This window comes from Setaria viridis, chromosome 4 (assembly GCF_005286985.2).
Source record: "Setaria viridis chromosome 4, Setaria_viridis_v4.0, whole genome shotgun sequence".
In the NCBI taxonomy this organism is placed as follows: domain Eukaryota; kingdom Viridiplantae; phylum Streptophyta; class Magnoliopsida; order Poales; family Poaceae; genus Setaria; species Setaria viridis.
The window spans coordinates 37,044,254-37,182,391 of NC_048266.2; the positions used below are offsets into that span (position 1 = coordinate 37,044,254).

At 46.0% G+C, this 138,138-nt stretch overlaps 14 protein-coding genes, 1 long non-coding RNA gene and 2 pseudogenes across 24 annotated transcripts; 7 read left to right on the forward strand and 10 right to left on the reverse strand.

Annotated features, from left to right (window-relative positions):
• Positions 1–10,186: 10,186 nt before the first annotated feature.
• Positions 10,187–12,518, reverse strand: LOC117854139 (uncharacterized). The gene has a single exon (XM_072293310.1). The coding sequence runs from the start codon at positions 11,843–11,845 to the stop codon at positions 11,276–11,278; it is 570 nt and encodes a 189-aa protein (XP_072149411.1). The 5' UTR covers positions 11,846–12,518; the 3' UTR covers positions 10,187–11,275.
• Positions 12,519–13,439: 921 nt separating this feature from the next.
• Positions 13,440–22,796, forward strand: LOC117852164 (DNA repair protein REV1). The gene is made up of 21 exons (XM_034734139.2): positions 13,440–13,875; positions 14,010–14,125; positions 14,222–14,298; positions 14,754–15,277; positions 15,472–15,606; positions 16,241–16,373; positions 16,468–16,556; positions 16,650–16,700; positions 16,817–17,020; positions 17,242–17,361; positions 17,914–18,006; positions 18,685–18,744; positions 18,827–18,913; positions 18,999–19,082; positions 19,408–19,480; positions 19,615–19,683; positions 20,722–20,817; positions 20,911–21,281; positions 21,426–22,063; positions 22,189–22,249; positions 22,535–22,796. The coding sequence occupies exons 1-21, from the start codon at positions 13,579–13,581 to the stop codon at positions 22,574–22,576; spliced, it is 3,420 nt and encodes a 1,139-aa protein (XP_034590030.1). The 5' UTR covers positions 13,440–13,578; the 3' UTR covers positions 22,577–22,796.
• A 359-nt stretch (positions 22,797–23,155) lies between these two features.
• LOC117852165 (uncharacterized) lies at positions 23,156–27,601 on the reverse strand. 6 transcript variants are annotated; one of them, XM_072293313.1, is made up of 4 exons: positions 24,361–27,595; positions 23,868–24,139; positions 23,659–23,736; positions 23,156–23,462 (listed from the first exon to the last, which is right to left on the reverse strand). In XM_072293313.1, the coding sequence occupies exon 1, from the start codon at positions 27,472–27,474 to the stop codon at positions 24,508–24,510; it is 2,967 nt and encodes a 988-aa protein (XP_072149414.1). In that variant the 5' UTR covers positions 27,475–27,595; the 3' UTR covers positions 23,156–23,462; positions 23,659–23,736; positions 23,868–24,139; positions 24,361–24,507. The 6 variants fall into 6 exon arrangements, with proteins under 6 accessions (XP_072149414.1, XP_072149416.1, XP_072149415.1 ...); XM_072293315.1 differs by lacking the exon at positions 23,868–24,139 and having other exon boundaries at positions 23,659–23,806; positions 24,479–27,595; XM_072293314.1 differs by having other exon boundaries at positions 23,659–24,139; positions 24,479–27,595.
• A 994-nt stretch (positions 27,602–28,595) lies between these two features.
• LOC117852964 (probable cadmium/zinc-transporting ATPase HMA1, chloroplastic) lies at positions 28,596–37,651 on the forward strand. 2 transcript variants are annotated; one of them, XM_034735287.2, is made up of 14 exons: positions 30,528–31,134; positions 31,734–31,884; positions 31,973–32,157; positions 32,362–32,508; positions 32,745–32,940; positions 33,126–33,238; positions 33,557–33,798; positions 34,402–34,507; positions 34,811–34,975; positions 35,613–35,829; positions 35,987–36,174; positions 36,256–36,342; positions 36,649–36,835; positions 37,016–37,651. In XM_034735287.2, exons 1-13 carry the CDS (start codon positions 30,652–30,654, stop codon positions 36,826–36,828), a joined length of 2,460 nt encoding a protein of 819 aa, XP_034591178.1. In that variant the 5' UTR covers positions 30,528–30,651; the 3' UTR covers positions 36,829–36,835; positions 37,016–37,651. The 2 variants fall into 2 exon arrangements, with proteins under 2 accessions (XP_034591179.1, XP_034591178.1); XM_034735288.2 differs by lacking the exons at positions 30,528–31,134; positions 37,016–37,651 and adding an exon at positions 28,596–29,101 and having other exon boundaries at positions 36,649–37,002.
• A 10,926-nt stretch (positions 37,652–48,577) lies between these two features.
• LOC117851828 (uncharacterized) lies at positions 48,578–50,638 on the forward strand. Its single transcript, XR_004639654.2, has 3 exons — positions 48,578–48,751; positions 48,838–48,987; positions 50,407–50,638. It is a non-coding gene; the product is annotated as an uncharacterized lncRNA (long non-coding RNA).
• Positions 50,639–57,916: 7,278 nt separating this feature from the next.
• LOC117852107 (homoarginine-6-hydroxylase 2-ODD-233) lies at positions 57,917–61,188 on the reverse strand. Of its 3 annotated transcripts, none has more exons than XR_004639747.2 (12): positions 60,961–61,188; positions 60,498–60,613; positions 59,966–60,084; positions 59,822–59,885; positions 59,675–59,742; positions 59,295–59,353; positions 59,066–59,219; positions 58,939–58,958; positions 58,667–58,713; positions 58,441–58,456; positions 58,215–58,304; positions 57,917–58,137 (listed from the first exon to the last, which is right to left on the reverse strand). XR_004639747.2 is itself a non-coding variant. In XM_034734050.1 (12 exons), exons 1-12 carry the CDS (start codon positions 60,992–60,994, stop codon positions 58,009–58,011), a joined length of 981 nt encoding a protein of 326 aa, XP_034589941.1. In that variant the 5' UTR covers positions 60,995–61,185; the 3' UTR covers positions 57,917–58,008. The 3 variants fall into 3 exon arrangements, 2 of the variants coding, with proteins under 2 accessions (XP_034589941.1, XP_072149417.1); XM_034734050.1 differs by having other exon boundaries at positions 58,376–58,456; positions 60,961–61,185; XM_072293316.1 differs by lacking the exon at positions 60,961–61,188 and having other exon boundaries at positions 58,376–58,456; positions 59,966–60,094; positions 60,498–60,595.
• A 383-nt stretch (positions 61,189–61,571) lies between these two features.
• On the reverse strand, positions 61,572–69,365 carry LOC117852106 (uncharacterized). 2 transcript variants are annotated; one of them, XM_034734048.2, is made up of 16 exons: positions 69,218–69,365; positions 68,984–69,131; positions 67,597–67,701; positions 67,444–67,515; positions 67,295–67,366; positions 66,986–67,222; positions 66,099–66,209; positions 65,901–66,014; positions 65,699–65,797; positions 64,356–64,424; positions 64,170–64,276; positions 63,684–63,767; positions 63,500–63,605; positions 63,232–63,351; positions 62,933–63,117; positions 61,572–62,174 (listed from the first exon to the last, which is right to left on the reverse strand). In XM_034734048.2, the coding sequence occupies exons 2-16, from the start codon at positions 69,077–69,079 to the stop codon at positions 61,895–61,897; spliced, it is 1,857 nt and encodes a 618-aa protein (XP_034589939.1). In that variant the 5' UTR covers positions 69,080–69,131; positions 69,218–69,365; the 3' UTR covers positions 61,572–61,894. The 2 variants fall into 2 exon arrangements, with proteins under 2 accessions (XP_034589939.1, XP_034589940.1); XM_034734049.2 differs by lacking the exons at positions 68,984–69,131; positions 69,218–69,365 and adding an exon at positions 68,153–68,284.
• Positions 69,366–71,079: 1,714 nt separating this feature from the next.
• Positions 71,080–72,876, reverse strand: LOC117853138 (probable cysteine protease RD21B). The gene is made up of 3 exons (XM_034735511.2): positions 71,984–72,876; positions 71,740–71,880; positions 71,080–71,616 (listed from the first exon to the last, which is right to left on the reverse strand). The coding sequence occupies exons 1-3, from the start codon at positions 72,701–72,703 to the stop codon at positions 71,353–71,355; spliced, it is 1,125 nt and encodes a 374-aa protein (XP_034591402.1). The 5' UTR covers positions 72,704–72,876; the 3' UTR covers positions 71,080–71,352.
• Positions 72,877–73,369: 493 nt separating this feature from the next.
• On the forward strand, positions 73,370–76,312 carry LOC140222668 (protein FAR1-RELATED SEQUENCE 5-like; annotated as a pseudogene).
• A 2,653-nt stretch (positions 76,313–78,965) lies between these two features.
• LOC117853308 (polyubiquitin-like) lies at positions 78,966–80,257 on the forward strand (annotated as a pseudogene).
• Positions 80,258–81,456: 1,199 nt separating this feature from the next.
• On the reverse strand, positions 81,457–83,273 carry LOC117853306 (oryzain alpha chain). Its single transcript, XM_034735701.2, has 4 exons — positions 82,700–83,273; positions 82,348–82,580; positions 82,100–82,240; positions 81,457–81,985 (listed from the first exon to the last, which is right to left on the reverse strand). Exons 1-4 carry the CDS (start codon positions 83,202–83,204, stop codon positions 81,713–81,715), a joined length of 1,152 nt encoding a protein of 383 aa, XP_034591592.1. The 5' UTR covers positions 83,205–83,273; the 3' UTR covers positions 81,457–81,712.
• Positions 83,274–89,294: 6,021 nt separating this feature from the next.
• Positions 89,295–90,355, forward strand: LOC140222427 (RING-H2 finger protein ATL66-like). The gene has a single exon (XM_072292959.1). The coding sequence runs from the start codon at positions 89,473–89,475 to the stop codon at positions 89,980–89,982; it is 510 nt and encodes a 169-aa protein (XP_072149060.1). The 5' UTR covers positions 89,295–89,472; the 3' UTR covers positions 89,983–90,355.
• A 174-nt stretch (positions 90,356–90,529) lies between these two features.
• LOC117853307 (oryzain alpha chain) lies at positions 90,530–93,604 on the reverse strand. Its single transcript, XM_034735702.2, has 4 exons — positions 91,713–93,604; positions 91,354–91,586; positions 91,077–91,217; positions 90,530–90,977 (listed from the first exon to the last, which is right to left on the reverse strand). The coding sequence occupies exons 1-4, from the start codon at positions 92,182–92,184 to the stop codon at positions 90,717–90,719; spliced, it is 1,107 nt and encodes a 368-aa protein (XP_034591593.1). The 5' UTR covers positions 92,185–93,604; the 3' UTR covers positions 90,530–90,716.
• A 149-nt stretch (positions 93,605–93,753) lies between these two features.
• On the reverse strand, positions 93,754–97,316 carry LOC117853305 (probable beta-1,4-xylosyltransferase IRX14). Its single transcript, XM_034735700.2, has 3 exons — positions 96,188–97,316; positions 95,523–96,071; positions 93,754–94,201 (listed from the first exon to the last, which is right to left on the reverse strand). The coding sequence occupies exons 1-3, from the start codon at positions 97,030–97,032 to the stop codon at positions 94,003–94,005; spliced, it is 1,593 nt and encodes a 530-aa protein (XP_034591591.1). The 5' UTR covers positions 97,033–97,316; the 3' UTR covers positions 93,754–94,002.
• Positions 97,317–98,191: 875 nt separating this feature from the next.
• Positions 98,192–103,702, reverse strand: LOC117853304 (EH domain-containing protein 1). The gene is made up of 16 exons (XM_034735699.2): positions 103,437–103,702; positions 103,257–103,336; positions 103,071–103,139; positions 102,915–102,972; positions 102,773–102,825; positions 102,640–102,682; positions 102,502–102,563; positions 101,865–101,978; positions 101,625–101,727; positions 101,486–101,535; positions 100,166–100,294; positions 99,836–100,087; positions 99,662–99,741; positions 99,316–99,442; positions 99,100–99,243; positions 98,192–98,711 (listed from the first exon to the last, which is right to left on the reverse strand). The coding sequence occupies exons 1-16, from the start codon at positions 103,519–103,521 to the stop codon at positions 98,526–98,528; spliced, it is 1,635 nt and encodes a 544-aa protein (XP_034591590.1). The 5' UTR covers positions 103,522–103,702; the 3' UTR covers positions 98,192–98,525.
• A 5,077-nt stretch (positions 103,703–108,779) lies between these two features.
• On the reverse strand, positions 108,780–110,578 carry LOC117853695 (uncharacterized). The gene is made up of 2 exons (XM_072293491.1): positions 110,132–110,578; positions 108,780–109,371 (listed from the first exon to the last, which is right to left on the reverse strand). Exons 1-2 carry the CDS (start codon positions 110,504–110,506, stop codon positions 109,195–109,197), a joined length of 552 nt encoding a protein of 183 aa, XP_072149592.1. The 5' UTR covers positions 110,507–110,578; the 3' UTR covers positions 108,780–109,194.
• A 17,756-nt stretch (positions 110,579–128,334) lies between these two features.
• On the forward strand, positions 128,335–133,149 carry LOC117853829 (T-complex protein 1 subunit eta). The gene is made up of 14 exons (XM_034736116.2): positions 128,335–128,496; positions 128,585–128,845; positions 129,417–129,542; positions 129,644–129,847; positions 130,008–130,177; positions 130,288–130,423; positions 130,520–130,636; positions 130,771–130,890; positions 130,977–131,075; positions 131,154–131,243; positions 131,557–131,638; positions 131,750–131,838; positions 131,919–131,993; positions 132,737–133,149. The coding sequence occupies exons 1-14, from the start codon at positions 128,482–128,484 to the stop codon at positions 132,833–132,835; spliced, it is 1,683 nt and encodes a 560-aa protein (XP_034592007.1). The 5' UTR covers positions 128,335–128,481; the 3' UTR covers positions 132,836–133,149.
• The last annotated feature ends 4,989 nt before the right edge of the window (positions 133,150–138,138 follow it).

The following is a 138,138-nucleotide window of genomic DNA, read 5'->3' on the forward strand; positions in this document are numbered from 1 at the left end:
GAAGATTGGTTTTTTTGCTTACCCTTCGTCCGTCCCCTCCTGCGCCACAAACGACGTCACGCGCGGGCCGAGAATCTGACTATCTGATTTGAGACGCTGCTGACTCCTCGTCTGGTCTACTCCCTCCGTCCTCGCTTTTGATTTCTGTACCGCAAGTTTAACTGGATTTGTAAAAAATACATGCACCATTTTTATCTTCAAATAAATTTATTAAAAAATTAGATTCAAATATCTATCTAATGATATTAATTTTGTATCAGAAATATTAATATTTTATATGTATATTTAGTCAAAGGCGTTTCTCGGGAAGCGAAAACGATAGTTATTTAGGGACGGAGGGAGTACACGGTGAGGTGTGATTTAAACAATGGCCGACGGCGGCAACTTCGCTTTCCGAGTCACCTATTTGCCGCGGTTCCAGAATATCCACCCCGCTCCGGCGCCCCCACCCTCGTCGCTAGTGACCACTCCGGTCCCAACGTCCACAACCTCCCGACGGTGGCCGTCACGGTGCCGCCGGCCACCAACACCCAGCCCTCTTTCCTCGGCTAAACCCCCTCCCCCACCATGGTGGATCTAGATCCGGATCCACCGGAGTCGCCCACTGCCCCACCACCTCCCGTCACGACCCCCTCGGTCGGCGCCCGGCGGGGGCTGGAGCTCGGCTCCTCCGAGGCGGGGCCCTTCATCCCGTCGGCGGGGGAGCTCGGGTCTTCGCCGTTTTGGGCTCTACATTGTCCACCTCGTCCTCTTCGTCGGCGGGGAGATACCCCTCACCCTCCTTCAGTGACGTCCTTCGCAGGTCCGAGGTGCCGATCCCGGAGCAGACGCCATCCCCCTCGTCGACGCTTCTCCGGCGGCCGGCCGTCGTAGATCCCTCGGCGACTGCGTCCCAGGCCTCCTGCCTGGGTCCTCTAACTCGGGTCGGGCGCGTGGCTCCCTCTCCCCGGTGACCCCTCCCCTCAGCCTCGCTCCTCTGTGGGCAGGCCCACCTGCTGGAGACAGGGCAGGCTAGCGGCAAGCTCCCTGATTTTTAGCTGCCGCGTTAGCCTCCCCCTCGATTGGTCGCTCATCCACCATCACCACTGCCCTGACATGCGGCATCTATGCCGCCGCCACGCCAGGTCACTGATCCTCCCTTGCCGCTGCCTCCTTTGCGCCGGGTCGGGCATTCGCCTCCCTCACCGCAAGCCCACGGAGGTTAGGTCGATGCTCCTCCGCCGTCGTCGCCGCCGCTCCTCGGGGGCTTCATGGGGACGCCAGGCACAGCGGCACGGTGACGACCACCAAGTTCATGAAGGATGGTTGGAAAGTGGCGGGGCTTTGCAAGCATCAACAGTCCAACTCCTCCCTCCTCCCCCCTCACTCCCCCCACCCACCACCCCCTACACACGGCCGCGCCGCCAGGTCCCTGCAGATTGTGGGCTCTGCTACAATTGCTTCGAGGACGACCACATTGCCGCTCGGTGTCCAACCGCGGCCAGGTGCTTCAGGTGCCATGTCATTGGTCACCGAGTGGAGGATTATCGTCGCCCAAGAGTTTGCGGGGCGGTGCAAGGTGGTCACTTCGTCACTGCGCGTGGCCATGAGGTGCCACAGGCTACCGACTGCGGGCAAGCGGGAGCGGGGCCACGGTAGCATCCCCCACCTACTGCTACCTCGCCGCCTATGGCACAACGTGGGTACCAGCAGGGTCGTAAGGAGCCACACGCCGCCTGTCCTACCTCGGGCTCTATGGCAACAGGCTCGGCGGCGGACTGCTCCACGCTCTCGGAGGTCTCTCCTGCGTGGATGGACACCCCGGTGGCACCGGAACCGGCCGCGGCCACCTCCCCCCTCCACTTGGTGCGCTGTGCCGACACCCTCGGGTAGAGCTTTGCGTCATCCCACGCACGGTAGAGGTAGCCACCAATGAGGTCGTGTTGGAATGCGCTCTCATCGCTGTGGTCAAAGGGACACGGCTGGACCTAACGCCGTCCGATGTCCAGGCTTACATCATGGGGCACTTCAGAGTCGAACTTGGCACTTTCATGGTGCATCCTCACTATCCGGAGGAATTCTTGGTGCTATTCAGGGATGCCAACGTGATGCTGCAGGTGCTCAATGCTCAGGTCCCTTTAGGAGCAGTCCGGATCGTCTTTAGGCGTTGGCACCGTGAGAACTGGACAAGTGCGACCATGATGGATTTTTTCCTCAAGGTCGGATTGGTGGGGGTGCCCGCTCACTTGTGGCTCATGAGCACCGCATAGGAGATTCTCAGATCTTCCTATAGCGTGATTGCAATGGCACCGGAGACGGAGTCCAAGGCCAACCTGAAGCAATTCTTTGTCACGGTCGGATGTATCCACCCGGACTGGCAGCTGACCGGTGGGACCCAATTGACTGCTGACCAGTCAACGTTGACCAAGTTAACGTTGTCCGTTGACTGGTCAACGCTGACGTCCTGATGACATCTGCAGACACGTGGCGTGCACTAGTGCTACCACGTGGCACATCCAGGGGTTGACACGTGTCACCCCCTTAATTAAAGAATTTCAAAAATTAATTAAATAATCAAATAAATCCTTTAAATCTTAAATAATTCATAACTAATTCATTAAAGCACATACCAGACCTAAAAATGGTCTTTAGTCCCGGGTGAATGACCCGGGACTAGGGGGCGGGAGGCTTTAGTCTCGAAAATATAGTCCCGGTTGGATTTTTGAGAGATATGACCCTCTTCAACCAAGACTAAAGGCGGGTTTTCCACCAATGGTTGTTGTACCGAGAGTAGCCTAGCTAGCTCAGGGCGCAACATAACGACTGCCACTACCAGTGCTGGAATGACATGGAACTCAACTCTGATGTAACATTTTTCACATCCATAGGTAGTGTCCCACCCACCGCCCCCACGCCTCCCAGTTTCTCGGGAGCATGTGTTGTAAGGCCAATCTTAATGGGGAGTTTCATGAGAGTTGTATGGCATTAAATTCAATACCACATCAGCAAAATTGCTGACTTGGTAAGGTAATTAATAGAGGGAGTTTCATTAGATGAGACAGAAGTTTCATCCCCATGACACTCATCTGGCACCGGGAACAACGGGTCACCGGGAGGAATGTCCCTGGACAGGGAGTGCAACGTGTGGATAGAATTCAAAATTATCAAAGGATTAAGAGCACCCGCAATGGTTATAGAGAGCACCTCTCTATTATGGAAAAAAATTCCATGCGGCGGTGCCGCACCGTGCGCCTGGTGTGACACCGCCCACGATCCTGACACGTGTGCTGCTGCCCTGATCCGGAAGTAGGCGTGCCTGCTCGAGCCATCTGTACTTCCCTGTCAAGCCATTTCTATGTTGCGCGATGAGGCTTAAGCCGGAGTCTGTCGCGAGCCATTATATAGTATTTTGCAACCGCACCCTTTCATCAGAAACGGATTGAGCCACCAAACTTCTCGTCGGTGCCCTAGGTTTCAGTTGTGTCCACAGTCGAGTGCATGTTCTGAGAACATGGTCCAGAAACTTCTGCAATCATTGCCCATGGGTGAGACGAACACCACTGCCATGATTTCTTTGACCCACACTGTCAAGGCACCTGCTGATATTGCAGTTCGTTGTTCTTCACCATCGAGATCATCATCGAGTCCCACCATTGAGTCTGTCACTAGTGCTTTCGCAGTCCCTATGGTGACGGTGATGCCACAATATTCAACCATATATGCTTCAGCGATGCCAAAAGCCATGGCCCCTCATGATCAGGTAGTTCAAAATTAACAAAATGGAGCCTTGACATATCTTTCAATAATATTGCAGTTTGATATTTTAATTAGTATCTCATTGTACTATAGGTGGGTAGTAATCATGATCAATCTGCAATTGTGCCCCACATTGAAATGTCTTTCGAATCAGAGGATGATGCATATGAGATGTACAATGCATATGCCAGGACTATTGGTTTTAGTATAAGAAAGAGCTCTACAAGGCTAAGACCAGATGGAAGTATATACCAGAAGCACATAGTTTGCAGCACAAACATATTTTCTTAACAATTTTTCCCCCACACAGGGTTCTTATAATGCAAGCGTTGGCGTTGATATTGCATACCAGATTTCTCAACAAGCACGTATGGTGAATTTTCGACCATGGTTAATCCTCCAGCCCAAGGTGGATATATGGTTGCTCCTCCCGTCCAAGCAGGATATATGGTTGCTCCTGTAGCTCAAGCAGGATATACTGTTGCTCCTTCATTCCAACAACGATATATGGTTCCTTCTTAAGTCCAAGGAGGATATATGGTTGCTCCTGCAGTCCAACCAGGATATATGATTCCTTCTTCAGTCCAAGGAGGATATACAAGTCTTTTAGCTAGCCTTCATCAAGATGCATTGGCTGCTCGAAAATTACATTTCGATGATGTATCAAATCCTGCAAGATTTGAGAAGTAGTCATGCTTTGATAATTTTAAAGTGAACCACAGTACTGTAATGTTCCTTTCGACTATTTCAGTGACTCTGCGCAGCTACTGCTCTTTCTATCTTTCATTTGTGATCCATGCTTTTCAATGATATCAGGACATCTATTTGGTATAGCAAATATGTTTCATTTACAATGCTGGATTGCACTTCCAACGAGCGTTATACCGTACTCCCTCCGGTTCTACAAAGCATGTCATTTTGGACATGATTTCACATACCAAGGAGTTATTAATTAGGGGTCTAATTTCCCATCGTGCCCTTATTAAATACGGTGGGATGGCAACCAAAGTCAGTACTCTCTCTTGGTCCGCGTGGTTGAAGCCACTTTCCTGGGGACACGTGGTTGCGGGTTCGACTCTTGCTTGCCCAGGGCGCTATTCACGTTCGCGCGCTGAAGCATTTGGCACCTGATTTTTAGATCATCTTTTTTGCATCGCTGATGAGCGCATGTTGTGGCCTTTTTTTATTTGCTTTTGCATGCCAAGCTTGCGCGCGCTATTTTGCCGCGCTTGTTTCATGATTCTTTGCTCCGTCTCGTGCTAGCCGGCGACAGTTTGCTTCTTTGTGTTGCTCTATTTAAACACCAGTACGTGAAGTGCCAGCAACCATTCATAGAAATACTCCAAGCAAAAAAGATGGACTTGAACATTGAGCTGGAGGAAAGTTTCTTTGTTGGGTTCAATCTAACCTGGAAGCTACATTGGAAGATGCTATGGGTAAAGCTTTTCGTTCCTTTATTTTTCATTTCTTGCACAATCATTGTTTGAAATTTACATGTACACAAGTTCTGGATTGTAATACATACTCTACTGTCAATGCTTTTCTAGGTGGATTTGATTTGAACTTAGAACCTCAAGATGATGGTATTGAAGATGTGATGACTTGACCTTGGAACCTCAAGACAACAATGTCAACGGTGGGATTGACTTGAACCTTATTGACATTTTTGTAGGCAGGAAAGATCTTCCTGATGAAGATAGAAAAAGGGTCTACCAAACTTTGTTGGCAAGAAGCATGGATGGCAAGTTCAAGGGACATGTAATCGGGGAAGTTGCCAAGCAATTTGGAATTCATATATGCATGGTTCAGCATATATGGGATCAAGGTAAACCATCACTTGATCAAGGCATTCCAGTTGATGTTTCTAGTAGAAAGCGTGGCAGAGTAGGCCGAAAGCCTATTCCATTGGATTTAGAAGTGTTACGAAATGCTGATCTTAAGGATAGAATGACGTTAGAACAAGTTTGTGCCATGTTGCATTGTAGTAAAAAGAAGCTGCTGCAATACATGCATAAAGGTCTCATTAAGCGACATTCAAGTAATATAAAGTCACACCTAACAGATGCAAATAAGAAAGCAAGGCTACAATGGTGTTTGGATATGCTTGATCAAGATAGCTCCCCAAATGATCCAAAGTTTAAGGAATTGTTTTATGTTGTTTTCATTGATGAAAAATGGTTCCACCTTACTAAGAAATCTGAGAATTATTATTTGCTTCCAGAGGAGGATGATCCCTTAAGAACATATAGAAGCAAGAACAACATCCCTAAATTAATGTTCTTATGTGTGATTGCTCGACCAAGGTTTGATGGGAATGGGGTATGCATTTTTTATGGAAAGATTTGATGCTTTCCTCTAGTTACTTTTGAGGCTGCTAAGAGTAGTGTTAACCGGCCAGCTGGGACAATGGAAGTGAAGCCGATAGCATGAACTAAAAGAGACGTCATTATAGAGTTCATGATAGAAAAGGTTCTTCCTGCTATTCGAGCTAAGTGGCCACGTGAAGATGTGAATAGGCCTATCTACATACAGCAAGATAATGCAACTTCTCATATAGCACTTGATGATCCAGCATTCTTGGAAGCTGCTAAGCAAGGTGGTTTTGATATTAGAATCATTTGCCAATCATCAAACTTACCAAATTTTAATATCTTAGACCTTGAATTTTTTTTCGTGCAATCCAATTCAATACAAGAAAGTTGCCAAAACAGTTGCAGACCTTGTTCCAATCGTTCAGCAGGTACAATGTTTTTCATATTTTTACTTCAAGCTGTACTCAATTCATTATTACTACAACTACAATTGTTTCCATGAAATCAGCCTTTCAAGAATACTCTCCACGCAAGGCTAATCAAATTTATCTCACACTACAGCTAGTGTGGAAAGAAGCAATGAAAGTGCAAGGCTCAAAAAAGTTCCAAATCCCTCACATGAAGAAAGGAAGCCTCGAAAGACAAGGTCGCCTTCCCGTTTAGATCGCTTGTGAGCCTGAATTAGTTGCCGAAGCCACTGCCAACCTTGCTGCATGGAACATTTAGAAATATTTAGAACAATGTTAGTATGTTACCTTGATGGTAGTACTATGTAATCCAATAGGCATTAGCATTAGAATAGTATGATTATTTACCTTCTGTGTGTTTTGTTCATTTTCCTCTTGCGAGTCCGGCACCTCCATGTCTCCAGCCATGGAGTCCGCCACAAAAAGAACTTCATCGGAGCCGTCAACAGAGTCATTGTTGATCTCGACAACTTTGCACTTACTCTCAGCCTAGTCATCAAGAAATTTGATGACACGCTCAGATAGGAAGATCGTGTCACCATCCATCTTGTCTTCATTGAGGTTGGGGATGAATACGTTGTAGTCGAAGTAGTCGAGACCGTACATCCAAGACGAGATCGTGTATTCGCAGTGAATGAGACCACAACGATGGCATGGCCTCTTGCATGAGCATGGGACCTTGACATCGTGGAGTCTCCAGCAACGATAGCACTTCTTTGTTACCTTTTCCTATGACGAGTCAACATCATCCACCTGGGCAAACTGGATGTCGAGCTCGCCCATGGCCTCAGAATCGTCGATGTTATTTGCCAGTTCGCCCATGGTGTCGACATCGTCAGCGTCCTTCACGAGCTCTCCCATGGCGTCGGCATCATTCAGCGCATTGACATCGACCACCTGGGCAAACTGGAAGTCGAGCTCGTCCATGGCTGCGTGGACGCGAACAGCAAGCACTGACGCCGGGCGTGAGCAACTCACGCGAACGCGAGAATAGAGAGGAGCGGCCGCATGGGAGAAGAACGTTGCCTCGGGAAGACGAGAGTCAGCAAAGCGACGCATGCGCGAGTTAAATGACGCGGGAGTAAGCTCAAAAGTGAGAAACGACTAGTATTTCCCTACTTCCGCAACCACCTCCCAGCGACATGCTTTGTAGAACCAGAGGGAGTATCCATTTTTGGCTCTCCATTTGACTCTCTCTATTCAAGTTGACAAAAAGATTAATCTTCATATTGAGTTTCTCATTCCAATAGACAATCCATCTTCCACTCTCCAAATCCCAACAGCTAGGTTCCTCTCTAAAAATATACACTCACCATCCACTCCAACATCCTCTTCATTTCGCACTACAAAAGCATCTTCATTTTGCACTCTCCATTCTGTCAATTAATGCCCGTGGGACCCATACTTTGGTAAGGCAAATTGACTTGCCAAAGCTTGCCAAGTTTGATAAGTGTGAGGGAAATTTTGGCAAGTTGGATGAGATGGAGAGCCAGATAGCAACTTTATTGGATCACGATTTTCTTCATGACTTACCAAATTTTAGATTTTAGGTTAGCAAGTGGGATAGCAAATCTTTTATAATTTCTCTAATGCATTGCAGCGCAGCCGAGTTGATTTTAGCCGGAGCGCATGCTCGCCGCGAGCCAGGCTCCGCGGAAACGCGGAAAATTCCCGTACCTGGCTTGGGGGAGCGATTTGCATGACCGATGACGGGAGCCAGGCCCAGTAGCCGCATCCAATCACCTTCAACTTGCATCTCACGAGCCTGGTCTGCCTGGACGCAGGCATCCAATCAGACCCTTGAGTTTGATCCAACAGCAAAAGGGCAGCCGCGGTGAGAAAAAGAAAAGGGTGGGCCGCCGCGCCGGGCTGCGCAGCAGCAGAGATTCCCTCGGGCGTGGCTGTCGTATGCATGTCTCGCCTCGGCCCGCGCGCGGGTGTCAGAAGTCAGAAGATAATTTTGGGAGGCCGGGCCGGACGGGGAGGAGTGAATGGAACTATTATGTGTGGAGGAGTGAGCGAGCGGCATGTGGCGGTGCGCGGCGCGCGTCCAGACCCGGCGGCCGGCGCGTCGCTGCCCCAGGTGCAGGAAACGCACGGGCACCGTGGCACGGCTTGGCTTTGGCTGCCGCGCCTCGCTCGCCACCGCGTCCCGCTCTCCGGCTCTCCGCGGAGGCGATGAGGCGAACGAGCCGCCCGGCGCGCCACCGCCGCGGGCCCACGGTGTCCACTGCACCACGCCACGCCACGCCGTCGAGCGTGCCATGAGTGCCAGTGCACAACCGGGTGCCGAAAACCAAGTAACCAACCTGCAGCTGCCAATGGCTGTGAACTGCAGGGTTTGATGCTCCGACGTGGCTGGCACGGGGGCTCGAAATGGCAGCCGCGCCCAAAACTGCACAGCCTGCAGCATTACTGGAGCATTGTATCACCCATTATTGATGCAGTGATACACGGAACAGAGTCAGACGGACGGCACGACACGGCAAGGGACCCCCCAACCCCAAACATGTGAAACGTGGCGTTATCCACCAAGGGGAGAGCAGCGAGCTAGCCGTGTGCTGGCGCGAGCCCCGTACGATAACCAAGAACGGAAACTAGCATCCCGTTCCCGTCCATGGTGAAGGTTCAAGCTGCAGCGCATGTGCGGCGCACGTTGCACGGTTTCAGTAGCAGTGGGGGCACCTCATCTGTGACGCGCTGCGCGATTCCACCCACAATAGGAACGGAGCGGAGCAGACGCGATGGCGGCGTGGCTGAAGCGGCGACGGAAGAAGAGATCAAACCGCGTGTACAGATACATGCACGCCGATGACCCAGTTGATCGGTGCTCTCTGATGACCGGGGAGGACGAAGCAGATCAAAGCAGAACGACCCATTTTTCGTAGTCAAAACTGTCGAAGAACTCTTTCAATTTTAGACCTGCCTAGTCAAAGAATTCTGGTCAAGGGACAACGACACCGGAGGTATTTAAAGAAGACGACGACCTGAATTTGAACCTTTCCTGAAGCCCAGCCCAGGACAAGGCCCACCAATGCAAGCTTCTTCTCCTGGGCTGCCATCAGAACAGGCCTAGAGCAGTCGCAAATTTTTTTCCTTCAGTTCAGTACCAACAATTTCCTATTACTACTAGTATGTGAGACAGTGAGAACATCCTGCTCCTACAGGAAAAACCGAGTCACCAAAAGCTCTCCTGCATTCTGCCCAAAGTGAGAAAAGGCTGCTCCAGTTCTTTCGCATGTCAGATACGAATATTCAGAAATGGCAGGGGCAAAAGGGATCCAGAAACAGATCGAGGACGGATCCTGTGAAAAGAGTCTCAGTCAAAAGCTCAAGTGCTTGCCGTACGTCGCGTAGAGGAGAGGATTCTTCTCCTCTGCCAAATGGCAGTAACGACCCAAAGATGAAAGGAAAATCTTAAGACCTTCAGAATCTTCACCGTAGCACGGCACCCTGTCATGGCAAAATACATTTCCACAGCTAAAAAGTCGCCAGCAGCACTTTCGGCATCGCCCATTCCAGGCCCAGCTGACCTGACCAGTATTGTGCACACAGCAAGAATTTTTCTCCGGTTGGCTTGATCCAACGCTTCCTTTCAATCAAAAACACTGAAGATGCGCCTAAGCCCTAAGGGTATCAGAATTAGGCAACCAGAAAACAACACAAGCAACCTTATCCATCAAACTTAGATAGCATCATGAAATCAAATGTTGGCGATGAGCATTGCACAGTTCAATTCGACATCTTGTTTCAAGAACATGAGTAAATCAAACAAACAGATGAGCTATGCATTTTTACACACTGAAGGAGGTGCTAATCATGTATGAGGGACTAATCATGTATAAAGAGGGGCTAATCATGTATGAGGAGGAGCTAGCTACACATCACCTTACTCATCCGAATGAGATGTCCTGAAAAATATAACCACTGTGATGAGCAAGCAAACACCTCTAGTCATCTAAATCGTTAATTGTCCCACAAGTAGTCTTCAAATTTGCTTCAGGGTCACAACAGAGTCTTCAGGAATTTGCTTCAAGGTCACAGGATAAGATCAACGGGACCAGTTACTGTCAAGCCAATGCTTACAAGAAATAGCAAAGAATAGAATCAGCCTGCTTGAGAGAAGAACCACTGCAAAATATAATCAAAGTATTGGCTTAGAACATTCACATAACTTTATCTAATCCAAGTATTTGCTTAGAACTTTCAGATAACATTACCCATTGTATTAGCAACCTTGTAGCTTGCAAGGCATGCATCGATATGGTGTTTTGCACATCCATATCCATAGATGACTGAGTTGTTAGTAAAATATGCTAGGAATGTGCTCAGTTCAGTCAGTTGAACCCTCTAAGCTGAGATGCTAAAGCAGCAGCAAATGATCTGTATAAATATTTTTTTCTTGATTTCTTCCATTATCTTCCCAACTAATGAAACAACATAAGCAGAAATTTCACTCAAAATACCAGAGAGAAAGATAAGGAAAAGCTCAGATTTCCTTCCTCGCAGCTTACATGGACATGACAGAATTATTCACATATCGAATCATCACCATCTTCATCATCATCATCATCATCATCGTGGTAAGAAAGAAAAAAGAAGAGAAAAAGAAGGGGAAAAAAGAAGAAGAATTATCCATCTAGCGAGAGAAAACCACCGGATCAGCAGGAGGAGGAGGACATGGGCGGAGCAGAGAGCAGCGCTGGTCTCGATCCTTCCTCTGATTCCTGGCTCGGACGGAATCCCCGTAGTTCTCGTGAGCTAGAGGCGGAGCAGCGTGTCGTAGCGGGCACCCATCTGATCGGCCTCGGCGGCCGCGTCGAGGGGCGGCGGCAGGTTCAGATCGAACGGCAGGGGCGCGCGGGAGGCGGCCGCGTCGTCGTCGCCTCCGTCGTCTTCGCAGAGGACGGACGACGAGGATCCGCAGTAGCTGCGGCAGTCCTCCTCGTCCTCCTCCTCCTCCATCGGGGCGGCGGCGCTGCGCGCCAGGGCGGCCGTGGCGACGCGGGTGGCGCCGCCGCTCCACGACTCTACGGTGCTGCTATGGCTGGACGTGGCCGCCGCCGCCGCCGCGGAGGCGGGGGGCCTGCTGTGCCGCGGCGGCGCGGAGGCCGGAAAGTTGGTGCGGGCGGTGGGCCCGCGGAGGGATCGGGCGGCGGCGTCGTAGGCGCGCGCGGCGGCCTCGGCGGAGTCGAAGGTGCCGAGCCAGATCGGGGTCTTCTTGGCGGGGTCCCGGATCTCGGCGGCGTAGCGCCCCGACGGCCGCCTCCGCACGCCGCGGTACCGGATCTCCGGCGACGGCGACGGCTGCGGCGGCTTCGCCCGGCGCATCGCGGGACCGCGGCGGGGGACGGGGCGGGGCTGGGAGGTGGTGGGTGGGGAAGGCGGTGAGCGGACCCGGGGCTAGGGTTTGGCCAGTAGTTTATTTTCCTTTCCTCCCCCTGCTCTGGGCTCCCCCTGTTTTTTTTGGTGTTTTTTGTTCTCGCTCGCTTCGGTTTCTCCTCCCCTCCCTCTCGCGCTCGCGTTCGCGTCCACCTCTCCCCCTCCTTCCCTCCACCACCACCACCCTCCGCGTCGCGCTCCCGCCCGCGCCCCGTGCCCCGCTTGGTGGTGGTCGTCGTCTCTGCTCTGCTGTGGCTGGAGACGCTGCCCCACCGCGCGCCCCCGCTACAATTTGGTTGGCTGGCTCGCTATCATTTCCCGGCGCGCCCGTGGGGGCTTTGCCCCCCGGTCGGCGTCGGCGTCGGCCTACCCGTGTTTTTTTCTGCTTGGGGGCATGTCGACGGCAGCTGGAGCCGGCCCGGCATATTCGGGTGCGCTTAAAAGTTGCTTGCGAGGCGATTAGACGGGGGAGATACGACCTGCCTGCCTCTGGGCTGTGGCTGACGGAGAGACGTGTAGCCGCTCCTTCTTGAATGATACACCCGCTAAAAAAACTACCTGGCGTGTATGATTCTTGGCAGCCGATCAAAACGGCAAGAATTGCCGGACGAACCTTAGACCTATCCGGCGTGCAGGTCGTGGAACTGAAAGCAGTGATCGGGAACAAAAGGGAAGAAGAGAAACGCGGGCGGTACTCGTTGGATTAGTCAACTGGTTGCTACGTACACGTTGCGCACGTGCTTTTTTTTTTGGAGACGTGTGTGTTGGCGACTTGGTGTACATTTATCGTACGGTGTGTGATGGGTACAGGACTTGACTTGTCGTTTTTTCTTGCCTTAGCATTTTCTACGAGTAGTCATCTTCTACAGTGAAATACGATTGTTAAATAGCTGCAACAATTATTGATGCGACCAATGTGCAGTCATTATGAATTACTCGTAGCAAACATTAATACTGTAACTATGATAGTATATTGGACATGTAAGTGTCCAGCTCTCTTCACAAAAAAAAAGCTAAGTGTACAACTATAAGTGAGTTCAAGCTAGAAGATGCCCCCCACCCCCTGTCCCTGTGCTTTTAGGTGCTTAGATCGCCTAATCGCAGTTAGAATTCGCGGTCAGGCTGATGGCCTGATGGGAGTTGGATCGAATTGATCCATGCAGCAAGCAACCTGACACGTATATAGCACTAACTAACACGGACAATTCTATATTTCTATTTTTTTTTCTACCGTACACCCTGTATCGTCGTAGGTAGAAGAACTAACTTAATACTCCTACAAGCCAACTTCTTAAAATGATGCGACAATACTCCTGTCTTTAGTTTTAAAAAATGGAATGGTAGAAGAACTAATTTCGCAACTTTGTTCAAACTTTTTCCAGTGCTAAGAGAACTTTCGTGGTTTGGCAATATTTCCAGCAAAAAGCCTATCCGCGGAAAAGCCTTGGCCGTCGATTTCCGATGGAACGGGGCGCGCGCACCCGGTCGCTTGAGCACGAGCACGACCCGAACCCATCCGGCGACCGTTTCCATTTCCGGCGCTCCGCGTTCGCCCGCACCGCGCGCCTCGCTCGCCCACTTGACCCTTCGACTCGCGCGCTCCCAAATTTCCCCGCCCGCCGCGCCGCCCCGATCGACCGCTTCGCCTCCGCCGCCACTCCCCTCCGGCGGTCCCCGCCGGCATGAACTCCACCTCATCCGGCCGCCGCGCCCCGTCGACGGCGGCGGCCGCCTCGTCGCCGGGCCAGAAGCGGGCGCGGGACGAGGCCAGCGGCGGGTCCCCTTCCGACCCCGCCAAAAACCCTCGCCGCGCCTTCGCCTCCTCCCCGTTCGCCGACTTCGGCAGCTACATGGCCGCGAAGAACAGCAAGCTCGCCGCGCAGTTCGACGCCGACGCCTCCACCTCCGGCGCGGCCACAGGCGGGCTGTTCGCGGGCGTCTCCATCTTCGTCGACGGCTTCACCATCCCTTCTAGCCAGGTGCCTGCAGCCTACCGCCATCTCATCCTAAGCATTTCTCGCACCTAATTATCTGATCGCAACTGAATGTTGTAGCTAATAAACCAGTGGGGGTCGTGTCGGTCTAATTTTATTTTGTTTGGGGGGATTTTTAGGAACTGAAGGAGATTATGCTGAACAATGGCGGCCGGTTTGTTAATTACTTCTCTAGGCACACGGTGACACACATTGTTTGCAGCAACCTGCCTGATAGCAAAATGAAGAATTTGAGGTATACAAGTGTAGGGCAAGGGAGCCTTAGAGCTTCTGTTAGTATGCCTCTGCCTTGATTATGATGAATTGATGATCGTGTTGCTGTTTGATCTAGAGCATTCAGCAAGGGACTTCCAGTTGTGAAGCCGGCATGGGTGGTGGATTCTCTTGCAGAGAACCGGATCCTCAACTGTATTTTCTCTTGTCCTTGCTCACTTTTTTGTTGTCAGTCTAGTGCTGAATGATCTGCTTCCTTATTGCAACTTTAGCTTAATTAGTGTCTCTATCTTTATTAAACATGTTGCTGGTAATGTGCTCGTTGGTGACAAGGTTGAGTGGGCTTACATCGTTTGGTTACACACTGACCGTAAACTTCTCCTGGGACTAAGATAGATGTTTTATTTTAATGACCAGCAGAGCATTCTCAATAATTTGTTCCTTGAGTTAAGAACTTAAGATAGATATCCCTGTAATTAGAACTATAAAGTTATATGTGAAATCATGATCCAACACTATTTTGCTTAGTTCTGTAGACATATGCCCTCATTTGTTACAAGAATAGCAAGATTAGTTTCTTAAAATATAGACTTATGTACTTGAATCAATATATTCTTACGCATTATCTTTTCTTGCTATTTTGAACTCAGGTGCTCCATATCAAATAAGTCAGAATAGTTCTTCAAGCCGAAAGCAAATGAAGCTTTCTGCTTTCTTTTCCGAGAAACAAAATGAAATGCGTCACCTGGGGGAGCAAAACAATCAAAATAAGGACATTGAGTTCCAATCTTCATCTGCTCAGGAGGGATCACAGTATCAAAGTGGGAGTTGTGAAAGTGAAGTTTCATTGGATAATGTGGAGTTATCAAATGATTCGTTATCCTCAGATGAACTGAAGGCATCAACCTTTGAAGAAAGAGAGAGTGGAGATTTTGCCGTTGATGAGGGTGAGTATGATTGTGAAAGTGCATGTTCAGAGAGGAGGGTTAATGACATGGATGGTAAATGTGGTGTGGCTCAGTCCCCTGATGCTAAGTCAAGGTGTTCAAACTTATGCAGTACAAGCTCTACAGGCAGCCATTTGTCCTCGCCATTGGAGAAAAGTGCAGCTAAACCTTCTAGTCGGCCACATTCAACCCTTACAGACCCAAATTTTGTTGAGAATTATTTTAAGGTATGTCGCTGTGGAACAAATAACAATATTTGATTTGTCATTTTTCGCATTTGGTGCTCTAGTATTGATAAATTTGTTATTTTATCTTTTTTAAGCTTCTGTTACTAGCTTTGCTGCTCAGATATCTACCCGTACACTGTTCGTGCAGTTTTTGGTCATACTGATTAGTTTTATGATTTTATTTGGTGTTCTAGTACTCTCGACTGCACTTCATTGGGACATGGAGGAATCGGTATAGAAAGCGCTTCTCAAATTTACTAGAAGCTAAAAGCATCAAGTCGAATGCTGATCATTCAGGGAATAAGAAAACAATCATTCATATTGATATGGTAATCTTGTAGTCCTATGGTGAGCTACAAAAATAGAATTGCATCTTGAGTGTTGAATTCTTTATCAGAGAAAAAAGATTATTTGTTTCTGCTATGCTCTTGGGCGTATTACTTTCACCGTCACACCCTGTTTGGTTGCAAAAATCTAAGCAACCCTCTAAATATACGAAGTCAGATCAGTTTGCAGTATGGATTTCAAATATAGTTCTGAATCCAGTAAGCATGATAAATTAGTAATGTACTTTTAAAGAACAAAAGATCTTATTAGGAATATGATTGTGTACAAAGTGCTAACCATATGCTGAATTGTGAATGCAACTACCTACTGACTACTATTCCATCCTAGTAAACAAAGATTCCTGCTGTTGGATTCTATGTGAAAAGAGAGTCAACTTCCACCCCTAGAGACAAACAGATTTACATATAAATAAGTTTATGTGTGAAAGGTTCAGCCCTAGCTATAGCTTCAAATACTAGTTGAATTCATCACTAATTGAAAGCCATTTTTTATTTTCCCTTGTGTCATACCCTGCAATTCCAAGATGTAGTTTGGTAACAGTTTTCATCAGGAATATGCTTGAGTTGCTTGTGTTAAACTTAATTATCTTGATCGTTGACATAATATTTCCTCCAGGATTGCTTTTTCGTGTCTGTCGTCATCAGAAATGTGCCAGATCTGCATGATAAACCGGTAGCAGTTTGCCATTCGGACAATCCTAAAGGAACAGCAGAAATATCATCTGCAAATTATCCGGCACGAAATTATGGTGCTCCTATTTTATTTTATTTCATTTTACAATGGGAAATTGTAATTTTAGTTATGTGAACATATTTGAAGATAGGTTGCATGGTGAATTCCAGGGATAAAGGCTGGCATGTTTGTTAGAGATGCTAAAGCTCGGTGTCCTCACCTAAAGATTGTTCCATATAAATTTGATGCATATGAGGAGGTATATCTTTAAGGATTTAAGTTACTTCATTTTATGGCTATGTCTTCTTCTTGTTGTTGAATTTGGTAATTTGAGATACTGGAATTCTTGTAGGTTGCTGATCAGTTCTATGGAATTTTGCACAAACATTGCAGCAAGGTCCAGGTACGTTTCAGGATTGTCCATGCTAGACACAGCACATGTTCGTTGGTGATACACCCACAAAGTTAGATTCTGAGAGATTTCCATCTACAACTCTGATAATATTATCTACAATTCAGGCTTTGAGCTGTGATGAAGCCTTTTTGGATATGACTGATTGCTTGCATGATGATCCTGAGGAAGTAACACGGAGAATCAGAAGTGAGATATTTGATGCAACAAAGTGTACTGCTAGTGCAGGTATTGCTGAAAACATGCTCCTAGCTCGGTTAGCTACCAGATCAGCAAAACCGAATGGACAATGCTTTATTCCCTCTGAGAAGGTATGTGCACGTTGCTAACTGCGTGTCTGTGCCCACTGTTATCTCTATATGATAACTCCATTTTCTAGGTGATTTTGAACGAGGGCCTTTTGGAACAATAATTTTTATGTAGGATTTTCATAAGATTTTTCCATTCCTTGCCATAGCTTGTCTTAATCAGTTAATAGCATGATGTTCAAAGGGATATGCAATTTACTTACTGCGACATATATTTGTTACAGGCTGATGATTATTTAAGCAGTCTCTGTATCAAAGCACTTCCTGGCGTTGGTCATACAGTTTCAGCTAAACTGAAAAGCAAAGAAATTGAATATTGTGGTCAACTTCGCAACATTTCAAAGGTTTGTTGGCACTATTTGTGTAGTGTAACCTAAACCAGTCCCCTTCCTCATGCAAGCTAAAAATGATTTTTCCAGTCCTCTATTTTTCAAGTATAATATTGTGTTCCAGTTTTGACTTTAAATGCCAATTACTACATAATAAAATGATTGTGCTCTTTACAAGTCATAAGAAAATTATCTGGGTCATCTACTATGTGATGGTCACATAATGCAGTTCTTTAGTTTTATAGATGTGGTCTCTGTTAGACCGGCGGGTTAGCTACCCTTTGGTTAGGCCTAGAGGCTAGAGCCCACACGTGATGTGCTACCGCCAGCCCAGAGCCCGTGAGTGCACCAGTAGTCTTGATCGCTGATTAGTGATAGACTGATCGGCAAGGACATTCAACGGTGATTATGTATCTGTAAGCTACATGCCTAGAACTTGTTACCTATATATGTACATGTACATCACGTTGTGATCAGTCAATCTACAATTCTGTGTGCCAATCTTGCTTACACTCTCAACTGAATACCTCCAAATATGGTTACTATGTGCCGGTGCTTCTTTTGTAGGGTGCCCTCCACAAGGACTTCGGAAAAAAAATTGGTGATCTTTTATGGAACTGTTGCAGAGGAATTGATCATTCAGTTGTTGGTTCTGTTCAGGTAAAAAGAAAAAGAGCATCTCATTCAATACTTCAGTTGTGAACACCTGCACCTATTTTGCTTTACTGAAAACTGGACTTGACTGGCGCCGGGGATGGAAATACCTGGAACAGGCAGCTCTGCTGGTCTGGTCAGGCTCCCAAGAGGCTAAGAATGCCTAAGAAATTGATCCAGAAATAACAATTTGAACTGTCCATTTTTAATTAAAGCAATTGAGCTGCCTGATTGACGGATACACATACAAAGTGTTGCCCAGTGCGAGTCTGTTCGGGTTGCCTAATTAAAGTAATCGGGCTGCCTGGTTGGGCTAGTGAGTCTGTTTGCTTTACTTGTTCAATTGTTGATATAGTTTCAACGACTATGCTTTTTTTTTAAGGTATAGTAACTTGGGAGCTTGTAGTTCCATGATAATCACATTGCAAAATTATGCATCTCATCTTCTGCGCATAGTTCTCTTAGATTGGTATTAAATAAATTTTAAATTTACGGAGAGTATGCTTATTATACGTGGGGTACCAGCATCAAAGCATGAAGGATAGTTGTTTAGAGTTCCTTTATTTGTTTTCTAACATCTTGCCCAACCCTTTGTAAGGAAAAAAAATGTGATAATAAGTTTAGTGATATTAAATAGTTACTCCAGAGTGGCCTACTAAGTATTGTCCTTTGCACAAAATGCAGGAAACAAAATCTGTGGGTGCTGAAATCAACTGGGGAGTCAGATTTAACGACAACAAAGATGTGGGTTTCTTTCTGTTTCTCTGTTCTGTATAATTATAGCACTATGCCCTTCCACGTTTGATTACTTCAATGTTGGTTGCAGGCTGAGCATTTTCTTACCAACCTCTGCAAGGAGGTTTCTCTACGCTTACAGGGCTGTGGAGTTCAGGGACGTACTATTACCCTTAAGGTTGTTTCTACTGACTATACACACTTTTCTTTTATTCATTTGTGCAATGAGTGGTTAAGGTATCAACTGAATGTTTGCATTGAAGGTGAAAACAAGAAGGGAAGGTGCTGGAGAGCCAATAAAGTATATGGGATGTGGTGACTGTGAAACCACGAGTCGCTCCATGACGGTACGGGGTTCACGGGTGCATGTTAATACATATTCTTAATTTTTTTTAAGGGGAAAACAGCAGTAATAGTACATAACCTTAGCTTTTTAGTAGTTTGTTTTCTGTGTCAAGTTATTATAGTATGTAATTTTGATGATACATGGAGCTAAGTATTTATCCTGTACTGTGAGTTATGAAGTGCACATCATTATATATGTTTTTTTTGGACGTAATATTATATATGTTATTTGCTTCTAAACTCTTGTGATGCTGAAATGTTATACGTTACCAGGTGCATTTTGCATTCTTTTAATTTCTGATCTTACCCCCCTGTACTGTTTCAAAGATTGCAGGTGCAACCGACAGTTTTGTCACTCTCCAGAGAATTGCAAAACAATTGTTTTCAGCTCTTCACCTTGGTAAATTCAATACATTCTTTTCTATGTATACACACTTAAGTGCTGTAGAGCTTTAATGAAATACCCATCTCTTTGGACTCCCTTCTGTTGTCATTACTGTGTTAATGACTAAGTTGTGCAATCTCATATTCCAGACGTGAAGGAAGTTCGTGGAGTTGGATTGGCAATGTCAAAGCTTGAGCATGCAGATTTAGCTCGGGGAGGTATCTTTAGTCATTTGGCTCCTTTCTATTTCCTTATAAATTTCTATCTCCCTTTGGTTTGGTGTAAATATACTTTTCAGATTTCAGTAGTGGTAGACAAACAGCAATTTCTTGATAAAATAAAAAAGGTGTGATCTTTGTGCATTTTCTTCTGATTATAAGCATCTGAGAGCAAAATATGTCTTAACAGCGCCCGGACTTCCCATCAGATGCTCCGTTGCAACATCAAACCAAAATATCTGCAACATTGAAAATCTATAGTTGCAACATTGAAAAATATGCAAAAAAAAAATGACTGTCGTTTGACTCTGGGATAGAAATTCTTGCTGCAACATGAACACTATGTTTCATACAACATTCACTGTGAAACATGCGGAAACAATAGTTGCAACATCGATGCTTAACTATTGGAACATACGTCGAGCCGTCCGATTTTTTTAAGATTCGGACGTCTGTTCTCGGTAATGCTACATAACTGACAGTAACAACTACACCTGAAACTTAAGTCTAGGGTGCACTGTTTGTCTATCTATTAATTCTAGATTCTTTTCAGTAGATACTGTTAAGATCAGTGCTAGCTGACATCACTGCTACTGTTTAGATAAAGAGCAGTGACTTCAATGGTTACCAGCAACTTAGCATTTGATTCCTGAGCGTTTGACAAAATTGAGATATGTGCATGCTGGAACCACTGCAATATTCCCATCACATGTTGCTTTAGTCCTCTGTAACATTTTCAATTTTTTTAAACGCTTTGCAATGTTTTTCTTATAAAGGAAACACTGTTGTTGATATGCCTGAAATAATAATATAACAAGATGCTTATACTGTAAATTGATGCAACAATTCAACAGTTCTTACAATTTATACATTACCCCTTTAATTCTCAAAAATTCGCACGCTAAGCTAAATTTAGTAAAAAAAGTAGCTCTATAACCAGCAAACACTACCCTCATTTTCCTAAATAAGCGTCTGGGACTTGCTTATTTTGTAGACACTTAGCTCCTTAATCCTAATGGTTCTTATTCTTCAATGAAGCACCACAAGGGAATATGCTTGAATCATGGCTTGCTTCACCAGCTGCAAAACTCAAGAAACGCCGCGATGAGATGCCAGGGAATGTTGATGTTGCAGGTATTGGGCAACTGCTGCAGTCATGTGAAGCTATTGACCGTGTTCTGCTCATTGGGGGAAAATATAAATATTGACTGTTTGGAGCTTCTGTAGGGACAAGCGTACAGCAGGATTTGAGAAGATCTGGACCATTATCTATTGGTGCGACATCTCAGTCATCAGAAAGGAACCTTAGAAGTGATAGGTCTACCGGAGTTCATAATGTCGAGCTACCACCATTATCCCAACTTGATCTGGAGGTCCTGAAGAACCTTCCTCCAGAAATAATGTCTGAAATGAATGACATGTACAAGGGCGAATTGCAAGGTCTACTGGACACCCTCAATAGTGATAAGGGCAAGGAAAGTAGTTCAAAGTCTCTTTCTTTGCCAGCAGTTACTCAGAACTCTGTACCTGCTGGTGATGCAAAGCTTCAAGGATACAGAGATCACAAAGACTCCATGCATTTAGAGGAAGATACTAAGGTGAGCTTTGTTGAAAGTTGAAACATAGTGGTGCAAGAAGGTTCAAAATAAAGTGCAGGCACACAATTCAGTTATGTTAGGCTGTTAGCGCTTTATCTTAATACTTCAATCCCTTCCTGACACAAACTTTCACTGTTGCCCCAGGTAAAATCTGACAAACAGCTATCAGAAGTTAAAGCAGCCAATGATGCTTCATGCTCAAGAGCTTGTGAATTAGTTGAGAAAACAAAATGTGTTACACAGCTTGATTTGATGCCTGATTCTCTAAGCCAGGCAGATTTCGCAGTTCTGCAGGAATTACCTGAGGATGTGAAGGCTGATTTGTTTAGCGCGCTTCCATTACATAGACCAGGAGATCCTACATGCAGCACTTCCAATGTTTCTGAAAGTAAACCTCCTAATGTCGGTGGAGCTGAAAATAGATCTCTCAATGATGGTGGAGCTGAAAATAGATCTCTCAATGATGGTGGAGCTGATGATCCAAGAGACCGAAGTATTTTTGTCCCACCAGGAAGCTTTCAAAAATGGATTGAACAGTTTAGAGTTAGCAGTTGCTTGATTCTGAATGTAATTGCAGAGCAACACACAGATTCGATCTGTAGCCGACCATTATCGGCTGTTTTGGAGCCTTTAGCTTCGTTCCTATCTTTGTGTCCAGACTCAGGTAGTGAAGAATGGAATGAAACACTTTCCTGTCTATCCGAGCTTCTTAGACAGTATATACAACTGAAGGTTGAAACTGACATTGAAGAGCTCTACAAATGTTTTTGCCTTATGAAAAGGTAAGTACAAAAGTATTCAAGCTTCATTGGATACATCTATTTCTTGAGACCATCAAATCGGCATAAATGTTCTCTTGTCATGAAACAATATTGGTGTATCATTTACAAAATTTATCTCATTGCAGGTTCGCGTCAGCATCGGAGTTCTTTCTAGAACTACATGATAGTATTCTTCCTTTTCTACAGGTGAATTCCTTGTGTCTTATTTGTTTTTCTTCCTAATTGTAAGTTTATTGCACTGCTTGTATGTTTGAAAGTTGGTTTCATGTTATTTTAAAAAATCCAGTTCTTCCATGCATTCCAGACATCTAAGCAATCAAGAGCCAGTGCTTTGCCATCAGTTGATCACTTAGAAAGGCTATGGGCCTCACCTTATTCAGTTATTTGATTAGCAAATAGCTTCTCTAATAGACTCATGCTGTGCTCTACATACACAAGACTATTGGCATCTAACCGTATGACATATTGTAGGATTCCGTCAGCCAGCATTATGGCGGGACACTGCATTTCTAGGTCGGTGCTCAAGTTCAAGCCATTTTGCTGTATGAAGATGCAATGCCGTAGAATTAGTATGCCGTCGTGACCCTTTTGGCCTGTCAGTTATCGTTCCATTGCAAAGACAAACTACAGTGCTGGCAGATTCCTTTTGGACGGACATGTAATTATTTCTCGTAAAAGGACAACTGACATGCTGAGATTTGATGATATAACCACAACATTTTAAAAGTCCTCATGCCGCTCGCTCTTCGTTGCATCAGTCAGAATTTCAGATGAATCAATGGTCTGCACGGGCCTTTTGCTGTGAGTCTATGACGTTCCAAATGGGCTACCTACTCATCACCAATATAGAACTCAAAAAGGTTACTGATGCGAACACCAAATTACCATGACTATGATGTTTCTCAAAGCCTAAGATTCGTGACATCACTGCAAAGAAATTTGATTTAACAGTAATTATAAACTCGAAGACGGGTTAAAGAGTTGATATTTGCATTATCTGATATAAAAGTGTTCGATAGCCACAGTAAAAGTTCGTGCACCATCGTCGGTAACCTGAAGTAAATGAGTAAGGACGAACAAAGCATACATTCGTAGATGCAACGAAATATTTTCCCTTGTGCTTGTATTCATATATAAAATATACGAACTAATACCTAGTATTTCCCATTTTTTTAAAATGAGGGTACAGTTGCTCCAGTGTGGCTCGTCCAACCAACATTAGTATAGTATACGGCTGTAAAAACCGCAATAAGGGGCTACCAAATACCAACAGAAGGGCATACTACTGAAAAAATGTTTATACATTGAATCGAGGCACACCAATGAAACCCGAGTCTTGTTCTCCCGACTCTGGAGTTGATTGGTTTTCGAACAGTTTCTCAATGCTTTCATGAGGAACCTACAGACAACAAAAAAAAGCTCTGATGTAAAAGAAATATGGCAGTTAAATGTGGCAATCAAAGGGATGCAAGGGGAAAGGCACTTGAATTTAACAGCTGTTCTAAGTTTCATGCTTCCATGAACCTGAACTACAGTTAGGAAGCATTATACACCAAATGAGTTGTCCGATAGAAGGCAGCAAACAAGAGACTCACCCTAACTCGTCTGCGGTCTGCTGTACAATGCTTCTGAAAATTGACAACACAAAGTCATCCTAGTTGACCGAGAATACACTGTTCAATGTAGAAACAAAACTGTCACTGGTTTTCTTTACACTTCCTCAGTACATAGTTGAAGCATCAGCTGAAAAATGATGGAACATAAGATTATTATGAGAAAACAGGGAAGCAATATACAAACCCACCTTGCAAACTTCTAACGCGTTCTAGATAACCAAATGCATAGCAAAGCATTTTAGGAATTCATGAGTACAAACGGAAACAATGAGGTGCCTTTCATTTGTTCGTATTTGACAGAATACCCTGACAAGCATGTGTTGGGTCGGGATTATGCTGATCAAAGACCATCCTAATTCCTAACTGGATGCTGCTTGTCTCAAGTCAATGCTGTACAATGTTATGCTGTAAGCAGCTTTGCATATGCCGCTCACAGATATCAAAACTGCAAAGATTCCTCCTGGTTACAAGAAAAGAAAACTGTTTACCTTTGGGAAAACTCCAAAATATGCAGGCAAGTGGTTTCTTTAAAGAAGGAAAAAAAACGTAAAAAGTCAGATGCACCCATGACCCAAAATGAAAATGGAAATATGCATTTTCAGCTTTCAGGTAATAAGCGTTCTGAAAAGAGGTGGTGCAAACAACATTCTCTATGAGATCTGTGCCTCTGGGAACACTTACCATTAAACCTGGTGTCCGAGATGGAATAGCTACTTTCAAAATGTTGAGCTTGGGTTCATAGAAAGCATGCAATTTATGCAATTGCCCACCGAGGGAACGAATAGTAAATGAAATTTACCATCTTTTTGCAAGAATGGAAGTGGTCAGTCAGGCAGCTTCTCCTCTGAGTTCATTAACCACACTGCCAGAAGCCTCATGCAGGCTATTAGTCACCATAGCATATGTCTGAGAGTTAATATGACAGTGTCTATTCTCCATAGCAGACAGCAACTGTGAACAAACATCGACATGGCCAGCTTTGAGCAAACCATCATTTAGAATTTTCCATACAACCTCATTATGATTATAGTCCATTCCTAGTAAGTCACAGAATAGTGATTTAGCCTTGTCATAGTCCCCTTCATCACAGATGCCTGTAATAAGATACTGGTAGGACTCAAGATGAGGCTGAAACCCGCAATCTATCATGCTGCTCACAAATGACGAGGCCTTGTGAAAAAGCTTGGTATCACAACAGCACTTGATAAGCATTGTGTATATCTCTTCATTGGGAGATATACCTTTTTCACACATATGATCAAGAAGTGCACATGCTTCTCCAAGACGTGTTGCTTTGCAAAATCCTGCAATGATAGAACTGTATGTTACTACTGTGGGATTTACACCATACTTCACCATCCTTTCAATAAGCTGCCAAACTGTGTCCAACTCTACCCAGTTCCACAAGCCGGAAGTGTCTACATAATGAGAATTACCCAAACGTATTTTTAGAAAATGCTTGAGCAGAAGACAATAGGTCCAGTAATTTGGTTCACATGATGCATCAATCATGCGCTTTAGAGTATAAAATGCACGATCCATATATCCCATATGCCCACAACCATCAATGAATACATTATAGGTAACCACGTCAGGTGAAACACCGCCTCTTTCCATTTCCCCAATTAGATGCTCAGCCTCCTCTATTTGACCTATTTTGCAGTATGAGTTAATGAATACGGTATATGTGGTTGCACTAGGCTTATGTCCTGATGAAGTCATTTCACTGAACAGCCTCTTCGCATGGTCATGCTTCCCTTCTCTGATCATTTCATCGATAAGTATTGTATAGGAAACAATGTTACACTTAATTCCCCTTAGAGTCATCTGATCCAGTATAGGCAAAGCCTCATGCAGCTTTTTTTGTTTACATAAAGCATGTAATAGTACACTATATGTGTACGAATCTGGTTTACAACCCTCATTGACCATCTTCTCTATAAGGGTGGCAGCAAAGTCAGTGTTGCCTGCCTTACTAAAACCATCAATCAAAGATGTATATGTTACCTTTGTTAGGACTACTCCTTTTCTCTCGAGAAAAGAATAAGCTTCTTCTGCTCTTCTAGACTTGCATAGTGCATCAGTGAGGACATTGTATGCTTGCTCATCAGGTGTCAAGCCATTCTGCTCCATCATTTCAAATAACCTGAAAGCATTATCAAAATCATGTCTGTTGCACTGGCCTTGTATCAGAGTAGTATATGTGATAACACTAGGAGTTATTCCATCCTCTTGCATTTTAGTTATTAAAGCCATTGCCTTGTGAAGCTTTTGATCCTGAATTAGACCATAAATCAATGAACTGTAAGTCCAGACATTTGGCCGGCAACCTTCATGTTCCATCAATTTGAAGACCTCTAGTGCAGCACCAACCTTCCCAATCTTGCAATAGCCATCAATTATAGAGGTGTAGATGACAACATTAGGAGCTAAACCATAAGACAAAATCTCATTTAATGTCTCTTTAGCCTCTTTTACCCTATCCTTCTTGATGAGGACATTGATCAACACTCCATATGCCTGCAAATCAAGTTTGCACTTGCTTGACATCATGATATTCTTTACCCTGAGTGCATCATCAATCCTTTCAGCCTTGCAATACCCATTAATCATGTTAGTGAATGTAACAACTGTTGGTTTGAAACCTCTCGCAATAGCACTGTCCAGCAATTCTTCAGCTTCATTTGTCTTCCCATCACATAGGCCATGAATCAAACTGTTGTATGTCCAATCATCTGGATCACAGCCATTACCTTCCATCAGCGACTTAATCCCCAAGGCGTCCTTTGTTCTTCCCAACTTACAGTACCCATCAATCATTGTGTTATATGTCCAAACACTTGGAACCACCCCTCTCTGAGGCATTTCATCAAGTAACGCCCTAGCGTCAACAATCCTACTCTCCTTACAAAGACCTTTCATCAAAAGTGTATATGTGTGCAGATTCGGGGAGCACCCATCCTGTTGCATCATGAACAGAAGCACAAGTGCTTCCCATACACGTCGTGCTTCACAGAGTCCTTGAATTACAATGGTGTAGGAGTACTCATTTCTCTTGCAACCCAGCAGCGGCATCATCAGGAGTAGCCAGCAAGCCTTCCTCAAGTCACCCGTTCGGCAGTACCCCAGAACCAATGCATTACATGTGAATGTATCCAGCTCCATCCCAGACTCCCTCAACAACTGGAAGTACCGGTGTGCTATGGCGAGACTACCCTCCTTGCAGTACGCCATGATCATGGTGTTGTAAGTCACCGTGTCTGGCAGCAACCCATCCTGCACGAGCTGAGAGTACACCTTCCCCATACACTCCGTCATGTCAAACCGCGACAGTGACCTGAGCGCGAAGTTGTAGCACTTCGGGGACAGCGCAAGCCGCGCGCCACCCGTTCGACGGATCGCCTGAATGGCGTCGACGGCCTCGCGCATGTCCTCCGCGGTGTCGGAGCACTTGATCATGGAGACGACGAGCTTATCGTAGTTGGCGGGCGCGCGGCGGCGGGCGAGGAGCCGGAGAAGCGCGGCGTGGGAGGCGGTGGTGTGGTGGAACCCGGGGCGGCGCCCGACCCACTCGAAGTAGGCGAGCGCGGTGGCGGGGTGGAGAGGTTCCGGCGGGGCGCGGAGGAGGTCGGCCACGTGCGCGGCGGTGACGGAGGGGGACAGGCGCTTGTAGGCGGCGCCCTTGTTCCAGCGGCGCGTGGAGATGATGTGGCCGAGCTCCGCGACGATACTCGGGGTGGATGTGGAGGCGGCGGCGGCGGCGGAGGGGCGGGGGACGGGCGGAATGCGGGGCATGGTGGCAGCGGGGTTTAGGGTTTTGCGGCTGCGGCGGCGGAGCGGTGGGGGTTACGGGGGGTTTAGCCGCGCGCCGGCACGGAGGCGGCGGCGGTGGCCGAGTAATTTGGGATGCCCCGTTGCTTGCGCTTGCGGCACCGAAGGGTGAAGGCGTTTTGCCACAAGCCGCTTGCTGCGGGATAACTAGTGAGCGCGCAGTCCGTCTTTATCGCAGGAAAGCGTATTTCGCAAGAAGAACCAGCACCCATTTCAGATTTTTTTTCCTTTTCTTTTGAGCTTGTTTCTCAAGAAACAGAGCAGTGCGGCTGAGTCCAATTAACTCCGATCTACGCCAGCCGAGCATGTTCATGTTTTGAATTCAAAGTACTCCGTTACAAAAGTTAAACCTACGATGCATATTGATGCGAATAAGTACGCTCAAGACTATGTTAACATACATTAACCAAACACTAGTGCAAACTTAAGTATCTTATCCACCTTTTAATTAAGCACTGGAAGTGGTGATAAACACTTCTCTAAACACATACAATCAATTTATGTGGAGTAAGATAAGCGGAGTAGGATGAACTAAAAAACTAAAACGATTTAGAACGGATGGATGGAGTAAGTAAAATATTTCAGTCTCAATCGTGTGGATTATTGCAGCAGGAAGCAAACTAATTTCAGTCTCAATCCATCCCGTACTTTATGAATTAAGGCTTCGTTATCGTTTGGTTACTTGGAAGGAATCATGAAGTGCCCAAACAAAGTGTGGAGGAGATTACTGTGTTTTCAAACGAGACCTCAAAATCAAACGCTGATAGCATGATTGGCAGCCAGGAAGCCATGTGCCCACATCACGTTTATATTATGCGACATGATGGCCCAGATGGTGCGACGCGGTGACGACACCAACGGCACCCGGACGAAACAAGCAGCAAGGCCATACGCGACACGATGGGGCAACTGTGTGACACGGTGACGACACCTCGTCACCATCGTCGCCACTGGCCATGGCCTTGCTCACAGCCTCCCGTCCTTTCCCTCCTCTAAGCTGCTCAGTGCTCACCTCCAACACCATCACCACCAGTCCACCAGCGCGCCCGCCCCCCTCGCCGACGCGATCTCGCTCCGTTGACCGCTCTCCGCCTTCCTTCTCTGCTACCAACCGCAATCCGCCGCCGCAATGCAGTTCATTACCGCACCCGCGCCATTCTCCTCAGTCGCCGGAACGCCGGTGCCGCCGTCCGCGCGCCTCCTCCGCCTCCCACTCCCACCCTTCCCGCACCTCCGCCACCGCCGCCACTCCCCGCCCAAGCTCCTCGCCCTGACCCCGCGACCGTTGCTCCTCCACGCGCGCCGATCCGTGCTCTTCACCCCCAGCGCGCACGGGTGCCGGGGCCACCACCACCGCCATGGTCACCACGGAGCGGACGTGCACGGGGCGGGCGGGGGCGCGGCAGTGATGCGGGCGGCAAGGGCGATCGGGCTGGCCGGCGTGGCCGAAGCGCTGCGGGAGCGCATCCAGGTCTGCTGCACCTCGCTCGGGCTCCTCCTGGTGGCCGCCGCCTGCCCGCACGTCGCAGTGCTCAACTCCGTCGGGCGCCTGCAGGCCGCGCTCATCGCCGTCGCCTACCCTCTCGTCGGGGTAATGCTGACCCAACTCCTGCTCATTTTGTTAGATTTGGCAATTACTGGAAGCCTAAAAGCAAGAAGTAATAGAGTTGAAATCAAAGTAAATGCTACGAAGGCAAAATGGAAGATGTAGTGTTGCCGTGTTGGGCCTACAAGGCTGGGACTTCTTCGTCCAGAAATTCTGCCCCTAACTTGGGCTGGGCCTCATCAAAATTTGCTTGAAAAATTCATGCTACTGTAGATCGGCGGAGCTTAGATTTCTCGTTGATCCTATATGGGCATATGGCTTCCGATAGCTGCCCGTGTTTGATTCGTGTAAACAATAATATCCGTCGGATGTATCTTCACTACTTAACCCTAACTGCCTCCAACCACCTCCCCTACCCTGTCGGATGTATCTTCACTCCTCAACCCTAACTGCCTCCAACCACATTCCATGCCCTACCACCGCTGCCACTTGCCCCGCGCCGCCACCTCGAAGCTCACCGGCGGCTCGACGACCGTGGTGCCCCGGCTCCCCGCCGGCCCCGCATGCCGTCGCCAGCCCTCGCGGGATCGACCGTGCGCAGCCGCAAGCACGGCCTCCCCTCTCCCCCGACCGCCAGTCGCACGTGCCGTGCCCTGTCGCCACCCTCAGGCCCCGCCACCGCTCCTCAGGTGTGTTGAGGAAGAAGTTGCCTCAAGGTTGAAGAAGATAAAAAATTTTGGAATGTTGAATCTTATTTGAAAAAATGTTGATTCGGGTTTTCCAAATGTTGAAGTAGGAGGTGAAGATGTTGAAAGTAGTTTTTTTCCAAAAATGCTGAATGTAGTATATTTCTAAAGTTGATCCATATTCTCATAAAAATGTTGAATGTAATCTTTCGAAATGTTGAATTTATTTATCTATATAAGTTAGGCTATTAATTGGACACAATATACTTTAAAATCATGTTGCTTATCCAGCACACGGAAGCTACATAGGACCCCCTATATTTCTTCCTTGCCATTATAATTATCTAATTTTTCATTTCCAATATTTTAGAGTTCCATTTATTTCCAATATCATTGACGTAAGTGGGGTAGTGGACCCATGTATCACTAAAATATTGTTTCTTCCAAAGATATCACTGAAATATTCATGACAGAAGTACAGCAAAATAGAGCCCCTTTTTCCCCCGAAAAAGACATAAATGCGTCGTGTGCATTGTACAGTAGATTAACAAGTTACAAATCGCAAAATCAAAGCTGAGACATGTAGCAAAACCATGCGCGGCACGATGATGCGAAGGCGACTCGTTGACACGGTGACGACACGACACGAGCCAAACCCCGGCCGGGCCCCCGCGCGCCCGCGCCCACGCCCGTCATCGCCATCGCCTGGCTCGCAGCCACCCGTCCACCACACGCCCGCCAGAAAAGTAAGCCCTGGTGGACCAGTCCTCTCCCCCTCCTCCTCCTCTCCTCCCCCTCTCTGAGCTGCTCACCAGTAGCACCATCAGCAGCGTCAACCGCCTCGCCGAAGCGATCGATCTCCATCCCCATCTCCGCCTTCCCTCCCTCCCCGACCCGCCGCCCGCCGCGATGCAATTCCTCACCGCCTCCGCCTCGGTCTCCTCGCCGGCCCCGCCGTCCGCGCACCTGCTCCGCCTCTCGCGGCCCCCGCCCTTCCCGCACCTCCGCCGCCGCTGCTCCCCGCCCAAGCCCCTCGCCCTCACCCGCCGCCCGCCGCTCCTCCTCGCCTCGCGCCAGTCCCCGCTCTTCGCCCCCCGCGCGCACGGCGGCCACGGCCACAGCCACCATCACCACGGCCACGACCACCACCACCACGGCCACGGTCACCACGGGGTGGACGCGCACGGGGGAGGCGGTGGCGCGGCGGTCATGCGGGTGGCGCGGGCGATCGGGTGGGCCGACGTCGCCAGCGCGCTGCGGGAGAACCTCCAGCTCTGCTGCATCTCCCTCGGCCTCCTCCTCATCGCCGCCGTCTGCCCGCACGTCGCGCTGCTCAGCTCCGTCGGGCGCCTGCAGGCCACGCTCATCGCCGTCGCCTTCCCTCTCGTCGGGGTAATGCATATCCACTCTGCTCCTTTGCTAGTTTCGACGTTCCTGCCCAGTATCAGAGGATCACCGCTGGCACTAACTAAGTTCAATTGAAGTTGCGCTGTCAATCTATGGTCAGTTGGTCACAGTTGCTTCACATAGCATTTGCACTTTCAGAGGAACTAGTTAGCGTTTGGTTCATGTCAGTTCTACGTTGCAGTAATTTCAATGAGAATTTGTTGCTAAGGAAATTAAAGCATGAGATTGGGGTTTCAGTTATAAATGAGCACATCCCAAGGACTTCATCCTTTGGAAAAACTTTTGGCATAAACTTTTGTGGGGTCAAGTGTCATTGGTGAGTTTACGTACAAGCTTACAGAGGGAAGCTGCTATTTGGATGATACCATAGAACTTTAATATTCTTTGTTCAAGCTTAAAATTAGCCATTCTGTTGTTGAGGCTTCAGCTACAGCTTATCAGCAGCTGATATGACAGTCATGCCAATATAAAATGAAATTAATTGAACATGAAACTGTTCTTTGCTTTGGTTTCCTCCCTAACAAGGAAGATCAGAATAATTTGTTGTTGTGAGGCTTGCTTAACGTTTCTTGCTTATTGTTTAGGTGTCTGCAGCGCTTGATGCTCTTGTAAATATTGCTGATGGGAGAATAAATATCCATGTTCTTATGGCTCTTGCTGCGTTTGCTTCTATATTTATGGGAAATGCATTGGAGGGTGGCCTGCTTCTTGCAATGTTTAACTTGGCTCATATCGGTACATTTCTTCTGACAACAATTTGAAGTCCCATGTGTTAGCTCCGGTCGTGTGTGTATTAAAAGTTTCCTGTTCTTATTTCTTACAGCTGAAGAGTATTTTACAAGTAAGTCAATGTTTGATGTGAGGGAACTGAAGGAAAATCACCCTGAATTTGCCCTGTTGTTAGAAACAAGTGGTGAAGAATCTGTACAGTTTTCAAATTTAAGTTATACCAGAGTTCCTGTGCATGATCTTGAAGTGGGTTCTCATATCTTGGTCAGAGCTGGTGAGGTGTGTTATATCTTGTATAGAATTGCAGTCCTTGCATTTCCTATTTTTGTTTTCAATTCATAGCTTCTTCGTGGATTTTTTACTTTGTTTCTAACTGAGCACAATGGTTTGACTTATCCTTTTTTTTGCCCTTCATGCTGTTGGTGTTCTTATTCTATATAGTAGAAATTTATCTCATTTTGGTGCAGCTCTTGTATTCTTTAGGCTGTGCCTGTTGATGGAGAAGTCTACCAAGGTTCATCAACTGTCACAATTGAACACCTAACTGGTGAAACAAAACCTCTTGAAAGGACAGTGGGAGATGCCATACCAGGTGGTGCCAGGAACTTGGAAGGAATGATGATTGTAAAGGTTTGCCCTTTTTCCCCTTAAATGAAGAGGCTGGTTGCCCAGTTCCAACTTTCTTTGATGAAGAGAAGGGAACCTAGTTAACCTTTTGAGATCTAACAAAGGTTTAGTTTTAATAGTCAGTAGTTGCTAGTAACAATACTTCTTTGCTAGTATATTATGTTTCCTTCTCTTCTAGATTGTTCCTTGCCACCTTGCAAGAGAATCATTGGTTGTCTGTTTACTACCCTTTGTTCTAGGTGACCAAATCATGGGAGGATTCAACACTCAACAGAATTGTCCAATTGACTGAAGAGGGCCAGCTAAACAAGCCAAAGTTGCAAAGATGGCTTGATGAGTTTGGAGAGTACTATAGCAGAGTTGTGGTGGCCCTTTCTTTGGCTGTTGCACTGTTGGGTCCGTTACTCTTTAAGTGGCCCTTTTTTGGTAACTCAGGTAACCCTCTAATGTTACACTGCTGTATTGGTCCTGTTATCTACTTATATTATGTACTTCTTGATAGTTCTTAATGCAATACGCTTTGGATAACTTTCCTGCTGTCGATTTTGATTGATCAATTTAATTGATTTGATACACTTAGCTCCAGGCTAGAACTTTCTGTGCTCTGACATTTTCTTTAGTTTGTAGGGGTTCAATTTACCGTGGATTAGGACTTATGGTGGCTGCATCTCCCTGTGCATTGGCTGTAGCTCCATTGGCATATGCAACTGCAATCAGCTCTCTTGCTAGTAAGGTACTGTTTGAAAGTTTCAGCTGTTCGATCTCTTCATTTGATGTGTTACAAACTTTCTTGGCTTATGAATTTCATGAAAGCATCAAGAATTTAATTCATATTGTACACAAGTGTGACTGTGTGAGTACAGCTCACAGTATCCTAATAAAAATCTTAGTTGAAATGGTACGATTACTGCATCTACGGAGTTCCACCTGGATTTAATGGGAGATAGCACCATAACAGCTGTTTCTCTTTCTGAACACACCCTTTTCTATGAGCTTCTCTGTTTCCACCTGGTATAGTGGATTGATGAACCTTTCTTTTGTTCCCCTGTAGGGAATTTTGTTGAAAGGTGGTCATGTCTTAGATGCTCTTTCAGCTTGTCAGTCTATTGCTTTTGACAAGACAGGCACGTTAACAACGGGGAAGCTTACATGCAAAGCAATCGAGCCTATCCATGGACATTTGGGTGTGACAAATGGTCATAGCGATCCTTCCTGCTGCACTCCAAACTGTGAAAGTGAAGCTCTAGCTGTTGCTGCAGCCATGGAGAAAGGAACGACCCATCCTATTGGAAGGTAGAGATAATGGATAACTTTCCAAAAGTTTGTTTAATTGTTTTGTTCTGATTTGCATGCATTCTCATAACTAGAACTCTCCACTACTTGGGCTTGCTAGGCGTGGCTAGAATCTATTCCCTGCACATAAATACTGTACCAGTGTTGTGGTTAAACTCAGGCACATATCTGTGTTGCTTATTTGGACGTTGCATTTGTTGGCGCATTCTGTGCATGTGATTGCTCTAATTTCTATTTCACACAAGGCGTTAGTTGTGGTCTTGCACTAGACCAGCATGGGTCCTAGTTAGCATGAATGCCACAATGAGCTTATCTATGCCGATTCAGCAAAATACAGATTCTACTGTTCTTTTTTGTATAATGGGCTGGGGCTCCGATTCGCGCTTAAGCGCACCTAGGTGTACATTTAATAGCTTGTTTTCGAACACTGCACTCAACCTTGGTGTAGATTTTCATGTCTTTTTTGCACTAGTTGAAGCATGGCATTGAGACTTGCAGCGCATATAATATAGGTTCTGCTGTTCTTTTTTTTTTCCTTTTGTGCACAGACATTTGTAGACTAGTCCTTACCAAACAATTGACATAGAGTTTGCATGATCACAGGGCTGTTTTAGATCACTCTGTTGGAAAGGAGCTTCCAGCTGTTGCTGTAGAAAGTTTTGAATGCTTACCTGGTAGGGGAGTTGCTGCTACTTTGAGTGGTGTAAAGGTATGTGTAAATTCCATAATACGTTTCAATCTGCAAAGTCATCTGGAAATATTCAATATGTCAAAGAACTTACCTGCTGTTAGATACAACTTAGGTGTGTTACTACTATTGGCCATTAATGTATGCTGTAAGTCGCATGTGTTTCATCCAATGGAATTGTGTTGTTCAGTGGTTATCAGATTCTCCCTACCTACTCACAAGTCAACAATTTAGCATGGTATTTTGTTGTTTGGTCAGTATGGAGTAATTGGAAGAGCCAGCCTTTGACATGCTAGCCTAACACCTCATACATTTGCATTACAGGCAAGAAACAGCGAAAATGAGCTGTCCGAGGCATCTATTGGTTCTGTGGACTATATTTCTTCACTATACAGATCTAATGGTGAATCGGAGCAGATAAAACAAGCAGTAAAAGGTTCTGCATACGGGCCTGAATTTGTCCAAGCTGCTCTATCTGTTGATAAAAAGGTAAGTTAAGTTTCATGTATCTGGCCATGTACTTTGTTCTACTCCACCTAAGTGATGAACCACTATGGTCCCATCCCATTGCAGAGTCAGAACCACCAAAACACATCCCAGGTGGTATCAACGCTAGTGTTTGGTCCATCTGATATGGGAGTATGGGCATATAGCCTGTTGGCCTCTCTATTTTGAAACTGGATCAGCAGGTGCCCTGATAATTTGAATCTGATGCATGATTTGGCTGGTTTGGACATTATAGCCTTCTTTGAGTCCTACTTAGAACCTCTGAACTTGCTCTTCTTCAAGTGAAGCTGACCTTAGATTGCTTTTTCATCGGAAGAAAACATAACCTCACCTTGTTTGGCCAAAGGCTCAGTCACCACTGACCCCAGTAAGAAGGTTGTACCAGTGACTGTATTATGTTGTACTCATGGTTCTGCCAGGGTGCTAATTTCTTCTGCTTGCAAAAAAGTACACAGATTTGAATGTGTTATCACCTTATGAGCCTTAGCCCTTAGGTTTCGTAGTAACTCCATCTGAGCAACAAGCTTTTGGACTTTGAGAATGTACAAAGTACCCTCAATGAAGAGTAAACTGATGTCAAGAGCATGATATTCATATCAGCTCATTTTATTTTTTTCAGGTAACCCTTTTCCACTTTGAGGATGAACCCCGTTCTGGTGTTTGTGAAGTTATACATACCTTAAGAGAAAAGGCTAAACTTCGCATCATGATGCTCACTGGAGACCATGAATCAAGTGCCCAGAGGGTTGCTAAAGCTGTTTGTATTGACGAAGTCCATTTCTCTTTAAAGCCAGAGGACAAATTGAATAAAGTAAAAGCAGTTTCAAGGGAGCGAGGTACATTTCTTTTAGCATTAAATTGTAAGATTGGAAACCTATGCTATTTATGAGCTCAACCCTGTATCATAGAAACTTGTACTTGAAGTTATATAACTTTTGTTTACGCACATTTTCCCTGTGTTTATTCATCATTTACCTTTGTAATGGTTTCTAGGTGGAGGTTTAATAATGGTCGGTGATGGTATAAATGATGCACCAGCTCTTGCAGCTGCAACAGTCGGAATGGTTCTAGCCCAACGTGCCAGTGCAACAGCAGTGGCTGTGGCAGATGTTCTGTTGTTGCAGGATAATATTTGTGGGGTGCCTTTCTGCATTGCTAAGGCCCGCCAAACAACTTCACTGGTATAGATTGTTTGCATGTGTGACACTTCAGCTTCACATGCAATATTACTGTTTCTTACACTTTGAGGTTTATCCTTACAGGTCAAACAAAGTGTGGCCCTGGCCTTAACTTGTATTGTTTTTGCTGCGCTTCCTTCTGTCTTGGGATTTCTTCCTCTTTGGTTGACGGTAAGTTTCTTGTCATGGCTAGGTGCATCTGTGTTTACATTGCTAGGAAATTTGGCAATTGTTCAAGTGACCTGGGCCCTAATTAAATTGTATGTTTAATAAATGCAATGTTATAGATACCCATCGGTAGTACAGTGGAGTGGCACCTTAATCTTCTACACGAATAGTGGATTTCAGTTCCCATCTATTGGATGGGTTCTTCATACATATTTCCATTATGCATTCCCAGCAAAGTGTCATGGTATTTGCAAGTGTAGTCCTTTTTCTCCCCTGTGCTCATATTTCTATCTTCATTACAATTTTCAGGTACTTCTTCATGAAGGAGGAACCCTTCTAGTGTGCCTCAACTCAATACGAGCCCTGAACACTCCGACATGGTCCTTGGTAGACGACATCCGGCAGCTCTTTGATGGACTAAGGAATTATTTCTCATCCAAGTTCAACAACTCTTCATCAAACTATGTCGCGAACACTGTTCCCTTGTAGATACCATGTACAGCAACGGTTCTTTTCTTACCTTCTGTGTGGTACTGTTTGAATTTAGATGAGGGGTTCTAACCTAATTTTTGTAGGCTGTACTCTTATCACCACCATGTAAAGAAAGAAAATTTGGCTTAATGTTGAGGTAAAAAGTCAAAAATAGTGCTGAACATTCTGTTACGATGTGCTGCAGAAGCCAGGCTTGTTTGGCCCGTTCGTTTATGGGAATCCAAAGCAAGCATACCATTTGACTGGCGGGCCAAAGCAAAACGTCGTCTCATGAGACATGAATGAAGCGCCCCACAGACGAAGAGAAAATGCGTCATGCCAATCTAGGAAGATTCTGCACTGAAAGACTGAAACTGGACTTCAGATAAAGCACAAGCAGTTGCCTTAATACTTGGGAATTATTCAATTTACATATAGATATAGAGTTGCTATAATAAGAAACTGTGGTGAAGTATAGAAGGAGAGATGAATAGGGTTTTGTCGATGCCATGATATGTGGCCCCTTTGGCACAGCCTATATTTTGTCCAGAATCAGCCTTTTGGCCTTTCAAAAGAAGAAGAATGAATCAGCTTATTAGAGAGATGACGATGAAAAGCATATTATTCGTTTACGGCCGCAGAACCCCGGCGTTTGGCGCAACGCCTTTTACACATGGTATATCCATGCCACCATGTGTAACGGGGAATATTTGGTAAAGAAAGACCTGACGACTTCGTCATGTACATTTCCTGGGTGCAGATGTGCAAGAAAAAAAATGTACTGAAGTATTGGATTTGCGAAATTTCATCATCAATGAAACATGCCTGTCCATTCATGTCATTGCAGTGAATTTATTCATGCCTTATCCAGCCCTATTAATTTGTTGTGTACAACTGCCTGATGGTACCAACAAGTTACAGCATGTCAGGGAGCATCCATGGTGCAAAATTAACATGGGCTGAGCTGCAATGCTGATGATTCAGAAGGAATTGGGAAAGATCTCTCTTGCTCTGTCTCTGAAATCTGAATTTTTGCGGTCAGGCTCTAAACAGGCTTGAAATTTGTAAAGGAATTCCTCCATTTTCTTCATTAAATCGTCGGATGTTGGAATCTCATCGATTCACTCGGTCTGATCATAGCAGAAGACTGATCAATTTGAACTCCCACGGAACCAAATCGACGGCGACAATGGGAAGGGCGAGCTGGAGACGGAGGGTGGGCTGTGGCTGGACAGGTTGGCTGATGCCGCCGACGCGAGGCAGCGCGGTGAAGGGAAGCCGGCGCGGAGAGGGTGGCGATGCGCTGGAGAGGCGGCACACGTGCTCTGCTCCGGCGCCGGGCTGCGGCGGCGGTGCTGGCGTCCTCCGCCGGAACTGGAGAAGACGCTGGAGCGCGCCTTGTCACTGAATAAACTGGAGCGTGCTGTCGACGTCAGGCGGCGGCCGCCGGTGAGCGGTGACCGGCGGCGGAGGGGGAGCCGAACCGCGGTCAATAATGTTTGCAAACCAGTCCCTCGTTTGCATCGCGATTATTCTCCGCGATCCAAATGTCTTCATTTACCCCTATTTGGATCGCGATTATTCTCCGCGATCCAAATATTTCCATAAACCCCCTCAATTTGGATCGCGACTATTCTCCGCGATCCAAATATTTACACATAACCCCCTATCGCGGATCCAGCTGTTCGCACATTGGTCCCTCGCTGTCGCTGGCTGCTATGGTCCTCGCTCTCCCACGGCCATGGCCATGGCCGCCCTTCCCGTCCGCCGTAGGCTGTAAGGAGTTGCCGGAGAGCCGCGGCCGTTGGTGCAAGTGGGTGTCCACACTGTCCAGGACTCCAGGTCTCACCTTCCCACGTAGAACGGTGGGTTCAGTAGCCAGGTGGCCGGGCTCCGGAACGCCGCGCTGCTCAACGCACCCACGTCGTGCTTCCCCTGCTCGCTCACCTCGCCGCCAGCGGGGCTAGCCGGGGCCGTCGACAGAACAAGAACCAGGAGCACGACGCGCCCGCGCTGCATATCGCCATGGTCGGTGGTGACGAGAGGTGTCCGAGGTCCGAGGAGCGTCGATTGCTTCCGGCGTCCACGGCGAGGGGCCCAGCCGATCCGGCGTCGTCGTCGGGAAGCAAGCCGACGAGCGAGCGCTAGCGCGTACGCTCGACGATGGCTTGGGGGAGCTCGAGGAGTAGGGCGGGAGGGCGCGGTGGCGAGCGGCAGGCGGCGGCCCCGACCCCAGGGGGTGGACGGTAAATGAAATACCGTCCACCCTCTGCTCTCCCACAGCCATCGGATCGGACACCTGAGGCCAAGATCGCCGCGCGTAACGACACGAGGGGGCCCTTCTCTTCTTCCTCGCGCGCTCGCGTCGCGCCCCGACCAGTCGCTGTCCCCCACGACGATTCCGGTGGCTCCGGCGCGGCAGCCCGGGAAAACGCCGGCAGAGCTGAGGCCGCGGCCCCGGATGTCGAGCTCAGCCGCTCCCGGTTTTGTCCTGGCAGGTGAATGGAGGATCGAGCACCTTCGGGTTCCCCTTCCCCAGACCGGCGGCGTGGGATCGGCGAGGTCAAGTCTCTCTACTTGGTTCATGTCGCCAATGGCGGGTGGTGCACTGGTGTCCATCGTGCAGGATTCGTCGGTCAGATGGTGCTGGTGCAGAGAGTTCAAAGGGCTGGCCCCCAGTTCCTCTGCAATCTGTAACTCTGATCCCATCTTGTGCAGGTCAAGGCAAAGGAGAACGGTGCGAGATTGGCTCCGGTTCCATGATGACGATCTGATGTTGGAGACAGAAGAACTGGATGCTCCACAGTACTTCAGAGTTCAGAGTGCTCTATGCGGCTTAGGTTTATGTGGTGCAAGTAGAGTGATCGTCTCCGCGTATCAGAGCTTGCATTGGCATCTTCGTTACTCTTATTGTTTTCCTTAGGTTCCAAACTTGTAGGAAAGTTGGAATTGATCGTCGCTTACCGTGACTTGGTTTAAGGGACTGAGTCCTGACGGGCTAACAGCCACCCCATGTAACAGACAGTCTGACCCTGACTGTCCCTAAGGACGGCGTGTGCTATAAGAAGAGACCTAGGAGATCAAAAGGGATTAGGCCAACAATCTCCTAAGCAAACCCTCTCGGCACAGGCACAGCCTTGAAGGCCTCCGCCGGCCACCGTCCGCCTGTGACGGTGTTCTTCGCCAGTCTTCCTCTATGCCATGTCTACCTCCTCAAGGCTACCGTCCGCCTGTGACGGTGTTCTTCGCCAGTCTTCCTCCATGCCATGTCTACCTCCTCAAGCAGGTACGGGGGCATCAACGGCCTAAGGGCATCTACTAATGCACATGTAAGTGAGATTAAGTATTAATTAATTACATTCTTAGGTGTTCAGGTCATTAGGCTATCAGATCCATGATTCAGTGATGTGTTTTGTCTAACACAAGTTGCATCTGAACTCTGAAGAGCTGAAGGCTTTATTTACCATATGCTGCTGTGGTTACTGAACCGGAACTGAAAAATCAAAGACATGAATTAAGGGGGTGTTTGGATACGAGGTGCTAAACTTTAGCAGGATCATATCGGATGTTCAGATGCTAATTAGAAGAACTAAACATGAGCTAATTACAAAACTAATTGCACAGATGGAGTCTAATTCGCGAGACGAATCTATTAAGGCTAATTAATCCATCATTAGCAAATGGTTACTGTAGCACCACATTGTCAAATCCTAGACTAATTAGGTTTAATAGATTCGTCTCGCGAATTAGACTCCGTCTGTGCAATTATTTTTGTAATTAGACTATATTTAATACTACTAATTAGTATCAAACATCCGATGTGACATTTGCTAAAATTTAGCACCTAAATTCAGAAGTCATTGGTTGTCCTTTTTGTGCCAGTCAACTTTTGATACAGAGTTTCATGGAGCAAACGATGCACTTGAGAATTGTGACAAGCAGAAATCCGACGTTTGAGCTTCAGACCTATCCAAGCAAAACCACAATTCTTGTTAAAGTAGTACTCTCGGTGCAGTACGTTTACGGCTACAATGGGTAACACTAGTAGAACTTCACTGCAGACCGCTTATTCACTCTGGAAGTGATTTCCGAAAGGTTTTTGGTGGTGAAGTAAACCAGTTGACAAAATCCTCCAAGTATGAACTGAGCCGTTAGTGTAAGCTTGGGTCAAACTAAACTCACATGAAAAAAAGGGCAGAATAATTTCATAGACTAAGAAATGATGCGGCCAGGGCTGATGGAGCCACAAGAATCAGACCAGCAATCTGAGCCTCAGCCTCATGTTGAGCTAAAAGTCAAGAACAGTGTGTTAGAAATAGCAGGTATTCATGTACATCTTGCCTGCGAGCAAGATCTTGTTGTACTCGGTTAGGATAGCAATAGCTAGAGATAAGTTTGTTTGAACCGAGTACCTTGGAGATCAAGTTGTAAAACAATATCTGTAATTCTGTTGGCCATTGGCCTATATAACATGGAGCCACGTCGTGCCAAGATAGTTAGCCATGATTAACCTACTCTTTTATGGTACTCAGAGCAATCTTCTTCCATCGCATCTACTGCCATTTCTTCTTCTTCCTTTAGGCCCACAGTTAGGTCCTAATTTAGGTCGTCTAGTTCGCGTAAGCACAACAATCATGTAAGCCGTGCCGAGAAAACAAAACAGCTCCTCCGATGAGTGTCGTTGTAAACTATGTTTCTACCGTAATACAATGATGCGTAGCTCTCCTGTATATTCGAGAAAAAATGATTTCTTCCTCCTCTGCTGTCGCACCAGCATCCCTTGGCCCTCCGGTATCAGAAAAGCTTACCGGCACCAACTACCTTCTATGGAAGGTGTAGGTCCTACCTCTCATTAGAGGAGCCTAGCTGGTAGGGCTCCTGGATGGCTCCAGCACTTAGGGCTAGTTTGGCAGCCCAGTGGTTCCGGCCTTTTCCCTGCAGAGGAAGGCCGCGCCGATTGTTTCTGCGGGGCTCCCAACTGACAACTTTGGCAGCCCACTAGGACGGGGACTTCAGCCCAAGCGAGCCCACTTTCTCCGAGGCAATGCACCGGACCTACGGAGATCAGGAAGTTCTCCCCGTCCGCATCTCCCCGTGCTCTCATCTCGCGCACTCTTGCGGAAAGCTGCCGTTGCTGCCTCCGCCTCCGCCGCCAGCCACCTCGCGACTTCCTCCAAGAATCCCAGTCTAAGTGCACCTCCTCCAACCCTTCTCCGATCCCCATCTCCTCTGAATCATCCCCTTCTCATCCCCTTTCCTTTCTTCACTAGGGTTCTGCTCCGTCGCTGGGGAGATGGAGCAGGGGTAGGTGGTGCCAGACGACTTGTGTGGTGGCTTCTTCATCGGCCGTGTGATTCGCACCGGCGAGGCTTCCTGTGACATCTCAAGTAGTTAAGAGCCAAATCAAGAGAAATTAAGAAATAAATAAAAAAAATCAAAATGGTTAAGTGTTAAACACCCTTGTAATGATGCTCACTTGGGAAGCAAATAAAAAAGCAAATTTTATATAAGAACTCAACTTTTGACCAATATAAAAGTGTATATCTCTTCAAATGGAGCAATTTCATAATTGGCACTTTTCTTGATTTTGAGTGGAAAGTGTTCAAAAATTGAGTAGAAGTTCGGCCGAAAATCAAATCATTTTCAAACCCAGTTTTGGCCGGCGTTCCATCAAACTTATTCCAAGTTTATCTTCAAATCCATCGAGTTTTTCATGTCGGCTTTGACAAAAGTTATAACCTATACTTTGAACTCCAACTTTAATATTTGGAGATTCAACCCCATAGTTCAAAATTTGTGAGAAAATTTGCGTTGAAGACGCACCTTCGCACATCACGCGCGCGCGACACGCCTTGGGCGCGGTCACCGTGCTCACCGTCGCCACGCAGCACGCGATGCCTGCCGGCACCACACCAAGCCAATGGCCGGCGGCGAGGCAACAACGCAAGCGCGCGCAGCAGCTCGCCCAACCCCGCCGCGCACGATCTCCCTCCCCGCACGGCAAATCCGCGCCGGCCAACCGTTGCCCGCCACATGCCGCAGAGTGTCGACACGCGCCACAGCACGCCAGGCCACTCCCCGCACGCCCAGCCACCGTCCCGCCGTGCCAAAGAGCTGCAAAGCTTCGCCTCAACGCCTCGCCCCTCCCCTTCCCTTTGCCGCCTATAAAAGGGCCCCATGCCCATGCCTCGCCGGCTGCAGTCACCACCGCCGCTCCGCCATTGCCGCCTCACGACGAGCACCCCCTCCCAACCATCCCCATCGCTACCCAAGCGCACGAGCGCCTTCCCCTACCACCACTCCACCTTCCCAGCCTCACACACCTCCACCACCTCCGCCACCATCGCCGGAGCCGAAGCCGAAGCCGAAGCGGCCGCGCCACCACTGCTCCGCCGTGAGGCATCACCGGCCCTCCTACAACCCCAGGTCCTGCACCAAACTGGTAGTTGGTGAGTCCCTTGTCGCCCTCATGACCCTAGCCCACGACCTCGCGGCCCCACATCACCGGAATCAAGCTCCCCGAGCCGCCGGCCGGCCCAGGACCCCATTGTAATCTAGGGTTTAGTTTAAGGGTCCTTAGTGCAAAAACACAGGGGCATAGTTCTAAACATTGAAAAGTTCTAGGGTCATTCTATAAAAGAGAAACTTCAAGTTTGAATGAAAAAAATAGTGAAATTTTAATCTTTGCTAAACAGCACAACCTGTTGTCTTTTGAATAATAATTTTCTAAAAATTTTATATGTGTATACCATCACCATCAAAATAAAATCTATGTTTTCTTTCCAACCAAGCGTGTTTTGTGAAGAAAAAAATATTTATAAACTTGTCTAGGTGAATGTGGCTAATATAAATACACCCCATGTTTTTGTAATGGTTAATGAAATAAAACCTACATCATGAAAGTTAATAAAAGAAATCTTATGCATATGCATCTCGTGTAGAAGCTAACATCGCTGACGGAACGTACGAGCTCATCCTGAAACACGAAGAAGGATAGCAGGAGGGTGAGCTGAACGTGATCGAGGCAAACCAAGACATGAACCAAAGTTTAAAAGAGCCCAAGACTGATTTAGGGCAGGAAGGCAAGCCCCGGAGCACAACCCTGATTTCCAAATTCATACAATATTCTTGTTACTTATGTGTGTGCATTAAGTCCTTAGGAGTTGTATTGAAACCATAGTTGCATGCTCCTAGTACCCATATTTTGAATACTATCATGTTAAGTCGCTTAGTTGCTATAATAAATAAGGACACGGTAAAAGTTGAGTGATTTCCTGTTACTCGCGAGATATAGGAGTTGTCTGTTTACTTCTATTGGAACGATAAGGTCGACGGGTGGCGCTTTGTGCAATGTTCCTGAATTGGTTCCCCGTCTGTGTAGAGAAAATTGCTAAGGTCGAAACATGTCGGTGTTCATGGTCAAATTTTTGAACGTACTAAATACATGCTGAGAATATGGTAATCGGTAAACCTAGTACCTGATTGAACCGGGGCGTGGACTTTTTCCTCGCTCTCTCTGGAAACGGTTTCCTTGGTACATCATGTGGGTACAAGTACGGCCATGGCACAACGTCGTTTCGGGGACCGATGAGGCCTTGTATCCAAGGGAAGTGGGTCCTGGACACGCATCGGGGATCGATGGGAACCGTTGATAATGTGTGGACCCGTCGCGGTACGCGCATGTCATGTGTTTAGGTCTACCTTGCAAGGTTAAGAAATTCGATTCGAATCGTCTATTTCTCGCAGTTATTGATACTGCTTGAGCACTATGCTTCATTGAGTAAGAAGATGAACAATGATGATGCTTAATATTGAGGCTTGATTAAATTGCTTGTTCTACCATACTTGCTTAGAATAGATGCTTATCTAGAATGGTTAATCAACTAGAATTTGATGCTAAAACTTGAAAGCAAGGACCCACTTTAGAAGCTTTTGGCAAAAATAACCCCTCAGCCAAAAAGCCTTGCATGTCTAAGAGTCGGTGGATTAAATACCACCTGTCGGGTAAGCCTTGCGGAGTATTAGTATACTCAGCCTTGCTTGTGGCTTTGTTTTTAGGTAATGAAATTGATGAAATGGTTGCTAGTTTGACTTGGTCGTGCCAGCTCCCTCCGGGATGGACGGTTGAGTGGGACATGTCCTCGGCGGGCGAGGATCATGGTGAGTGATGTCATGGACGGCTTCACCATGATGTCATGTATCATCGTTAGATTATTGTTTTTGTACTTGAACTCTGAACCATTTTATGAATTTGAACTCGGTTTGTAATAAATAAATATGGACCTCCATGATGTTTTCATCTGGATTGTTGTAATCTCTGGGCCCGTCTTCATACGAGTATTTGTATGCTTGTTTTGATCTTAAATACGTCGTTGTATCGGGTGAAACCCGACAAGCTGCCATCTTGATCCGATCAAAGTGTCTGATCGTATTTAAGGCGATGTTTAGCACACTTAAACCGGGTTAATTTGGGTAAATCTGCCACACTTTCGCTGCCCGATGCGTCCGCGGTGGCGCCGGCCCAGCCGCTGCTGATGGTCGGAACCCTCTGGGCGAGGTCCATGGCCAACTTCACCCGCATGTGAGTACTCCTCAGCCCAGATCCGTTCGTGCTGGCTAGTTTCTCGGTTCAGATTCATGTGATTTGCGATTCCTTTTCCACGATTCGTAGCATTGGCTACCGTTCAATATATCAACTTTGGAGTCAAGGTAAATACGGAGTACCAGTTATGTTTTATCTCTCAAATGGGATAGTTTGTGATCCTGTGAATGAAAGTTGTTTGCACGTTATATTGAGAATATCCTAACAAATCAAGCATCTGGAGCTCTTTACTATTTAGTAATTGTGCAACATTCATTGTCTTTTGTTTATGATCCAAAGTAATTTTATGTGAAAATGCCAGAATATGATCACTGGAGCTGCTCAAATGGATGGTGGTATTCTTGTCGTGTCAGCACCTGATGGCCCGATGCCACAAACAAAGGAGCATATTCTTCTTGATTAGTTAGTCACTAATAAAGATTTTGATTGCCATAAACAAAGATTTTAGATTTTGACTCTTTCATTGTATGCACATATCTGACAGTTCACTAAACCTGATTTTGGTACAACTAACAGAGGAGAAAATGCGACATACTAGTATACTACTCAATGTGACATTGTGATCCATTTGGATGTTGAAGTTAGTTAGTCCTTAGCTTAAGTATGCAGTCACTAAGAACTTGCTATTTTCGGACAAAATTTGGAACATTTTTAGCTTCAGAATTCGGAAGCAATCAAATTTGTTAGGTTGCTTATCTTGCTGTGTTCTGCAGTGCTGTGGTCAGGAGACTCTAAAAGAGGTACCATTTATTCTTTTAGTGCAAATGATGCTAGCTTGAGATGGCGATTATAAGAAATTACTTGACTTCTACTAATGTCCTTATGCTTGCAACAACCAGGTGCTCATTTTTCCTAACCATTTTGCTACTTTTGCTAGCAACATTATGATTCACGTATGTCCTGTTTAAAGGACCTTCCTGTTTGCAATAGTAATGAACGTGTATCTTAAATTGAGCCACCAGTGGTAAGGTGTTTCTCTGGACCAGAGTTTAAAGGCTCCGGTGGTAAGGTGTTTCTCTGGACCAGAGCATGAAGCAACAAGATCTTCACCGACTCACCTGTGAAATCCTGCTATGCCCAAGTTCCTAACCGGGTAGATCCTCATCTCGTGGTTGAGTACAACACCTGGTGCTTGCTTAGCATCATACTGCTATCAAAATGTATAATAGTTAGCACCGGAGAACCATTTGGTATTGTAATATATGCGATGGAACTGATGCCTTATCTAATTATTACACCCACCTATTTATCACCATATGTGTTGTTTGAATGTGTTTGAACAAGGATGCGTTTATTTGAACAAGGATGTTAATTTTTTCTGAATTTTTTGAAGTATTTTTTTCTTCAAAGGGGAATTTAGCCTCTTGGTTCCCAAACCCAAGTGGGGAGATCCTCCCGGCCTATTAATTTGCCACTAGAAAATTGATTTGCCACTAAAATTCCCCTGGTGGTTTTTCTCCCTGGGGTTTGATTCCCCTCGCTGCCAAATCAAGCCTTACTGTCCAGCAAGCCGCCGGCACAAGAGCTAGTTACTGAATAACAAAATCTCAAGTGATTGATGCGACAAAACAAATCTCTTAACTATAGACGCGTCTGTCTAGAGAAATACGACTGTGATTTTATTTCTCATACGCGGTTTGTACAGACGTCTGCGATTTGTGTGTCTTTTTTCCGAACTGTGTTTTTGTGGTAGTCCGACACGCGTCGTCGCTGCATATATTAAGGCGGGGGCGGCTCTGATGATTCCAGCGACGGCCACCACCCCAGGTTCTTCATGCATGTCACGGCAGCAGCAGCTGTGCTTCGGCGCCGGGAGGCTGCTCCGGGGCTCCCGCGCGCTCTCGCCCACTAATAAGCAGCAGGAGGAGTCAAACACCAAGGGCGACGTGGTGGGGAGGTGCCTGCGGAAGATTATTTCGAGGCGGCTGAGGAAGGCCGTTACCCCTCCGTCACCCAGGCGCGCCGCTGATGACACGACGACGGCCCGTGAAAGGGCCGAGTCCGTGGCGCGCGCCATCTCCTACTGCAAGGACACGCTCCAGCGCGGCACGGCTTCGCTGCCCCGGCCTAGCCTTGACGACTGGCTCCACGACAACGACAGGAAGGAGGAAACCATCGCAAGCGCCGCCGCGTACTGCAATGGGATGCAGCATCGAGTGGCTGGCTCGCTCACCATCGTCGAGTGCAGGGTCTTGCAGCCGCTACCGCACCGGGCGATGATGCAGCACGCGACGGGAAAGCATGGAAAGGAGGCGACGCGCCCGGCCTGCTCGCCAAGCCGGGACAACAGTTGGATCACCGCGAGCGACATCGTGCACGGCAAGGAGTTGCCGCATCACGGCCACCACGCCATTGACAACAGTAGGTTTCTCAAGCCACGCGCGCACCCGGCAGCCGGCACTATCTGCTGTCTGGGCTATCATGCAATCCTGATGCACGCCAATGTCTAATCCATTCGCTCTCTCTGTGCATGCATGCATGCATGCATGCGTGCAGAGTGCCGCCGCGAGCCGACGACGATGCCAGAAACTGCAATGTCGTCGTCACCAAGTGATTCGAGCGACGGCCACCCCAGGTTCTTCACGTCCCGGCACCGGCAGCAGCAGAGTCCTCTGTGCTTCGGCGCGGGCGGCGGCGCCGGGAGGCTGCCATCCGAGGGCGACGTTGTGGCAAGCAGGCACCTCAGGAAGATTTCGACCAGGACACCTGATAAGGGGTCCTGCAATGGGAGCACGGACTCGCAGACCCCGCCGCCGCGCCCGCGCCTGCGCCTGGACGGCTCGCTCACCGCGCGACACGGGATCGAGCGCAGGGTCTCGCAGCACCTACCGCAGCGGCCGCACCGGGTCGGCGGGCTCGCCGAGATGCAGCAGGCGACGGGAAAGAAGTTGACGCATCACGGCCACGACGCCATTGGCAGTAGGTTTATCTGGGTTATGTTCTAGGCTGTCATGGAATCCTGATGCATGCATTCCAATGCATGTCTAATGCATTCGTTCTCTATGCATGCATGCACGCGTGCAGAGTGCCGCTGCGAGTCGTTGACGGCGACAGAAACTGCAGTGTCGTCGTCACCGAGAGATCCGGCAGCCGATGAGCTGGGAATGCCCAGCAACTTCACGTCGTCACACAGGGGAGCAGCACACCCGCGCCAGGAAAAGAACCACGTCGTGCGCCAAAATTGCATTTGCGAGCACGGGGTTCCAAACCCTGAAAAACCGCGTGGGTCACCTCACCCCGGGAACTTGGCCCGCGTCTCACTCTCCCTTCCGTCGCTCCGCTCCCGAACAAGACGCCGCCTCTCCCTCGCGGTGCTGCGGCGAGTGCGACGAGATCCAGGTTGTGCCTCGCCACCTCCTCCAGCTCCCCTTCCCTATCTCCTCCTCCACCTCATCCCCTTCCCCTACTCATCCTCGTTTTTCCAGCCTTGAGTCAGTCCAGGTCCCCCGCCTCCTTCTACTCTCTCCGGCCAAGAGAAGGCGCGACGAGAACGAGGACGAGGACACAGGGGACAACCACATCCTGGAGCCAGCCAACATAAGCTTCACTCGTGCCTTCTGCTCGAACTATTCCCGGTGAGTAACCCCCTCTCTATTTCTCTAACAATCTCGAATCTGGTGTGATTTCTTCTTGGATCTGTGTTACTCGTCTATTACCTGAACATTTGTGCATGCTTGTTTAGGCTTAGTTCTCAGGCATATGGCTGCTACTGCTATTATATCCATTACTTAGCTCTCAGGTTCTGCTATCTGAAATGTAAAGTTGAAAACATACCTCGTTACAGGACGTCAAGGCAAGTTTGTCAGTTATTTTATAAAACTTGAACAATTCTAGGATAGTTCTTGCTTCTATCCAGTGAACTTGGAAACATATACAGTGTCAGCGTTCATGAATTCAGTGTGCAGTTGTCCTCAGTGCTCCAAGATAATGTGAGATTCTTGCATCTTCAAGGGCATTTATTAATCAAGGTTATAGATTGTGCATACTCCAGCTCTACAGTTGTTTTCGTTAACTGCTCTCCTGAAATGAACTTTATGTGTAACTACTCAATTTGCTAGTCACATACCACTGAAAGTCTCCACAATATGAAACTTGTTATCCGGGAGACAACTATAAAAAACTTATGCCGACAGAAATGGTACATGCTGGTATATTTGGAATTGCTGAAATCCCTCAGACAACTACTGATGCCCACCAAAAGATAACTATCTTAGCTTGTGTCAGTCGAACGTCTGGCTAGCTCGATCAACATGAGTTCATTCTCACAGTTTTCTTAAGGTCTTAGACGCTGTCATGCGAAAAACAGAGCTCTGAGCAACAAGATGACTTGATGTCAATAAAAGCCTAAGAGCTATTATGATAACATGTCCATCTAAAATTTCCACCAGCTGCATCTTTCAAAATACGAGGCTTTTTAGGAATTGAGCTCTTCATCTCGAATTTGATAACATATCACATCCATGCAACTGCGATATGTCCCTAAATACTATCATCATCTGTTTAATATGGCTGAGGAAAAAAGTGGTGTACCAATTGCTCTTTACTTTCTGTCCAAGGTTGCTTTGATTCTTTTGTTGGATAGTTTCTTGTTCAGTCAGGGTTTCAGCTCTTGCACTAAGACTGCTGTCATTGACTAGAGATGTTTCACAGTATTTGTTTCCATAGCCATTTTGATCACATATAAAGGCAGCAAGAAGGAATTGTCTTCCCCACTCGCCTATGCTTTCTTTCATATATCTGTAAAATTTAATTCTGATTTCATGCTGTCATATATCACTTATTGTGTTGCAAACCCGATAGCCATCTTTCCATTCTTTTCTCCTGCTTCATACTATTGAACAAAACTTTCTCCACTGATGCTTTGCTTTTGTTTGTGTTCGTAATTACTTTCACCATCTGGCTGTTTTGCTTGCATTTGTAGGTAGTCTAGTTTTCATTTCATTAAAGCTTGTTTGCAGCTTCTTTTCATAACACACAATTTGTTCATTTGTTAGATGGCTGCAGGCATCTAGGATTTGAGGGTTGAAGATGGCAAATGACTACTCCAGGAGGAAGTTCTTTTTTTTTAATATATGGACCTGTCTGCACAATAGCATGTAGTATTGTTGATTTCAAGATCCAAGACGATGATTTTTGTATTTGTAATGAGCAAATTAAACTATTTTGCAACTGTATGCATTATGTGCATAAATAGTCTTGGGAAATTCTGCTATCAGGTTTAGATCATGCACAGCTCTCTCCTCTCTTCTTAGCCATTCACATTAGGATTACATATGGACATGCACGTGTTAGTTTTCTTGAGCATTTGCACTCAATCTCCAGGGCTTATAGTTTAGAGCAGCAGACCATATAGTTCTTCGTAGTTCATACTATACTACTAAACCTGGCCAACATCAATTTCAGCTGACTGGCTTGAGTTGTGTTATGTTGCCTACTTCACTTGTATGCAAGTGACTCGCTTCAGGCACAACAAAAAGAGGAGAGGTCGAATTTAGCTCTAATGAGGTATTCATAATTCGGCACAAATTCTTGTCACCCTACTACAAGATACACTTCGTTCAGTCATTTAAACCTATAAGTCTAAGTTTATTGTGAATCCTCATTGAAATCCGGCACGATAAACACATTGGCCAACTAAACATGTGAGCCTCATGTTCATTGATTCCTCATAGAAATCTGTTGTAAATTATAATGGTGATTTTAGACGAGTACTATAGACAACAATAAAAAACATGTTTCTGCAACAAAACCAAGCTCCTTGCAACAAACATGTACTTTCAATGTACTCATAATGATGTTTGAGTCATTACTGCTCATAAAAGACAATGTCGTTTCATTGAGAAAGGTACCGAGGAACCATTAAAAACGAAGCAGGAGTACTCTTTCAGTGCATTTCACTATGGATCTGAATTTGTTTTACAAAAGAAACGTCTATATCCTTAGACCATAAAAAATCTTGAAATTAATACCATCTTCCATGACAAGTTACCATGGCATCAAGCGTTAGTGTTTGGCTGTTTGCGCATCATCACTTGCCTCCTCCGTGGGATAACATGGACAACTTTTTTTCTAAGAGGTTCAATAAATCTAATATGAAACTCTTCAACTATAAGGACACCCACAACAAAGTACAGACCAACTGCAACGGTTCCCTAAAAATTTAGTTCATCTGCGAAAGTAAAGCAAACCAAACAATTGATGGCATCAAGCACTAGCAATATAGGTGTCCTTTAAAAAATATAGCCATGATGTTTCTCTTAATGGAGCTCACCCATGCAATCCCATCAGCACCAAATATCACATTCAAATCCTTTTGTGTGTGCCTGCAACACCATGTCCAGATTGTAAAGATGTTTTAAGTGGATTGCACCTTGCGTACTACCCACTCAGGCTATAGGAAAGGCTACCTTAGCTTCCAGATTGAACACATGATAAGTTGTTAACGATAAGCTCAACACAGGGCTACAAGATTTCTAAATACTATGCAATAGCTTGATGTGGAAATATAGTTTGTGAAAAATACTACTATAAATTGGAAAAATTAAAGCAGTAATATTCAAAATTTAGAGCAGTATTTTTTTATGTTGACTTGAGAGTATCCTGATCATTTAATTTCTGTTTGTCTTCAAATCTGGCATTCATATGTCCCTGCTGTTAGAAACAAGAATCACTCTTCGTATTAGAGTGCGCAACGGAATCCGACCCGGCCCGCTATACCCATGAGCTTAACTCAACTCAAAAGACTAGCCTGATGGGTGAGGGCTGCCCCTACCTATATGTTGTGCTCCCCCCATCAATTTCTGATGTGGGACTAAACGTAACAATTCGACCGCTACCAAGAATTACTCTTGTTCCTGTACTTGGAATTGAATCACTCAATTCACTCCTAACTCCTCCCTAGAACGCACAAGTATATGAGAGATAACAAAGTAGCTAGTAACTCAAAACTTATAGATTCACACTACAAGCTTAAACAACACACTAGGTCCTCACAACCTAGAACAACTTGCTTGACATTCACAACTAAGCACTAACCCTATCTCACATCTCATTTAATTTACTTTGGTGGTAAGCTTCAAGGCAAACTTATTGATCATCTCCGAAGCACCCATGTACATACCCTCAATCTCCCTCTTTAGAGTTCGTGCCATTATAACACAATCTTCACCAATATGCATCTCCTTGAGAGCATTACAAGGCTCTCTTGCAGACTCCTTCTCAAAGATAGCCATCACATCTGCCTCCAGAACAGCTATGGCAGCGACAGCCATCTAGTCTTTCATTGCACCGACCTCTTCTTTGCCCTCTATTGCATTGCAGCCCATATTGTAGGGAAACAGGTAGGCTACTCTAGCATTACATCTACCACATCACCCAGGAAACTTGCAAGTAAAGAGGTCATGGATCGTTACCACTAGACGTGCAGAGCAGCGGAAGAAGAGTTGGAGCAGAGCCGGTTCAACATAGTCACGCGTCAGAGTAGAGGAAGTAGTCGATGTCGTCCCACGAACCGATCTCCACGTCCTTGTCCTAGCAGCAGCCTCGTGCCATCGTAGCCGATCAGCATAGCAGTTGTAGGACTCTACATTACTTAATCTTAACTAAAATAGGATCTTTGCACATCTAGAACATGAACACAACTCAATGAAGATGTTAGAGTACAACCAGCTGCCATGGCTTGTGACGATCTGACCATTAGGGCCGTGGACAAGACCGGGATGACGGATGCCCTAGGTGTACTAGCTCGGAGTAGATCATGTCTCCCTTCAAGTCTCCACCTCGTCTGTCCACAGACGACGACGGTGGTGCGGCGACGGCCTTCGGGCAACTCCAGCGCCGCTGTGATCGGGAGGTGTGTAGGGGGTGTGCGTAGGGTTTGGTGCGTTGGTGTGTTCCAAACCCGCCAGCCCCTCCTTCTCTTATAGCACTGGATCACTCGGGGCCGCAACCAATTGGTCGGTTGCGCCTCCGATCGAGGTGCGGGGTGCACGCGCGCGAGGGAGTTCGAGTCAGGCATCAATCTTATCCTTCCCGTTTTCCTCTCGGCCTTTTAACCACCATGTTATTTTTCTAACATTCTCCCATCTAAAGGCCTATAACTTATGACATTCTTAAAGCAGAATTATGCAGGGAGACAATGTGTGACAATGATGATTAAAATCCTACTGTGACACAGTTGTCCATAATGTATAAAACTACCTATCATGATGGGAGGCGGTTGTCTTATGACCCTCCAAGATCACAGGCTATCTGATAATCCCATGCCGGCAGCATGTTCACTGAATATAATGGGAGGTAAGGCTTTCGTTAATGGATACGCAAGCATCTTCTTAGTACTTATATGCTCTAACTCAATGGTGTGATCTTGGATTCTATCTTTCACAACAAGATACTTAATCTCAGTGTGCTTTGCAGCATCACTTGACTTGTTGTTATTAATAGAAAACTACTGACTTATTATCACTGTATAATTTTAGTGGCCTACTTATGCTGTCTACCACTCTTAATCCTGGGATGAAACTCTTAAGCCATAAAGCTTGTCCCACAGCTTCATAACATGCCACAAACTCAGCTTGCATCATCGATGCAGTTGTTAGTGTTTGTTTGGAGCTTTTCCACGATATAGCCCCATTTGCAAGTGTGAAGACATAACCTGATGTGGATCTCTTTGTGTCAATTCAACCCGCAAAATCAGCATCTGAATAGCCTATTATCTCTAATTTCTCAGTGCTCTTATATGTTAGCATGTAATTCTTAGTGCCTTGCATGTAACGCAAAGCTTTCTTAACTCCTTTCCAATGGCCTATTCCTGGATTAGACTAATACCTTCCAAGCATCCCACTTATAAAGGCCAAGTCAGGACGTGTACACACTTATGCATACATTATGCTTCCGACAGCTGAAGCATAAGGAATCGTTCTCACTTGATCAATTTCTAATTGATTCCTGGGACTTTGGAATGACCCAAACCTATCACCCTTGACAACTGGAGCAGCTGTGCCTGAATATTGGTGTATATTATATCTTTCAAGGACCTTCTCTATGTAAGCTCTTTGAGAGAGTCCTAATACACCTTTGGACCTATGTCGGTGAATCTCAATGCCTAAGACATAAGCGGCATCGCCGAGGTCCTTCATGTCAAAGTTCGATGAGAGAAAGCCCTTTATATCATGCAGCAAGTTCTTATCGCTGCATGCTAATAGGATGTCATCCACATAACATGAGCTTGACCTTGATATTTCTTCTTATAGTCTTTGCTCTTCTCCTTGTATCTTTTCTCCTCCATGTTCTTGTTTTCCTTGTGAGGACAATCGGCAATGAAATGACCAACTTCCTTGTACTCATAGCATCTTCTTTGTGATATCTTCTTTCTATCATCACCACTCTTCTTGAAAACCTTTTTCTTCAAAAACTTCTTGTAGTTTCTTATTGCAAATGCGGTTTCTTCATCGGTGCTTCCTTCATCACTTGAGTCTTCCTTCTTTAACTTGAGAGTTTTGGGACTTGACTCAACCATGACACTTGAGCTAGCATTGAGAGCCACACTTTTGTTCATCCTCAAACTAAGAGATTTGGCCACATCTCTCTCAACCAACTCTTGATGTTATATTTCACCAAGAAGTTGATTGGGTGTCTTTGTCTTGAAGCTTTGATCTCTTCTAATCATGGTGGCAAGAGTGGGGTTTCTTGGAGTGAAAGCTCTAAGCATCTTCTTGGTGACTTTGTGATCATTCCAATCCGTGCTTCCAAGAGATCTAATGTCGGATACAAGGAGCATTAGTCTATCAAACATTTGCCTCACGGTTTGATCCTCGAGCAAGATGAAGTGCTCTAGCTCTCCATGAATCAAATCCATCTTGCCTTCTCTAACTTGATTGGTCCCCTCATGTGCCTCCTTGAGTGTATCCCAAATCACCTTGGCAACCTCAATGGAGCGGATCTTGTTGAACTATTGGGCACATAGAGAGCCGGTGATGACCCTTACGGCTTGTGCATTGCAGAAATAATCTTGAGCTTACTCGGCCGTTGGTATACCATTCTTGGGTGGAGTCACACCTACAACCACAACTTCCCAAATAGAAGGGTAAAGCCCGTAGAGATGCATTTTCATGTCGTATGACCACTTGGGATAATCTGTCCCATCAAAGTAAGGAGGTTTTCCCAAGTGGACAGATTGAAATTGTGAAGAAGGATATTGAGATGATGCATTTGAGTAGTTAGGAGGACCTTGATGAAACCCGAAGAACGGATGCTTGTATCTTTCTTCCTTTATCTTCTTCTTCTTCATCAACTTGTTCGTCTTCTTCTCAATCTTAGCTTTCATCTTCTCTTTTCTTCTTTTCTTGGCCTCAACGTCACTTGAGCTCGAATCATCACTTGAGCTCGCCACATGTACGAAGGGTGGTCAACTCCTTGGACGCTGACCAAAGGGGTCCAAGGGACTTCCTCGAAAGCTTGGAGTAGCACGTGAAACTCGGGGCAAATACGTGCCTAGCTAGAATAAACCATGGTGTACTACCTTCAGTAATTTCAAGTGGATGCAGCTTAATTTACTGGTGCTTTTTATATGCTCAAAAAGAAAAGAAAAATAATCCATTGCAATATTATGTAAACCATAGTGAAAATACTTATTAAATGAATAATTGGGTATATGCAGTCTTGTTCAGATATTGGTCGTGCTCGTTCCACAGTGATATCATGCAAAACATGCATGGTATTTTATTAATTAAGTAATAAATTTAAAATCAACGAGGAATAGTAGATATTCATACTTGATGTATTTCGATTTTCAGGGCCATTGAGTTGCAAAGAGTCACATGCTGCTTGCAGGTTATTTTGCATTTTCCATGGCCATGATAAAGTTACCAATAATCCCATGTTGTTTTGTCCTAAAGCCCACCTTAGCTGTGCGTGCAGTTGATGAACTTGGTAAGCGTCAATGTGCGTTAATTAACATGCATCCATGGCGCCGGATATCGCAGATATCCACGGCAACGGCATATTTCTGTTAGGCCGCCGCGGCCCGCGGGCGAGACACTGTTTCTACCGCTTCTCCAGGCGGCGCACCACGATTTGCATGCTAATCCTAGCGCGGATCGTCCTCTCCACCGCTCGTGTGATCTTGTATCGCTGCCTATTTGTAGGCTCATCCGATCCGCCATGCCTCGCCACCATGAGCTCCAAGCTCCGTGAGATCTTCCGCGACAGCAAGTCTAGTTGCAGACACCGTGCGCACCTTCAGGCTAAGTCCCACAGACCCCAATAATCTCTTTACGCTTCTGCTTACTGCCATGAGCTCAAGACACTCGCAGATGCGTCGGTGACCACGACCAGCCTGCTGTTTCCAAGAGAGCCCTTCCTCCACTGTAGCTGATGATCCCCCACAGAACCCCTGCTGGCTGGTCATTGGTCAGCCTCTTGCGAGTGCCTTCAGCTTGTGGCAGTAGGCAGAAGCGGAGAGAGAGATCACCCGGCCTGCTTGTCAGAGTCGTCGAGATGGAATCCGGCCTCGAGGTGTGTACCGTGTCAGCAGCTGCGGGTAATAAGTTTACACGATCATATGATAGATCACATGATGCACCCCCATGACATCCAGGCGACCAGGCCGGGCACGCGCACACGTACCTGGCAAAAATAATTTTGTACCGGTTTTCATTTGTCCAAATGTTACGGCCACGCATGATCCACTTTGCAGGTGAGTTCAATTTTTGCCGGATTAGGTTGGCCATTGCGTAGAACATTGTAAGTCCAGTCCAGCAACACAGACGCCGCTCCCAGCGTCGGCGTGGTACCGGGGTTGCAGGGACGGACGACAGGCAACGAGGTACTGGTTTGCAAGCATTATCGACCGCGGCTCGGCTCCCCCGCCGCCGCCGCCCGCCGGTCACCGGCGGTTGCCGCCTGACGTCAACAGCACGCCCCGGAGGCCCCGGCCGCCAATGGTCTCCAATCTATTCAGTGACAAGGCGCACTCCAGGGTATCCTCCAGTTCCGGCGGAGGACGGCAGTACCGCCGCCGCAGCCGGGCGCCGGAGTAGAGCACGTGTGCCGCCTCTCCAGCACATCGCCACCCTCTCCGCGCCGGCTTCCCTTCACGGCGCTGCCTCGCGTTGGCGGCATCAGACGGCCTTGCCAGCCACAGCCCTCCTCCAGCTTGCCCTTCCCATGGACGCCGTTGATTTCGTTCCATGGGAGTTCAAATGGATCTGTCTTCTGATTTGATCTGACTGAGTGAATCGATGAGCTTCCAACAGCAGATGATGTAGTGAAGAAACGGAGGAGTTCCTTTACAAATTTCAAGCCTGTTTATGAGCTTTGACTGCTAAATTCAGATTTCAGAGATGGAGCTAGACAGATCTTTCCTAATTCCTTCTGAATGATCAGCATTGCAGCTCAGCTCATGTTAATTTTGCACCATCGATGCTCCCTGACCTGCTGTAACTTGTCGTTATCATTAGACAGGAGAAGTACACGACAAATAAGGCATTTGTAAAATCACTGCAATGACACAAATGGACAGACATGTTTTATTGATGAAATATCGCAAAACCAATATTTCAGTAACATGTTTTCCACCACATCTGCACCCAGGAAATTTACATGACGAAGTTCGTCAGGACTTTCTTTACCAAATGCTCCCCGTACACGACCTTTTCATACTTCGCAGCACCGCCAGTTTTCTCCCGGCAGAACTGAACAGGCTCTATGGCAGCATCAAAGTTGGACTGCGCCATTGGTTTCAGAGAAATGAGTAAGAGAAACAATTTGACATGAGGGAGCAAGCGAGAGAGATTTCTAATACCTCGTAGAAGAATGCGACGGATATGCGGTAACGAGGCGAGTTGTTGACAACTCTATGAAGCGTGGATTCATAAATTCCATTCGACCAAACCTGGACAGAGAACAATAACCTATAAGCCCCTGATTGTTAAATGAACTTGCAAAGAAGAAAAGAAGGAAAACCTTCAGCATGTCTCCAATGTTACAAACAAAGGTTCCTGGAATCGGTGTTGCATATATCCACTCACCAGAGCGGTTTTGCACCTGAAATCACATCATGAAAGGATTTTTAGAGATTATGAAGATGGAGTGAACTATTAAATGTAAGCATGTTAAGATTGATCATGATTATCAAATGAAGTTCTCATCTTGGATACTACTCTTAATAGCAGAACAGAAGAAACTGGACAGACAATTTAAGAACTCCTAAATAAATACGAGATATATATGAGACTGAAAAAAATAAGGAAATACCTCAAGGGCACATATGTCATCATCCTGGTTAACCAGTGTTAGTAGTCCTGCATTGTTGACCAAATGATCAAAATGATCTCAAGATTTTGGTAAGAGACTCAACCAATCTTCAGAAACGGCAACAAATATTGAAAAAACATGTGGTTTCTTTAAATGCAACATGACCACTGTAATGTGTGTTATCTATACCAATCAGAAGTAATCATCATCCCCAATTCCACATACGAAAATCTACTCGACTTCCAATAAAAAAATTAGAGAGATGTACTTACCATAATCTGTATGGGCTCCACTGGATTCATAGTAGAACACATCGAATACAAAAGAAAAGCAGTGAGAGAGGCATCCATATTCAGTAAGCATAATGCAAAATAGCAATGGCCGACATGTATTTATTACCATCCAGTATCAGTGCGCTGCTCTTCTGGAATTTCTACTGGATAACCAATCAACCTTAAAACCCAGAAAGGATCTCCAGCTGTTTCCCCTTCAAATGCATCAATTGCCCCTCCCAATGCCAAAGCTATACCACGCATGATCTTTCTTGAAAGATCTGCAACGAAAATGGCATCATGAACACTGCTAGCGATGAGTGGAAAAGATTGTTAGAGTAGGTCGAGTTGTGGACCTCTGCATAGGTTGATATAGTTCTCCAGCAGTGCTTCAAAATTTGATGGGTTTTCTGGCCTGTATGAAGGCAAACCATTAGTTCCCTTGGTAGAAACAACATTTTTATATAGTATAGAAGCAACGCCAATTGTGGACACTTTAGGACAAGAAAAATCATATTTAAATGCAGATATTGTTTCAGTACTACTCTATCTGATTCTGATGGATGATGAAGAAAATCTGCAGCCAAATGGAAGGTAGGCATATGTTTACACCTATTTCATATCAAATCTGTTCAAGATTTAATCCAGAAAATCAAACTTGACTTGACAATGCTTTTGTGCTGCTCTAAGATGTGCCTGGAGAACAGAGATGGAAAGTTTGAGTTTGGAAACATACCATAAGTTAGATCCCTCCATTGGTTTAGCAAGATCTCCATATTTGCCAGGTTTAATAGGAGTGTAGCACTGCCATATTTGTTCTTAGGGTTTAGCTCTGAACAGTTCGAAGCATGACAAGAAAATACAGAGAAAAAAGTTGGCTTACATCAATTGCTTCGTGCATATCAGGTTTACCCTTGGTAATATTCTCCCCTATCCTTTGATACCCTCTGAAAATTAACAGTCAGCAGTTTCCCAAAGAAGCAAACAGAACTACATGGAAAAGTTGGACATGTTTAAGTAACAACACCTATATCCACTCTGAGGTGACATCTTAATCTTTAATTTCTCCTCACAAGGAAGCTGAAAGAATTTGCGTGTCACGTCCCGGACTTCCTTCAATAGCGACTCAGTAATACCATGGCCTTTCTGTTAACAACTTGCAGACATTATTTTCCTTTGTTAGCTTTTACAATAACATATTTATTCTTTAAATATTCATATTTTCCATTTGACAAAAAATAAAAAAAAGGAAAAGCCAACTGTACATATGCACCTATGGCAAGATCGAACATGATATGAGCATCAGTACCTGGCAGGATATTACCAACGTAACTTCAGCTCATGCCTCATTCATTGCTAATCCTTAAATATTCACATATTTATTGCAAACATCATAACAAATAAAGTACACATAAACACGTTTTACTGGCATGATTTTGCTAAAGAATTCAAAATGGGTTGTTTGCTATCAGAGTGCCAACGAGTAGCTGTTTCCAAGTTCTTTTGCAAAGTTCCTACACCTCAGGTGGTCTGCTACCAGAGAGTTAATAAGTGATTACCACATAGAAGAACCCGGCCTCCTTGCAAGCGTCGTCCAGCATCCGCACAACCTCCAGCAAATCCGCGTCGTTGGCCATCCTCGGATCATCAATCTTTTCGACGAGCGGGCCAATATCTGGCAATTGTAGGAACAAACAAACTCCTTATAACTCAAATATTGGCAAAGCACAAAGAGAGGGCAAAAGGCTCGAACTGCTTCTACTCAGAATTGAGAGCATGGTTATCAATTGAATTCCCGTTTTCAGAAGCTATCACAGCACTGCCGATTGGGCATCTCGATTCTTGAGGAATTGGAAGTGATGGTGGAGCACGTGCGTGGAGTAGAATAAAATTTGCGCATTTCCACGTAGCACAATCTGATCCGGATACCCCGAATCTGAATCTTTGGAGGCGGAATCGTATCTACAATCTAGAGAACATATGGAATCGCAGTTAAAGAATTGATTGGTAAATAACGCGTACCGATCAGGGGGATCGCCTTGAAGTCGGAACCCATGGTGAACGTAGAGAGAGGGAGGGAGCTCGAGGTTTGGGGATAAGATCGTTGGAGCTTGCGGCGATGGCTTGGCACTCTCGGCCAGTGGGTTAGTTGAATGATAGAAGCCGATGGGCGAGGACAAACAGCGTGACGGCAGATTCACGAGCCCCTGTGTCCTCTCTCTCAATCATGCGATGTGACGCAAAACCAGCAGGTAATGGAATTGGCGTCATGCACGGCACAGCATAATAAAACGTGGCTGCTAAAGTGTGATTTGCAGGCCACGGCAAAGGTTCAGCATCCGAGTAGATTCCCACTGAAATCAAACAGAGAGGATACCACCAATGTACCCCCCGAGGATACTGGCAAACAACTGCACACGGTGTCTAAGCATGTCTCTAACCAAACCAGAGGTAGGATCAACCCATGCATCCCACTTGATCCCCAAACCAAATGCATGCTAAATGGGACGTCCCAGCAAATCCACACTTTTGTATTGGATCCAAATGGCAACCGCATGGATCTCCTGCATGAAATATGAAACGACAACGTGCCCAATCCAGTATCCAGCATCATCAAAAGGCAACCGTCAGTATAAAGTTCCATCTAGTCTAGTTAAATGAAGATAATACTTTCAGCAACTGTTCTACACCGAAACAGGTTGTCTTTACCATACACCCCCCGAGGGCTGCCTACAAGTATACACTCGCAAAACCATCTTTCACTCGGTTCCCTGGTACACATATACTTTACATTTCACCCCAAATGGTAACCTACATACTGCAAAAGAATGGGTTTTTAACCCTACAACCAACTATGAGAGAGCTCCGGTATCTGCTTGCCCCTCGGCACATGCGACTTCGTAGCATTGTTTTCAGTCAAGAGCCAGTAACAATGAAACGATCTTGTGATGGCCAGCTATGATGGAGGGCTCACTGAAGGCCTGATCCTCGCAGGCATGCTAAGCCCAGAATCACTGCTCATAGCCATTGGGTGGTAGAAAGAGCGGTGTGGCGTTATGGACATCTTATTCATCGAATACTCAATGCCTTCATCATCGTTCAAATCTATCTCAACATGGTCATCCAAGCTGTCCACATTCATTCCAGGTGCGTCAAGGTCGCCAAGCTCATCGTCGTCACCGTCACTGTATGTTGTCTTGACCAAGGACCAGAACTCAAAATTTGGACGGATATACCTGCAGGGGACAAAAGGGTCATCAAGCAGAAGAAACATTATCAAACACTAATTACAAGGACAAATAGCAGCTGGGTTAAAACAAAGTGTTCTGCCCAATGCAGATTGAGAACATAAAGAGAAAAAAGAGGACTAAACAATAGGAATTAAAATCTCTTAACATTTTCTAGCATAGGATGTGTCTTGGGGTTTGGGGGGGCTTTATCCTCAATAACTTAACACGTAGCAATGTTTCAAAAAATCATCACACAAAGTTCAAATAAAACTACAACAATTCAATTCCAAATTCATCTTCGATGTTGAGATTCAAAAAATTACATGTACCGTCAGAACACGATGTGTACCTACCGGAGCAGTATCTAACCAAAAAAAGAGGTGATGTTTGTTTCAGATAAGCAGATGGAGCATGGCTTCCTTTCTTGACATCTAGGACAAATTTGAAACTGATTTGTTGCAGCTCTATTTATTTATATGTATGTACACATTTTTCGACGAACTTTTGAAACAATGAAACATGATAAAGTCACTATTTCTGGTATAAGTGCTATAGCCTCCGACGAACTTTTGAAACAATGCAACATGATAAAGTCACTATTTCTCGTATAAGTGTTATAGCCTCGGTGTAACAGCAGTTTAAGAAGCTCAGAATTGTTATAACAGGTCAGTAATTATCCTCCAAAGAACACAGACAAGCAGCACTCATATTGCCACTAAACCTGGCCAAGAAAGCACTCTTATATTGGCATTAGTAATACAAACCTGTCAGATTCTCTTAGCAGATATGGATCAAATGGGAAGAACATGTCAAGCCTATTTGGTCCTCCAAAAGCCTTCGATAAATCAGATTCAACTATATCTTCAAGTGGCAAATCCACAGATGCATTGAACAACCTGGCAGCCCTAGACTGTCTCAGGAACTCATTTACTATTGAGGGCAAGCACACCTACAACACCAAAAGCATGTCAGATACCATTATAAATTTATGTAAAGGCAAAAACGAGTGTTGTAGCTGCAAAACGAGATAACAAAGGTGGTAGGGAATGTCAAAAAAAAAAACCTTTAGAGGCTCCAGTGTGTCCATCAAAATAGACTCGATTGGCATTTGAAAAAGCTGTGATTTAAGATTTGGGTAGTCCATAATAGATCTCAACCGAAAGCAAAGGACATACATCACAGCCTGCAACGCAAGAAGTACATCAGATAAATGTTCAGTGCTGCATATGATGACAGAACAGGCAAAGGGGCACTTTAGAATGCACATGTATCTAACCAACTGTTGTTCTCTTGCTTAGCCAAATATACATACAGAAATTAGCACAACAAACCTGGCAGCTAGCGTAAAATATTTGATGATCTTTAGGCTTGGTTGCCTTTGCCTGGTTCACAGGGTCCCTGTCACGTTTAATATAATCTATGCACCATTCCACTAACCTGTGCAATAAATAGAACATAAATCTCAGATGGATAAATGCATAAAACATACACAGTCTGTGTTCAGAGTGTAGCCACCTTTTGAGTACAGCAACAACTGTATCTGCAGAAATGAACCTTGCCCGGGACAGATAGCTTCCAACATATGAAACTGCAGACATTCTGCACTTAAAATATAACTGTTGTCATTGGAGTTCCTTTTAACTCTCGATTCATACAGGTTATATATCAAAACAGCATCAAATTGATCTCAGAACAAAAGGTGCTCGTTATTTCACTCTCTGAATCTCCTACAACGATAATGTTTGTCCTTGCCCAGACCTTTTTGCCACAAATGTAGTAAACTTTTGTAAAGATAAGATAATGTTTAAATAATAGATAGATGATTCACATAGCAACGGTGCCAAAATCTCCTAACATGAGTAAGGCAAAGTCAAAACAGATCAAATAGCCAAGGCATGATTGTGGCATGCAACGGTAGTTGTGAAGGTAATGCTTGCTTCCAATCACCAACAGAAAGGTTCCCTATTGGATGTACTCCTGGTATAGCAAAGAAGGGCTTACCTAGCTATTGGATCATCTTCCTTCTTAGTAAAAATATCGGTAAGAAAAAGAGCAAAATCAACACCGCAGATTTCAGGATCCAGGGAACAGGCATAAAACATGATAAACTGCAAGGTTAAAATGGAAGGGTCAATACAAGATGGCAAGGCATCGTGAATCTAGTTTGGAGGAGAAATGTGACTCTACCTGGGCAAATTTGGATTTGTGCACCTTCAGCACAGATTTTCGAAATATAGTCTTCAAAATGCCAAATTCCTGTCCAGTTCAAAACAGAAAATGAGCAATAGCAAAATGAAAGTGCTTATATGCATTTACTTCATGTTCAGAGTCATGAACTGCAAATAGAACAAATCTCAGAAAGCATTCGATGAGTTGCGGTTGACAATTATAGAAAAAAAGCAATCATAGAAAGATAAACAATCTCAAAGAAAAAAAATTCCTAAGGAAATGCATAGCACAAAGTAAAACGGGGTAATGATAGACATTATTGATGCACACAGCCCGGTTCTACAGGGTTTTTTTTTTGAAACCCAATGGCTGATACGCTAACATATACCTAGTGCTGGGTCGATTCCTAAGACAGAACTGTGATCTCTTAAATAATATGGAGGGGTTGGGTTGGCCTGGTGGTCCTGAAATTTTCTATGGGCCAAGTTAAGTTGAATACAGGACGAAATCAAAGATAAGAACTCCTTAGTACACAAGCTTGAGAGTAAATTTACCAGATCACACCATAATTAAGACTAATAATAATCCTTTGATGAAGGGGCTCTTACTTCAATAAACAGAGGCACAAATTCATTACAGTAGATAAGCTAGAAGGGTACGCAAAGCTAAATAAGACTTTGAACTAATAGGAAATACATCTCATCAATAAGATGATGGTTGTTTCCTGTTACATGAAAGCCACTTCAGGCCTGTGAGAGAAGCAGAGTCAGTCTGCTGTCAGACAAGGACATGTTTAGATGTCAAGAAGCTACCAGCCATTGTCGAATCCTGGGACACTGGGAAGCCAACACCTATACCCCAGAAGGAGCTGTCGCCAATGCCACAATGCAGCTGATGCCCCATTTATATCTCCTCCAATGCTCCATATGGTATCAGAGGGTTTCTTAAGTTCCACCTGACTCCTCAGATGATGGGTATGTCAGTTCATACCCAAATACAAATCCCAGCCTCTCTTCCTTCGATAAGATGAGCTTCATGTTCTAACTATATAGGCCGTTCGTTCGGTTTTGGTTTGATGAGGTTAGCCAGGTTAACCTAACCCATGAACAGCTGTATAAGACATTTTGTTGGTGGCAATTAGAAGAAAAATAAGGAAAGCATACCCATTTCGGCATATGCACACTTATTTAACTAAAATTGCCATTGATAAATAATTGTAGCCCATATTTTAAACTTTATGTGGCAATGCATGTCTAGATAAGTAGTATAATTATGTTGCCATATTCCCAAAGCTGAATAAGTTATACAAAGAAGATAACAAGTGAAGATTTTGTTTAGAAGTTGGTTCAGCCATTGCCCACCTTAAATAGACGATCACGATCGCACGACTTGAGGTGCTCGCACACAACCACCATTAAGCCATCAAGTTTCTCAGCACATACATTTCCTCCAAAAAGGGCCTAACCAATAAAAGTAAGACTTAAATTATTCGCAGTTAAGTATGTAACAAAAGTGGAGCACATTTTGCTATCAACGTGCAAGAACATTCCAAATATGACAAACCTTTGTTCCTTCTTGTCCAAAGTTATCATCATCATCATCCAAATCCTCAAGCTCCATGTCAAATATACCTTTGTTGTGTTCCTCTTGAAGAATATCTTCCCATGTTATATTAACCTGCAAAGTTCACCAAAAGTCAATAAGATAAAAAACTGGTTCCAAGATAATCACCTAGTCATACAAAAAAAGAAAGGAGCCTACATCCAATTCCGTAAGTAGATCCACAATTTTCTCGAACAATGTGGTTCCAATTAGGTCGCCCAATCTGTCAGTATCAAGACCCAACATGCACTCCACAAATGATAGCATTTTCTACAAAAGAAAATCCCAGAAAGTAAGATCAATTGCCCGTAAGCAGTTTGAACGGCATATGTGTAAATACCCAAATTAGTAGCCATAAACTATCAACATGGAACTTTTAAACAAACACACCCTCAGCAAGAAAAAATAATAATGTACAGAAGAAAACATGGTGAGTACTAAGAGCCTGTCTGGTAGAGCTCCTCTTGCTTCTGATTCACTATGAGAAGTGATTCTCTATGATTCTCATGGTTAAATTTTGAGGAAGTTGTTCTATGTGGGAAGTGAATCGGGAGAAACCAGTTTTTTAAGCTCCCAGCAGCTTAGTTCATTTCATATAATCACTACATGGAATCAGCCTAGAATCACTTCTCTGTACAATATTGCTTGGAAGAGACCCTCCTGGAATGCTTTTGGAGCTCTGCCAACAGGCCCTAAGTGCATGCACAAAGGCATCAAGCAAATACCCCCCCCCCCCCACACACACACACACCCCAAAAAAAAACACCAAGAAATCAGGAGAGAAGAAAGGACAAAAGCAGAAAGAGGCATGCAGGAAAAGCTTAAAGTTATTATATACCAAACATATTTGCTTGTCTACCAAACAGGGGCGATGTTACTAATGCACTTCATTTTTTCCGTATATTGCTACAAAATTATATACACTCCTTGATACATTGGGGTTAGCTTAGCCCCTACTAGCAAGAATTCAAGTAAATTGGATACTATGTGCGAACGGAGCACAACTGCTGCGAAAAATTAAAACATTTCCCAAAACTAACACTTACAGCTTTGTTGTCAAATAACTTTGGCATACTCCTGTTTAATACATCCTTTAACATCCTTGATGCTAAGGGCACAGTGTCAGAAATCATTTTCAAAGTCTCATGCAACTGAGAGTAGATTTCTTTCTTCTTTGCAAGCATTCTTGGCTGCTCCATGAGTGGAACATATGGTCCAGGTGGAGTGAAGTTATTCACAAGCATCTGCAAACATTCTCTGAGGTACTGGTCTGCCACAGCAGCCTACATAAACACAAATTGGTCACAAACACAAAAAAAAAATCATGTGCAAAACTCAAAATTGAAGAAGTATACCAATCTGGTTATTAAATGCAAAAGCGCATCCCTTGTGTCAAGGTCCAAGTACCAGATGCACGTGGTAAATATCTGAAAAAAAAATAAATAAGATTCAATTCGTTTAACAAAAAATAAAGCGTGAGAGCAAGCACTTAGGATTACATTACATTGTGCAGAAGTGCATGATGATACATGACGTCTATCTTTGATACTGCTTCTGACAGTGCCTTTAAAATCGTCTGAAGAAAGCAGGGAACATACGGATTAAACAGAAGAGGTAATAACTCAAGTGTCAAGTCGAGCTAGGGTCAAGAACTTACAACAAGCACAGCCATCTCATCTTTACTCCTCTTTTTGGTAGGGTCTACAGCGAGTAGCAGAAAATCATAGTGGTCTTTGTCCCTTAGATCAATTAAAAATGGATCCTAAATGACAGGAAGACATGTTAATAGTTTTGCATAGTATAATACTTCAAGTAACTCAGCAAGTCATAGAAATAAACAGAACATTTTTGCTCCAAAGTCCTAATAAATCCATGTTTGGATGACACCAGTATAAAAAACGACAGACTATGAATTTCTTGAACTAATGCACTGAGTTGAAGGCAGTATACTCAAATCATTAGACTGACCTCAGACAAGAAAGGCAATTTTTTCCACGACATACATTGTCAATAAATAATGGATGGATGTATTTTGGGTTCTATCTGGCTAGTACTTAAAATGACAAAGTATTACTCCAATCTTGGTGAGATAAATAGCTACAAGAAGCAAAAAAGAACATTGAGTACTAACTAGGCATGCATTGTGTACTAGCTTCCTTAGTGTAGCGGTTCTGAGGTTGCTAACTAAACACCCACAATTTGAAAATGATCACCTTTGAATTTCCCTAACTCCAAATCTCACATGCACCTGGCGCATTTTGGCATGTCTTCACCAGCAAGCTTTGGTTTCAAACTTGAATGCAGGACTATAAAGTTCACTGCAACTCTCGATTTTTTTTCTGAAGAATATATTTTTCAAAACACAACAAGTGAATGCGCTATAGTTTTGTTATTCAGATCGCAAAACTTTAATGCGAATCTCTCAACAGAAAATTGATGAAATATGTATGTCATTTAATTCATCATTGATTTCTAGCAGTTAGGATAAATTAGAGAGATCTACAGAACTAACACGAAACAAAAAAAAATCGAAGTGCAACAATTGGTGATTTACAGAACTCCATAATAATCATTTGGCAGATCCTCATTTGGTTCTACTTTAAACTAGTGAAGGAGCCACCTCCTCAAATTCAGAAGATCATGTCCTCCTTTCAAACATGCAGGAGGATATTTATGAGTCAGGAACTGCATTAGTTGTCTCTGGGGTGCTTTCTCAATACAAAGGTTGGGACACGGTAAACTTCTTCTCTATAACACATTCTAGCGTACCAAGTCCTAAGATAATTTAGTTAAGATTACAAACCGATCTAGTGTATTGCATCTGAATTTATAGTTTATGGCTCGCAAGGCTGCAATAATTGACCTCCGCAAGCATCGCTACCACTACTGACCACTACTCGAGAATTGAAGCAATAAATAAAATACAATATAAATAGGCTGAAGCTTTAGAATCTTATGTACTTCTAATCCTAACGAGAGTACTAATAACCCAAATCAAATGAGCCACCAAAATCACTGCCGTGTCAAAGGTGGAAGGTCCGTACCATCCGCACGGACTGCAGAACGTGCTGGACCTGCCGGAACATATGGGAGTCGCTGAAGTTCAGCTCCATGTCATCGCACCACTGGTCCGCCCCCATCGCCAGCTACCCGCAACACCTCCTCCCGCGGAAGAATCTCGCGCGCTGGAACCTACAGGAACCACCGACCGAATCAGGAAGAATCCGATGATGGAGGAGGGGAAGGAATTCGGGAGGAGTCGAGCGGGGGACACCCACCGGCTGGACGGGAGGAGGAAGGCGGCGGCGAGGAGGCGGTTGGCGGCGGCGAGGAGGCGAGGCCTAGGGTTTTTGTCGGAGCGAGAGAGGGAGCGCGTGTGAAAGGGAAATGCAAGTTTTATTCGTGGCCGGTGAAACGCGGGCGGCGTCGGCTGACGGGTGCGGTTCCACCTCTCGGATCCGGGCCGGGTCGCAGAGAATGCCCGTGATCCAATTTGTTTATGGGCCGGACGATTGGGAATGATAAGGCCGAATGAAAGCCCAGCCCGAACAATACACGCTGTACACCGTCAAGCTCAAACAACTTTTCAAGTACTGAAGTAGTTCAAAACTATTTACTATATTGTATTATTACTCCTGGCAAGCCAATATAGTTACACAAGCTTATTTCTTTCTAAGCGTATAGTACATAAGTTCATCTCATAATAAATTATTTGTAAGTCTATACCTTGATATTAAAGTGCGGGTGTTTCTTCTAACCATCGTGATTATTTTGCAAAAAAATCTCTCAACTTTTTTGTAATCAACCCGCGATCATGGGAGTTAAATTGCCGTAGTTCATTTTTTCTCTCCTGTCATCTTCTTTCTTTCTCCGTCCCGCACTCCCTTCGTGAGCCCAAGCCAAGGAAAACCGGCAAGCGGCGAGCCTACCCCTCCTCTTTCTAGCAGCCCCTTTGCTTCCGGTGCGAATCGCTGTAGGTGACGGCGGTTGAAGGCACTGGCGACAATTCGTGCTCCCTCAACTCTCTCAGTGACGCGGGATACAAGAAATCTACACCGCAAGGCCATGGTCGCGGTGGCTGCAGAGTGCAAGCATCGAGGGAGGTTGCCCCTTCCTCTTCCTGCACCGACGCCGCGGGCGGCTGCAGCCGCGCCATTCTGGTCCATCCACGCAAGCAGCGGAGAGCTCAAGCTTGGCATCCGGAAGATCGATTTGGGAAGCGAGGAGCTCGAGCTTTGTGTTTGAAGCTCGGTTTGGGTTGCAGGGAGCTCACGCTCAGCATTAGGAAGCTCGATTTGTGCTGTTCTTCACCATCAACCTGGTCATGTTCGCATGGCCAACACCAACGGTGATGACTGCGAGCCGCGACGCCACGAACGTGCGGGCTGCGACAGGAAGCACGTGCGGACAGTAGCACTACAGACGTAGGAGCCGCAATGGGAGCTTGAAGAGCGGTAGAGGTCGGGGGCAAGGTTCAGGCGGGCGGCGACATGACAACGGTGAGCTCGAAGAGCGGTGTTGGGATGTTGGGCGAAGTCGTGTGGCCACGGCAAGCTCGAGGGGCGGGGACCCCTCCTCTTTGCGTCCCGTCCTACGGCGGCCATGCGAGGCTAGGGGTGTGGGGTGTGGTGGCAGGAAGGTGCTGGCCGGCGGCCGCCATGGATTGCCGCCCTGATGTGGGTCCTGCAAAAAAGTCTGGGAAGAAACGTCGAATCCTCCGACACAGATTTGGCCGAGTTTTTAATTCGTAGGTAGAACATTTGGTCATCATTGACCATATTATGATGACCATATTATGAGGAGCAAAATGCAGAAGGATACTTGCATTGGTTGATTGCTCATGTTTCTTAGAGCAACTAGGCCATGATGTTAGGTTGTCAGGCCCAGACATGAATTGTTGAGCATATTATAATCAAGGACTGAATATTTATTTTAGCCTTGCAGTTTATTTCTTTTTATAGGTTGAAAGTTTCATGGACAATCTCTTATGTTCATAATAACTTGCATATTTATAAAAGTTAAGACAAGAATTTTATTAGTACTGAATCTTACCAGAAGTTTTAATGCATGTTTGAATCAGAGGTAGGACACAATATATATGTATAAAAATTCAGATTCCACCATTCAAATAGGTCACGTAGAATTCAAAGGAGCTGTCCGTTTATTATTATCAGAAAGATTCTAAACCAGATTAGAAAGTGAAGCAAAGCGAATTAGGAGCTATCGGATGACAACTTGGGAGCAGGTAAGAAACTGTAGCAACGCACGAGCATTTATGCTAGAATTACACGAATCCTTATTCGTAACATGTTTACGGTTGGACACAACATAGCACACGTAGAGCAAGTACTGTAGACGAGTGGCTCCTGTCCACTGTCCTGAGTCCATAACAGGTGGCGGGCAATCGGATGGCTTAGGCAAGAACCATCTCCAGGACAGGCAGAGTCATGTCTGCGGCCTTGTGGTTCTTCACCGGGTAATACGCGTCCATGGCGATGCCGCACTTGCCCGTGGGCGCGGCGACGTTGCGCCTCATGCGGATGTAGCCGGCCTCGCCCCACTTGGGGCCCCACGAGTTCTTCACGATCCAGAAGTCCTTGCCGGCGTCGGTGCTGCCGTAGCCCACCGCCGTCACGCCGTGGTCCAGCTTCGTCCCGCAAGCGCCGTCGAAGACTCCCTGCGTGATGATGGTAGAAACGAGTAATGATCTTGAGTTTAACAAAGCTTTCTTTATCGAAAAAATGGAATATTTGTGAGGAAATATTATGTACTTGAAGGGACTAAACGATCGACACGTTACCGAAGTGTAGAGCTGGAAGGCACGGCCGGCTGCCTCGATGGCGACACTGACAGGCTGCTTCGCCACCGCCATCTGCAATGCCTTCTCGTTGTTGGCCGGGACATGGCTATACGAACTTATCGACACGACCTTCTTCTTTTTCTGCATTATTCAACCAAAACGCAAATCTCCATCACTCGTCGACGCAGCAGAGACGCACAGATCGATGTGCATACACTATACAAACTGTGAAGCGAAGAAGAACCTTGGCCTCGTTACAAGTCCCGTCACGTCCGGTGTAAGGGTAGTCGGCCTCGGTGTCGATCCCGCCATTGCTGATCACGAACTGGAAGGCGTAATCCATGCGCCCGCCCTTGCATCCATGGCTCTTGCGGTCGCAGTCAATCAGCTCCTGCTCCGACAACGATACCAGCTTACCCGTCGCGATCTTGTTGATCCCCTCCATTGCCGCCACCGCCGAGAACGCCCAGCACCCACCGCACGCGCCTTGGTTCTTGACCGGGGTGACGGCGCCGCTCTTGCGCCAGTCGACGGCGGAAGGCACCTGCAGCTCGCGGAGCTGGTAGCCGGTGCTGTCGTCGTCGACCTCGGCGTCCGCCGTGTCGTTGCGGCGGCGGCTCTGCTGGAAGCCGAGGACGCGGCCGCGGAACTCCTCCAGGGTGAGGTCGGCGAAGGGGGTGAGGCCGAGGCGGAAGCCGTGGAGCCCCACGTCGGCCTCCGCGTTGTGCGCGTCGATGTAGCGGAGGTTGTCGCGGAACACCTCCAGCCGCAGGAGGTCGTCGTCGCCGTCGCCGTCGTTGCCGCGAGCTGGCCTCCCGTGCTCCAACTTCCATGCCTCGTAGAGGTGCCGCACCTCCTCGTCCGCCCGCTCCCACGGCGCCGCCGCCGCGGCGGAGGCGGTCAGTGCCACGGCCAATGCCACCGCGAGCATCGCGGCGGCCACAGGGGAGCGTGGTCGATGCATGGTTTGGTGTGGAGCGGGCGATCGTTTGACCTTGAGCGGCCGGCGAACCGCTGCACTGGTTGGTCTGGAAGTGAGCTGTTGTACTGTACTACCTCGCGCCTCGGTGCCTGTGCCTCAGCCTGTGAAACGGGAAAAAAATTAGGTGCGGACGGTCCCCAAAGCACTCCCGTGCGGCCCCCCTCCTGATTTCTGCCGCGTGGGTGTCTAGCGCACGAACGGAAGCGCGCGCGCTCGGCTCTGTCACGTGGGAACGCCTGGCCGCTGGCTCGCTCGGCTCGCTCGATCGATCCATCGCTAGCTCGCTCGCTCGGCTCATCGTCAAAACAGAAACCAGGGCATCTAGCAGAAACCGTCGTCCGCTCGCGTTAAAACCTCCGCTAGATGAGAACCGCGCCGCCTCTTGTCAAAACCTCCGCGTGAGAATCCGTTCGTTTTCTGCCACCGCACCCCTTGTGTGCCGCCGACGCTGCCACCATTTTCCAACGCCGTAGCCTCGATCAGGAGAAGACGTCCTTGTGCGATCCTAATCGTGGCACACGAGGACAGCCGCCATAAAAATCTTCGACGAGCATCCCAGCCGTAGCAGTCGTTATGGGAGAAGGAGGCCAAGAGGATAGCAGTCTGCATTCCACGACCGGAGAAGCCTCCTCACATATCGCAACTGCAATGGCGGTAGGAAGCCAGGAGAAGGACAACGTTCTCGACTCGTCGCTTATGGTGTCGTCTGTGCCTGCCCTAGCACACAACGGAATGCAGCCAACGTACATATTTTTTTCACATTCTTTGGTCATCATGAGTTTTCACGTGTGTGTTTGACCGTGTTACATGACCTCTAGCTCCACTGATTTGTGACCATATATATGCTAGATTGCACAGAATTACTCCGACAATAACATCAGAGTTTGTTGCATGATACCTGAAGAAATAGCAGATGAAGCACAAGATAAAGTAACTAAATTACAAATAATAACAGAGAGCGTAATTTATTTCGTATCGTAAAGGTAAGTCACATTAATTCTGACTTAATGTACAACAGATGGCTGATGAAGTTGTGCAACCTATGATCGTTTCTAAAGTTGGAATGGCTTTCGAATCAGAGGATAAAGCTTATGAGATGTACAACACCTATGCTGGTAAGATTGGGTTTAGTATTAGAAAGAGCCATACAAAGCGACGAGGTGATGGGACTCTACGTCAAAAGTATTTGGTTTGCAGTAACGAAGGTCATCGAGAAACTGAGTCATCAAGGCACACTACAAGGACGGATTGCGATGCTCGTGTTCAGTTTAGTGTCAGTAAAGAGGGGATTTGGACGGTGCAAAAGGTTATACTTGATCACAACCATTACCTTGCTAGTCCAAATAAAAGTGACAAGCTGAGGTCCCAACGAAGTGTTCAAGAAGCGGACAGGAAGCTAATTGGGCAGATGAGGCAATCCGGGATGAAGCCAGCCCAGGTTTTTGAGTTTATGGAGGAGCCGACAAAGTGCCATTCTCACGGATGGATTGCAACAATGAGATTGGCCGTGAGCGCAAGAAGTACTTAGAATCCAATGACGTAGAAACACTACTGGAATACTTGAAGCGTAAGCAGATAGAGGATCCAACTTTTTTTTTATGCCATGCAAATAGACAAGAAAGATGGTCGGATAGCTATTTCTTTTGGGCAGATGGCCAATCTATCATGGATTACGTATGCTTTGGTGATGCTGTGTCATTTGACACAATGTTTCAGACCAATAAGTTTGAAATGCCTTTTGCTCCATTCCTTGGAACCAACCATCACAAGCAGACTATCATTTTTGGGGCTGCATTGTTGTTTGATGAGACTATACCATCATTTGTTTGGCTATTTGAAACCTTTCTAACAGCAATGTCAGGCAAACATCCTAGCACAATCTGCACTGATCAAGACGCGGCCATGGCAGAAGCAATTGCTTATGTATTTCCAAACACAAGTCATCGCCTTTGTTTGTGGCATATTTACCTTAATGCTGCTAAACATCTCGGCCATGTAATTCAAAAGCATCCTGACAAGTTTCTACCTGATTTTAAGAGATGTGTCTATGAAGACAGATCGGAGTTTTACTTCAAAAAGAAGTGGGATGAATTGTTGCGTGACTATAACCTTGAGGAAAACAAATGGATGGCAAACCTATATGATTTGAGGGTAAAATGGGCTGCTGTGTATCGTGACTCATTTACAGCTGATATGAACTCGACCCAAAGGAGCGAAGGTATGAATAATGTATTTAAGAAAATATTTCGTAGAAAACTGGATCTTTCGGAACTTCTTGAAGAATGTGAGAAGGTTTCCAGTAGTCTTCGTAATAATGAGTTGGATGAAGATTTTAATTCACGTCGAAAGAGCCCAGTTACTCATATTCCTCTGTTGAAGACCGCAGCTGAGTCATATACAAGGAGGATGTATAAAGAGTTTGAGGAAGAATTTAACAAACAATTTTCATTCTCTTGTAAGTTGTTGCAAGCCGAAGGGTCAATTCTGACATATACGGTTACACATATGTATTCTGATTATGGAGCAACTGTCATATTCAACAAAGTAGACAGTACCATTACATGTGCTTGCAGGAAGTACGAATCCATAGGTACATATATATATATATATATATATATATATATATATATTCAAATTTGAAATTGCAATAATACAGCATCTAATACAAATTGATGAAACATGGCATTCATATCTGATAGGTATATTGTGCAAGCATGCCTTCAAAGTCTTCAATGTCAACGATGTTTTCATTTTGCCTTCGCAATATATCCAGCACAGATGGACAAAATATGCAAAGAGAGGATTTTATATTCAGAAACAAGGATCTGAGAAGGAAAGTTTAAAAACCCATACCGCACGTATCTCACGGAAGGCAACATCTATTGCATTGAAGTGTTCAAAGTCAAAAGAACTTCTTGATCTTTTGGAGGAAGCTATGGATAAGTTGGATTTGGATGCAGATAATTATCTAAGCAAGATGGAAGAACAATCGAAGGAGGCTCCTCTTGTTTCAGCTAACTTCGCAACAGATACATTTAAAGGTACAATATCGTTTAGAGTTTCTGAGGTGGTAAAAGGTGCAAAGAGTAAACGAGGGACCATCTCCCTTGAAAAGAATACAGGCAAGAAGAAGAAAACTGCTAAAAATAAAGGTATTGATTGTACCAATTCTAGCATTATTGTTTTATTCTATACTTGTATTATTAACTATATGTGTTTGACTGTAGGAGAAGAGTCAAATAATGTAGCGGAAAATAGTTATGAAGGTGCTGGCCCAGATAAATTTATTGTAAGACTTTTGGCTTCGACTGCATTTATTTTTCATATTTATTTGCTTACATACTATTTTTATGAATATGAGATTTTTATGAACATTTTCATATTCTATGACAGGATCTAAATGATGGTAGCGTTGATGCTAACAGTACAATACCACACTTCAATATGCACGGGAATTCTTCTGTCATGAGCGTTCCATATATTAGAGGAGGATACACAAGTCTCTTACTTTGGGTTGATCATGCTGCCACAATGCAGCTGCCTGCTAGAAAATTGGATTTTGATGGACCGACAAATAAAGAAAATATGTAACCTTGTTGTGTTACAGCATAAATTTATTTTTACTGATGCTTATTGTTCATCTAAGCTGTTTTAGAAGAACCAGCCATTTATGAGATCACATAATTTGTTTCTTTTTTTACCATATTACACTCTGTTCTGTTGTCATTTTTCTTCTTTTTTTATACCATCACATTCCAGAAATTTGAACATCCATATATAATTTCATATCAAAAGAAAAAATGATACATTGATCATGTCAAGAAAAGATGATACATTGATCATCTCTGTACATATGTGATTACTACAAAGTATAAACTACAACATCAAACATTCACACTCCGGACTGCTCCAAGAACTTGACTTCCAACTAGGTGGTGAGCTCGATCTCATCGAGGACAATATCACTGCAGACTTAGTCCAGGAGCTCTCGATCAGAGCATCAGTTTGTTCAGAGCCGTGCTGACATCAGGTTCTATGTGTGCATTTTGGCAGATCTCTTCTAATTCTGTCCTCCTTTTCTTGACAACTTCAGCTTCCATCTGCATGAGAAAATTAAAACCTGAATGATTACAGTAGGCTGTGAACAACGTTTAAAGATCAGAATAGTGAACACCAACAAAGAAGTTAAACCTTCTCAATTTTTTCCTAGGAGAGAAGGCCAGGTGATGTGATTCCCTCCTCTGATAATACGAGACTGCTCATTACATGTCACGCAATGAAACAAATACCAATTGCATATCAGCTTCGCAGTTGCAGTGACATAATATGGTGATAATATTATCACAACTGTGCTTCTCTTTTTAGTGTCAGGAAGTGAATTTAGCTATGCAATTACAAGGGCCAATCAGAAATCACATTCACACAAATGTAGCATGATATAGTGCAGTAAAAGATACTTTTAGACCAGTATTGGTGGATGATGATTTATGTGAAAGTAGAAAATCCAAACCAGACAATTGCACGTATCAAAATCACTTAGCTAACTGAAAAAGAAGAACCCAAAGCAGACAGTTGCACACTTATGCAGTTATGCTGTTACAGCACCCTAAAACTACTAATAGCATTAGTGTGCTCTATTCAGTAGCAAAATAGACAATGAGATAATTGAACAACGTATGGAGTACAACCCAAAGGAATTTACCCCCTGCATTCAGAAATCACAATTAGCCCCATATAGCATCAAAAGCTTGGAGGAAGTTAACATGCACATTCAGAAATCACAAAAACAGATAATAGCATCATAACCCTGCGGGAACCAGTACTGCTCGAACCGGCATCTGGAAGATATGATTTCTGTCAAAATAGAGGACACAAATAAGCCAGTTAATCTCACAGTATCTTGCCAATGTGGGTGCTAGTTTCCATCAACCTGTGCGCATCAGCTGCTTCAGATGAAGGGAACGTCTTGTAAATCATAGGCTTTACCTTGCCAGTGGGAGCGACGACCGCAGGCCACACATTCTTTTCCACCTCGGTGGAGAGAGTTGGACGACGGAGGGAGGCGGGGGCGGCCGCCGAGCTCCAGGGTAGTGGGGGCGACCAGCGGCGAACGACGGAGGACGGCGGCAGGGGCGGCCAGCGGCAGACGACGGAAGACGACAGCGGTGGAGGAGGGAGACGGAGGCAGCGGCGATTTTTTTTTCCGAGGATGGTTTCCGGCGGCGGACGAATGGATAAGGCGTGGCGGAGCGAGCCGAGCAAGATCCGAGCTTCCATCTGCGGAGCGAGCCGCTTGCGGAACGAGCGAGCGTGCAGCTGGCAGCCGAGCTGAGAGTCGAGGCGGAGCCAGGCCGTTCCCACGCGCGCTTCCGTTCCAGGATCGCTGGACAGCACACGCGGCGCAAATCGAGACGGGTCCAGGATCGCTGGACAGCACACGCGGCGTAAATCGAGACGGGGCCGCACAGCGATGGTTATGGGGGCCGTTCCCATGCAATTTTTTTCCGTGAAACGAACCAATCAATTTATAGCCACGCGACTACGCGAGGGACACGCCAACTGGATCACCCGGGCCCGCCACTAACACCACTCAACAACCCATGACGCGCACATCGAAGATGCTTTGCCTTGATCTGACACGATAGTTACTTGTTGTATATCTTACGAACGCGGAGCATGCTCAATATGTTTATTTTCTTGAGTAGCTTCTTCTAGGATCAGGATTAATTTGACTTCATATAAAATCTGACACGTTGTTTTGTAGCTTCTGCTAGTTGATTGAGGTGTTGTCACTGTCCTAGTAGTCGCCTAGCTGGCTAGTTGTATGAAGCCACACTACATTATGAGGAGTTCGGAGTTGACTTATGCGTAAACAAGTTGGTTTGTGGCCAAAAGGAGCATATAGTACTGAATTTACTGGGTCTATGCTTTGAGAATTCAAACATGTTCGATTGGATGGCACTGCATTGCAAGATATTTAACCGGATAGATGATAATCATATTGAGTTATGTATTATGCATTTGCTTATGAGAAATGATTAAGGTGTGATCAACCAGCCTGTCGCATTGTTCAAACATGCAGTAAGGTTCTAAGATGTGCGCGGTCAAAATCTCAAACTAATTTATCCATCAGCATCTTTGATCCTTCGACGTACAAGCAATCCAAAGTCCAAACCATGCGTCGCACGCCGTTTCGTGTGTTGTGATGGTATGAATTATGAATATAAAGGACACATACCATCTCCATGTCATAAGGTTGGACAGATTGGTTCGTTTGCCAGCATTAAGATTGGGTTGATGTCGGCATGCGCATGATTCCGCAGCCGGACTTGCGTTTAATTGTTGGATCACGTTACTCTTATGCGATCTGGTTTAAATTGTTGGTTTGTTTCATCTAGGTAGTGCAGTTCTGATGGATACAGTTAGTTTTTCATAGGTTTATCTAGATTGGTGACTGTTGACCATCTGGCCAATGTTAATCACCGATTGGTGTGGAATTAATTAGTTCCCTGTTAATCTATGTGGATACCATTGCTACAATCAGTTAGCTCATGTAGATGGGATTGCACAATACCTTTCCCTCAACACTCATGTTAGATTTGGTTTTGTACTTCTGTCCACTTTCTACAGCAATGCTGTTTTGATGTTGTGTTCTGCTGCTATTGTTAGTGTGGTTTACACATAGTATGCCGAGCCCTTCATATCAGTTTTTCATTAATTCTTCCATGTTCAGAATCGATCAGTTTCCATATAGAGATTTATGTGTCACTTGCAGTACTCTATATGGTGGCTTACTCTGCTTCTGCTGATGTTTGCAGATGCAGATATTCGTTAAGACCCTCACTGGCAAGACCATCACCTTGGAGGTCGAGTCCTCGGACACCATCGACAATTTGAACGCTAAGATCCAGGACAAGGAGGGCATCCCCCGGACCAGCAGCGTCTAATCTTCGCTGGCAAGCAGCTTGAGGATGGCCGTACCCTTGCCGACTGCAACATCCAGAAGGAGTCCACCCTTCACCTGGTGCTCCGCCTGCGTGGTGGTATGCAGATCTTCGTCAAGACCCTCACTGGCAAGACCATCACCCTGGAGGTGGAGTCCTCTGACACCATTGACAACGTGAAGGCGAAGATCCAGGACAAGGAGGGCATCCCCCCAGACCAGCAGCGTCTGATCTTTGCCGGCAAGCAGCTGGAGGATGGCCGCACCCTGGCAGACTACAACATCCAGAAGGAGTCCACCCTTCACCTGGTGCTCCGCCTCCGTGGTGGGCAGTAAGTCCTGGTCCTGGGCCATGGATCTGTGTGTTGTTCCTGGGTTCACAAGTACCGTGCAGGTGCCTCCTATGTCTCTGGAGATTGTCTGCGTGTTCATGTTCTGGTCGAGTCGTAGTCTTTTGCCTGTCCTATGCGAGTCCTATGTCTTCTGGTTCTGTTTGCGAACATTTGCTGCTGTGCAGCAGCTTGAACTATGTGATGAATAAGTGAACCCTGAACTTCGTGTGCCAATCTGATTATTCATGGTTTCTGGATTTATCTTTGTTATGCAGTATGCCCATGTTTGTGAAGTGGAAGCAATAGTATGTGTGTTGCTTAGCAATTCTGATGATGCTCGATATAAATCTGATGATACTGCTACTTCCTCAAATGCAGTTAAATTTTGGGTCATTTTTCACTTTGTCATGTTGGGTGTTTTGGGTTATACTTCAGATGATACTGCATACTCCCGGTAACTCGACTAGGTGTTTACAGGAATTATCATTTAAGTTAGCTTTCCCATTTTGCTGACAATTTGGTCGCCTATCGAGTGATCGTCACTACGACTTGTGATGCTAAACACGCTAAGATCGCCTATACAGTATGGACCGACCTGGTTGTATTCAGATTTGAGACAAAATTCAGAAATCTGTACTTTAAACATGACTATACGTGCAGTGGTACCTTAATCTGTGCATTTCTGAGGTTATAACTTTTTCTCTTTTTAAACATTAGCATCTCAGACTACTGGAAGAAGAATTCTTGCTACTTTGGACAAGTAATAGGTTGCAGATATATGGACCCATTGCTAGGTTCTGGATCAGTGATATACTGACACTAGACATGCTGCCCAAAGTGCTATACGTGCTCCAATTTCTGGAGCCAATTTGCAGTTTGTAGAAACAAGATTGTTTGTAATACGCAGGGCTGCATCAGAATCAAGCAGGCGTGGTGCCTATGATGCTTCCACATCGATAGAAACGGAACCAATGCTGCATTTACTTAGAGGGATTGATCAGGAAGCATCCTCAACCATGAAGATGGGGTGAAAGACGTTGACAGCAAGTCTGAAAGGTAGCATGCATGCAGCCAAAGCGAAACAGGATGACAGAATGCAAGCCCTTAAATCTCTCTCAGAATTGCAGACCGAACAGGCCATAAAACCCCCTTAATAAACCCTATGATCTGATCATCCGCGACAGCGGCCGCCGCTGACTGTGCCGTTGAGCTCCACGGCCCGTTTGCAGGTATAAGATAGCGTGAGATGTGCATTATGGCTAGTTAGTTTGTGACATCAGGATTCAGGTATCTTGCCCTTGACGATCGTTCCCCGACGTTTCGCAGTATATCCTCGGTCCTCCTCCTCCTGTTCTTGTTTCACATCCACCAGCTCTCTGATGGAAGCTCTGTTGTGGTTTTTCAGAGAGTAAGATGATGCTATTGAGACTCCATCAGAAACAAAAAAATGAACAGTCATATAATAAGCACAAAACAACTTTATTTGGAACTTTATTACATTATTACCTCTCGAAAGGATTACAGTACTTATTACGTGGCTCATTAACTTATTACAGCATAACTTTAGTAGTAACTTATTTCCGGTACAACATGCATATACTAAGTTCAACAAGATAATCGTGCATCACAACTCAGACCAACACACTGGTATAAACGAGCAACTCAAGTCCACACACATTCAGCAAGGGGCAAGCTACGTCGCCTGATCTCTGCCGCTTAGGCAACGACCATCTCCAGCACAGTCATCGCCGCCCTAGCCGTCGGGTTATTGTCGGAGCTATACTTCACCGGGTACGACGCGTCCATGGCGATGCCGCACTTGCCCCTGGGCGAGGGCACGTTGCGCGCCATGCGGATGTAGCCGCCCTCACCCCAGTCGGCGCTCCACGAGTTCTTCACGATCCAGAAGTCCTTGCCGTCCTCGCTGCCGTAGCCCACCGCCGTGACGCCGTGGTCCAGCTTCGTCCCGCAGATCCCGTTGAAGATGCCCTGTGCACACGATCAGGAAGAAGAACAGAGTTCAGAACAAAGAACAGCTAGCTCCCCGTAACCAGTGCTTGCTTTTGTGTTACGTTGTTCCTCACTGAATATTTGTCACTTTACCGATTGATAGTGCTGGAACACGCGACCGCCGGCATCAATGGCGACACTGACGGGCTGGCTCGCCACAGCCTCCTGCAACGCCGTCTCGTTGTTGGTCGCCACATTCACGAAGTCATCTATGGTCACAACCTTTTCGTTTAGCTGCATTAAACAAGACCCAAATCCCCACCATCATCAGTGTTGATTAAACTGCAATCTAGTTCAGCAGCTTAATTATGAAGTTATGAGTCATGACAGTATGTACCGACCTTGTTGGCATCGCAAGTCCCATCAGTTCCGGTGTAGGGGTAGTCGGCCTCGGTGTCGATCCCGCCGTTGTTGATGACGAACTCGAAAGCGTTCTGCATGTACCCGCCGTTGCAGCCGTTGTCCTGGCTGTCGCAGTCGATCAGCTCCTGCTCCGACAGCGAGACGAGGTTGCCCGTCACGATCTCGTTGATCCCCTCCATGGCTGCCACCGCCGAGAACGCCCAGCACCCACCTGCGTGCATCTCCCACGGCCCAGGGACCATCAGATCGATCACTCACCGGAGAACGTTCTAGCAGCTACGTACATCGGCGAAGCAGTTAGCGAGCAGCATCATTGAACCGAGTACTGACCGCATTGCTCTTGGTTCTTGACGTCGGTGACGGCACCGAGCTGGCGCCAGTCGACGGCGTCGGGGAGCTGGTCGCCGTGGCGGCGGAGGTAGCGGGTGCTCCCGGCCCGGCGGGCCGCGCCGCTGAACCCGAGGACACGGCCGCGGAACTCCTCCAGGGTGAGGTCGGCGAAGGGGGTGAGGCCGAGGCGGAAGCTGTGGAGCCCCGCGTCCGCCTCCGCGTTGTGCGCGTCGATGAAGCGGAGGTTGTCACGGAACACCTCCAGGCGCAGCCGGCGTTCCTCGTCGCCGGCCATGTCGCAGTTGCCGGCGCGCGGGCGGCGGCCGTGCTCCGACTTCCACGCCGCGTACATGCGCCGCACCTCGTCGTCGGCCCGCTCCGCCTGCGCCGGGACGGTGGAGTAGGAGTGGTGGCGGGCCGCGGCGGCGGCGGAGGCGAATGCTAACGCCACCGTGAGCGCGAGCAGCGCCGCGGCGGGCACAACAGGGGAGCGTGGTGCGCTCATGGTGATCGTTTGAGTCGACGTCGAGCTCGGCGAGAGATGGGAGAAGAAGAGAGTTTGTGAACTGTTGCGTGTCTCAGTGCAGTGTGGCCTAGCCTGTGAACGAGCCCAGCATTTTATAGCCGCGCGAAGCAACGAACTGGGCCACCACCAACACCACTATGCACAAGCCTCGTCGCTTGACGCCTGTCTCAAACAGAGGGCAGCCGCCACGCATGCCAAGATGCATGGTAGTTTTTTCTAACACGGCTAGGTGCGTGTAGCCGTGATAAAAGTGAATTGTGGGTGCATGGCTTGAGATTTTTTTTTAAAAAAACTCGATTGAATGACACTATCTAGATTGCAGTTTTTTTTCTTCAATGGGATTTTATCATGCGAATAGATGCGCCTATGAAAAACGAGGACATAAATCCATGTCTATTATAGCAGAATGAGTAACTCAAGCCATTAGTACTCTCTCTTAAAATGTTTTAGATAAAGGATAAAATCCGACCTACTATATATCCACATCGTAAATATATATACAGCCAAATGTTACGAGAGTTCTTAAACTCTAAACTAAAAAATGAGGGATCAAGAAAGAAAGCTCTAAAACAAAGAAAGAAAACTAGAAGACTAAGCTTTAATCATCTTCTTCATCCATACGTCAACCTTGCATTATCTTTATGCAGCACTAATTCATCCGATCCCTTATCTGCTTAGAAACTTCTTGTTGGAATCGTCCAGCCAAAAATTTATCTTATGTTGCTCGCCAAACCTAGGTAGGTAACGAATGTTGGTCTAGAATAGTTAAGTTTCACGACCCTCTCTTAGGTTTCAAGACTTTATGCACAGTCAGTCAAAATCTCATACTATTTTATTCACACAAAAAAAGAACTCTACTACTTTGCCCACCAGCTAGCATCCTCTTCAATATAATTCGCAACAGAAACCCTCGCACCAGAAGCTAGCAGTTCATTCTTCAGACAAACACAGGTGGTTTATAGAGCTTAAAAATCAAATTATCCACACGGTCGCCCCGTTTGCTTGAACCAAACACTCTGTTTAATTAGACTGCAATCAGCAGTGGCAATACAAAAGTAGTATACATACAATCTCCATCAACGTGCTTATTATTATCCGTAACCAAATCGGCGTGGTGGACAGGGCGGCTTTGGGGCCTCCAACGATGGGTGATAAGTCACTCGGGTTTGGACGAGCCCATCGGGCAAAGCCGTGAAAAGCAACCGATAATACCACCACGGGGGCCGACGATTCCCGTGGAAACCGGAGCCTCCCTCGCGCCACGGCACAGACGTACGTCAAGAGCTGTGTGCCGGCCAGATAAGAGGGGTGCAACCGCGCAGCTCGGCTCGCTATCGCCTCGAGCACGCGTTGCACGTTCTTGCATTGCATTTTTTTTTTAAAAAAAAAACAAGGAGAGGCCTCGTACGTGGTCTCGCAGAATTGCAGAAAGGCGTTGGCCAATGCAAAGCGACACTGGAAAGGTAGCTAGCTCCCCCCAGTTCTTCACCGTCGGAGCCGCCGCCGCCGGCGGCGTGACTGCACGTACGCTCACGGTCCCGGCGCCGGCGCACACGGTTCGGGACAAAAGCGGTTGCACGCTTGGGAGCATTCGAGTAGAGCGGGTGAACGGCTCCAACCAGGATCTCGTTGCGTCTAGTAGTGGTGCCGACTTTAGAGGGAAAAAGCATGCCCAACTCGGGGGTGAATGGGGTGCCACTCGGATTCGGACAACTCCGTCATCGTATTCGCCAAACGACTGGCTGCATGGGGCTCCTGTATAGCTTCCGTTAGCCAGATAAGCAACTTGGTTTTAAAGCTGTTTAGGCCCAAATTAGAAATCTAAATTTCATATTTCAGAAAATAGGTCCAACATTTTCTGGGAAAAAAGATCAACATTTACAAATCGTACACTGTATTTAGCTTTCCCTATTTTTTAATCAGGATTTCAACTTGCCGCTCGCCTGTATCTTGGTTTTTCCCCATATGTGGACCTCTTGCTTTAATGCTCGACACATTTCCAATATAAGCCATGTACATTGGATTCGGGCTAAAGGTAATGTATTTGGAAATAAAGTCTACCACAACTTGATCTTTAGAGGTTATTGCTTTGCAACGTGTTATGATTTTACTGTTTAATTCAGAAATATTAGATGGAAAATAAATTGAAGGGAAGAAGCTCTTATTTTGGAAGCCTTGCTAAGTCTGGAAAGGTAATAGTTCACTATTCTCTGCATGGGAAAATATTTGACAATTGCAAGTAAGACAATGCAATTGTTCCAAGAGGTAGGATTAGTTTTGATATTCAGGGTTTTACCCAAGAAGTTTTTGTTTCGATAAAAAAGAAGCCAGCACCGCATTAATTTAAATCATGACCTTAAACCAGAGAACTTATATAGATGCAAACAAGGAGAGTTTCCCACTGAAAGCAATTGATTTTGGGCTGTCCGTGTTTTTCAGGCATGTATGTTTTGCTGACAAGTGACAACTGATGAGCAATCACTTATGTTTTTAACATATGGCATTTGTTTAGCCTACATAAAATAAAAAAGAGAAGTCTCTAAATGTAATTTCCCATTGAAATGTGCTTCATTCCTCAGCAATATAAAGCAAACTTTGATGATGCAGTATATTGAAAATATGCATATCTTTACAGAGAAGCTGAATCTGCTTATGACTTCTGTTTGCTGCTGTATGCGGTTGATTAATTTACAGAAATTGTAAGAAGTACATACTACAGGACCCCAGATGCTGAACCAAATGCAAACTGTAACGGGGTGTATCATTGTCATAGAGACTGCATGTAGAGTTTGGTTTGTTACAGTTGACTTGAAAATTTATTTTGATTGTACACTGCCATTTAATGTGCAGGATATTGCATGTGATTTATTCGGAGTTTTATCTAGCAATTTGTGTTGAACTTCTGTCAAGTGTTGGCATTACAAGTTCACCGAATATATTTGAATGGTTTCAGTTTAGTCATCATTGTTGTTCCCTGCTGCTACCTTGGCCTTCTGTGGTTTGAGCCCCTTTCCACATTTATTCCAGGGTCAATTGATGAGGATGCGATGTATATTTGGTCCTAATTGGATGCTTGGCTGGTTCATAACATGGACATTGTCAGAAAAATTCATTGTGAGCTCTCCAAACTTATGGAAGTCATATTGCTCTGATTCAGGGGATTCTCGGGGATTTCGAGACTGATACCATGGGATCTTGGTGATAATGAAGGACTACGGCCTGCGAGTATGAGACCAAAGTAAGGTCCACTTTTTAAAATTCATTCTGTTTAGTTTTGACCATTCATGATCCTTATAAAGCACTATAAATCACAGTTCAAGGTGAAATTAGTGCATCATGGTGGGAATGTAGGGTTAGTTAGAGAAAGGCAAAGGCTGCTGCAGGCTGCAGCCAGCACAGCTGGCCGCTCATATTCTTCACATGATAGGATTCCTCCGACCAGGGAGAACAAGTAAGCATGTGTACTTATTCCACATTCATCAGCAACATTCTTTATTTTTTTTAAAACACTCTTTGAGTTCATGCCATTAAGTAAAATTCATATTTGCATGGTAGGCAAACTGAGCGTGGTGTGGTGGTCGTTGGTTGTGCCCGCCGGTCAGGGTTCGAACCCTGGTATTTGCACCCAAAAAAGACCCCTCACTGTGCTCGCTGGCTTGGGCTGCTGGTGCATCGCCGGCTCAGGTTACAGTGCGCTGCGCCAGCCTGTGTAACGGTGGTGATCACCGGCCTACACGGTGGTGGTCACCGGCCCAAGTTCAGTTTAGCCCTAAATGGGCATGAGCTAGGGTTTGGGGGGTTTTCTCGATCGGGGTCATACGGTCCCTTCTTAATGCAATGCTGTGGGGGCGGTTCTTCCCCCACCGATCGAGTTTTTTTTTATTTGCATGGTAGATAACTGTTCCATCCTGTCTCCTATCCCAAAACTAAAAGTTTCGATATACTATTGATCATTATACTCTTTTGTGAATTGTATATCACCGGCATCTATGGACGCCTGTAATAAAGTTCGGCATGGAGTGAAGATATTTATTAGGGATGCAAAAGGAAACAGAGCCTACTAATCATGACTCATGAGAAGGAAGTAGTGCTCGGGCCAAGGGCCAGCTAAAGATTAGAGACGGGTTCATCCTTGCAATGGTGCACCCAAGATCAATGTCGATGGTGCTTTCAACTAGGGTCCGCTGCTTTAGGCCTTATTATTCGGGATCATACAGGCCATATCCTTTGTTAACTGCTTGGCGAATTTTGTTCTGAAGCTGCAGCTTGCCTATAGAAGTTACCAATTTAGCAGCACAGTGGCCTGATACTCCAGTGATACTGGAGGCTGACTGTTATTCGGTTGTGATTAAGCTCAAGAACACAGGAAGCCGGACAGATCGCTGGTGTGGCCGTCCATTTCAGGACAGCCAGCAGCTGCATTTTCAGTTAGCAGCAGTCTTTTTTGCTTGTTTTCCTGAGTACCGTTTGATACTTAATAAAGCAGGCAATTTTGTAATTATGTGTCAGACTAGTGTAGGCAATTTTGCACCACATGTGTCAGGAGCTGAAGTTGTAATTATTAATGCAAATACGATTTGCTATCTTATTCAATTGCTTCCTTATGAACAATACTATTGTATAGTAAGTTGTTTGCCGAATGCTGGGTTAAGATCACATATAGAAATGTTTGCAGATAGTAGATAAAATATAAAAATCGATCATATGACAAATAGGGAGTCTACTAAAAATATGCAATCTGTACTTGAAATGGAACATGAACAAGTGCATACTAAAAAGACTTAACTACCTTTATAAAAAAAAAAGACGAACTATGAACTACACCAGGCCGAAAAAAACGTTAGTGGCCCATTTCGCAAGCCAGAGCCCGAGACCAATGCGCGTTCTCGAGGACCCATGGGTCATCTTCGTCCTTAGTCTTTTGTTGTGTAACTTAAGGCGTTGACGCCCGTTTGTCCAGCACATTATCTAGGGACCCTGGTTCCCTTGATGCTGACACATATAAATCTTAATACCTTTAAATATGCTTCTAGAGAAAAGATATTTACATACTTATAGAAAAAAGATATTTACCTAGAATATAGATGGGTACTGTTATATATACTAGAGCATAATTATTTCAATATAAGTCACAAATCTATGATGTTGGTAGAATACATGTTTCATATTTAAAGCAGGATGGACTCTTTGTTTCTTTCATGGTAAATCATTTTCATGTTAGCCTTCCTTTCTCCATAAAGAAAATAATTAAAAAGGAATGTTCCGATTAGTTAGCAGTAGTTGTGTCTAGTCAGGAGTGTAGTCTTTTTTGCTTGTTTTCCTGAGTACCCGAGTACCGTTTGATACTTAATAAACCAGGCAATTTTGTAATTATGTGTCGGACTAGTGTAGGCAATTTTGCACCACATGTGTCAGGAGCTGAAGTTGTAATTATTAATGTAAATACAATTTGCTATCTTATTCAATTGCTTCCTTATGAACAATACTTCCGTATGGTAAGTTGTTTTCCGAGTTTAGATCCCATATAGAAATGTTTATAGATAGTAGATAAAATACAAAAATCGATCATATGGCAAATAGGAAGTCTACTAAAAGATACAATCTGTATTTGAAATGGAACATAAGTGCATACTAAAAAGACATAACTACCTTTATAAAAAAAAGACGACCTACGAATTACACCGGGCCGAAAAAAAACGTTAGTGGCCCATTTCGCAAGCCAGAGCCTAAGACCAATGGGCTGAATCAGTTTGTTACAGCGCCAACGTAGAGTAAGTGTATAAGTGTCTAGCAAAATCATGATGTCTTAGAGCACCAATGGGCATTGCTGCCGGGTGGTCCGGATCTGGCTGGTGTCGTCTCTTTTCAAGTTGCTGCATGGATGATGGGCCCTTCGTGTTACCTTTTCAACTCGCTGCATAGATGGGCGGGCCTTTTGTGTTAAGGAAAAAAAGTAACCCTATCAAATTAGGCCATTCTGACGAAAAGTCTGTTGTTGCGGGCTTGCGGCCCAACTATTGTGCAGCATTGGCTGCTCTCACGGAGAACACCATTCGATCCACTCAATGATCGGAATCGGATCGATCGTCTCCGATTCGATCCCTCCATCCTACGCGCTACGCCTCTGCAGCCTTCAGATCGGAATCGGATCGAATCCCCCACAAAAGTAAACCAAATCGACACATGGATCGATCTCGGTTCCATTCCCTTTCCCTTCCTAATTCCTATCGAGCTTGAGCAGACGGCCATGTCTTCCGCCGGCGCCGTGACGACGATAATGACTTCCGCTGGTTCCGTGCCAGTGATGTTCGTGCCGTTCGTGCTTGGCCCTCCCTTCGACAGCTTGTTTGACTCGGATTTTCTCGACAACCTGTCGACGCCAGCCGCCGATCGCGACAGGAAGCGCGCTCGCGGCGCTGATACTAGTGACGACGACGACCTGGCGCTGCAGCTGCAGGAGGTGGCGGCGGTGGAACGCTCTGATGCGTCGGGGGAGGAGGAGTGCGTCATTTGCCTGTGCGGCTTCCGCGTGGAGGAGACGCTTAGGGCGATGCCTGCTTGCGCCCACGCCTTCCACCACCACTGCATCTCCGAGTGGCTCCGCCGCAACCCTGTCTGCCCTCTCTGTCGCCGCCGGCTGCCCGCCACTAATCCCACACTCGAGGACGAGGAGGAGGACTGGGCGGACACCGGTGACTGGGAGGTGGAGGGCGTCGACGAAAGGAGGATTTTGAGGAGAAGGATCAGATTCATCTAAACGCCTGGTGGTCGATCATGACGCGAGCATGCCTGCCTACGAGAGGATTTCTACCCAGCCACAAGAGGACAGAGGAGAGGAAAGGAGCATCTTGCTTGTAATCCTGTCAAGCTAGGACAACTGGAAATCAATGGCTGTATGTTGCGAGATATTTTTTTTAGGGTGGGTGATGAAACAGATCAATGATAGTATTTATTATTAATCAGGATGATTTATCACGGCATTATCTCTCCTTCAAGCTCCAAAAATTCAGCAACATATGCATGTGCATCTGATGATACGATCAAGCGCAATTCGCTTAGAATGTATTGCACTGTGCATGGAGTATCAACCAAACCAATAAAGGTGACATCAGGATCACCTGAGGACATCGATGATCGGCAATGAGTTCTAACGGTCAGCAGCGAGGTTGCCCATGTTGCATCAAAGAAAGAAAATTTGAAAAGCACACATATAATAGATGAAAAAAAATACATTTGCGTTCGACGTTCGTACCCTTACCACTTTACCAGAGAGGTAACGAATGTAACATATGATAGATGAAAAAAATACAGATGCATATGTAGACTCATCACAGTTTTCCATCAAAATGAATTTATTTATTACATAACTTTACTAATAGTTTATTTTCGGTGTTGCATAGGAGTAAAAGTTAATGAGATCCATCATGCATCGCAACTCACAATAACAAACTTGTAAACGAGCAACTTTAAAGTGCTAGGTCAGCAGCCTGCCTAGGCAAGAGCCATCTTAACAATCCCAGCCTTGGCCGTCGGGTTGGGGCCATTCTTCACCGGGTACGACGCGTCCATGGCGATGCCGCACTTGCCCATGGGCAAGAACACGTTGCGCGCCATGCGGATGTAGCCGGCCTCACCCCACCCGGGGCCCCACGAGTTCTTCACGATCCAGAAGTCCTCGCCGTCCTCGCTGCCGTAGCCCACCGCCGTCACGCCGTGGTCCAGCTTCAGCCCACATATCCCGTTGAAGATGCCCTGTATGAACACGATGATGATCGGAAAGAACAGTTCATCAGAACAAAGAACTGCAGCTTTAATTTGTGCTCGATCCTTCTCCTTCGTCCAAATGCTTACCGAGATATAGTGCTGGAATGCAGGGCTGGCTGCGTTAATGGCGACACTGACGGGCTGGTTCGCCACCGCCTTCTGCAACGCCTTCTCATTGTTGGGTGGCACCATCTCGTATGAATCTATGGACACGACCTTTTTGTTTTCCTGCATTTTTGAGCCGAATGCAAATCTCCATCACCAATTCACCGTCGAAACACAAATACGTGCTGCATTTATCTTTGCATATACAATTAAACTGCAATCTTGTGCACGAATTTGTGAGAGTAACCGAGTTACCGACCCTGATGGCATCACAAGTCGCGTCAGTTCCGATGAAGGGGTAGTCGGCCTCGGTGTCGATCCCACCATTGTTGATCACGAACTGGAAAGCGTTGCCCATGTCTCCGCCATTGCAGCCGCTGTCCTGGCTGTCGCAGTCAATCAACTCCTGCTCCGAGAGCGACACGAGGTTGCCAGTCACGATCTTGTTGATCCCCTCCATGGCTGCCACCGCCGAGAACGCCCAGCACCCACCTGCGTGCATCTCTCACATAGCTCAGAGATCACCACTGCAAATTCCTACCGAAGAACTAACTAGCTCGCCGAGAAGTAATTAACGAGAACATGCAGCATATATATGGAGTTTGTGTGTGTACTGACCGCATTGCTGTTGGTTCTTGACCTCGGTGACGGCGCCCTGCAGGCGCCAGTCGACGGCGTCGGGGAGGTCGTCGCCGGCGCGGGGCAGGTAGCGGGTGCTCGGGGCCCGGGGTGCCGCCGTGGCGTTGCGGAAGCCGAGGGCGCGGCGGATGAACTCCTCCAGGGTGAGGTCGGCGAAGGGGGTGAGGCCGAGGCGGAAGGTGTGGAGCCCCGCGTCCGCCTCCGCGTTGTGCGCGTCGATGTAGCGGAGGTTGGCGCGGAACACCTCCAGCCGCAGCCGGTCCTCCTCGCCGGCCCGGTCGCAGTTGCAGCGCGGCCGGCCGTGCTCCGACCTCCACGCCTCGTAGAGCCGCCGCACCTCCTCGTCCGCCCGCTCCAGCGGCGCCGCGACGGTGATGGCGACGGACGCGGACAGTGCCACCGTGAGCGCGAGCAGCGCCGCGGCCGGCGCAGCGGAGCGTGGTGAACGCATGGCGATCCCTGGACTACTGGTTTGGATTGACCTCAAGCTCGCTGGATCGGCGAGAGTTGACAGGCGAGCGGGAAGAGAAAAGTATCTCTGAATTGATGCGTCTCTCAGTGCAGCGATGGCTTAGCCTGTGAAACGAGCTGATCAATTTTATAGAGACCGGAGGCAACGAAACTGGGCCGCCAGGCCCACTACCAACTTTATTCTGCAAACTCCGTCCATTGATGCCTGTCTCAAACAGAGGGCTGCCGCGATGGCAAGGTGTTAATTTTTGGTTCAGCTGTGTCAAGGTGTTAACATGATTATCCATCGACCAAACACTTTATTTACATTAAAATCAGCGACGGGCCAGCGGCAGTAAAAAAATTAGAGTCCCGCATCCACCAGCGTTCCAAATTATGAATCTGGTGTCCACGTTGCCCGTTGGACGCCAGCGTCAACATCTAGAGTGACCCATGTTTGCGATTGCTGGGTGAATGCATCAGTCCCCCTAATGATGGGTGCTTTGGTACCCGGATTTGGACGAACCAACCAAGAGACGAGCTGTGTACACAGTAACACCTCGAGGCCGGCGGTTTGCCCCCAAGTTGAGCATGCTCTGTTATTCTACTCCACGAGACGCAACGAGCGATCCAGATTGGTCGGGTGCCCTGGCGTGCACGCAGCTGCCCTTTAGGCGAGCTGTGCGCGCCGGAGGGTGTAGCCGTGCACGCGCGTGCAGCCACGAAGCCGCCGAGGGCGCGCTATCGGTGAAGAACCGTGGGGAGACGCGCGATCCTGCCGTTCAGCTGGTGCTTTTTTCGGGGGCCACGAGTGCACGACGCACGCGGCTTCGTGGCGTTTGGGGCCGTGGCGCGAGGCTGGCTTCGCGGAAATGGTCGCGCTCGCGCAACATCGCTGGTGAAACGAATCTAGTTGGTGCTGTGATCTGGTTCTGGGGGGCGCTACACCGCTTCCGTTCAGTCGCTCGGAGTATTCGATCCGAGCCGAGTACTTGCCGCGCTACGGATCCGCCAATGTGTTGGTGCGGCATCTTCTGGTTACCCGATCTCCGACGCTTGGAACGATGGCCAAATGGCTAAGCCAAGTCCGCGGGAGATAGAGATGCGGCAACAACCAACAGAAGTGACCTGACAAAACGATCGCTTTGCTCCAGCCTGCAGTATGCTTGCTCCGAGCCTCCAGAACAGCGATCACGGCCTGCCTCGATACGTGATGGATTCCTTGGAGAAAAATAAATAAACCAACCTCCCTCCAATACGAAGGGATTTGATTCATCCAATCCATGCTTATCTCAATACACATGAATCTGGTCCAAGAACCCCTGGTATTAAGTAAATAAAAAACTCTTTTCAGAGAGCATTCATGTGCACACCATGGCAGATGACACCAGCCACCAGCCCGTGAATACTGTTTCATAGTCATGTACCAAATGAACCATTAACTTGCATACAATTTTCTTAACCATATCCGGTATCAAGACAGGCACCCAAAAATCTGGGCATTTGAGTAGACGCCATGAATCGATACTATTAAACAATTTCATACTCGAGCATGCAAGAGTTTGAATCCTTTCTTCAGAAGCATAGACGATTTTCCATAATTCAGCCACCATCTCAGTTTCCAATGCAGTTGTATATTACAACACAACAGATACAACTACTGAAAACGTGCCCATTCTACAGAAGTATGGACCATTGCCACATGAGCAAAAAACATCAGAAAAATGAACGCAACCACCACCAGATTAACCAGATATATGCTTCCTACTGTGTTTTGCAGGTGTAAGAGATATACATTACAAGGCCAGTACAATTCTCATCAGTTCTCTTGTCCTTGAAGGTCACCCTTCCGTTTTGTGGTGCTTCGGGGCCGAGATGATTTGTTGGCTCTTGACAACCGCCTGTCCTCCTGGTCTTTCTTGTCATTCAACAACTCGGATGGAAGCTCATTGGTGGTTTCAGGCCACGGAGTGCGTTTTGCAGGAACAACGATGTCCAAAGGTGGCTCTATCACCCACCTGCCAAAGAACATATTTAGTTGTGGAAAAGGAAGAAAAGGACAGCCATTGTGCAGAAAAATTAAAGAGACACACGAGCAAACAGCTAACAGTAGCCATACACTCTAAACAATCCAGTATCTTGGCTAACGGAAGCAATATTTTCACTCTTTGAAGGTTTCAGTAAATTAGCTGTTTTCCTTACAAGACCATTTCCTTGTCAAGGTACCAGGAAGAAGCTACTTATTGCACATGGTTTTCAAAGGCACTTTTTCTAGGAACCTGGTATTTGTTTTTTCACTTTTTTTTGGACCAACAAGGACCTGGAATTGGCTTAGATGCTACAATCATGCCAAACAAAACATATAAAATGTTAACAATGATACATTGAAATTTCTCCATTGCACTTTAGCCATGTGGCACCATGTCAGTGAAACAGGCCAATCATTTCAATAACATGTAATCTTACACTCTTAGTAGGCATGAAATAAGCAGCGATTGTCTAACACTTGCCAGACACACATGCTAATTGGTCAAACTTGGTGCAACCTAGCCATATTTTCGAGCACTTGGAAACATATAATTTACGAGTGCAGCAGTTTATAATCAACAACAACAAAACCTTTTAGAGTGCTAAGCAACTTGGGGGAGGCCTCATCAGTCTATAATAACAAAAACATATCTGAATTGGAAATACAAAACATGGTAGTATGTAGGCAAGGCATAGAAAGCATCCTAGACCAGCATGGAGCTCTATAACTAGACTGGCTTAGTGACAGGACACAACTGTTTTACTTGAGGTATTAGAGACTTGTAAAGCAGTGATCAGTGACATACTTTATCTCAATGCAATCAACCAATCACATTTGACACGATAAAACCCATACAAAAATTTAATTCATAACAAAGGGCCTGTTTAGTAGGAACTTGTGGAGCTAGAGCTTGGTGTACACAGTGTTGGGTGTCTCATTTTCTTTCCAATTTAGAATAAGACTAGATATTAAGCCAATTTATCATAGCATACAAACTCCAAATATAGCGTGGTCCGTGTAGAGCTGCCAAACAGGGCTAAAATTTCAGTTGCTGAGTAGCTATTAGACAGTCGGCTTATGTCCAGTTGTCATACAGTTCGTTGGAGATTTTGAGCCTGGGCACCTAGCTAAGAATTCTGCTAAGGCCTAACTAACATAATAAAGTTAAAAGGAGTTTTTATGATTTGGACTGCTTTTCACCTGATGTTTGGAGTGTCGGATGCTGACAGAACATTAGTCTTTCTCATTAACATAGCTGGGTAATAAAAAGGTAGGAAAATATAACGGGAGTATTGAAAAAAAAAACTCACCCCTGAGGAAACTTGCTATCAGCCCGTGCTTCAACACGAAGCCACCACAGTAGGACCTTCTTCCCACAGTTTCCTAGTGGCTCAACAGAGGACGGATCATTCAACAGAGTAAGTGGGTTCTCAATCTCCTCTCCATTCTCACCCACAGCATCAAGATCCTTCACCCAGTCAGGCTTGCCCTCTGCCTCCTTCCACAGCATTCTCGAGTTCAACACAAAGCCAGCCCACTCTAAACCCCTGGGCAGAACAGGGGCTGCCTCGCCAACCACTGTGGCAGTCTTCCCAGAAAACGGCAACGAGTTGAATGTGTGCCATCCAGCGAGATGCCCAGAGGAGTTACAAGCTGGGCCCTGGACTGGAAGAGGCATATTCTGCTTGTCCTCCTCGCTGAGGCGTGGTTGTTCTGCCGCTCCAGTGTGTGCAAGGATTCCAACGGACACGGCGCCCATCCACTGGACCTTCTGCACCTCATCGAACAGCTCCATGCTATGGACATTGCTGTCATCCGCAAATACAACTACGCCATCCATCTTCCTCTCCCGAATCACCCTACACAAGCAAACCAGCACTTCATTTGCCACTTCTCTCTATTAATAAGACAGGCCAGCGAAACAAAACTACTAGTACTACTAGCTATGTATGAGGAAGTAGGAAACCAGACATACCGTAGGGCATGGAGGCGCATCCGGTTCTCAGTGGCATGGCGGTCCGCCCAGTCATGGGGCATGCGGTCAGGGAAGGGGATGTGGACGAAGGTGAGGCCGGAGCGCGCAAGTAGGGACGCCGTGGCGTTGGTGGTGCCGCCTGCCTCGACGACGATCCAGGTGAGCGGGTATGGCACGTTGCGGAGGGAGTGGAGGAGGCCGGTGAGGTGGAGCGCCTGGAACGCGCGGGAGTAGGTCGGGGTGACGACGAGCACCTGCCTGGGCTCCTTGACGCCGTACCAGCGGCGCTGCTCCTCCTGCACGCGCTCCATGATCCGGTGCGCCCGCATCACCTCGACGGGGTCGGGGTGCGGCCACGGCCGGATCCGAATCCCGTGCCGCCCCACCACCACATGGCTCTGCGGGTTCCCCTCCGCCGCCGCGGCCGCCTCCAGCGCGGTGCGGTTGGCGGGGTTGGACGGGGGAGGGTTCGCGGCGGCGAAGGAGAGCGTGAAGGTGTTGGTGGTGGTGGTCGTCGTCGTCGTCGTGGTTGTCGTGGTGGTGGTGGCGCGCAGGACCGCCGCGGAGGAGGAAGAGGTGGTGGCGTGGTAGAGCGCGGTGGTGGAGAAGAGCAGGAAGAAGAGGAGCCGGGAGAAGCGGAAGCCGAGGTAGAGCGAGAGGAGGCAGCAGAACGTGTGGAGCAGGAACCAGAAGGTGGACGACGCGGGCGCCCGGGACCCGGCGCCGCCGCCGTCGGCCCCCGCGGCCCCATCTCCTCCCCCCGCGGCGCCGCCGCCCCCAGCCGACCGCGCGGCCGCCGCCGACGACCGCCGCAGCTGGCTCTGCGGCAGCAGCGACTTCATCATCGCCGCCGGCTACCGGTGCCCGGATCTGGGCTCCCCCCGGCCCCTCCTCCGAGCTCCGACCGGAACCGAATCCGTCGGTCGGTCGATCGAGCTCGTCGGCGGGTGAGGGGTGGAGGTGGATAGTTTTTGAGAAGGGGAGAGAGAGGTAGGTGGGGGGTGAAGTGCGGTGCACGAAACAGCGGGTGCGGAGGGGAGGTGAGGTGGGCTATCAATTGGTGGGCAGAGGAAAAGGAGAGGAGAGGAGGGGAGGGGAAGCGAGGTGAGCGCGCGTTGGGTTGGGTTGGTGCCCGACGGGGACGGGGCGCAGGCCGGCAGGGGCGAGATGGAGCCGTGAAGAAGCCAAAGGGCGCAGGTGCGTGCGCCGTGCGGTGCGGGTGCGCGTGGACGGGGGGGTCGGGTTGGGGGAGTTTGGTGACGAGGTGGGGGCGGGATGGCGAATCCGCGGGGCGCGGACGGGGTCGGCGGCCGGGGCGGCAGGGGAGAGGGGAGAGGGGAGAGGGTTGGACTGGACCAGGCCGCGGGTCGCAGGGGGATTTCTTGATTTCTTCCGCGTTCGGTGACGGCGTGTCGTTTGTTTCTTTACGTTTTCTTTTGGGAGTTTTGGTAGTGGTTTCGTGTGTTTCTACACGTTTTCAATGATTGAGAGGCAGCTGCTGCCGGCCGCGTCGGCGGGTGCTCTCGGTTTGTGCCAGCTGCGTTTGACTTACGAGCTAGCGTCGGTTCATGCGCCTTTTATTTTCAGAAGAGGAAGACTTCAAATTTCAAAGAAATTTAGCTGAATAATCCTGCGCGATCACGGCCCCACGCGAATTGGTTGACGCCTTGGTGACCGACACGTAGGTACTTCTCCACATTTAGAAGGTTTGCAAGCATCTTTTCCTTGTTCAAGTGAATGCTATTTCTTTTCGTTTCCAAGGCTCTATTATATGAGAAAAACAATAGTGTTCTCCAATATCAGAAAGACTAAAATTCTCATAGGATCGCCTTTCCAAGATGGATTTCGGGTGAAATGATATCACGGAAGTTTTGGCAGATATAGATTTTGCAGTGCCACAACATACAAGACATCAATCAACAGTCGCATTCACATACAACAAAACAAGGAGCCATGACCAGGGCAACGCCCCACGCTGGTCCAAGATTCTTCACGCACTGATAATTGACACTTCGAGAGAACTGCGTTATTCCAGTTGTTCCCAAAAAAAGGAATAAATACTCATTGGGAGAAACAATGAGTGCAGCTGTATAACACTAAATATCACTTTTTAGTCGATTTTACATGACCACATGTTCCGTGAAAGCTTGAGCAATGGCTCTCCGATTCTTATGCATTACAACAATGAATGGCAAATAACGCCCCACATGACCTTGACCGGATGATTCACGTTGCCTGACAATTCCAGCGCTACGGGAGGCAGCAGCAATCTGTGCCCCCATGCTCAGTCCCTCATTATAGTGCAGACAAAAGTCATCTTTGAACTGCCAGTATGGGTTCACTCGTAGGGATTCCTGAAGTTCTTGAGAAGTTCTGGAATGTCATATCCAAGCATATCATCCACCGCCTGTATCATCTTGGGCTTGACTTTCTCAAACTTGTCGAAGCTATACCCGCTCAAGACCTCTTTGAAGTGCTCCACATAAGGGAAATCCCCTGCCGGAAGATGGTATTCCCGTTGCACCTGTTCCACCAGACAGTTGTTGTTCAGAGCATGAAAATTACATAGAAGGGAGATTTAAGTGAATGCTTCACATGGCATCCAGAAAAGGAAAAGAGAAACAACTGTAGCTGAAATTAAGCAGGAAGGGCCAAAATTCACAGCATCCACAAAACGCAATCAGCTCTTACTAAAACTAGTAAAATAACTGAAATTTAAGGTGCAAGCTGGTTAGGCGGAACAACATAGCATGAGGCTAAGATACGCAGATAAGCCACCAAAAAAACGTGTGGTAAGAGGACATCTGATAGCCAAAAAGCTTCCATCCTAACATAAGCAAGATCATCCGAGACTTATTAATCTACAATGGTCCTAGATCGACAAGAGAAGTTAACAACCCCAAAATACATACCTTTGCAAACTCATCCTGCAAATTGTCTATGAGTCGTTGTTGGGCTTTTGCTTTGCCCATCATTGTAGGCATCTCCTTCTTTAGATGGCCAATTATATAAGCATGGATCTTAGCAGCTCTAGCACGTTTAACAAATTCATTGATCTGAAAAGCAGAATAGTGCTATTAATATGTGAAAACTCAGGACTGAAAAAGCACATGCAAAAAAGAACTTACCCGACGATCACATGCTTTCTTGGGGATATCTTTGAGATCAGAAAGGAGATCATCTTGCTCTCTCTCAAATAGTTCCTTTCCAAGTGGACCAACAGCTGATTCATTTACTGGTTTGTCATTGAATGACCTACAGGTAAACTTGGAAGTCACTTTGAATGATTTGCATGTGTTTGAATGATCCAAGGTCACTACCAGAACAAGATTCTGATAAACTATGGTAAATGAAATACATCAATGGAACTTCTAGAGTCTAGTAGTAATTGTGAACCTACAGTTTGGAAGTCTAATGTAATCTGCTATAAACTATCAAAGAGCTCACAACAAAGATCAATGTATCAGAAGTTACCCAATATAAACACGTGAAACCTCAGGTGTATTCAATACTTTGCCAAGAGACCACATCAATGCACCATAAACTCTCATAAGCTGCATGTCAATAAGAAAAAATGATAAATATGTGGAGCAAAACAAAGCAAAATGCAATATCACGAGTAAGACACAAAACAACCACGGATGCTACCTGTTGAGTGTCTACTTGATCAGCTTTGTTCAAAACTACACGTATTTTATCATCATGCCCACGTAAAGATCCGATGACACGTTTGAACTCATCACTGATATCAAGCTTATGAGGATCAAACAGAAGAAGAATAAGATCACACTTTGCAGCAAACCATGATGTCACACCAGTGAAATCATAGCTACGTTGTGTGCGTTGCTTCTCACCAGAAAGAACACCAGGTGTGTCGACAAATGTGATATGCTCTAGCAGCTTCAAGGTAAATGTTTGGTATCAGTTTCCAGATTACATGCCATTTAGGCTTTCACATGCAACAAAATTAAATCTTACTGGATGTCGCATCTGAGAGCACTCAAACTTGGATAAAAATGCAGTCCCAAATGTTGTAAGACCACTAAAAGGCATGTCAGCTTGAACAGCAATAGTATTCCCAGGAATAGTCCTTTCGTCAGATCCTGACTGGCAAAGCATACACAAGTTAACTGGAGCAACAAAAGAGGGGAAGTATAGGTACAAAAACACATGCTAAGTTAACTGCAATAGCATTAGAATAAGATAAATAAACTAAAAGTGGTCGAAGAGTGTGTTGAAATAGGTGCTTAGCATCTATTACAAGCTCCACAAGCAAGAATTTGCATAAAATATATGATGAGCTTAAACTTAATATTGATTGGTGATGTCTGTATAATACTAGGGAAGCAAGTGGTGACACAAACGTGTAGTAATGAGCCATTAGTTAGTTCATTTTTATCTTGCTTCCCTTGCTTTGAAATCCGGATTAATTCAATTAGATGAGTTTTGGGTCGACCCAATGACCCAAAACAATCGAGACTTGCATCCCTTATAATGCTTCTTTTATATTAGCTAACATTCCCAACAAACCCTAAGAAATCAGAAACAATCATAGATACCATGCCTAATGATATAACTGCAGCTGATAATTTCAGAGAAAAATTACAGAAAAAAGGTAAAGGCTGCTAATCACCACACAACAGCATAAACTAGATAATTGAGAGTATTTTCACGAATCACAAACATTCAGATCCAAGCATCTTATAGAAATGAACTAGTAATGCATCAATGGAAGTATTTTAATTTTTGTTAGTAATAGAAAGAAACACCCAATAAATTTGCAGACCGACAATATTGCTCCCCATAGCACCTAAGAAAATTATGGCATGAACACTAGCGCTAAGTTTTTTTTCAATATTTCTACCAAACAGAGAGTCTAGATCAGCATTTAATATGTAAAAACTCTTTGCACACTCTTGAGAATTTTACGAATTACATCTAGAAAAGCTGTCTTTGCCATTTGCTATCAACTATGTGATTATATGATCTGTGAAGCCATCATCTTAGGAGGAATCCCACAGATAACTAAAAGATGTAAATTTCCTATCCAAAGTTTTGAGAAAAAGTTGGGACTGCTTCAAATCGGTAATTCATCAACTCTAGACCAGCACAAGCTTAAGCATGTGATGACTCTATCATAATTGAATTAAGAAATAAGAGGCATCATGTTCATATCAAAATGCAAGATTAATGCTCCACTTTTCTTTTCTAATAGACTTCCACAAATCATAATCAGAAGTTGAACTCCTAATGCACCTATTATACCTACAAAGAGATCCTAAGTCTAGCTCAGTTTACCATGACAACAACAAATCTGTCCGTTGTTGGCTCTGGTCCAATATGGGCACCTGAAAATATAGAAGATAAAGTGTCAGACGACATGTTACTTAAACAAATCTGGGAAACTATAGAAGATAAATCCGGTAGATATAAAAACCTGGATAGCTTGTTCTTAGCAGATGCTTGATAAAAGTTGTTTTACCAGTAGAATATTGACCTAAGAGCATAACCATTGGCTTTGCATCAAAATCACTACTCGTCTGCAAAAAAAAAAATAGAATTGACATTATTCTGCACGAAAAGGACTTGCTTTGAAAAAAAATGGCAAGAAAACAGCGATAATAATGACATAGTCTGGTTTGTACAGTATTGAGAAACTGATAATACAAGTACGTACCAGCAAAGGGGAAACAAAATCATTGAATTTGTATGTAACTTCCAAAGGCTTCAGCTTTTCGATATATAATTTTTTCAAGCCATCAATGACAGAAGTAACAGCTGTCAGCGGTATCTGTTCATATATAACACCATCAAAGAAAATATCAGCTGACAGCAATTGTTTATGTTGGGCAAATATTTGAACAAACAGATCTGCATTGGCATTGCTTAATATTTTACAATAGAAACACAATTAGCTATGCTTTCTTACAAACATCTTGCTGGACTGTGGGCTTCTGTTTAGCCAATCTACATGTATCATATTGCATCCAAGATATGGTTAAAATAAATAGGCAGGTGGCCACAGAAGTGAACCAGATATCATAAGCTTTTCCCTTTGTTACAGATGATAACTACACAAGCTAATTGACTAAACACTTGTTGCATTTTCCCTTTGTTAGCTTGAAAGGACAACCAATGAAAATATCATCATATGCCCTCACTAGTCACTACCATAGTTGTACTAGTATTTTCTTCACAACTTCATTTTTTGCTGGTTCAGTAAATGGACGGAATGCAATCTTTATTCACGAGAGCTAATATCCTAGGAGCCTACAGAAGTCACATTAAAATTCTGAAGATAACATGAGTATTACCTTCTTTGATGACTTTGAGCTGAACCATTTGTTTGTTAAAGGTGATTGTTCCTGAGGAAATCCTGCATGGATATAAAAGTTTTGTGACATAGATTTCTCGCAAGCAGGAATTTCCTATTAAAGAGGTGCATTACTTACCATCCATTTCCGGATCAACCCGCTTCACCACATGCTTAGATTTCTGAAAACAAATTATTACCGTATTACTATACAATGTTGGGATAAAGCACAACAGTGATAAAGAAATGATTGTAAGGACTTAATACATTACCGCGAGTAGAGCATCCAAACCTTCCATCACAGGTGGATTCAAACTGCTCAAATCTGTCAGATATAACCTTAAACTGTTTAGAGTAAACAAATAAATAAACATATGCTATCAAAATAGGCTTAATTTGGAGGCTAGCAACAACCATCGCGCTTAAGGCTATCCTGAGTGATCTCATTCCCCGCTTGCGCCAAAGAGACTAGCTGCCAATTGACAACAAGCCAATTACTGGTGAACAGTGACTCAAATCACCTGGTAGAAGCAGAGAGCACAACAAGAGCATCGAATAGAAAAGGCAAACCTGCATTGCCGCGACGAATTCGGGGAAACCCAGGTACCCCTGCCGCCTGGAGTCCGCGATAGCCCAGACCTTGAATCAAAACACAGTTCGACAAAAATGGCACATGAGGGGGGTAAAAATCAATAGCTCTGCTAGCAATACAAAACAGGACAGGAAGGGGGCAGAAATAACAGCGACAGCCCGCACCTGCTTGAGGTCGGGGCGGGAGAGCTTGGACATGCCGAAGAACTTGATGGCGTCGGGGCCCGTGATGCGGCCATCCCCATCTGCAACACCGTCGATTACACCACACCGCATCCAGGCGAGCAACAGTGGAAGAGGGATTGGGGATCGAAGGGGAGGAGAGCAGGGGCGGGGGGATCAGACCTGAGTCCGCGAGCGCGAACCACTCCTGGTAGATCTTCTGGTGCTCCTTGGAGCAGCCGCTCGCGGGGTACTGCCCGATCTCCATGGCCGGGCGGCGGTCGGTCGCCGCGCCCCTCCGCCCCCGCCTCCTCCGCTTTACCGCCGGGGGAAGCAAAACCCTACGACGTGGCCGCACTGTGTGGAAACAGAGCAGCGTTTTCAAATGGGCTTTTACTTGAGCTCGACGGGGTGCTCTCCGTGCGGCCGTGGAGTTTGGCTCGAACCCACGCGAGCGAGGTTGGCTGGCTGCTCGTGCTCTGCTGCCCAACACGCTGAGCGTTGACGCGGCCGTGTCAGCTCGTGGCGCGCGCGATGGCCGGTGGGATAAGCGGGAGCGGACCGGATCCTACGTGGATTATTATTCTTCGAGGACCGATTAGCCCGGATGTCAGTTCGACTGCTTGACACTAGCAAGGGAGTAGTAGTATTCTGTGATGAGGTGAGACTGCAGATTTTTTCTAAGCTGAGGACCTGTTTGGATGGACTAAGGTGATTTCGCTTGCCCGCGCTCGCCTCGCCTGGTTCAGCAAGGTTAGCAGCGTTTGGATTTTTTGCTGGTCTCCTCGTTACTTATGCTTTCAAGGTTTTTTCCTCACTCGAGCAAGCAAGGCAATTCGGCTCTCCTCGGCTGGCAAGGCTAACCTTGCCTGCGAGTCGAGGCAAAGCAAGCGGGCAAAAGTTCCAAGCGGCCCCTAAATATGCCATCTCTCTCCAGCAACCCTTTCAGTCAGAGCGTATCTTTAATTTTCTTTCTTGCAGAAAGTGGTCGAGGCATTTCTGCATCCGCACTTGCACGACGTTGTGAAAGCGTTGATCCCCCCCTCCTCCTCTGGTTGGGTTTAGTTGGGCTGTAGCTTTTGAAAAAGTTGTTGTGAGCTATGGGCTGTGGAAAAGCAGCTGTGAGAAAGCAGTTGTGGGAAAAGTAGAAGACCCTTTGGTTAGAGCAGCTGTAAAACTGTAGACTATGTACAAAATACCTGTAATGCCCTAAAAGATCTGTGGGTGTGTTTATATGCAAATTGCTTGTAATAAAGTAATGTGTTCATTAATTCGTATGTAAATAATTATTTTAGAAAGAAAGAAAAAATAAATTTCATATGTTCTTTGTCCATTAAAGTGATGGTCCATATAAATAGAACTATATCCATCAAAAGTTCTATACAATGATGTCATCCCTCAACATTATTGTCCTCCTCTCACACTAACCAAAGCATCAGCTATCCTAGTACGACTGGTATTCATGGTATCATCATTCTCCACATCGTCACTCTCATCTCCTTGTGTTTGTCTCGTGCCACATGTATGTTGTACCAAGTACTCCTCATCATCATCACATCTTTTGAACTCCTTATCACACAAATTGCTGTCACGAATAAAATTATGCAATGCAAGACAAGCCATAATGATATGTTTCTGAATACGAGGTGAGAAACTTGGCATGCTCTTCAAAATACGCCACTTCTGCTTTAAGACTCCAAAAGATCTTTCAATGACATTACGAAGAGATGAATGCAAGAAATTGAACATCTCGTACTTTTCTTGGGGAGGCCCCGAACGATGCTGAAATTCTGGTATATGATACGTGCTTCCTTTGAAAGGCGCAAGATACCCAATTCGGTTTAGGTAACCTGAGTCCACAAGATAATACTTTCCTACAAAACCAAGTTAGTAAGGTACATAATAATACAAGTATTACTAATTTGATGAAGGAACCAAGTATACCTTTAGGAGGCACGGGGAATGAAGGAAAATTTGCCAATGCATGATTGAGGATACGTGTGTCATGTGCAGAACCCGGCCACCCGGCAACCGCAAAGGTGAACCTCATGTCAAAGTCATAAATAGCTAGCACATTCTGAGATGTATATCCATGACGACACGTGTGGTTAACCACTTCGTCCACTGGCACTACCACTTTAACATGTGAACCATCTATTGCTCCAATTGCATCTTTAAAGTATGGCCAAAAACGGTCCTCTCTCACCCTTTTATGCTCCGTAGAAAAAGTGGGATCTCTTGGTTTAATATTGTCCTTAGCTAACTTGCGCAAACACTTCAACACTTCGTGAAACTTCATGTGAACTGTCCAAAGTGACCGTGTGAAACGATTTCCAGCTTGTGAAAAAGATTGTGGTCCTCCGACGATCCATAAGAACATTGCCAATGACTCAGTAGACGAAACATTGTTGGTTGAAGTCAATTCGTAAGTAGAGACTAGCCAGTCATGAAGTTTATCGAAAATCTCGGTGCTCATCCGAAACATCTTATAAAAATACCTCGGGCGTGACATACACCTCATCACCCATTGAATTTTAGTTTTTGACGTTTCCCTATATTCAGCTTTATGCAAATACCGCTCAGTATACAAGTTTCCCATTTCTCCCATAGCACCAGCATGTTGTGCAAGTTCAGCTAGCAGCAGTAGTCCTTTTTGTCCTCCTTTGGCTACATCTCCCAATCTATCATCCATCTACATGAGATATTAGTATATTAATAATTAAATACAACAACTTTCTTGACAATACTAAATGAAGAAGCTCAACATAGCACAATAATAGATAAATAATGTTTCACATCTCCAAGCAAATTATGGTTCAACATAGGGTAAAAAATTATGGTTCAACATAGGAAAATTATTGTCACATATGACAATAAAATAATCTGACAAACATGGAAACAAATCAGTGGCGCTTCATCATCTCCTTTTCTAGCTCCCTCTCAATCAAATCGAGCCTTCCTTTCGTTGTTTCTAGAGAGCTAAAGAGCTCCCTAAATTCAGGTTTAACAATTAGGGAGGCGGTTGTGTGCATTAGAGCAGTTCCTTCTTGCACCCCACATTCTTTCACCATCTTCATAGTCTCTGTAATGGTAGGAACTAGGTTGGTTGGAGGAGCTGATGATGCTTCAACACTTGTGGAGATCCTCTCTGCAGCATTTTCTATCTTCAAATAAGTGGTCTTGTACAAATGAAAGAATGGGCTCTTCTCATCCTTCTCTTCAACACCAATGGAGGTACCCTTACGTTTCCTTTTTCCTAGGTTCACTGTCATATCCTTCTGCTTAGGTTTTGCTACCTCATCCACATCCTCATCACTTGCCTCATCGGATGATATATCTCCAGGACAGGATGCAGAAGATCCACTTACATGTGCCTTGCTAAACAATATGCAGGTCATCAAGGAACTTAGGTCCTTATTTTCGAAACTTCACATGGTGGCATTTGATTCCTTTCTCACGATTGTTGCATCTCTACAATTAGAATTTTTTTTTAATAAGGCACACCATAACGAAGAATGGGAAGAATATAATTACAATGACAACATAGTTCTTACAGCAAGGTATTCGTCCTACCATTCGTCTGAGCAGTCAATAGTTTGTTTTGCCTCATCCCATCCAAGACCAGTTGCACAATTCTTGAACTCCATAAACGTTGAATACTCCTTTTTAAGAAGATCTAACTTGTTCTTCAATTATTTTTTTGTTCTCCTATCACCGGATTTTTCTGCAAACTTTGAAACAACATTCTTCCAACCACTAGTAGTGAAAATTCCCATCGGCCTATTCCCGACTTCAATCTCTTCTTTGCAGGCATCAATCAAATGCCTTAAAAAAGCATCACCCCAATCCGCCTTATCACCCATTCTTCAGCCAACCAAAAATATTATTTGATTCAATTCATATGACTAATGATAGATATTGTGACTTCAATAAATTATAAGAATTGCATGTGAACAATTTTGAGTCACTACCACCCTAAAAAATATTAAACAACTTAGATAAAATGAAACTGAGGTTGTAAACTCCTGGGGTTTCTATTTTCCTTCCACGAAAAGAAAGCTACCAGTTCAAACATTGATAAGAAGACCTATAATGCGTAAATAGAAAGCTACCAGTTTGATTCGGTGAGTACAGGGGCTACTTCATCATGATTACTGCCTGTCAAATCGTAAATAGAAAGTGTTGCTGATCTACTAGCCATCAACGAGATGGCAGCAGGGGCTACTTCATCATCATTACTGCCTATCATTGCTACTGATCTACTAGCCATCATTACTACCACGGCAGCAACTATTACCATCGACAGATGAAATCATCGATGAAATCGAGCCAAGTCCCAGCAACTCACCTTCAACGAGACGGACGTGAGAGCAGACGCGCAGAATGCGACGGCCGTCGACGGGCGGGCGTCCGCAGGAACATGTACATACGAAATACGAGGCTGGAGGCGGACGGCCGGGTGCGGCGGACGGGGGCGCGGTGTGGCGGGTGATCTGGGGGCGGCGACCGGATCAGGAGGCAGACTGGCGACTGGGGCGGCAGCCGGTGACCGGGGCCGGAGGGCCGGCGACCGGGACTCGGAGGGAGACGGTCCGCCGGGGGCGGCGCTAGAGAATACGGGAGGCGGACGGTTGACGGAAGACTTGCGCTAGAAATAGATCGGAAAAAAATGAACCGTTACCTTTCATAAAGAGTGGGTGAAAGTGGCAGGTGGGTAATTTTTTACCCCAAAAGCACCTCAAAGCAGGGGGATGGTGCTTTTACATTTGTACTACACCAAAAGCAGCTTTTGGGCAAAAGCACATAGAACTTTTTTGCCCTTTGGTTGGCTTTTGACTTTTGCAAAAGCAAAAGCAGGTTCAAAAGCTCAACCAAAGGCACTCTTTGTTCGTTATTTGGAGCCGGCATTGTAGCTAATTATCAGCGATTGGCCTGGCCCCAGTGTGTCAAGGAATATTTATGAGCTCTACCTCTGCAAACGTATGCACTAAACTTTTGCCGATACCTAAGGCCAATCTGATACCAAACTTGTTGCCGCATCTAATATTCCGATGTTGTTCGATGCAAATAAGTCGGATTGACATGACAAACAGATAAACAAGAGGGTATGGGACGATGCATATCAACAAAGTTTGAAACATGTACACACAGACACACTCAGCACCGCTCAATGGAATAGGGTTCAGGCTTAACAGCATTCAGTTCCAGCACATGTGCAAAATGTAATCAAGTACACGTTCATCTAATGCAATACTCCCTCCGTTCCAAACTATAAGTTATTCCAACTTTTTTGGAGAGTCAAACCATTTTATGTTTGACCAAAATTACAGAGAGGATCACGAAGGTTTATGACACCGAATAGATATACTATGATAATTTATTTAATGAAAAATATTTAATAAAAAACTAATAGTACTTATTTGGTATCATGAATGTTAGTACTTTATTCTATAAATTTGATTATATTTTGACTCTTCAAGAAAATTAGAATGACTTATAATTTGGAACGGAGGGAATATTAAATAACACAACTAAACACTAGACGGTGAAATACAAGATAAATTCAAAACAAAGGAGGCGACCAAACACTTTCACCGATATGCAAGCTAGCTGAAGCTTAATCTGTCGATTGGCACATCCATGCAGCTTAGCATTGAAGGAACAATAGTGCACGACCTCATTACCAGAGCCTTTTTCACCTGCCTTGAACTTCAAATGGAGCATAGCGTCAATTGGGACAGCCACGCACTGTTTTAAGCCACATGACTTGCCAACTGTGCCATGAAAAAGTTGGATTTCTTGACTTTCCCCCATAATGGAAACAAAGGAAATGAGAGATAAGCCAAAAGCACTGTGCACTTGTGATAAGTCGACTTGTATTGCAGCCTCAACTGCAAGGTTAACAAGTGTTAAACACATGTCAACAGTGCCACCATTCCCACTAATAGGCTGTGAACGGACACCACCACATGCGTTCATCGTAGTGTATTAGTCCGTCAATCAGCTGGAGGTCGTCTTCCTCTTTCTCTCCATTCTTGATCCTCATGTCAAATTCGGTTAGAACATCCGAAAGCATTGGAATGCCCCTCTTAGGGCCAGACATCTCGATGAGAGAACCCTGTGAAATTATTATTCTTTAGTGGCTCTGCATAGCAAAATAATAATGCATTCCAATGCTAAAGACTTCCTTTACAAGTCATGGCCAATGCCCAATAGATCTTAAATAAATGATAACACAAACTCTAAACTCTCAGGAACAAAACTTAAAAGAAAATTATGTTTTCATACAAACATAAGTTTCTTTGTAAAACTCAAAATGATCCTTCACTGCCTAGAATGTTTGTCATCAATCAATCACTGCCTAGAATGTTTGTAACTCCCAACTTTGCAATGTTTGTCATCAATCCCTATCTGTTTTCTTAAGGCCGATGTACAGACCATGTTCGGTTCCATTTATAGTGCTCAGTTACCGCAAAAAAGACAATACACTATCTTTACATTTACAGTTCTGTTAATCAGGATGTTCTGTATGAGTAACTCTATTGACAATTATTACAGCATGCCCATTGTCTATCCATGTAATAAACACTGTACCCCAGCTTTTATGTTTAAACGAGATTGGAGTGGCTGTAACCTGAGAAGTATGTAGGTTTCATCTCATTTCTGCAATGATTGAAGAGAAGCATAGATGTGCACCTGCTGCACGATGACGGGATCATCCATGCTATGATTGAAAACATAATTAAGCAGTCCGACTGCACCTCTCTCTCTGACCAAGCTTCACCAAAGATTACATATTACCACAACTGTTAGTACACTAGAGAAACAAATATTATAGTTTATAGCTATGATTTTGCCCCACATATTTGTCAGCTTGCCAATGGGCGTATCCAACGCCCATATACAAACCCATACATATCAATTGATGACATAGTTTGCAAATGTCCTAAGAATAATGAATAAGAACAGGAAAGATATTTGGATCCCTTGCTCTCTTTACGGTCAGCAATATCAATAAGATAACATTCTTCCCAATTTCCCTTATATATAGCACCATCACGGTGGCTGCTATTCTTAAGGATTGACGCAGTGCATATACCATCGGTGGCTGTGACACTGTTATCTTTGACTGCCTCTGTCTCCTTCATCATCTCTGCTTTATCCATTACTTGGGTGGTAGCAGAAGGGAAATGAAGGTGCTCATCCAACTTAGGTAGCTTCTTCTCGCGTAACACTTCAATACTGGGTTGCATGCTCCAAGGTTCATAGGCGACGCTGTAGATCACACAGAACAAAAGGATATACTATATATTAAATAATAACAATGAGCTGAGTAGGTTAGTAAACTCTCTGATCGGGAATACTTCGTACCCGCGCTTGACATGCTGGAGATTGGCAGGGGCGTAGCCTGAAACTCACATGGTGATCGGGCCAGACGTGGGGTCCCATGTGGGGGTGCGTCCCTGGGTTCGGGTAGTCTTATTCCCAATCATTGGATTTGCTAATCGAAAAGTCGTTACGTACGACCTGGACAGTCGTATATAGCTGGTGATCAGGGTACTCTCCTGCAGGATGTAATTTGATCCGGATCGCCACAATTCTCGGTTATGAATGCACTTGGTCACTGTTGAGCATCGTAGCATAATTTCATGAATACTATATCTTTCTACTAATGTTTGGTGTATGACTTAATACCTTGTTGTTTGCAAATAGTCTTGTATCATCACCTAGAATGGTTAGGTAATGACTTAATACAAATAAAAGATAAAGCTAAGGTCTCATTTTTAGTAAGTTTTTTGGCAAAAATATATCAGCCAAGTACACCGAAAAAGCTATCATGTACTTCCAAGAAAAACTATTATATTGGTTAGTCGAGTAAGCCTTGCTGAGTACCTCGTACTCAGGGTTATCCCTTGTGGCTATTTTCAGAAGCACCGCAGGAATCCACCGAGGAGGAAGCCCCGAAAAACTAGGGTATAGTTATGAGTCTCACAATACCCTTAGAAGCAATCTTAAATGCTCATCTCCTCCCGAACCGTTTATGTTTTAAATCCTAGAACTTCTGTCTAACACTGCACTGTTAAGTTTGTTTCAAACTATGTCTTGTAATAACTCGTACCTCGTGTATGTATGTAAAAATGTAATATTTGTTGATGCTATCTCATCGCGGATACAATCCTGATGTATGGCTATGAGACACGACGTGGATCTTTCGAGGAGTCCTAGGGACACTCGACGGACGACCGGACTTATACTGTTTTAAGTGCGTTTCGGATAATTGTTGCATCAGCAGCAATTAGGCGCATTTAAACAAGTTTAAGTTGGACGGTTCCGCCACACCGCGCCCTGCCCCGCCAGCGCCAAGCCGCCCCGCACGCCGCGCCCGGCCACCAGCGTCAGGCCGTCCCGCGCGCCGCACCCCGCCCGCGCCTGCGCTTGGCCCCACGCCCGACCCCGCGCCGCGCCTGGCCACCCTCGCGCCCGGCCCCGCGCGTGCCGTGCCGCGCGCCGCCGCCCGCGTCGGGCCGCCCGCCTCACCGCCCGCGTCCCATCGCCAGCTGTCGGTCGTCGCCCCTGTGCTCCTCGTCGACCGAGCCAGCCCCCACCACGCCATTCATGCAGAGCTCCGCTCTGGCACACCACCGGTCGGGATTCCTGGCCTCCATTGAAGCCACCGGCCACCGAGTCCCGCCGTCCCCGGTGCGCCGCTCGCCCCCTCCCTCCCGCCAGCTAGAAAAGCTGCCCGAGGCCGGCCCCCTCCTCCTCCCCCAACACAAGCTCGCCGTCCTCCCTACTCCCCTACGCGCCACCCCAAACCCCCGCCCGAGCTGCCTCTTTGCCTACCGTCGGCGCCCCTTCTCCGGTTCCCCATCGCCCGAGATGAGACCTCAAATGGGTTACCTACATCCTCCTCCACCTACCCCGCTGCTTGGCCTCGCCGCCGGCGAGCTAGGCCGGCCAGCCCGCCACCGGCCGTCCCCCCTCCCCCCTACCTCCTGTACCGGACCAAGGAAGAAGAAAGGGAAATTTTCCCTTCAATTTCGATCTAACCCCCTAGTTTCCCTTATTTGCAAACCAGTCCTCCCACCTCTCTCAAAGAAGTATCGCAGATACACCCTTCCACCTTTCAGAAATAATTACAAATAGGTCCCTAGTTCTCGCAATTTAGTCCTAAACCTTTTTTTAAGCCCCTAACACTCCTTTAACTCATCATTTCATACGCCAAACTTCCTCCAATTGATCCCAAATTCGACCACGGCCTCCTGCCATATACTTCCGCTGAGGCATATCCAAATTGCATGAAAATACCCACTCCTTCAATTTTTCGTTCGCATTCTCTGTTCGTAGCTCAACGGGTAAAATTTTATTTCTCTTTTATTTATTGTGTGCTCGATTGTGTGTGCCGTAGATCGCGGAGTACTCGAGGAGGAGCATGAGAAGGAGTTTGACCGCGAACCCGAGCTCGAGGACCAGTACCGCGAGCAGGAACTCCCGGAAGGCTTTGAGAACGGCAAGTCCAATCTCACCCTTTGATGCATATTTATCCTAGTTTTTCAAACACAACCTATTGGTCTGTTTTATAAATTGTATATTATTTTACCGCTAAGACATGGTTGGATAGCCACCCCTTGATTGTTATAATTATTCCTTGCTTGTCCTATAATTATCTCTAAATATGACTTGCTCTGTTTGGATGATAATTACTGCTATAATGCTTAGGACCTTGTTACACAATTCAATCATGACCACAATATGTTTTGTTATAGAATAAATGTGTGAGTGTTTTAAAAAGGGAAATTGGGTTCTTCGGAGGTAAAGGAAAGATATGCTTAGATGAGATGGATGGGTGTTTCATGTGTGAAATGCCAATATGTTGGGCTCGTACCTTGGTGGTTGAGCAAAGTTGGGAGATATCCATCTTGTCATGGTTAAGGACCAAGTTGATGTGTCATCTTGCCTAACCCAACCTTTGTACAACCACTCGACTGTTGTATGCGGCAACGGCTTAGCATAAATCCCACTAGCTAAACTGTTAGTCTCCGGATGAGCTGGTGAGCAACGGGAGCCATGGAAAAGGAGTGAGATCTTTGTGACTTAGGTCTCAGTTAAGATCTCGTTGGTAGGTCATTAACCCCATGGTTGCTTCCGTGTGGACGAGTCAGTCTTAGCTAAGGTGGGTAATGGCTTTGTTAGGATCCGCACTGGCACTAAGGTGATCGTGCTGCGGTACCCTACTTGTGGGAAAAGTGTACAACCTATGCAGAGTTAAAACCTATCTAGGTAGCCGTGTCCACGGCATTGGATGAGTTACGGCTTGGTCACATAACTAGCACTTGGAGATGGATGGTTTTTATGGCGTGTGTTAGATTTTGGAAGTGTCCGACAGTTGTGTCATGAGCTAGGGTGGACGGGGAGTCCGATAGCAATAAAATTTGGATCCTTTGTGTAGGATCAACCCCACTTAATGTTTCGGTTTCTAAAGGAAATGTTTTGCGAAAACTCTTTTGAAAAATGAACCCTTGCATGTGTTGAAAATCTAGCTTTAATGCAAATAAACCTTAACCCCATCCTTGTTATATCCTGTGCATACTCTTGCTTGTATCCCCCTTCGTGGATGGGGTTGGACTTGTTGAGTACTTTCGTACTCACCCTTGTTTTGTTACTTCAGAGGAAGACCCGGACTACGTCGCCGAGGATCTCGAGCAGGAGGTCGTATCCGCACCCAACGCTGCCCGTGGTGTTGGCCTTTGTAGGATGCTTCCGCTGACGCTTAGTTCTGATTGCAGCCCGAAGTCCGACTGGACTGCAACTTGGATCTGTATCGTTGTTGGTTTAGTTCTCCTTTGGGTGTGGCTTGCCCGCCCGCTCCTTCGGGAGCTGTACGATTTATGAACCATCTGTTGAATAAATGTGTTATCAGCCTCCTAGGACTGATAGTTGTATCACATTTAGTCTCTACTTATGTGGGGACGCCTCACTGTCTAAATCATGTGTTCGAGTTAACCTTCGAGTTTCTGGTCTTCGGCAAGCCCCACACACAAAATACTACCTCGGGTACCCCCTCGGTAGGTTGCTAGGTCTAAACACCGATAGCTGGCGTGCCAGGTAGAAGATCTCGCTAAAGATCCACGAGCGAACTCGATGGCTTCACTCATCATCAAGCCCACCGTCGCGTTCGAAGAAGGAGCGATGTTCTTCTTCGGCTCCTAGGTCTGCATCGTGGACGGTGCTGGAAACTTCCACCGCTACATCGCGTCAGCCTCGGAGGAGAAGCACTACGACATCAATCTCCATCGCCAAGCTCTGGAGGACTTCATTGAAAAATTCAACAGAATTTTTGACCTCTTCCGAGGTCCTAGGGGCGAGTATGAGTACAACTCGACTTCTCCTACCAGTCGGACTGGTTCCCACGAGTTGACGCTCGAGCCATCGTGCAAATCGGTCTACAACACAAATCGGTTCCCGTTCGGACTCCGCAACGCAGGCACCATCTACCAAGCTTCCTTATCCAGATCCTAATCCAACTCGGATTTGATCGAGGACTTCAGCTACTACTCGGATCCATAGCAGGGCCTGGTAATCACATCTACTCCACAAGGCAGATTCGTCTACTGGCCCGGCATGAAACCATTTGCCCTCGCTAGGGACGACGAGTCACGCCTTGTCGCATACAACGACAACCTCTCATTTCAGGAGGGAACACCTCTGTCTCATATCTACGAAGAAGACGACCCTATGGAGATCATCATGGCAAGCTCGAGTAGTTTCTCCCCAGAGCGAGAACTACTCGCCATTATCACACCTTAAAGAGCCAATGACGATGGCGAAAAGCAACAGGAAAGAAATCCACGACGCGAGCGCCATTGAGACGACGTGTCGGCGGATGAACTCTCTGCCAATGTTCAAGGAGAAGAGACAAAAGATCAAAGGACGTGCCAACAAGCTAGAAACACAAAATGAGCAGAACGTCGACGCTGCGTTGCAAACAACCTACCTATCATGAACCTAGATCAAGCGTTCGAAGCAGTTTCAATGCATCAACATAACACTCCTCTCGCCACAGTCGCCTCCATTGACCTGCTCACTCGGGCAGTGGCGCAAGACAAGTACACCAGGCAACTAGCTTTCCTGGTGGAGCACGCGAATGAACCACTCGATCGATAGAGCCCGATCAACTCGGTCCGACGCACCTCCTCCCATCATGGCAGCAGTGGCAGGCATCCAAGTCGCCACGAAGCCTCCAGAAACGAGGTTCCCAGGAATTAGCAACCCAAGGCAAGTCAACACAGGGCATAAAGTAGTAGGACAGGACCCTCGGGAGGCCTTAGCCCCCGCTGGGCTTACCCGAAACCCGAGCAACCTTATGACCTTCACCAGCAGATCAACCAGAATCGCAACGCTCATGACATCATTGAAGGGCGTCGTCGCGAACGCGATCAAGAAGTCGACTACTTGGGAGAAGACACGGACGGATTCCCCGCCTTTTCAAGCCGAGTGCGCAAGACATTTCTACCCAACAAATTTAAACTTCCGGGTATCAAAAAATACGACGGCAAGCAGGATCCAGTCCAATGGTTGAGGTGCTACTCGCTAGCAATCCGAGCAGTGGGAGGAATCGATGACACTAAGGTCATCTATTTTCCCATCTGCATGGAGGCAGGGCCACTCACTTGGCTCGAGTCTCTAAAGAGGAACTCCATCGATACATGGAGCCAGTTGAAGGCGGCATTCACAAATAACTTCGCTGGAGCAATGCAACGTCCTGTTAACAGGATCGACTTGTCACAAGTCAAACAGCAACAAGGCGAAACCCTACGTAGTTACCTATGCTGTTTCTTTAACAAGAAGGCCACTGTCGAGGACATCACGGAGAAGGACACCGTAAAGTGCTTCCAGAACAGTCTCTGTGACCGCCGGATATTCCAAGACTTTGACAGAAGATGCCCGGAGGATATCAAGTCTCTCAAGACAATGATCCAAGTTTGGGTAGATGAAGAAGATAAGGAGATCGAGCGGTTCGAATCTAGTCACAACAGAGGTCAGAACAACAACAACCAGAACAACGGCCAAGGTAACCGCAAGAATCGCAACGATCACTCCAACGACAATCGAGGCAACTACTAGGGTGGTCAAAACAGCAAGAGGAAACCAGAAAATACTATCGCGGCAATGTCCTAGTCCTCCAAGAAGAGCGGTGGAAACCAAGAGAGGACTCCTTCCAAGGAGCTCCTGAAAAAGCAGTACCCATGGCACCCAAACTCCAAACACTCTGCGATGGATTGCATAAGCCTTCGTAGAGTCATGAAAGATATATCAGAATCTTCTGGAGCTAAAGACAAGGGAAAGACTAGAGAAGATGAAGACAAAGATGACAATAAGCTGAGGATCTCGAGTAGGAGGTCAATCCGCACCCAACGCTGCCTGTGGTGTTGGCTTTTGCAAGATGCTTCCGCTGACGCTTAGTTCCGATTGCAGCCTGGAGTCCGACTGGACTACAACTTGGATCTGTATCATTTTTGGTTTAGTTCTCCTTTGGGTGTGGCTTGCCCGCCCGCTCCTTCGGGAGCTGTACAGTTTATGAACCATCTGTTGAATAAATGTGTTATCAGCCTCCTGGGACTGATAGTTGTATCATATTTAGTCTCTACTTATATGGGGACGCTTCAGGTGGTATCAGAGCCATCGTTGGCTGTAGGACGCGACCATTAGGATCGAAAAAGCCGTTTTGGCCAAAATAAATGATTTACAAAATTTCTTGCTTTCCCTGCTCATTTGCAAAACTGATTTACACCCCGATTCTTTCCAGATGGTCGAAGAAGGATGAGTAAATAGCCACTGCCTGGAGGAGCCCAGTTTTCCCAGGTTGCTGTTCGTCTGCATGGACCGCCTCGGGATTTCTGAGCACCCGGAGTACACCAGTAGGGAGTATGAAGGCCGTGGGACTCTCCGGTGTGAGATGACCATCTACGTCGGCAGGAGCAGTCGCTACCCCGACATTCAGCCATGGAACGTGTCTGCCACTGGTTTTTAGTGGAAAGACACTTACCAGGTGGCAGCCCAAAAGGCTCTGCGCTACCTGTGCTAGATTTATGAGAGGCACATCGGCCGCACACCGATAAGGCTTTTACCCGCCTGTCAAGAAGAACCGCCCGGTTTGGCTGGCCCGTGTGAGGATCTTGGAAGGACGTGGACAGCGTGAGGACGACCCCATAGTGCTCCACATGGCTGCCTACCTTCTCACCTTGGATGATCTCTACGATGAGCAGACTGCACAGCTGAAGCAGCAGATTTGTAGAGCCGAGGATGCAGAGGTTATGGTAAGGTGGCTCCAGGTGAGGTTGGCACCAGCTGAGGCGCGAGCAGCGGCCGCCCAAAGTAACGAGGCCGTCGCCATTGAGGCCCTCAAGGAGGCCGAGGATCGACACTCTCGGGAATTGAAGGATGCCCATCTCACGAACCGCACGAGAAGGAAGATGCGGGTTGCTGAGGACGATGAGGCCCCGATCTTGGATGGGATTCCCGTTGCCCAAGGGTCCGGCAAGCGGAAGAGCCCTGAAGCCACACTAGCACCACCGCCTACGGAAAGAGACTCTGAGGTGGCCGATGGAGAGGCGCTGGAGCCCCTGAAGACCACTCCGCTCAGGATGAGGAATCGCCCCGCGAGTAGAATGCCCCACCAAGAGCTGTACCCCTAGCCGAGAAGTTGTCCCGAGTCTAGAGTTGTACCCCAGTTGTGTTGTTGTACCAGTCGTGTAGGGCGTGTTTTGATCTCACCCCAAGTGTTGTAACCGCCCCGGCAAAATAATAAAATCGTTTGTGCTTGTTGTTTGTTAGTCTGTGTGCTTATCGACAGGAGGTGGATTCTGTCTTTTCGAAAACACGAGCTAATTAACTAAACATCACTTTAAGTCCAAATCCAAGTCTCATGAAAATTCGCTCAATCTGCAGATGCCTCCCAAGCGTGCTACAAGGACCTCCCCGAGTCAATGTGGATCCCAAAGCTACGCCCAAGCGACAATGACTACGCCAGTTCACCCAAGACAGAAGAGAAGCCATCAAAAAAGAGTTGGCAACTACTCACAACTGGATTCATAAAGGAAGTCCTTCATCCAGAGTGGTTGGTTAACCCCATCTTGGTACGCAAGAAGAACAACAACAAGTGGAGGATGTGTGTCGACTATGGAGACCTCAACAAGCACTGTTCAAAGGATTCTTTCGGGCTCCCTAGGATTGATCAAGTCATCGACTCGATGGCTGGGTGCGCTCTACTTTGTTTCATTGACTGCTATTCCGGGTATCACCAAATATCACGAAAGGAAGAAGACCAGATCAAAATCGTGCTCATCACCCCGTACGGAGCTTTCTGCTACACCATGATATCCTTTGGGTTGAAGAACGCAGGCGCCACATACCAATGAGCAATCCAGGAGTGCTTCATGAACCAGCTACACCGCAACGTAGAGACGTATGAGGATGACGTGGTCAAAAGTACCAGAAATCCCGACGACTTCATTGCGGATCTGGAAGAAACCTTCGCAAGCCTGCGAGCATATCGATGGAAACTGAACCCAACAAAGTGCGTGTTCGGTGTACCCTCCAAAAAACTACTCGGGTTCATCATCAGCCATTGAGGAATCGAGGCCAATCCCAAAAAGATCGTTGTAATCATCAACTTGCACGCTCTATCGTGCATCAAGGACGTCCACAAGCTGACTGGATGCATGGCGGCCCTCAATAGATTTGTCTCAAGACTTGGGGAACGGGGACTATCCTTCTTCAAACTACTCAAGTGGCAAGATAAGTTCCAGTTGACTGAGAAGGCGGAACAAGCCCTTCAACAGTTGAAGGACTTCTCATCAAAGCCACCAATCCTCACATGACCTACTCCTAATGAAGACTTACTGCTCTACATCGCTGCGACTACTAACATCGTCAGCATGACGATCGTGGTCGAAAGACCAGAACCGACCATGTATACAAAGTACAAAGGTGTTGTCAAACTCCAAAACAAGGTACTATACGCAATATTACTCACCTCGTGGAAGCTACGACACTACTTTCAGGAACACAATATTTCTGTCATCACAGACTTCCCCTTGAGAGATATACTGCACAACAGAGATGCAACAGGAAGAATCTCCAAGTGGGTAGTAGAACTCGGAGCCTTTTTTGGGCAGTAGAACTTGGAGCCTTGTCCCTGGAATTCAAACCAAGGACTACCATCAAGTCGCAAGCACTATTCGATTTCATGGCAGAGTGGCGGGAAAATCAAGTACTCGCACCGGTAGAATGACCAGAACATTGGGTCATATACTTTGATGGATCACTCAAGCTCGAGGGTGCCGACGCAGGAGTACTCTTAATCTCTCCCAAATGCAAATAACTCAAGTACATTCTGCAAATCTTCTGGGAGGTTTCCATTAATGAAGCAGAATATGAAGCATTACTGCATGGGCTTCGCCTAGCAGTCTTGCTGGAATCAAACGGTTGTTGATCTACGACGACTCACTAGTAGTCATCAAACCAAGTCAACGACGAGTGAGATTGCCACAAGAACAACATGAATGTGTACTGCCTTGAAGTTCGTAGGCTAGAGAATAAGTTCTCTGGCCTGGAATCCCATCGCGTGGCTTGTGACAACAACGTAGCCACAGATGTCTTGTCCAAGCTCGGGTCAACTCGTGCCCAAGTCCCAGCTGGGGTCTTCATCCACGAACTACACAAGCCATCCATACAGGAGCTACCACCATCTAAAACCACCGATCGTGGCAATGATGCGCCAGACCGGGAGGTTATGATGATCGACGTAGATTGGAGAACCCCCTTCATCAACTACATCAAGGAGCACAAGTTGCCTCCCGACAAGATAAAAGTAGAGCAAGTCTCATGGTGCGGCAAGAACTACGTTCTAGTTAGGGACGAGCTCTATAGACGAGGCGCATCATCAGGAGTACTCACGAAGTGCGTCTGACGCGAAGATGGCAAGGATATATTGGAGGAGATTCACAAAGGCATCTACGGCAACCACGCATCATATAGAATGATTGTAGGCAAAGCTTTCAGAGCTGGATTCTACTAGCCTACAGCTCTCAAAGACACCGAAGAATTAGTCCGCCGGTGTCAAGGTTGTCAATTCTTCGTCAAGTAGTAGCACGTCCCTGCCTACAGCTGATCACCATACCGCCCTCCGGGCCCTTCGCATGCTGGGGGCTAGACATGATTGGCCCTCTACCTACGGTGCCCGGTGGCTTCAACCGAGTACTTGTGGTAATCGACAAGTTCACCAAGTGGATCGAAGTGAAGCTGGTGACCTGCTCTAAGGCAGACAGAGTACTTGGCTTCCTCGATGAGATCGTCCATCGCTACGGCTTCCCCAATCGCATCATCATAGACCTGGGCTTGAATTTCAACAATCACGAGTTCTGGGAGTACTGCGAGAACAACGAGATCGATGTCTGATACGTATCTGTCTCTCATCCGCAGGCCAACGGTCAGGTTGAGCGCGCTAACGCGATGGTACTGGAAGCTCTCAAGAAGAGACTACATGATATTGGCAACACCAAATGAGGCAAGTGGCTCAAGGAGCTACCCAATACCCTCTGGGGGCTTCGCACACAACCATACAAGCCTACCGGGTACTCACCCTACTTCCTGGTCTACGGATCAGAAGTTGTCCTACCCGCCGACATCATGTGAAAATCTCCATAGTCGAGCAGTATGAGGAAGGTGGGGTAGAAGAAACTAGGCGTCTAGACATAGACAGCCTCGAAGAAGCTCGCTGTGCAACACTCGTCTAGTCAGCAAGGTATCTTGAAGGAATCCGCCGCTACTATGATCACAACATCAAATAACGTTCGTTCAACACAGGCAACATGATCCTCAAGTGTATTCAAGACACAAAGGGGCTGCACAAGCTAAACTCATCTTGGGAGGATCCTTACATCGTCTCCAAGGTCACTGGATCTGGGTCGTACATGCTCCAAACTCTCACTAGCGAAGAAGTCGACAAGTCGTGGAACATTGAACACTTGTGTCGATTCTACCCATAGTCTACATACTCATGTAAACTGGCCATCGACCACATCTGTATAGTTACAATTTAATAAAGCAGAGTTATTTTTAGTCTCAAAAGACTAGTCTCTACCACCTCGCAACTTGTATTCGCAAGTCTGCATAATACATCCTTCGGGTTATTCAACTCGTTGGATAGCAGCAACTTGCACAGAAGCAAACCTGCACACACAAATCTTGAGCTAATCAGCTCCTTGGACAAATCTGTCCATTGACGGTCTTTGTAGACAGAAGTTATCAAACTACTTGGGGGTGATCCATACTACCTGAGTCCATCTAGCTGCAGCTTGTAATAACAAGTTTGCAAGTTTCAGGTTCTTCGAAGCACAGCACCCAAAACAACCCAGAGAGGTTGCAACAAGTAAGCTCCAATTCATGAAGTCCTGAAAAGTCTACTCGCTTGAAGAGTTTGACTACCCAGATACACGAGTACTGGAACTCCGCAGAAAGGAGTCACATCCTAAAGGTACTCTACATAGTGTATTTGAAGAGGCTCCCAGGAGCAACCTTGTGCGCGGACACTCACGACTACCATATGAGCAAACATCTAAGTAGTCCGTGAAATGCACTAAACTAAAAGAATTCAAACAAGTTGACAAGCAAACAACAATTGCGATAAGACTTCAAACAATTTGCATTAACATAACTTGTTTACATTACAAACAATTATTTTTGCAGATTCACTCAAGGTCTATCTGACCAGCTACTTCCTAAGCTATGGGATCCATCTTCTCCAAGTACTGCTGGAACTGCTCATCAGAGCAGTCCTCGGCAATGCCTTCTGCCACAAGAGCCAAGTTGGCTTGTGGGTAGAATGACTTTACCATCGCCAACAGTTGCTTGGAGACGGACTCTGCAGTTTTCTTCACGTAGCCGGTGAACTTCTTGGGTACATCCTTGAGTCTCTCTACCAAGGAACGGGGCTCCACGCCTTCCTTAGGGGGCTCCACCATGTTAGCGATTGGCTGGGCAGCTTCTGTTAGCTCCTTGAGAGCAAGATCCTTCATCTCCAGCTCAGCCTGCTGCGCTCGGAGTTTCTCCATCAGATCGACAAGCTGGACCTCCCTATCCTTGCGCAGTTGCTTCTCCTTATCGAACTTATGCTCCAGGGTTTTGTACTTCTTGGTCACCTTGTCAAATTCGTCAGTTACCCAGTAGTACACGTTCTGCCGGTCAACACCACGACCCTGGAGATCATTATTCTCCTTGGAGAGCTCTACAAGCAAAAAGGCACAATACAAGTTAGTACTACCAAGGAAAAATAAGTACTCGAAAGCAACGGAGAACAAACAACCTACCTTTGTTTCGGGTCCTCAGGCCTCTGTTGAGTACCCGGAGCCGATCCCTTTCTTCATCAGCTTTCTGCAAGAGGTTCCGGTACTCGGCGGCCTGTCCATCATACTTCATAAGAAGCCGGGATTAGTATTGCCTCTCCTCAACCAGTCTCTGCTCCAGCGCCTCGGGCCGCTGGATAGTGTCTCCAACTTCTTCGAGAACTCTTGATTTCTTATGGGAGCGCTGGATCAGTGTCTACAACATGAAGCAAAGTACTCGTATAAAGTATCAAGTACTAATTTCAAGATGAATATCAAGAGTAGGAGTAAAGCCTACCAGTGTGTACTCGCCTACTTGGCTGTACATATCCATTAGTGTGGCCTCGAAATCCACGGCGGCTAGGGGGTCAGCTATCAGCCAGTCTCTCTCTCGGTTCACCACGGGAGGGACCCCATCATATTCCCTGGCACCCAGCGCATCAAGAGGGACCATCCTTTGACGACAAGGAGGTAGTCGCCGCGCAACAAGTCGATGGCCTCGCCTCGGACGGCGGGACAACGAGCAACACTTGCAGCCCCCCGGCAGCTCCACATCAGCTTCTAGCTCAGGGGCTACACGTGCAGCCTCGACTTTATCGACGGCCGCCACCTTCACCTCGGCCTTTGGCTCCACTTCGGCTTCCAACTCTGGCTCGGCATCCAGATTCAGCATCATCGCCACCAACTCCGTCACCATCGTGGATGTACTCTCCACGACGGGTTTGACCTCCGGCAGCTCAGGGGCTGGCACTACAGAAATGTCAAGTGATGACAACAAATCATGCATAAGAGATGTAACAAGAGATACCGCACGTGGGGCAACCTCGGGCACGAGTTGATCCTCTGGCGGCGGAATAGCGAGCTCCAAGGCAGGCTCAGGGGCTGAGTGATTACTTCCATCAGTTCCAGACCCCGGGATGACTTCCTGGGCTAAGTGGCTACTGCCATCAGCACCAGACTTTGTACTTGGTCTCTCGGTTTCCATATTGGTGGATTTTCTACAACAAGATAAGCATCACAATATATTACTCAGTGATACTACTCAACGACATCAAGTTGACATCGGCATATGGATACTTACTGGGTGGACCTCTTTATCCTGAGGGAGGGCCCGGTTCCCGGTGCAGGGCCTTGACGGTAGGTGAAGACGTCGTTGGCGCGGCTTGCTAGATCGTATTCGGATCTTTGCCAGCCTTAGCTATCGTCTCCTCTCATCAAGTACTTGACGCCGGAACTTCTTGTATAGTCGGCAGCCTTCGCCGCCGCAGGATCAAAGTAGTCGGTTCTTGTGTCCCCGTCTCCTCCTCGACTACTTGCACATCAGCAGTGTCCAAGTTAAATTCTAGTGATAAAGCAAACAACAATGGGTACTTGATCCTTAGGATCTTGTTACCTGAGGAAGGACTTCATCGACCGATGACTTCTTTGCCACCCTCTTGGCAGCAGCAGTACACGCCTTCTTCGAGGGTGGTGCCACATCGACTTCCGTAACGTCCTTCGCCACACGCTTGGACGTCCCAGACGATGACCCCGCCTTGTTGAAAAGATGGGGTTTCACCACAAACTTTTCAGCAGACTCTGAATCAGAGCTGCTGAGGGAGGATCAGTCTGGTGACTCCTCTTTTTCTCCTTCCTTCTCATCCTCCTCCTCGAGTGCCCTCCGCACAACCTCAAGGGACTCCATACGGTGCATGACATCAGCGCCTGGTGGAGGAGGGTTGGAGACATACAAGTTCAACTCCTCCTGCAAACAATAGAAGACTAGTCAGCACGATGATAGATATCAATACTAGTACTTGGGGGCTGCAAGGCACGAGTACTTACAGGATTCAGCGGGTTCGTGGCGCAGTTTTCTTGCAAGACCGCTGGGATACCAATGACGTGCTTGAAGAAACGCTTCAGGCACGCCATCACCTCGTTGTGGGAAAGCTCCTCCGACATCATCCTCTTTGGGTCGTTGGGACCTGAGTAGTCACACCCCGCAGTGCAATGAAGTTGAAGGCCACACTGACGCCAGTCAGGCCATTACTCTTGAGGCGGGCAATCTTCTTAATCAAGTCCGATAGCTGAAAGCCGTCGGAACTACTCGACTCGTCCAGCTAGTGGTTGTTCCACACTGGACGATGGCTAGTGACCTTGGCAAGACGGGGCTTGTGATTCGCAATGTAGAACCACCGTTGCTTCCATCTAGAATGGGAGTCTATCAACTTGTACTCAATGTACTAGCTCTTGTACTGCTCCCAAAGTTGGATCCCCGTCCCTCCGACTATTAGCGTGTGATCCATCCGGGGGTGGGGCTTCACTCTAAAGAATTTCCTAAAGAGCTGGAAATGGGGCTGAATCCCCAGGAAGGCCTCGCAGAGGTGCACGGAGATGGCAATGTGGAAGATTGAGTTAGGGTTAAGGTGGACTAAATCCAGATGGTAGTACCTCAGCAATCCCTTGAAGAACTCGAATGACATTAGAGCCAGCCCACGCTCGATGAAGTGCATGAAGATTACTATCTCGTCTGGGTAGCTCTTGAAAGGCCACGCATTTCCGGTTGCTTCCGTTCAATGTGTGAATTCCTTCCCCTGGAGCAGATTGGCACGCACCAGTACCTGGATCTCCACCTCCTTCAAGGTGGATGGCTTCCAGGCCATGGCTTGGTTTGGCGGCGCCGTCTGGTTGGTCTTCCCATACTTGGGCGCTGACAGCTGGACCTCCTTCTCCTTCTTGGCAGCCTTGCGCTTCTTCAACTCCGCCGTCTTGCTCGAGGATGCTTTGTTGGGCACCATTGCTCCAATGGTCTTCCGGCACATCAGCTGGGTAGCTACACAATGGGGGGTGGCGGCACTCCGAGATGGCAAGCAACACCACTAGGGCAACAGTGCTCGGGGAGTGCAAGCGGCGGCGCTAGGGTGACAATGGAGAAGATGAATGGCTCGAGCGAACTAGCTTGAGTAAACAGGAGGGATAAGATTCCTCCATCATTTATAACCGAGGCACAAGGTAACTGAGTGGCGAAGATTATGGGGAATATTCCATTTTTTAAGCCATGAATTATCGTCGAGATGGTTACCAAGTTTTTCAGAAGCGATAAATTTTCTGAAGGCGAACGGTCACATTGGACCAATGGTTGCCCTTATATCCAAACTAGTCGTGTTACGGCTCGGGGGCTGTATGCCACGTGCCCGTTGGACAAAAAGTTTTTCTCTCCAGGCTTTAAGGAGAAACAGATGTGAAATTACAAGATTGACCCTTAGCCTAATTCTTCGATTCAACCCAAGGCTCGGGGGCTACTCCATATGGAGTGCGATTTTTTTAAATCGCACTTCCATATAAAGATTCAAGATTCAAGACTAAGTTAAATGAGGCTTGAGCACCTTCTAGCCGCATGGCAGTATTTGAGCACATTCGAAGACTCAATGCGATGGAGTACTCAAAAAGAGCACCACAAACTAGTCAGCGACGTCTACAAAAATACTCAGGACTGCTGTATTTGACTAAAAAGTATTCGGGGGCTTGTTGGCCATACCCCTATGGGCCCACCGGGAGGCTTGGACAGTCCTACAATACGGGGCTGTACACCAAGACGTATCAAACATGGAGAATACGGTGTAGAACGGCGTGGTCTACGTGGCGGACAAGGACTAGTCGAGGATTAGGAAACTACTCATAGCAATTAGAGTAGAACTCTCTGGTCATATCCGACTAGTACTCTTGTACAACAACCAACCTGTAACCCTACCCCCGGCAATATAAGGCGAAGCAGGGACCCCCCTCCAAACATCTCATCAATCAATACAAACCAACCAAGGCACAAGACGTAAGGTATTACATGACATAAGCGGCCCGAACCTGTCTAAATCGTGTGTTCGAGTTCACCTTCGAGTTCCTGGTCTTCGGCGAGCCCCACGCACAACACACTACCTTGGGTACCCCCTCGGTAAGTTGCCAGATCTAAACACAGACACCTACCCTCGGTAATATAAGATGAGGCAGGGACCCCCTCCAAAGAAAATTCAATCCAACCAACACACAGGACGTAGGGTATTAGCAATCTAGCAGCCCGAACCTGTCTAAATCATGTGTCTACCTTCGAGTTCCTGATCTCGACGAGCCTCACTAACCAAAACACTACCTTAAACACCCCTCTTGGTAGGTTGCCAGGTTTAAACACTGATAAATACTTGGTATCATACACACTCCATCTTCCAAAACCTCACAAAGTACACACCACATTCCGCCCCCGACCGGGTTGAAGTGGTTTCCAAGGGAGTTTTTATTGATGCGACCATTGGCCACACAAGTCAGAATGAACATCATGTGTATGGACTCACTTGTCAGCCTCATCTCTCTCCACACTTGCTTCTCCCTTCCCCTTCCACATCTACCAACCAACTCTCCTCCCATTGGTGTTGTATGCCCTCTCCTCCGCACGTCCTCTCTGCCTGATGTAGTGAGCTCGGATTGACGGCGAGGGGGCCAAACGACGGTGCGGCGCAGCTCGAGCAGCGCGAATTGTCAAGGCGGGGTGGATTGGCGATGTGGCATAGCTCGAGCGACATGAACTACTCTAGCGGAGCTTGCTCGGCTACCATGAGCCACTCCGTTGGAGAAGGATGGGCTACACATCTCGAGGGGACTTGCCCGAGGAAATGTTCCATCTGCTGGGCCCGGCGCTGGTGTCGTGCCACACAATGACCTCGAGTGGCTCCCCTGCACCAGGATTTGCACCAACACTGATGAATAGGAAGTTGAACTCACCACCACCCCTGCTCGACCTCGCCTCCACATAATGCACGGGTCAGGACGGTCTTGAAGGGGGACGAGGAGCTCGGGCGAAGCACCAGTGATGGAGCACAGGTAGAGAGCCCTCCATCCCCTAAATTTTGGGCGAGCTGCTGACCCCCGCCACGGGCGAGCCTTGTGCCCTAGCGGTGTCACAAGCAGGGCAACCGCTGGTTGAGGGCTCAACCAGTTAGAAAGGGTTGAGAGTGGCAAGGGGGATCCTAGCACGCTTTCATAAGAGTTTTATGAGTATTAAATTTCATACCGCATCAGCAATTTTGCTGACTTGATAAGCTCATTATGAAGAGAGATGAGGAAGAGTTTCATCAAATGAAAGATAAATTTTATCATTATGACACTCACCAGACTCAGTTACTAAGTTTTTGTGCAATTAGACTAGCCTAATGGCCATGCCACCCGTTGAAACCCAATCCTAGGTTTGCGACAACTATTTCAATACCACTGATTTTTAATCCCAAGACATCATTAATGTATGTATGTCTTAGCAATGAATTACTAGATTGGAGGTTACTCATAGTGGTTTAATATAAGGTTAGCACAATTACTAAGGTTGAGAATATGATAACTGTGTCTACAGAATTTCATAGTTCTCACATATGATGAAACTTCTTCTCCTATTTCGCATTTAACAATGGCGATTAAACAAATGATGGATATTGGTTTTACAATGACGCGCATTTAACAATGGTGATTAAACAGATGATGGATATTGATTTTACAATGACGATTAAACAAATGATGGATATTGGTTTTAACGATGTCATAACGAAATTTGAAGTTTATCGTAGTGGCATACGAAGAATTACTCCCATTAACCACTGCAAATGCTGGCGTCCCTTAGATCTAAGGATGAACGGCCGCGATGCAAGCAAACCCCATATGACCACACCCGAACTGACGAGCCTCCTAGAACGCTCGCCCCGCGCCGCCGGCGTCCACCACCAGACAGAGCAGTCGAAAAACCCTCGCCGCCGCGCCGCCTCGTCGTCTCCGCCGCAGATCTCCCACCAGAAAGCCCCAATCTCCCCGCAACCGCGAAGCTCCCCGCCATGTCGGCGATGCTGGTAGGCAGCAAGGCCGCGGGCTCTTCTTCCGCCATTCCGCAGTCTCGTTCTCACTGACGCTCGTTCGTCTCGTTTCCCGATTCCGCAGCAACCGCAGGTCATCCTGCTCAAGGAGGGCACGGACACGTCGCAGGGGAAGGCGCAGATGGTGAGCAACATCAACGCGTGCACGGCGGTGGTGGACACGGTGCGCACCACGCTGGGACCCCGCGGCATGGACAAGCTCATCCACGACGACAAGGGCGGCGTCACCATCTCCAACGACGGCGCCACCATCATGCGCCTCCTCGACATCGTCCACCCCGCCGCCAATATCCTCGTCGACATCGCCAGGTCGCAGGACTCCGAGGTGAGCTCACCGAAGAGATTTGCTCTAACTTGCTCGAGTGTGCGCTTGGCCTGTTGTGATGTGTGAGCTTGTTCCGTGCATTTTATAAGAATGCTCCACTTCGCAATGAGCTGAGGGACGAGATTCCATTCCATTATCAATGTGCCATAAATGCGCTGAAATGAAGTTTGCATTTCCTTCTGGATCTTTTGGATTGTCTTTCTTACAGATCAGTTCTACAGTATAACGCCCATGATGTATCGACTATTGCAAATTGTTAGATCAACTTTCTGAGCATAAAAGGTTCCATTTATTTTGTCCAATGCTTACCTTTATACATTGTCCAGAAAATCATTCCTCAATAAACAGCATACCAGTCTTGTTTGTATTTTGTCAGGATGTACTTTACGTTTTCCTCTGTGCTCTAGAGTGATTAGGCCAATATTTGTGTTCCCTGCTATTTGAGTGAGCTGCCAGTTTTAGCCTGCCATTTCTTGTATCTTGATCGGTTTAATCCCCTAGATTTGTTTGCAACCTTCAATGTGCTGTAGCTGTGCAGTAATCTGGACAAATAAAATTCTGTTTTCCTCAGGTTGGTGATGGGACTACTACTGTGGTGCTTCTAGCTGGTGAATTTTTAAAGGAGGCAAAGCCTTATATTGAGGACGGTGTACACCCTCACAGTCTAATTCGCAGTTATAGGACTGCTGGCCATTTGGTTAGTGCATTTACGAGTCTTCTATTCTTTGAACATCTTTGCATTGAGTGCCTTGCCAATTTTTAAATTTAACTTTTTAATCCACACGAGTTTCTCATCAGGCGACTGAGAAAGTTAAAGAGCTGGCGGTTAGCATAGAAGGGAAAAGCCTTGAAGAAAAGAAAACACTGTTAGCCAAATGCGCTGCAACAACGCTCTCATCGAAGTTAATAGGCGGCGAGAAAGAGTTCTTTGCTTCTATGGTTGTTGATGCTGTGCTTGCTATTGGAAATGATGACAGGCTTAACATGATTGGAATAAAAAAGGTAATTTCTTAATATCTTTGTACCAGAATCTTCATGTTAATCCTTGATGTTGATATATATTGGTTGCTACTGATACGAAACTGGGTCTTTATTTCTTTTTATGCTTAGCTGCTAAATTTCATTCTGAATCAAGGTGTTCTTGTATTTGAACTGTTATTAGGTTCCTGGAGGTACTATGAGAGATTCTTTCCTTGTTAATGGTGTTGCCTTCAAAAAGACGTTTTCATATGCTGGGTTTGAGCAACAGCCAAAGAAATTCTTGAATCCAAAGATTCTTTTGCTCAACATTGAGCTTGAGCTGAAATCTGAGAAAGAAAATGCAGAGATTAGGTATGCTAATCAAATCTAAATACAGTTACAGTGTTGACTTGATTTGTACTTGTATTTTACATGCCCTCCGTTGTCTGTTTGTTTCTCACTGCACTCTGATTTTACTATAGATTGTCAGACCCTCTGCAATACCAGTCAATTGTTGACGCTGAGTGGAACATTATTTATGATAAATTGGATAAATGTGTAAAAAGTGGGGCAAAAATAGTGCTTTCTCGGTTGGCAATTGGTGATCTCGCAACACAAGTATGTACTATCAGTCTATCACTGCAGTCTTTTTTTTTGCTCTAACTTGCATAGTTTAATGCTGTAGGCTTGGCTTAATGAATCTTCTTTATGCAGTATTTCGCAGATCGTGACATTTTCTGTGCTGGCCGTGTTACGGAAGAGGATTTACAGCGTGTTGCAGCAGCAACCGGTGGATTCGTTCAGACATCTGTGAACAATGTCATCGACGAGGTATATGCTCAAGTGGTTGTTTTTGGTATATAGATGGATATTGAGCTGTATTTTGAGTTCTGTGTTTTGCTGTCGGTTATTATGCAGTAAACATAAGCTGCCCTGAACTTATCTGCTCCTTTTTGTTGAAAAAGGTTCTTGGTTCCTGTGAAGTATTCGAGGAAAGGCAAGTGGGAAATGAACGGTTTAACATATTCAGTGGCTGTCCTTCTGGTCAAACAGCAACCATAGTCCTTCGGGGTGGTGCAGATCAGGTCCTTAACTGCTACAATGATTTGTCAAGTCTGAAGATTAATCATAACCATACTAATTCTGTTTTTAATGCTAATATGCTATATAGTTCATTGAGGAAGCTGAAAGAAGTCTCCATGATGCCATCATGATTGTTAGGAGAGCGCTTAAGAATTCAACAGTTGTGCCTGGTGGTGGTGCGATTGATGTATGTATCATCAACTTAAGCTAAGTGGTGTGATATTTTACAAATATTGGTATCCTAACCTGTTTCCTTTTATATTAGATGGAAGTAAGCAAGTATCTCAGGCAGCATGCACGGACCATAGCCGGGAAGTCTCAGTTTTTTGTTAATTCATTCGCTAAAGCACTTGAGGTATATCTTCCTGGCTTGTTCTTTTCCATGCAATGCATATAATTCACGTATATCAATAATTTGTGCCAGTCACATCGTCTGGAAACGTCCTTGACCTTTAATAGGCTGCTGTTGGTTGAACTTTCTCTGAAATGAAGGAAATATGCTTGTTTATGTTTTGTTGAAGCACTATAGTTTGTGAATAACATTAGAATGACGTAGTTATACTTTCGAGTCACTCAGTTTTGTTTGGTGTTTGTTAAGTTCTTATATATATCACAGTTTTCAAATACATAGAATGCTAGTTCCTTAGTTGAAATAAATCTTCGTGCAGGTTATTCCGAGACAACTTTGTGACAATGCTGGATTTGATGCAACTGATGTGCTAAATAAGCTCAGACAGAAGCATGCATCTGGTTGGTTAAACTTTGTCTTTGTTTCAATACTTTAGCTTCCCCGCAATTTCGGAACTTCTTCATGAACTCAGAAACTATTATTTTTCTGAACTTTGTGTTCACTTTTAACAGGTGAAGGTGCTAACTATGGTGTGGACATCAACACTGGTGGAATTGCTGATTCTTTTGCTAACTTTGTGTGGGAACCTGCAGTAGTGAAGGTATATGTGCTTTGCATGTTACTTCTCAGCCTTCTCACATTCTAGTTCTAACATTGCTGGCATCAAAAATTATTTTCCAGATCAATGCTATAAATGCTGCAACTGAAGCTGCTTGTCTTATTCTCAGCGTGGATGAGACTGTTAAAAACCCCAAGGTAAGGAAATGTACAGAATGCATGATATTGGTCTTACTAAGAATGGGCAAATGTTTTTCAATTTCTATATCATGCACTACCAACACATTTTAGTGGGAACATTGTAGTCGTAATCTTTTTTCCATATGTAATTTGAAGAAACAAAGAAAGACAGACTCAAAATTCCTTTGCTTGGGGGATTGGAGAGCGTTAGTGATATTTCCTGTTTTTAAATGTTTGGTGTCCTCCTTTTAGGCACTGTAATGTAAGTACACTTCAGTATGGTAATAGTTAATTTAACGATGAAAGAACTGTAAGTCTGTCGCATCATTTTATAGTTGCCAGGACCTGCACATAATTTTTGCAACCATGCTGTTTTTTATTATTCTGCTACACAAATAAAAAGGATGAACCCAGTGCTGAATGCTGCTACACATATGCTCGTGTTTAGTAATTTGCAACTTCGGGATGCTTGAGTGTTCTTTTTCTCCAGTTAAAGTTTATGGAAAAGTTTGTTCCAGACAAAACATTCCTGCTTACCTTAATGTTGTATTATTTTTTATCATATTGTTTCTCTACATATTGGTGGTACTAGAACCATTGTTTATATTATTTTTATACTACATATCCTTGTGCTAGAAGCTGTTTGAGCCAATCACACATCAATTTCGCAATATTAAGATTTTTTTTGCAAGCTGCTTCTCTGCATATTGTTGCTACAACGAATTTCAAATAATCTAATTGGGTTGTCATCTATGCTCTAGTCTGAAAGTGCACAAGGTGATGCTGCTGCTATGGGTGGTCGGGGCCGTGGTGGAGCTGCAATGCGTGGCCGTGGTGGAAGGGGTATGAGGCGGCGATAATCAATCGATACCACATAGTATCTTTGGGTCACTTGAGTGGGTCAAATTTTGGAGCTAGGCCCTTCCTCTTCCTATATCCATGCTCTCCCTGCGTGGTGTTGTTTGTGAGCTCTATGATTTCCTAGATGTGCTAATTGGAACAGCAAATGGATTGCAAATATTGCTGTTATGTAAACATTACAGGCAGACAATTGGGAGCTTTTGGCCCCATCTTGTTCGTTTCCTGCGTAGCACTCGGTAGTGTCGTCTTGTGAACCAGATTTATGTGATGAGATTGTTCAATATTATTTGTTCATTGTGCGGGTTTCATCTCATCTCATCTCATCTCAAGTTGGTGAGATCATTCAGCACACACTTCTGTGCGTTGTTCGTCATTCACAATATGCCTGGTTTTGCATAGGCCAATTTCCGACGGCTGAAACCAAAATTGTTTCGTGGAGATGTATTGACCGATTGAACAAAAGGTTGAGATAAAACTGTAAATGAAAAGATGGGGCGTCAAATGCACCACTAAACTACCGATCCACATACTTAGACAACCGAATTATCTGAACAGAACTGTAAACAGTAAGCCCGAAGTATGCAGTGCTGATCAAGCAGAAGCAGCCATTGACAAAGTACATGAACTTCTTAATGCCATGCCTACAGTGGAGTAATGTGAACGAATGATTAGGTCATTCAGAATTCGGAAAGAATATGTTTGGTGAAACTGAAAGCACCACTATACCTTGAGCAATCACATTCTCGGTCTGCTGGAAGAGGCTTTTCGTTCCCTGGGGCACTGGGATCTTTCTTGGATGGATTCATCTGCAGTTAGATACAGTAGTTCAGATTCTTTCTTCTCAGTGTAAGATTTGTGGGGCTTAACAAGAGCATCATGCTCGACTAAGCATCTCAACTAAACAAGATACAAAAGAGGCAACTCGATTGTTTCCTTTTTCTTTTCAAGTGAAAAAAATGTAATTAAACACCTTATATTCTAGTTGATTATTAGAAGGGGTTAAACTAATTACGAAGGCATCTTCCCAATTGCTTAAAGAAAGCGTGCAAAGAAATACGCCAACCTTTAGTAACAGGAAACCGTTACTATTTAGAATTTTGAGTTGAATCGATCCGATTTAATACCTACATTTATAACTAATTCATAAAAGAGTAACAAACTTGGGCATGCTATTTCAAATATAGTCACATTATAAAAAACCAACATTGCAAGGAAGAAAAGATTTGTTCTAACAACATGTTAAAAAACTTAGTGACAACTGTATCCGCTCAAATAATTGTATAAATTAAACAATCAATTATTTAGGAAAGGTTTAGAAATATGAGTGGAACACTATACCCTGGTATTTTCAGTGGGAAGGCCTGAGCTGATGTTCCTTCTTCCAACAGCAGAATCAGAACCTGCCTGGACCTGAATGAACAAATAACGTGCTAAAAAAATCAGGAAAACTGGTTCCTCTGTTAAGGAGGGAAATCTTCTGGTGCTCAAAAAAATAACTATCCCATGACAAGTAAATCGCAGAGGTCAATTGATGTGTATATCATGTTGAACTGCAAAAACTTGGTCCTGAAATTTCGTTTCTGAATGAACTAATAATCCATGCAGCACATAGATATATTTCGAGGAACAAAGAAAAGACTCACAAGAACATAATGTATATTACAACTTTAGTAGATAATGCTAGAAAAATCTTGACAGGAATAGAAACAGCACGGATAAGCTTTTTAATGGCAACGTCAAAAAAGTATTACCTTTGAGGATGAGCTGAAACTATAGGTAGCATTGGCTCTAGGCTTATCGTACAGTAGATTCTTGGTTCTTGGTGGGCAGCCAAAGGCGGAGCTCTCCTATACCTGAAGAGGAGGAACCCATTGAATCTAGCGTTAGAAAAGAGTTGACGACATTACACCTGAACCCAAGCAGAGTCAAATCGCCAACCAACTTAGCCATCTGGGGCAGCCGCCCCTTCACGACATGACGCGGCAGGACTTCGGCGAGCTTGGATCCGAGAAGGCGCAGCGCCATGGCTCCCGCGCGGTCGAGGTCGAGATGACGAGATGTCGAGACTCAAAGACAGATCGAGGAGGAAAGGATGGCACAAATCCTCACCGGGCCAACCTTTTTAAGCCGCGGCGACGGGACACGTACGGTACGCGAGGCTAGTCGTAGTGTCGTGCAAGGGCTCTCGGCTCTTCACGTACCCGCATATTCTTGTGAGTATCATACTCAAAGACGGGCCCTTGTGGTCGTCCTACATAGCTAGTATAGCTATACGCCTATACGACAGCAGACGCGTAAAAAGCAAGGACTCCGCGTGTTAGCAAAAAGACCGGTAAGGACTCCGTCCTAGTACCGGTAAAGACCGATAAGCGACAGCAGCCGTCCTTCTAGCGCGGAAACCAGAGACCGATGCCGTCTCGCCAAAGAAAAAAAAAATCACGCAGCAAGAGCTCCTTTACTTTTCCTATATAAGCGGTGGCGAGGTCACAGTCCAAATATCCAAATCTTAGCACAGCTTGGATAGATTCCGTACGTGCAAACCGTAGTAGCTTCTCGAGGCGAAATGTTGTACGCATTCAATATTTCAATTTACTCAAATGAACTCAGACGAACATCGAGACAAAGTACACAAGACATCGACGTACTTTTTGGTTTTTTTGCTTGTCACAGAACACAAAAAAAAGCAATGCAAGTCTTAACCCATGTTCACCTTTTTTAAAAAAAATAATCGGATGAACACATGTACACTCGATGAACCCATTCTGCCTCACTTTCTGTGTGCGTAGAACTAAAAAGTTTCAAGAAAAACAATATGGGAACATCCTTACAAACAAAATCATTTTCAGATACGATCATGGATTGGATACAAGGAAAAAAAAAACAACATGAATCGCCGACCGCCTTGAAGCCGAGGATGTAGATGTATTGGCCTCCAGTCCTCCACTGCTACTCCAAATCTCCAATACTGCAGTACTTCTCTGTGCTCTGACGTCCGAACAGGAGGAAGATGCAGTACGTTCGTTTGACCTGCTAAATAAAGCCCACCGGACAGGCGGACAGCAATACAAGCTCACTAGTCATCTTATCTTCGGCAGCGAAGTGGAGAGGCGGTCTCTTCCACCTGCTCCCATAAATAAAATTATCATGCAGCAGATAAAGGAATTTCAGCTCACATAATTGGGTGTGATATTTTAAAGGGAGCAGATCATTGTAGTGTTGCCATGTTGCAATGTAGTTTCTTATATTTCTCATGCTAAAATATCTAGTGAAGTATGACAACTATATCTCATACATTTTAGAACCTTCTTACCTTAAGAATTACTAGATCTGAACCGGCCACCAAACATGACTGATCTTAGCGTCTTTGCATCAAGAGCCAAATTCCTCAAAAGGTTGTCACGGAGGGTAACAAGTACAGACACAATTTTTAGGCAATTCGTCAAATTCACCTTAGCCTTTAAGCGAGGTGTACTTGGAGTGGCAATAGGGATATAGGCCTTGTTCTCAGAGAGAATTTTAAAAGCTCTCATTCTTCCCTCCTCCCTCTAGTCACCCATCCTAATCCTTCACCTTTGACTTCACGTCTCCCCCCTAAAAGTACTTCACCTTCCTCGTCTCGAGGCGGACTATTGCCCCATAGAATCAATGCATCCTTTCAGTCCACTTCGGGCGCTAAGTTTGCTTGCAAGGCGAGCAAGTTGGCGAACAGCAGCAGCCATCTTTCTGCACGCACTAACTCCTCCTGCAAAGTCACCAATCACTTGAACAAGCCAAGCAAAAGAGTCAGAAATTGGAGTAGAAGAAAGACATAGGGGGTGCTTTACGAAGTCCGATTCCCCAACAGCCATTACTCCTTATGAATGCAACCATTACTCCCTATGAATGCAAATCTCACTTCATTACTCTGCATAAGATCGGCTCTCCTTACACAACCCTCTTATTTTTCATTTCTCCCCACAAAATTCCATACCGCTCCTATATATTTACACACCCTCTTGGAACCTTGCCTCTTCTTACCTTCTCTACATCCTATGACAAGCAAACTGTATACGCATAATGAAGATGTCGGTTAGCATTAGAAGAATAATTAAGTCTTTTCTTAGCGTACGGACTTGTTCATCCGTTCGGTATGGGAGGTATTGGGACCTGTAGAGCACTAAGCCTGCAAGAGGAAGTGGGTATCTTAAGATTACGCCGAACTAATAGCTAGCATGATTCATCTTGTTATTGACATTACTCGGCTTATAGATGGCATTATTTAACTAAATGGCTACTTGATGGCATTACTCGACCGATAGATGTCATGCCTCAAGCCATGGATGACCCTATCTTGGTCAAAAATGGACAAATGTTTACACCTAATCTTTTTGGCAACGAGTATTTAATTAACTTACAAGGTGTGATTAGTGTATATTGTGATAGTTAGGTCAAGCTACGCATTTTGATCCCAAAATCACTAAATAACACATTTTATATAATCTCTTAAATTATCAAATGGTTACCTTTCTCAAGCCCAATTTTCCTTACAATTTTCTTTCAACGTACAGAGATATAAATCATCTATCCACCAATGTCTAAAACATGTTTGCATGAGATTGAGAAAACAATATTTCTTCACTAAACTTAGAGCACGTGCACAATTTTCTTTAGAACTTGCTATGCACGCATCAGAGGAATCAAAACACCCATCCAAGTTTAACCGGAGTGGTCGAAGAAAGGAGTTAGAGGTCACATACCAAACCCAACAAAATTAGCTGTTACTGTGCAGCCATGACGCATATTGTTCCCAGGGCATAGCGTGGAAAGCTCACAAAGCCCCCATCCCAGTTCGACCGGGTTCAACTGGTGCAGACATCACACTTAGGGTAGAAAAGATCATATTAATCGTGAGAATGTGTCTATAAGATTGTTAGTGATACTTTTAGCTTTGAGACACCTGTAAAACATTTATATTGGATGGGATTAACTTTCATATAGGTGTTTAACGATGACAGAACATTCTCTCCTTTTAAACATTAATGCGTACCTTGCATTGTATTTCTTTGATCCAAGGCATCTGTACCAAAAAAAGGGAAAGTTATATTGCACTCGAGCATTTCTACTTCTCCCCGTACTCAAATTTTAATACCTAATCACCTGCCACAACACCTCCTTGAGCTCCGGTAGCAACTTCTTCTTCAGCTCTGGGAAGTTTGGGCTCGGGGTTGGGTTCGGGGGTGGGGGTTACCTGTAGCCTCCGGGTGTAGGAGCTCCGGGTGGCTCACCAGTCGGCGGCGGTGGTGGTAGTCGAGATAGCGGGTGA

Coding starts and splice junctions, on each gene's coding strand:
- LOC117853695 (XM_072293491.1), bottom strand. CDS start 110,506: ATGCAACCCAGTATTGAAGTGTTACGCGAGAAGAAGCTACCTAAGTTG. Junction 109,372..110,131: donor GGCGTTGGATACGCCCATTG/GCAAGCTGACAA, acceptor ATAATTTCACAG/GGTTCTCTCATCGAGATGTC.
- LOC117852107 (XM_034734050.1), bottom strand. CDS start 60,994: ATGGGTTCCGACTTCAAGGCGATCCCCCTGATCG. Junction 60,614..60,960: donor CAAGGCGATCCCCCTGATCG/GTACGCGTTATT, acceptor TACAATTGCCAG/ATATTGGCCCGCTCGTCGAA. Junction 58,305..58,375: donor ACATTGGAGACATGCTGAAG/GTTTTCCTTCTT, acceptor TTCTCTGTCCAG/GTTTGGTCGAATGGAATTTA.
- LOC117853138 (XM_034735511.2), bottom strand. CDS start 72,703: ATGCATCGACCACGCTCCCCTGTGGCCGCCGCGATGCTCGCGGTGGCA. Junction 71,881..71,983: donor GGACTTGTAACGAGGCCAAG/GTTCTTCTTCGC, acceptor TGAATAATGCAG/AAAAAGAAGAAGGTCGTGTC. Junction 71,617..71,739: donor CCTTCCAGCTCTACACTTCG/GTAACGTGTCGA, acceptor ATCATCACGCAG/GGAGTCTTCGACGGCGCTTG.
- LOC117853306 (XM_034735701.2), bottom strand. CDS start 83,204: ATGAGCGCACCACGCTCCCCTGTTGTGCCCGCCGCGGCGCTGCTCGCG. Junction 82,581..82,699: donor CAAGAACCAAGAGCAATGCG/GTCAGTACTCGG, acceptor AGATGCACGCAG/GTGGGTGCTGGGCGTTCTCG. Junction 82,241..82,347: donor GGACTTGCGATGCCAACAAG/GTCGGTACATAC, acceptor TGTTTAATGCAG/CTAAACGAAAAGGTTGTGAC.
- LOC117852106 (XM_034734048.2), bottom strand. CDS start 69,079: ATGGGGGCGGACCAGTGGTGCGATGACATGGAGCTGAACTTCAGCGAC. Junction 67,516..67,596: donor ATGAGATGGCTGTGCTTGTT/GTAAGTTCTTGA, acceptor TGCTTTCTTCAG/ACGATTTTAAAGGCACTGTC. Junction 63,118..63,231: donor ACACACTGGAGCCTCTAAAG/GTTTTTTTTTTT, acceptor TTGGTGTTGTAG/GTGTGCTTGCCCTCAATAGT.
- LOC117853829 (XM_034736116.2), top strand. Junction 130,891..130,976: donor TTCGGGGTGGTGCAGATCAG/GTCCTTAACTGC, acceptor TATGCTATATAG/TTCATTGAGGAAGCTGAAAG. Junction 131,839..131,918: donor GGGAACCTGCAGTAGTGAAG/GTATATGTGCTT, acceptor ATTATTTTCCAG/ATCAATGCTATAAATGCTGC.
- LOC117853307 (XM_034735702.2), bottom strand. CDS start 92,184: ATGCGTTCACCACGCTCCGCTGCGCCGGCCGCGGCGCTGCTCGCGCTC. Junction 91,218..91,353: donor CGACTTGTGATGCCATCAGG/GTCGGTAACTCG, acceptor TCAAAAATGCAG/GAAAACAAAAAGGTCGTGTC. Junction 90,978..91,076: donor CATTCCAGCACTATATCTCG/GTAAGCATTTGG, acceptor GTGTTCATACAG/GGCATCTTCAACGGGATATG.
- LOC117852164 (XM_034734139.2), top strand. CDS start 13,579: ATGAACTCCACCTCATCCGGCCGCCGCGCCCCGTCGACGGCGGCGGCC. Junction 16,557..16,649: donor AATTTGATGCATATGAGGAG/GTATATCTTTAA, acceptor GAATTCTTGTAG/GTTGCTGATCAGTTCTATGG. Junction 22,250..22,534: donor GTATTCTTCCTTTTCTACAG/GTGAATTCCTTG, acceptor GACATATTGTAG/GATTCCGTCAGCCAGCATTA.
- LOC117853305 (XM_034735700.2), bottom strand. CDS start 97,032: ATGATGAAGTCGCTGCTGCCGCAGAGCCAGCTGCGGCGGTCGTCGGCG. Junction 96,072..96,187: donor ATGCGCCTCCATGCCCTACG/GTATGTCTGGTT, acceptor TTGCTTGTGTAG/GGTGATTCGGGAGAGGAAGA. Junction 94,202..95,522: donor GATAGCAAGTTTCCTCAGGG/GTGAGTTTTTTT, acceptor GTTCTTTGGCAG/GTGGGTGATAGAGCCACCTT.
- LOC117852165 (XM_072293315.1), bottom strand. CDS start 27,474: ATGCCCCGCATTCCGCCCGTCCCCCGCCCCTCCGCCGCCGCCGCCGCC.
- LOC117852964 (XM_034735287.2), top strand. CDS start 30,652: ATGCAATTCCTCACCGCCTCCGCCTCGGTCTCCTCGCCGGCCCCGCCG. Junction 36,175..36,255: donor CCCGCCAAACAACTTCACTG/GTATAGATTGTT, acceptor TTATCCTTACAG/GTCAAACAAAGTGTGGCCCT. Junction 36,343..36,648: donor TTCTTCCTCTTTGGTTGACG/GTAAGTTTCTTG, acceptor TACAATTTTCAG/GTACTTCTTCATGAAGGAGG.
- LOC117853304 (XM_034735699.2), bottom strand. CDS start 103,521: ATGGAGATCGGGCAGTACCCCGCGAGCGGCTGCTCCAAGGAGCACCAG. Junction 100,295..101,485: donor ACAGATTTGTTGTTGTCATG/GTAAACTGAGCT, acceptor ATGCTTTGCCAG/TCAGGATCTGACGAAAGGAC. Junction 99,244..99,315: donor AGAAAGCATGTGATCGTCGG/GTAAGTTCTTTT, acceptor TCTGCTTTTCAG/ATCAATGAATTTGTTAAACG.
- LOC140222427 (XM_072292959.1), top strand. CDS start 89,473: ATGTCTTCCGCCGGCGCCGTGACGACGATAATGACTTCCGCTGGTTCC.
- LOC117854139 (XM_072293310.1), bottom strand. CDS start 11,845: ATGCGCCGGGCGAAGCCGCCGCAGCCGTCGCCGTCGCCGGAGATCCGG.